At 43.0% G+C, this 108,452-nt stretch overlaps 2 protein-coding genes across 8 annotated transcripts; one reads left to right on the forward strand and one right to left on the reverse strand.

Annotated features, from left to right (window-relative positions):
- The first annotated feature begins 9,373 nt into the window (after positions 1-9,373).
- On the forward strand, positions 9,374-54,347 carry eps8a (epidermal growth factor receptor pathway substrate 8a). Of its 5 annotated transcripts, none has more exons than XM_049028102.1 (22): positions 9,374-9,577; positions 33,956-34,042; positions 34,890-34,963; positions 36,590-36,640; positions 37,437-37,504; positions 38,070-38,231; positions 39,281-39,430; positions 39,922-40,004; positions 40,491-40,630; positions 40,884-40,957; positions 41,868-41,991; positions 42,416-42,504; positions 42,986-43,060; positions 43,562-43,710; positions 44,780-44,963; positions 45,080-45,213; positions 46,451-46,562; positions 47,255-47,398; positions 48,580-48,838; positions 49,137-49,320; positions 49,598-49,730; positions 52,380-54,347. In XM_049028102.1, exons 2-22 carry the CDS (start codon positions 33,978-33,980, stop codon positions 52,485-52,487), a joined length of 2,562 nt encoding a protein of 853 aa, XP_048884059.1. In that variant the 5' UTR covers positions 9,374-9,577; positions 33,956-33,977; the 3' UTR covers positions 52,488-54,347. The 5 variants fall into 5 exon arrangements, with proteins under 5 accessions (XP_048884059.1, XP_048884066.1, XP_048884072.1 ...); XM_049028109.1 differs by having other exon boundaries at positions 48,586-48,838; XM_049028115.1 differs by having other exon boundaries at positions 45,080-45,186.
- Positions 54,348-54,509: 162 nt separating this feature from the next.
- LOC125751100 (receptor-type tyrosine-protein phosphatase O-like) lies at positions 54,510-104,207 on the reverse strand. 3 transcript variants are annotated; one of them, XM_049029646.1, is made up of 27 exons: positions 103,869-104,207; positions 84,742-85,015; positions 84,330-84,485; positions 82,811-82,963; positions 81,385-81,897; positions 80,559-80,720; positions 77,303-77,499; positions 76,389-76,509; positions 75,040-75,233; positions 74,076-74,187; positions 73,760-73,923; positions 72,829-72,949; positions 70,953-71,086; positions 69,717-69,858; positions 69,005-69,125; positions 68,515-68,583; positions 66,326-66,409; positions 65,353-65,388; positions 63,261-63,342; positions 61,147-61,237; positions 60,615-60,691; positions 60,085-60,219; positions 59,286-59,408; positions 58,464-58,618; positions 57,286-57,421; positions 56,658-56,776; positions 54,510-56,406 (listed from the first exon to the last, which is right to left on the reverse strand). In XM_049029646.1, exons 1-26 carry the CDS (start codon positions 103,932-103,934, stop codon positions 56,675-56,677), a joined length of 3,720 nt encoding a protein of 1,239 aa, XP_048885603.1. In that variant the 5' UTR covers positions 103,935-104,207; the 3' UTR covers positions 54,510-56,406; positions 56,658-56,674. The 3 variants fall into 3 exon arrangements, with proteins under 3 accessions (XP_048885603.1, XP_048885612.1, XP_048885618.1); XM_049029655.1 differs by lacking the exon at positions 66,326-66,409; XM_049029661.1 differs by lacking the exons at positions 77,303-77,499; positions 80,559-80,720; positions 81,385-81,897; ... (2 more) ...; positions 84,742-85,015; positions 103,869-104,207 and adding an exon at positions 76,800-77,291.
- Between the last annotated feature and the right edge of the window lie 4,245 nt (positions 104,208-108,452).

A 108,452-nucleotide genomic window follows, 5' to 3' on the forward strand; every position in this document is an offset into this window, starting at 1 on the left:
TTTACTGTGATCACTAATTTCAATATTGAACTGTGTATAAACATGTGTTGAGATGTGTATATAGGCCTAAAGTATACCTGTCCTCCTCTCGTGTCATGTGTACTAGCCTATGTGTTAATCTGCACTTAACCTCTGTAATTGTGTACAAAGGTCAGGCGGCAACCGCCAGTATATCTCCAATGAAGGGGGGTGGGGGTCAGCTCCCAAACTCGTGAGCACTGGTGGAACTGGCATAGCAGGTCTCTACCCCTTACATGGCTTAGAGAGGACCTGTTGCCACTCCTGCTCCTTGGATTAGGTGGCCTTGCACTGCTGCTCCCAGCAGGCTGTATCCTCCATCAGCTGGGCCCCCAGGTCGCGCACTTGTTCTACCAGTTTCTGGCACCCCTGAGCCTCGGCATGTCTCCAGGTGGTCTTATAGCTATGACTCCGCCTCCTCCAGTTCCTGGCACCTGTCAGCCAGCTGGGCCTCAAGAGCACAGCACATGCTGACATTCATTTCAAAAAGAATATTAGCGTGTTAGTTTTTCTGTTTTTTATTGTTTGATTCTGTTTTTCTCATTTTTAAAGTCATTGCAATTTGGAAAAATTAAAACATAAGCCATCCAGTATGAGCTTGAAACCAAACTTGTGCTTTTTTTTTCATCCTAAGGTTACTCTGGGTAAATGATCACTTTAGTGACTCCGATGGGGACTGTGAAATGACTCAGTATCTTGAAGAATTAGAGAATAACCTGGAAGGGGAGGTTAGTGAAATCTGATTTAATTATAAGAACTGGTCCTATTGAGTCCATCCATCCATTTTCCAAACCGCTTACCCTACTGGGTCGCGGGGGGTCCAGAGCCTATCCAGGAAGCAATGGGCACGAGGCAGGGAACAACCCAGGATGGGGGGCCAGCCCATTGCAGGGCACACTCACACACCATTCACTCACGCATGCACACCTACAGGCAATTTAGTGACCAATTAGCCTCAGCATGTTTTTGGACTGTGGGGGGAAACCGGAGTACCCGGAGGAGACCCCACGACGACATGGGGAGAACATGCAAACTCCACACACATGTGACCCAGGCGGAGACTCGAACCCGGATCCCAGAGGTGAGGCAACAGTGCTAACACTGCACCACCATGCCGCCCCTCCTACCGAGTCCTCTTTGATATTGAGGGATTGTAGGGATGAAGGGCATTTGAAACTTTTGAATACTGCCAGACTGGGGGACGTGACGCTCACCAAACTCTTGAGGGATGCCCCACTGCCCTTCACACTACTGTGTGGGTTGTAGAAGGGCTTTGGGATCTTTGTTGACAGTGTCGAGGCCATCAGCAAGGCTTCTGAGGCAGCCCTGAAGTGTGGGAATCTGGTACTGGGGTTTTGTTTTTAATGGGGAAAGAGGACTGAATCTATGTCAACTCTTGCACCAAACAAAATGTTTACCTATTGATGCAAAAATCTTGCTCCTTTCCCAGACATTGGAGGTGAACGGACAGAACTTTGAGAACATCCCTCTTTCCAAAGCCACAGAAGTCCTAGGAAACAACATGCACTTGTCTGTCTCGGTGAAAACACCTGTTAGGTACATTTTTGTTCATGACACACTATCATGGATTGATGAATCAATGTCCTACATGAAATCGCAAGGCACTTGAAGTTACCCCTGCAGATGCAGATACTGTAACATCAATCACTAGGACACACATATAGAATTTCTATGCTTTTTAAGAAGTATTTTCTGGTTATTTTATCCTTGTTTATGCTTTGTCACAGCACATGGCTTCAAAGCTCTAGTTCAAACCCATGTTTAGAAGGATCAGGAAGGCATCATTCAAGGGATTGTGGCTATACACATGCCCTAACAGAGCCTTTGTAATGGTGACAGAAGTCTTTCATCATAAAAATACTTGCACCCCTGCCATACTTGTAGATGTGTTCAAGCAGTGGGTTCAGGTCCATTAGTGTAGCAACTGGAGACGTAGAGCAAGGGTCTCCAACTCCAGTCCTGGAGGGCTACCGTCCAGTAGGTTTTCTATCCTACTTGGCTTCTGATGAGCCACACCTGTTCCTGATATTCACCTGAGAGCAGGTGTGGCTCATCAGAAGCCAGGTAGAAACCAGAAACCTACTGGACGGTAGCCCTCCAGGACCGGAGTTGGAGATCCCTGGGGTAGAGTGTCTGCTTGCAGGTATACGTTTGGTAAGTGGTGTGGTGTCACAACTGATTCGTCTGTCAATGGCCTTTCTTTGGGGAGCAGCAGTGGTATGACCCATGGCTTCAAGGGGATTCACTAAGTTGCTGAGAATCCATTAACTAGAAATGATACAGACACAAGACAGAGAAAGTAATTTAACCTGATGTGTTGCCATGTTCCACATAGCCTCAGACCTTACCATTGCCTTAACATAATCTCGGTAGGGAAAAGGCAGGGGAATTATTAGCCAAAACGAATTGCCTTGTAGACACTGAATGTTTTAAAATATTGATAATAAAGATAACAAACACCACATCACATAGATTGTACTGAGAAACATAATGTTACCTTGGATCTACCTTGGATCTAACGATGGAGTTGTGGCTGCCAGCCGGTTTGTGTAATTACAGGTCGTGCACCCAGCCGTTTGTAGGATTCCAGACACTTATACTTTCCAACAGTTAAAAAGTTTACCTGCTTACTCCAAACAAAAGGAACGCACCGATATTCACAACGGTAAATGGAGGCAGTGGGTCCAGATCGGAGCTCCTTGCGTGACTGGACAGCTCGCAGGGGTCTAGGTAGTTAACAAGAGATGTTTTCTCCTCATAGGAAGTTCTCGCTTCGCTTGTAAGCTTTTCCCGATATTGGCATTTCTCTCGATCCCGTCCTTTTAGCATACTTAAAATAAATGTTTAATACGAGCAAAATAAAAAACGAAGTCTGCAACATTACTAATAAATTCACCGCTGCGTCTCGCTATGTAAAGTGCACCCACCCCCAGCATGGCGGACGTATACGTGATGACGTCAAGCGCAGGTGGAGAGGTGATGTCGGGGTTTCAGGGAGACAGGGAAGAAGGTTGGTAAGAGAGAACCGATGTTTGACGAGGGTGGAGAGTAGTGTTTTGTGTCTCTAGATTTGAGTAATGACTGAATCTGGCGGGGGATGTTAGTATAGGAATGAGAGTGTACTGTAGTTTGTGCGTCATTTTGACGAGTTGCGCAGTCGCGTACTGAGAGAATCCTGATAGTAGTTTGTTGCACAAAATTCCCAGGGTTGCCGACATTGGCCAGCAGACTGGAGTGAGATTTTGAGTTCGAGACACACGCATGTACATGTATGTAACAGTCCTATTACCTTTCGAATAGTCTGTAGGGTTTCCACACTACTCCAACGCGTTTAATTAAAATTTTTAATTTGCCGTAAGATTTCTTGCATGAGCGCGAGTCTAAAAGTGTCAGTGTCACACAAGATGCGTGAGAGCTGGCAACCCTGGAGCGGAGTGGAGGGCGTTACAATACGCATTTCATTAATACTTTAGCCGTACTTCTAATCTGTTTACCAAATTGTGGGCGTAAGTAAACGTCCGTATAATACCGAAAAGTGTGTGCTTTGAGTCATGTTTTTGCAGAACCCCATTTTCCCAAAATATTGACCCTGTTCTTTACCCAGGTCTACATTATTCTTTCCATTGTCCCAACCGGGAAACCATTTCGCATGCTGCTTTGAGTGTTTTTTGCTAACTGCATACAGTTATAACAGCTAGCTCACTATACTAGCTATGCCTGTTAAAAAGCAGATCATGGTAGATGGAACATCTATGAAAGAAAACGAGTTTGTTGATTCCACACAACATGAAGCTCCTTCCAAGAACATTCAATGGCTGATAAAATATAAAAGATACTTTGTACTTGGTTCTCCATTGATAGCATGCAGAACTTTTCAAGAATTCAGCAATAGATCCTTACCAGTGTGCGTAACTAAGTGCTTCTTTCAAAAGTAAAAAAATATCAGTGGTATAGAGTAACTTGCTGCAAATTTTATAAGTTCTTATAATTTAATTTAGAATTTATTCACAAATTTAGTTTTGAATTCAAACAGTTTTGCCAGCAAGTTAATTGATGTTCCAGACTTGGGGGGGGGATCACTGAAAATTCAAGGTGACAGAGGGCAGAGAGGTTAACAAAGGGGGTGAGACGGGTGTGGGTGCTAACTGGCATTTATCGGTTGGCCCCACCCAATGAGATGCGACAATAACCTTGCTTTTATTTGATTTTAGTTTTTTAAATGTTTGAAGTTCTCTTATTCAGCTTTTTCCTTTTCATTATAGAATAGTTGCAATGAAGCTGAACATTTTACTACTTTATTTTTCTAAACTCTTCCCAGCAGAAGTATATTTAAAAATGAAGTTTTTTTTCTAGATGAAAATGGAATATTAATTCCATTCACCACACCTATAAAATGTTCATCCACCTGTACATATTGGTATGAAGTGAGACTGCTTTCAATTAATATCAAAATATAATGTGAAATAACACAAATTATAGAAGAGTATAGCCTTGTGTATGAACTCTTAGCCTTATATTTTGTTTTCCTTTTCAGTTTCTTTGTCCAAGTGACAATTACAATAAAGATTCTTCATCTTTATATTTGGGAATGCTGGAGCAAATTATAAAATTTATCTGGAAATAGTAATACCTTAATGTTGAGTAATATTTCGACAACTAAAATAAGTGCTTTTCTGCCACCTACTGGAGATGAGTGTGATCGTCTTGAGTTTATCATTGTTCAAAATATATATGCATAAATTGAAATATTAAAAATAATTTTATGGAACAATTGCTTGTGGTTGGGCTACATTTATGCACACCCTCAGCTATAATGATGTTGATGGGGGTGTGCCTCAGCTACGTAGCACTGATTAAGGCCCATGATTTGAAGGTAGCCATTTCATATCCTGTAGCTGAGAGTGATGTCACGATTGGGCCCTTAATTTGATCCAGGAATGGGTTTGCCTGCTTCTCAGATGTCACTGTGGATAAAAACATCTGCTAAATGAATAAATTAAGTATACAAGAATGAAGTGAGTGGATCTAGAATGAACTTTTTAAACTTGGTGACCTTGCTGAATGTATCATTCATTGTCAGCTTGGACCACAGTCTGATGCTTGCCGCCTTCTTCCCTCTCTCCCTGAAACCCCGACCTCACTTCTCCACCGGTGCATGACGTCATCACGTATACGTCTACCATGCTGAGTTCAAAGTGAATGAGCTTCCCCTGCTGCCGGATAAATGTCCTGGCTTTTGTTGCATTGTATTCCTGCCTCATTTGCTACTATCTGTTTTTATTAAAGCAAGTGGCCAGCATAATAATGTCCAATAAACAGAATTGGACAGATTTGGTTCATTACCAAAAGTTAGAGAACGTGCTAGTCCAACGGAACCAACCGATTTTATGTATAATGTTAGAAATCCCCCCAGATATCCAGAGGAATAAGTATTAATAGCAAAGCACTGAATGTCAGTTGTGATATATTAAGCCAATTAATTTGCACATTAGAAGGATTTCTATTACTGATTTATTTCATTATGCTAATGAGGTATTCAGAATACAGTATGTGTGGTGCTTAAAAGTATGTTCGAGAATCTCAGTATCAAAAGGTTTTAAATTGCAATTAAGTTCTTGTGAGTGATAATTCCTTTATATTCTGGAAAATGTGTATAATATGGACATGACAGTAATTTTCTTGGTGTTCTTAGCACCATGGAACTACAGAAGCATACTGGAGAGCCTTGGCTACAGCACTGAGTCCTAAGCACGATGACCCCTTGCTTTTTGGTCATTCTGGGCCCCCATTAACATAAGTCACTGTCACAGGCCCCCAGCTGAGTGCACACACATGCAATGACTCTCATATGTAGAACCTCATGCAGGAATGTGTTTTGTCACCGTTAATCATCAGCTTTTGCTTCACTGTCTCATCCTGCCCTCACGTGGCACAGGTCAGATAGGTCGATCACTCTCAGGAAAATATTTTTCATTGTTCTTATTCATGTCAGAGTGCCATTTTGTAGATGCACAGCTCACTTAAAATGTCTTGTGAAGATCTATCCTCATGCAAAATACATTGTTACTATTTATCAATAAATCTGATGTGTGGCTCCTTTGATTTATCACAGAGTGATGTCGTTGTTGGCCCTTTAAGGCAGGCCCTTAACCTGCCAGTGGCTCTAGAGACTAGAGTCTGACCCTGACGCTTTCTCAAGTGTCTGTCACTTTGGACTGAAGCATCTGCAAAGGTAATAAATGTAATATTAAGTTGTATATTGTGACCTGCAGTTGGCAGCTCCCTTCGTCCCGCTAAAATGTAACCTTCTGTTCATCCGCACTACCAGTGAAAAGTACTTGTACACGCTGGAATTTTCTACATTTCCATGTTCTCACTTAACCTTTACCAAAAATACACTCCATATTCTTTGCTAACAAATTTACAGTATGTTCACCATTTGTGTACTTTTTGCAAGAAAGTGCCATATTTTTGATAAACTGCTACAGGAGGTTATTTTGATTTAACGATTAATTGTTGACACACCACAGCACACAATGATGAAATGTCTTCTCTGCATTTAACCCGTATGTGACATAGCGGGGTGCAGCTAATTCAGCACCTGGGGGCAGTACCTCGCTTAGGGTACCTTGCCGGTCAGGGATTCGAACCTGCAATTTTTCAATTATAGGTGCGCATCCCTAACCATTAAGTTGCCTCTGCCCCTTATAGCAGCAGAAAAAATTTGAGGCATTCTGTCTACAAGGGACATTAAATATTGTTCTGTTTCATGGGATTACCCAATTAAGTAGTGCATTAAAATTAAAGGGCAGCCCAGAATTTGACTATACCATCACCACACAACCAGTTAATATGACGCTAGACAAGCACTGTTACATACTCTTTCCATTTTATAAAGGAAACTTGTTTTATTTGACTTATTTTCATTTATAGTTGTTCACTCACCTTTCCAATGCTTAACACAAATAAAAATATGAAATAAATGGAAAAATGGTTTCTGTGGTGTGTGTAAACTTTTTACTGGTAGTGTACAGTGAACCCATGTATAATGTGTATAACGTATAATCCTTACCTTATTTCCCAGAGTCAGAGATCTGCTGCCATGCACATATAAACATGCACCAGGGCTCAAAACATAGAGGCATGTCTTTAAGTACCCTCCTCACGCACAAGTGTCTGTACATCCCAGGATACCCGACAAAACGCACTTCAGAAATGTCATGAACAGTGCCGTTTTGGGATCCTGCATCATGAAGTTTGCAGACCTTAGAAAACACGCAAACGTGGGTTGGGCGGCCCCTATGCTGGGTGGATGCCAATTCCCACACTTAAGAAGCACAGCGTCGGATTCCTCGTACTGTGTAGGTCTTTCAGGCTATCCATCCATCCATTTTCCAAACCGCTTATCCTCCTGGGTCGCGGGGGTTCCGGAGCCTATCCTGGAAGCAATGGACACGAGGCAGGGAACAACCCCAGGATGGGGGGCCAGCCCATCGCAGGGCACACTCACACACCATTTACTTTCACACACACACCGACGGGCAATTTAGCAAGTCCAATTAGCCTCAGCATGTTTTTGTACTGTGGGGGGAAACTGGAGTATCCGGAGGAAACCCCACAACGACATGGGGAGAACATGCAAACTCCACACACATGTGACCCAGGCGGAGACGCGAACCCGGGTCCCAGAGGTGTGAGGCAACAGTGCTAACCACTGCACCACCATGCCGCCCCATACAGTGCTAACCACTGCACCACTATGCTGCCCTGTTTTTCAGGCTATTTTGAGCAATATTCTAAAACCTTGTGCTTTTGCATTTATGCAGTGGCCCACCTTCTGCTGCTATTAATATTTAAAACAAATGTTAAATATGTTACCTTTGTAAAGTCCAACACTACCACTCTTAAAAAGATCTCGATATTGAATCGGTGAAAATGCAGTAAACCCTTTATGGAAAGTAGAACAATGGTGGAACTTTACAGAGTTATCATTTCCAATTTCCTCTGAAAATACTTCAAGTAGTAGTTTGCAGGTTTATAGTCTGCCAATCAAGGAATCTGCTGTTTCAGAAAAACCTGTGGTAGTTTACAACAAGAATCTATGAAATTCTCTGAGCCTACATGAACTTACGTGATCAAGCAAATACTCCAGCCTATGGTGGACCATACATGAAACATTTTATAGGACGTGAAAAATCAGTTCCAGAGGCAAAATGGGTCAAGGTCGGTTACTAATATTTTGCACACCAAAAAAAAATTATGCAATTGAAAAAAAAAAATGCAGTCGTTTTTCTTTTATATATTGCGTAGTTTGCACACGTGTTCGAGACCTGGACCTTGTCCTCCTACCCTATTGAGCAGGTCTGGTCAGTAAGACTAAGAAATAGAGATCTTACCTGAAAATTATGAAGAACCAGGAGTGGACCTCAGAAGAGAGCATGGAGGTAGATATGGTGTCTCAAGGGCTACAGGCCCATCACCCTAAATGTATTAGGATTCAGTGATCAGTGTTCCAGAGCATTCCAATGATGCTTGTTCAGACTGTATGGCTATTTGTGGTTTCAGGAACACCTATTGCTCCTTCAACAAAGCATGAACAAGAAAGTGCGGCCTATACAAGGACGAGTGGGGAAAGCTTGGCTTAATATTGTTTTCTGGAGAGTGCAGGACAGAAAGCTGTTAATTTTTCTGCTCTCTAGGGTTTATTCCATCCGTCTTTTCTTGCAGGCTTCCTCGATTTTAGATTCAAACTTTACATGCACAGAGGCCAGGACATGATTCAGCCCCGCAACCATGTGCATGTAGTCGGAAGTTTCTTTGCACAAATGCATGACCGAATTAATAAAATTATAAAATAATAAATTAAAATTGACTTTCAGATTAAACTCCTGAGCCTATGGGTACAAGGCAGGGAATAACCCATAAAGGGAGGGGGGTCAGCTCATCCTACGGGGAATTAGCTTCAGGGGGAAACCAGAATACCCAGAGGAAAATCCCCCAATGACATTGAGAGAACTCCATGTACATGGAACCATAGCAGACACTCGAACCCAGGTCCCAAAAGTTTGAAGCAACAGTGCTCTAACCACTGCATCACCATGCTGCCCTTCACTGGAAAACATATTTCAGCCATAATATCAGCCACTAATGCGTATGACTGTCATAAAAATCATATAGAACATGTTCTCATTTGTAACTGATCCAAATTAGTTCTTAATCGTTTACTCCTCAGGCAACATCGAGGTTAAATGATGCCGCTAGGGGGCGTGTGCATTTCATTGCCATTAATGGGTGAGGTGAGGCGGACCTTTGGAAGGAAAAAGCGTCACAAAATACTATCTGCAGAGGCGCGTCGGATTGTCACACCGCATGCAACTCATCCACACTTAGTGCACTTCCCGGCTACAGTCCCCTGTGGATTATGTAGATTACACCTGGGCTTTCACGTCACAATACGACCACCTTCACGCGAAAAAAAAACCCATACCATGCTATAGCACCTGCCAAGCAAAGCTCTAAAGTGTATTCGTATTCACCGGTAAGCGCTTTCTTTTATTTTTATTTTTCTATCTTTCTCTTGGTGGAGTGCATTTTACACAGCTATTTTACATAGCATTTATTTCTGTCAAAAATAATTCTATAACTTTTGGGTGTCATTAATATTACATACGGTAAAAGAATATTGTTGATAAATTTTAAAATCTAGTAGGTGCCGGGAGGTGACTTTTGCTAGGCGAATGAACCATTTAATTGCCTGGTTCACTTTGCATTTCATACTAGATTACATGGATGTGATCCGTGTGATATTAGTATTCTACGTAGCGTATTGTTGAATCTTAAGCTTACGGTCAATGTAAACCCTTCACAGTTTCATGTCAAAGATTAAAGGTACTGCAGTATTCGAATATATCATCAACAGGCAGGTCTGGGGGACTGACATTTACGGTAAATGAGTCGGGTTTCATGTCGGAGCCATTGGATATGTTTGCGGTGAGGAGCGGATAACACCGCACCTGTGTCGGCTTCGGGTACAGTAACGAAGGGGACCGGCGGGGCTCTGCTGCGTCTCCCCGCACATCCGAATCGACCGGGGACAGACGACAAATAGCGCAGTACAACAAGCAGATCATAACAACATAATAAATAACTGAAACATTAATTACAAAACACCCTGCTGGCAGATTTGATGTAACTGAAAAGCGCAGAGCTATCAGGATTTATGTGTGTGTGCGTGTACGTGTGCTGAAATTAGGTGGTATTAGAAGCCAGTTGAGGGGTGGGATTACGGTTTGATTAGGAAAAATGTCTGTTTAGAATAAAATATGTTCACGTAGCCTGTAAAGGCAGTTTTTGTTTACACACAAAAAAATATATAAACGCTTCCATTCGACTTTACTATGTAGCCGGTTTTGATGAATTGTATTGTATGCTGTTTGGTTTGTGTGCCAGTCATGAATATATAATTGATGTTGTTTAAACACACTTGAATGGACAATTAATATTAATTGTATTTCCCTTGCCGGTCATTATTTATTCATGCATTACGGGATAATCCTTGTTTGATTTTTGTACAAAAATATCTGATGTGACACCATCAGACATCATCCTATGTTGTAACCTGCTGAAGTTTATTCGTAAGTCATTGCTGTCTTTGGTCTCGTTTTTTGCGCAATACAGACCTACAGTATTAGTCGGCGACAGATTTTCTGGTTATGCTGGACGTGTCATAGTTCGTTTGGACTCCTCCAGTGTTTATGTTTTGTTTATTTTTTTTATCCTTAAGAGTTTTGTTCATGTGTCTTGAATTTCTGGGACCAAACTGTGTGATAGCTTAGTGTGACATGGGATCCTGTTTCCGTCTAGCAGCTGGTGCTCTTACCTGTGGCGTCCTGAGATCTTGCGGCTTTACTTCATGTCATTTTCCCCCAACGATGGAGAGAAAGAACAGATGAAACACACTGCAGCCACCTGCCATATTTGCTGCACTATTTGAACATGGTCAGTTAGCTACTGAAGCTGTATATATAGTGGACTTAATGCATAACTTCATACTTGTCCAGGAAAAAAAAAATGTATTGGAATAATGGATACATGAACGGGAGGTGGATGACACACATCTGAAAATTACCTTAGTTATGGTTTCTGGACAAAATTCTGTTCTTGAGTGAAGCTGGCGTTTGGAAAACGGCCAGAATACTTTGCCTTTATGATTTGCACTATTACAATATCGTAAATGTTAAAGTGGGATAATGATTGTACAATGATCAAATACAATAATATGTTTCCTCACTCAAATGTGTTAAATGAACTGGTATAGTCACTCTTGTGTAGCGTGGCTTATGTTGAGCGTGTCGGAGTGTCAGCCATGTAGTTTTCAGTGTGTTTTTGTTCTGGTCATTGGTTCCATAGCAACAGTGATGTCATCTGTGCTGTGTCCATGCCTATTGAAATGCCTTGCCCCAGGATAATAAGTCTGTCATCACAATACTTCAGAAATGTTCCTCAAAAGGATCAGCTAATCATCTTATTTTTTGCTGTGTGTAGTCTTGGTTGTTGTATTTTTTTCCCCATGCAAAACCATGCACGATCTGTATTAAACATATATAAGTCTGGGTAGATAAAATCTAGCATAGCTTCACTGTAATTGACTGTAATAACCTTTTTTCTGAATCTGGATTGGACAAAGGGCAAAGTGTCTTGATTGATAACTTATAAAATGTTTTTTTTTTTTTTATCAGTAAATGGATTTAGACATTTTCCGTGTTCCTAATGTTACCTACATGACTCTTATTTTGGTGCATAAGTTTGCTTTCTACCCATTTTCAGTTCTGATTGCACAAACAGGCTAACCCATTGACATGAAAAACGTTCTACACGTACAAGGAAATCCTCTTTGACCCATAGATGTCTTTGAGTTGATCATAAAGCTATGGGTATCCCATCAATAGACTTATTGCTTTGTGATTTTTTTTTTTTATGGGGGATGCGGTAGATTAGTACGTTGAAGAGCGGTGATTTGTTTCCAGCAGAAGAAAGTGCTCTCATCGGAGGATGTAAGGGTTACGCTTTATAATCTGTAACGGAGATCATATGAGTGAGGTAGTCATGTTCTGTAGACGAATGCCGGTTTGTAGATTGTAGTGTCACTGTACACAGAATGATGAGGGAAAATTAGCATAAATCTAAAATTCAAAGGTTATCCAAATGTGCTGCACTATATTTCCAGCTTTTTGTTAAATATTTGCTTTTACTTTACAATAGTTCATTCTTTAGGCATCTCTGATACTTCTGTGAATCCTGACTGCTTTTAGGAAGAGAGTGTGAACCTTTCATGTTCTTCTGTGGAATGATTCAATTCCAGAAGGGTTAAAGACTGCATCTGTGTGTATCCAGATGCTGTTAACAGAGGATGTCCTTGTGACCGCGACCCTTATGTGAAAGTTCTTTTGGCAAGGCTTCCTGCATTCTGCTGGAGTATTTTTGGATGTTCTCAGCAAAGCTCCTTTTAATGATATCGTGCTGAAACTTAACTCTGTTCTGTATTAGCACTTCTGATCGGCTGGTGGAAAAGAGCTCTATTCCCTACGAGAGATGTATTTCAAAGCATTTTTACTTCAGTCTTCTATACTGACTTCAATACTGGAAGCTAACTGGTTCACAGCTGCCATGTGGCTTGGCAGGTGCAAATCAGTGTTTGGTTTTACTGTCAGTCCTTGGGTTAAGAACGTTTGACTTACAGACAACCCGTACGTCTGAACAGACAGCCATAAAGACTATTAAATTAAAAATTCGGGTTTAATAAAATGGTTTATAAGGACGATCACGTGTTCACTTTCTGATGCTCATGAAAACATATAAAGGCTATTATATAAAAATTTCAGGTTAAATACAATGGTTCTTTATAACGTTTTCTCTCTAGGACCGGGTGATATTATATTGCATATGTTCAATAATCACCAGGGCTTCAGATGACAGGCAAAACATTTGGTCAAACACCATCTTTTCGGTATTGTACGGACATTTATTTACAATTTGTTAAGCAGATTCCCTGCCTCGTGCCCATTGCTTCCGGGATAGGCTCCGGACCCCCCGTGACCCAGTAGGATAAGCAGTTTGGAAAATGGATGGATGGATGGGTTAAGCAGATTAATAGTATGACTAAAATATTAATGAGGCACTTTATGATGCCCAAAAGTGAGTAAATCCTTATGTTTAATAAACATGTCAAACTTCAAAACATGTAAACTGCAGAAAGTCCTGCAACACCATCGACGTCTTTTACTTTATCTGCAAGATCTCCTCTTTTAAAAGATATCGTGGCTGCTGAGCTGTTCCTTTCTTCACTGACACTTCAGTGCAAATCGCACTAAAGTATACCAAACATAGTACATACCAAAACAGCATGATGTGGTGTGCTCTGCTAACCAAATTTAATGAAGATTACTGAATTGTGGGTGTCACAAAACGCATCTCATTAATATTTTAGCTGTACTACTAATCTGCTTACCAAATATAGGGCATAAATAAATGCCCGTATAGTATCGAAAAGCTGGCGTCCGGCCAAATTTTTTGACTTGCCTACAAATTTGACTGAAAGACAGACTTAAGGAACGGAACTTGTTCATAACCTGGGGACTGCCTATGTACTATAAAGGAAACTGCTAAGTGCATGTTAATCTACTATAAATATACCAGAATGAATTGAACATATTGTGATGGACTGGCATCCTGTCCAGGGTGTACCCAGGCCTGTTACAGGCTCCAGGACCCAAGTGATCCTGACCAGGATTAGCGGCTGTAAGTTGGAAAGGTGAATGAATCGATTTTGACACATATACTTTTGTAAGTGTGGTAAGGTAATCTGGTCACTCTTTTATTATAGACACTTCCTACATATAGCGAAATTTTGAGAACTGTGTGTGCCTTTACAGGTTACCTTTTCAATGAACATCCTCATCTGAATGTTTGCAGGGGGCTGGAAAACCTCTATAAAAAGTTAGGTTTAAGGCTTCAGGGACCAAGACTGAGGGGAAAACTGGAAAGGTTTTGTGAAATTATCCAGTAGAAGTGCCCGCCTCACACTTGCTGCGAATAACCTGCCTTTGACTTAGGGAGCTCAGGGTCTGAGGCTATGAAACCATGGCATTGATGCGATTCAGTAGCAGCTGCTGGCTAAAAACTGAAAGAGAAACTATGTAAGTAATATATTTTACAGTACTACAATGGTGATTTTTTTTTCCAAAGAAGAGAGGAACTGGCAATGACAATAGCATTTTAGTAATGAGTTATTTCAGAGTTAAAAAGTTTATCTTTAAGATTACTAGGAATGTGTGCTTATGCTGAATGAAATGAGGGACATTATACAAATGAAATGACAAGAACATAAAAGTATCTAGTTATTAATAGTCTTTTCTGTTAGCAGTTGCTTTCAGATGTAGATTTATTCCATTTATAAACAGAGATACTCTAAGGAGCGAAACGCCTTTTAAATTCAGAACAAAACTGATAAACTGACAGGCGGCCACCAACAGAGGTGACTTGATTTTGATTTTGAAAAGTCAAGGTTAGTAAGTAAAGCATTAAACATTTAGACTTATTGGTATAGTAACTTTCTGGAAATTAGTAATGTTACAAAATGAGTGCATGGCTTTGAGTTTGTTGCTATGGAAATGTTTTTTTCATTCAATTTCAGTATGATGTGAAAGGTGACCAGCATGGGAAGGTCAACTAGGCCCAGAGACAGAAGCATGTGTCTAAAGGAAGTTCAGAAAGATATTCTGGAATTATTTTGGGATGTTTCCCTCTTTAAGGGTAATGGAAAGGGGGGGGGTTCGTTGGCAGAGCAAATGGAGGAATGGAGGAAGTAAAAACATCGACAGAGCAGCCAAAACTGAGAGAAAGGCATCGGTAATAGACCAGTAGCGACACAACTCTGATCGCTATGTGATCAGAAGGGGAAATTGGGGGTGGTCTTCCTGTGCAGGGTCACTGGGATTGGAGAAATGAGAAACATTCATGTTCTCTTGGACACCAAGGAGGGGTAAACAAAAAGAAAAACAAAAAAGAATAAAGTATACAAATCCTTAACATCAACTGACACACTTTCCTGGGATAGACGAACAGTGACCCCCGTCCCCCACACCAGTGTTAATGAAACATATCAGCCCAGCGTCAATTTGTTTGATCCTGTGGATATAGCTCCTTCTTTTAATCTGTAGCTCTGATGTTTCCAGAGCTGGGTTCTGTACTCCTGGGATCTCCCACAGCGCACAATCATTGACTGATTTTCTTGCAAGCAGTTACTTCTTTGGAAAGCAGACGGCGCTTACAGATGAGGTGGGAATTAAAACAAAAAGCTAAAAATAATGCCGTTGAAAGTATCTGAAATTAATTAAAACAAACGTTGGATACTATGTTATAGTTTTTTAAATTAAGTTTATTATGGGGAGGCCTGGTGGGGCAGGTGTGTGGAGTTTACATGTTTTCCCCATGTCATTGTGTGGCTTCTTCTGGGTTAAAAAGCATGCTAAGTTGAATTAGACTTATAGTCCATAGTTGTTGCTCCATCTTGGCTTATTTCCTGCCTTGTGCCTGTTGTTTCTGGGATAGACTCCAGATCCCTGCAACCCTGCATATGACAAGTGAAAATGGATAGTAGTAGATTATAAAAGGCTATACATACTGTAGCACTCCATGGAAAGGCTTCCATGATATCCCATCAGACCCCATGATATCCCATCAGACCCCATGATATCCCATCAGACACCATGATATCCCATCAGACACCATGATATCCCATCAGACACCATGATATCCCATAAGACACCATGATATCCCATCAGACCCCATGATATCCCATCAGACACCATGATATCCCATCAGACACCATGATATCCCATCAGACACCATGATATCCCATAAGACACCATGATATCCCATAAGACACCATGATATCCCATCAGACACCATGATATCCCATAAGACACCATGATATCCCATCAGACCTCATGATATCCCATCAGACACCATGATATCCCATCAGACCCCATGATATCACATCAGACCCCATGATATCCCATAAGACACCAAAGTCCTAAATCATAAAAAATGGTTTATGCTTGCTGACACTTAATATACCGTGGCCACATCAACTGATTTATGTTTATGCTTATGTAATCGTTATATAATTAAATTAGAAACGTAATAATAATGAAACTGCAGCCTTCGAATATCAAATCAGCAATTATGTTGACTTTTTTTGCATGCTTTTTCATGTAACTCTAAACTCAATGTCACTGTTACGACTGTAATATTTGAAACACAAAATAATATAGTCATAACGGTGACGTTGAGCTTTATGTATTTTGCTAACGATGTATCTGCCATATTTGTTTTAATAAAGCCTTCACTTCAGTTAGTTACACTCCGACTGTTAAATTAAGGAGGAAATACAGCCAAGAGGGTAAGAAGCCTGTTTTTTGTGGAGCAGGTAGGTCAGCACCGATGGCTCTGAATTACGCCGCATGAGGGATGTACCCGAAACATCCCGTTTCTTAGCAGCTGTTCCTTATCCCTGTGCCGATTCCCATTTCCGTAATGGCCGTCCTGAAGCAGTCTGCCCCACCCCCTATTCATTTTAGTTCAGTCCACTCGCCGTCATTCACAACGTGAATCTGGTTGCTATCTGACTTCGTGAATCTGGTCGCTTAACTTTCTACCGCGCCAACAACTTGCAAGGAAACGTGCTGCTCGGTATCACCTGGTCAATACGTCACTCCTGCAGCACTCTGATTACAGACGATTCGCTGCCAAACCTGCCATTTCTCCTTGGGTGTGAGTTTAAGTCCATTCATCCTCCATGCGTTTACGCTAGTCAGGGTTGCCTTGGCATGAGCATGAGGGTTACCCTGGACGGGAGGTTAGTCCATGGCTGAGCATATACACATAGTGGGGAATTACAAGGGGCCTGTCAGCCTGGCTTTTGATCTGTAGGAGGAAACTCGCGTGTCACGGGGAGATCTGCTATCTTGTCAGCCGTGGTGGACAACTTTTCACTTCCTGTGGTGAAGCTCCCATTTTCGGGACACACTGAGGGTGGACTTTTTGGCAATGAATGTAGGAGAGGCAGTGAGGGACATCTTTTCATCCATTTTCCAAACCGCTTATCCTTCTGGGTCGCGGGGGGTCCGGAACCTATGGGCATGAGGCAGGGAACAACCACAGGGCACACTCACTCCTACGGGAAATTTAGTAACTCCAATCAGCCTCAGCATGTCTTTGGACTGTGGGGGGAAACCCGGAGGAAACCCCACGACGACATGGGGAGAAAATCCGCAAACTCTGCACACATGTAACCCAGGTGGGGGCTCAAACCCAGGTCCCAGAGGTGTAAGTCAAGTGTACTGCACCACCATGCTGCCCCCGAAATAAAGAATGTTTGTTTACTGCACTCTTGGGCCAGCTTGCTTTTTTGTAAAGGAGATGAAAGATTCCTATCTAACTTCCCAGAGGATATTACACCGGCACAGGTGTTTATGGGATATTCTCCATCCGAAAAGAACTTACTCTTAACGTCAGTGTAGGGTAGTGCTATAGAAAGCTAAACCTGAAAGGGAGTATGGGCTGTCTGAAACTGCGCTGAAAGGGTAACTGTGGGTGAACCTTCCGAGACCCTCTGTGCCCTTACTGGCAGACTGCCTGTGGTCTCTTCTTCTGCATCTGCTGTGCTGTGACAAAGGGAAAGTGTGTTAAATCCCGAATGTACCAGTGAAGGACAGGACAGTGACTTGTCCAGAATATGGGGTGTTGTATGTTCGGTAGTAAGGAGAGCGGATCTGTAACAGAGACACAGAAAGAACAAGGAAGTCCTCCTGACTGTTTTATGTAACTTTTTTCAGCTTTATGATAAACATGCTCATTGCTGTTCCATCACCCATGCAAACGGGAACCGAATGGTGTCCTCGTACGAGTTTTTCATTGCTGTTTGATATAGTGAAAATGCCTTATTTTTCTGTAGCAGAGAGGGGCTTGTCTGTTTCTCTGGTTTCCTTATTTAAATTAAAGTATTGAATTAGTACGATTGATGTAACATAATAGCCTAAAAGGCTAACAGCCATTTTAACAATGGTGATCTTTGTGTAAATAAGGTTGATAAAAGGAATAACTGCAACTGTCATTTGGAAAATTATTTGGAAATAGGTGGACAGATGGATGGTAATGAAATTGGTCATTGATGGATGGTAATAAAACTGCTTATCATCAGCAAAATGCAGCATTTCCATGCCTAGTGCTGTGCTTCATTGTATATGTGATTAATATGGCATAATGTTTCCCTGTCTTGGCTGGCTGTCTTCGGAGAAGCCCTTATGGAAACTGAATTGCATTATCGGTTTATTTGATCTGCCCCTTCATTAACTTTCAGCTGGTAATTTTCTGGAAGCTTAGTATGCCAAGCAGAGGGCTGGGTGGGGGGCACTCGTTCGCGAATTCACACATGCTGAGGGCAGTTTTGGGTTTCCAGCCTGCATGTGACTTACAGTAACTTGGCCTTTAGGTGGGACGGTGTAAGGGACACACCCATGCACATTCAGGGCTGCGTGAGGGGGGGGGGGGGGGGGGGGCTTACACCAAGCTGGTGAATCGTGCTTCTCGAACAATGAGGATGTGCTGTGTTCCTCACGTTTTGATTTAAATACGCAATTCCCAGAAGAGCTTCTGTGTGAAATTCATCCATCAACATGGATGGCCTTCGTAATGTGGTGATAATGCAGGAACCATCTTCAGATGATGTGACTGCATGGATGCTAACGGCTGCTCCCAAATGACCGCCTGTCCCCAGATGAATGGAACCCTTGAGACAGGATTAGATTTGTTTTCATGTCCGTGTCACCTGCCTGATTAGTCATATGTCCCTAGGAAACATTTTGTATGTGAAGAAGAAACTCACAGAATGTAGTGAATATACTCAGAATAAACCCTGTGTTTCTGGGCAAGGAACCATTTGTCATTTAACCCTAATGAAATATACATATATTTTAGCATGAAGGCTACAATGCAGGTCATGTACAGTTATTGTATTTGACTGATTCGGGTTTCTTCACTGTTTTAAAATTCATGTGTCGGTTCCCTAACCGTAAGACACAGAGTGAGATAATGATCCGTGACTGAGGTGCCATTTAAATTTCGTGGTGAAAAACAGATCCCAGATTTTTGCAGTTGCTGTTCATGTCATGTGATGACTTTGCCATCACGGAGACCTTTCCTACTGGGTCAGGATCAAAATTGTCCGGACAGCCAGAGCAGGGTCAAGCATGGTATGAGTGTGGTCATTCCCAGCATCCTGATGCGTGTGCTTGAGAAGACTGGTTTGGTTGTATCTGTTTAGGTCTGACCTCTGGGTTTGTTCTCATGAGATTACAGTAATTTAAGGACTTAACCCACGTCAAAACTACAACATGGTGATTATGAAAGTTCTCTCTTTATCCTGTTGAACATAAAAAACTAATTGTCTTTAGAAACTCAGGTGTTATTGAACAGGCCCTGTAACCAACGGAGGATGCAATTTGGTTATTTTTTTAAGTAAAATCTAAGAAACCTGAAGGAGTGCTCTAGCGAATCCACGTGGGAAATATTCTGTCAGTATCCTCTACCAGCCATCTCCTGACCGCACAGTAAAAGTTAACAGACTGTGCCTGATTTTATGGTGACATTTCCATTGCTTGCACTTGTCATATGGTCGCATTGTGTTTAATTAGCACTGAGGGTATAATGAAGATGGATGTCGAGATGAAGAGACTGACTCTGATTGTTGTGAGGTGTGCAGGGATATCAGTCCAGGTCAGGTGTGCAGAACTCCCGACAAAAGGCGTTCGGCTGGCTTTAGTTACATTTGGCTCCCGAATCGCACCTCAGTCACCAGGCGTAACAATGCCAGAGCAGATACTGTGTTTGCTTCAGCTGTGTAATTAAGTCGCCTGGATACTGAAGTCGATCCCTTACTCAGGGCTTCATGATTTAAGGACTCTTCTGTAAAAGTACTCAACTCAAATTCGAAGATTTTGTTAAGTCGCTGTTAAAGATGTTTTGATGGTGAAACTTTTGAATGTCAGTGAAGCACTTGCCATGTTTGACCGGTGTTTATGAAACGGGATCTATTTCTCGGAATTACAGTCGCACAGACAACATGTGGAATAATATTTTCAAGCAAAACCAGGGCTGCCAACTTTGGTCAGCTGGCTGGCGTGAGATTTTCAATTTGACTGCACTCGCATACAAATGCATGCACACATATGTAACAGTTTTATTACCTTGTAAATAGTCTCTATGGTTTGCAAACTACTCCAACGATGCTGATGTAACTAATTTTAGGTCTGTAATGGAATAACATAGATTTGCCGTAAGATTTTTGGTGTGAGCGTGAGAGTCTGAAAGCGTGAGTGTCACGCCAGACGCATCAGAGTTGCCAGCCCTGAAAAATAAATATTAGAAAATGTACAGCAGCTGTGTATGTATGGCTCAGTTTCATGGTATTTATGCTCTGAAAATCTTGGAAAAAAAAGAGGTTTCCAGTTTCCAGTTTGAGTCCCTAAAGGTATCCCTGCTTCTGTTCCTCTGAACAAGATGCTAAACTTGAACTTTTCAAGAAAACATCCAGCTGCATGAATAACGATAAACCCTTTTAAATTGACATTAAATGAAACAAAGTGTCAGCAAAAGCACTGAATGGAAAAGTGTGTTAACAGTGTGGCCCTCAGGATTAAGGGCTAACTGGCTGGGCCCTTTAAACTCTGACCCGTATGCTTGTCCTCACCTCTGCTGTGGGTGGACGTCTCACCGATGGACAGCCTAGCCCTGCATAAACAAACAGAGTCCTGCATCTTTGCCCTTTAATAACACTATAAAAATGGTAAATCCCATAATTAAAATGCATTATGTACCTTTGTCTGGGCAGGTTGTTTTCATAGTGATATGGAAAGAGGGATTACAGCTTGTAAATTTTAATTAAAAATGTCTTATGCTGGCTTCGGAAACTGTTGCCAAGGAAATGGAATTCCGTAAACATAAAATACTATTTTTCTACACCTGCCATCAAATTAACTAAATATTCTTATCATATTTTAGTTTTTTTTCTTCTCCTGGCTATGAATAGGTTTTTTTTAGGCTATGTGATTGATGTAATTCTCATGTATTACTGTTTGCTGTCAATCAGCGATGATTCAGGCTTTCTCATCATGTTCAGCTGTCCTTCATCTCAAACGGAGTGTTTGCAATGAGAGCGCTGCTTGCAGTTCAACCAAAAAACGCAAAAATATATGATGTTCAGAAGCTTTTGATGGCCAGTATAGAACACGAACACTCAAACTCATAATTTTTGCACGCCATGTATTACCACATTTGATTTATGACTCTTGGGACCGAGTTTTTCAACTGCAAGAAAATGGTGCTATAATTTGAAATGTTGAAATTATGACCTTCTTCAGAGTGGGCCGCCCGCTGTTTCTGTGTCATCTGTGGGAGTCAGTCCCCTGAAAGATTCTGGCTTGGCCTCCTCACACTGAAGGCCGTCGGGGGCAGAGAAGCATGAAACTGGTCACCTTTGTGACACGTCTGTCATGATGGGGTAGGTAAGTCAAGGACTTTGTGGCATCAGTACGCTGTCACGCTCAACTCGGATGGATTTCCAGAAATAGCTGGCATTCATTCTCATTTCTCTGTGGGGTTGTTTCCAAGGTTCTCTTTTAAACTCTTCATGTATTTCTTCATGTGTTCATTTTGATGAGAGTATGAACTGTAATTACCCCGATTCTCATTCGCCCGCAGTAAATTCCTGGGACGTGGTTGCGATGGTGTTTCCGGCAGAGATGTGTCTCGCGGTGCCAGTTGGGCTGGCCTGAGCCTCCGGGCACTGTGGGAAACCGGATGCGGGCAGAACGTTTACCCAGTGTGATGGCTGGTGCTTCACCCCGCAGAGCCTATGAATCTGCAGTGTGGGAAGTGCTTGTCTTTTTATACCAGTGAGATGCTGGACTCTGGGAGAAATTTGCTTTGTGATACAGGCAATGATAAACAATAATTCATCTTAATTACAATTTTGTGATACAAAATCACCCCCATGGGAATGTGCTGATGAATGTAAATCTGTCTTTGTGTGTGTGTGTCTGTGCTTGTATGTGTGTGTGTGTGTGTGTGTGTGTGTGTGTCCATGGGAGGTGCTGCATTTTGCAAGTATGAAGACTGGCATGTGCAGTGTGTTTATCTCCATGTAATGAATTTGAAGTGGAAAGCTAAGCTAATGATGAACCAGGGTGTCAAATGGTGCTTTGCCGTTCGGTTCAGCCATGAGATACACCTACTGTCATCTTCTGCTATAATTCAGTTATATAATGTCAACAGAACCCTGTATACTTGTACGGCGATACTTGATGATTGTTTTCATCATGAAAGATCTAAAATGGGAGCCAGAGTAATGATCACCCAGGAGAGAGGGTAGACGGATAGGTAAAGCTGCTTGTGGTAGATAATCTGCTCTTGAGTTTCAGCTCTGCGTGACAGAGCGTAAGCGCGTTTTTTCTCCAAAACCAGATTTATCCACTCAGGCCTGAGGCTAATTGCTCCTATCAGCAGACTGACAATTTAGCTGTCATTGCTGAAAGCTTTTGAGTTGTGCATGAAGTATATATATTCATGCGTGTAATTTCACAACTCTCTTGAAGGATGACAATTGGCATTTTCCAAAAAGACACCCATTGTCACATTGAGTAATTAGGGAAGGGGACCTCGTGGTGTGTTGTGAAGCATTTACAGACTGCGCGCAGGAAGTGCCGTGCCCCGTTCTGAGGAATGGAACAAACCAACCTGCAGTGACCTCGCTGATCAGTAGCAAACTTCTCATTCTCACTGAAAACACTCCCCAAGTGGAGCCTCTATTTTATAGTAATAATGTAATACCTGTATATCCATCCACTCATTTTACACACCCACTTGTCCTATTCAGGGTCGCGGGGGGGTCTGGAGTCCATCCCGGGAGCTACAAGGCAGGGGGTAGCCGCAAGCCATTATAGGCTGCCAACCTGTCGTATTAGAATTCTTTTATCTTGATGCCTGTGAGGGGTGGATCACTCATCTTCTTCATTATTGATCCCAGTTTTATTTATATGGAAGATATGAATATAAAAGAGTAAATAATGTATTTGAACTTGTTACGAAACTGACTAATCACCTTCACTCATTATTAATATACCCAAAAGTGATAATCAGATTGTCAAAACAGATTTGTTCATTTGATAAACTAGGGGTTGAGAAGATATTGAGGATTACATGCAGTGCGATTGCACCTTTTATTAGGCAAGGTGAAGTGTCTCGTTTGTACTAGCAGATGGTTAAGAAAACATGAGTTTAGGGCCAGATATTCTTACACGCAATTTAACACCACGCATGCTGTCCCTCCACTCTGCTCACACGGGATTATGGTTGTGACTGTGTGGACATGCACATGCTTTGCAAAATCCTCTTAACGCTCCAAACCTGGAGAGCAGAGGCAAGAGCGGCTGTTTACTCCGCAGAAGCCTGAGCTAACGGCAGCCATAGCAGCCAGCTACCGCGGTGAGTCTGCGCTCGTCTTTGGGGGTTAGGTGCAACGCACACGGTGCGTAGGTGCTAACGGAGGAAACCTCAGCGGTGGCTTAAAGCTATTGAGGGCCACTGGGATGGTTGGTTTGAGTCTGCCTGGTGTAGAAGGGTTGCCGGTAAAGACCAGATGGATTATGCTGGTTGGGATGTTGCTAACTTCGCCTAGCTGCTTTGAAAGCTATCCATTACCTTAGCTTGTGTTTATGGGCCTTAGGTATAGATATGATTTATTAAATGTACTGTATTTTATCACAGCCAGAATGCGTGTCTGTGTGTGTGTGTGTATATCTATTGTATAATGTATGCAATGTAAATCATAGATATATAATAATAATTGATACTTTATGCCTCCCTCAACTTGCTCTTGTACAATAACCTGTCCGCAAAGGGCAGCCACCCATAGCGGCGCCCAGGGAGCTGTAGGTTAAGGGCCTTGCTCAAGGACCTGCAGACATGCTGAGACCGGTGAACTTCTGATTACAGGCACACAGGCTTAGCCCGCTGATACACATGCTGCCCCCTAAATATATAGTGGTTTCTCCCATGACTGATACTGCATTGTATTCTTTTGAGGTTGTTCGTCTCATGGTTCCAGGTCCTTTGATGTGCCGAAGAGCACAGCGAACATCAACATACGTAATTAGATTTTGTGACTTTAAGCAGGCACTGGCCCGGGGGCGCACTGCATATTGAGCATGTGATTGCCCCATTGCATTTTGGGAAGAAGCATGGCCAGGTACTGAGTAACAGGAGTTAGCCCACCAGCTCACAGTCTGTGGTAGTGACTGCATGTATCCTACAGAGCAGAAGTGAGGGGATGTGCTGTGATAAACTAAGCAGGTGACTGGAGTCTGTACTCCCCTAGCAGATGTAAGGAAAATGATTTATATAAAATTTGTCATTATATATGAATTTAGAACCGCATCCGTCAGTCAGCTTTAGTGAGATTTATGTCTCGGAACTGGAGTTTGCGGTCCTCAGGAATTCAGTTGACAACAGTCCCCAAATAAAGAGAGAAATAAACCAAAAAGTCAAATAAGCAACCGAAGTATGGCTAATCAGTATGGTGCAGGCGGTCTAAGTCAGGTAGAAATATGGTTGAAAACATGGAAGGTACATGATTGAGTGCTGATGACTGCATTGATATACAAAGTACTTTATGTTTTTCAGATAAACCAAGAAAAATGTAGTTCAAGATGTAAGAATATAGCACAGATAATACACAGTTAGTTATTAGATTTCCCTTTTTTAATTGGAAACAAGTATCTGAACTGTGTGTCTAACATTTTTTGGAAGATAATTGTTTTAGTATCATGCAATAATCACAGCTGCTAACACACATAATTTCCTTTATTACAAAATATACAGCAGAGTTGTCCTGTGTAACATTATAATCAGGTATGGTAGGTGAAGCCGCGATCTGAGAACTCCTTGTGTTGTCTTTCCCCGGACTTTGTGACTCAAAGAAAGAGCGGAGTCTTGCATTATTAACACGCTCCTGTTAGGTAAGGAATCTCAGGCCCCTGTGGAAATTCCTACACCACGCTGTGACCTGAGTACATGGCAGAGTAAAACTTGTTGGCTAAAAGCAGCCTTCAGAAGAGGCAGGATAAGCACGCTTAGCTGCTTTTCAAAGCTAGAAGATGTCCAATAAATAATGAAACTACGGACTACGGCAAGGAGACGATGATATGGGTCACTCGAGACGTGGAAGAGTCATCACTGATCATTAGCATTAATCTGTCTGTTCAGTATTTCTACCCTCTTCATATTTATATGCTGCTCAGAGCTCAGATGATGCATAGCATGGTGTGGGCAGTGTTTTTTAGCCGGAGACATTTGCATTTGAAAGGCTTTTATTTGTTTAATCTCTGAATCCATTGATTCATTGCTGTCTGTATTGATGGCACCCGCATTGTACAGCTGAAAGCAAAAGGCTTCGGGAAGCCAGACCATAAATCTCTCTGATATCCTGGTGCAGTCGCATCTCAACAGAAGAAGACTAAACAAACAGATCATAGTCATCAGATCCACCCATAGGCCAAACAAAGGCAAGGATCTTCTGGCTTCTCATTAACCTTTTCAGCAACATGTCCAGGTCAGGTGCTTTCCCTGTTACGTAACCTGGCAGACAACTGAAGGAGCTTCCCGGAATGCAACAGAAAGCACTTATTCTTCACACAATACTTAAGAACAATACCTCCTTAACAGTGATATTTAAGTGCAAACAGTTGTGCACAGATTCTTATTGCTACTAGTTACTTATGATTATTATGGTCAGGGCTGCATGGGGCACAAGGCTGCAGTTCACTCGAAATAATATGCCAGCTCATCACAGGGCGTATACACACCGTTTAGTATCTTTGGACTCTGAGAGGCAACTGGTATATCCGGAGGACGCAAAAACTCCAAATGCAGATGCAGACAAACAGTAGGGTCGGGGTTCGAACCCTAAAGATGTCAGGCAGCAGTGCTGTTGTGATGCAGTAAAATATCCAGCTTTGTGAAATTAAATCAGTAGTGATTAAACCCTCAGCTATTCAATGTTGTTATTGTTATATTCCTGCGCGTTTCCCAAAAGCCTTTTCATTAAGCTTCCCTGTCCAGCTGACTCTGGCATGCTCTGCTGCTCAGACTGGCTTGTCATTTCCACAGCCTTCTCCAGAGGTCAGGTGCACCTTCCACATGCAGGTCCTGCTGGGTAGGATCCCAGCTGCCCAGCCTGCCTGTACTGGGCTGAAGCTCTTCATGGATCCTCGCTTCCCACTGTCTCTTGGGTTGTCCCTGGTTTTTCCAGGAAGGATTACTGCCCCAGCCTCAGTGTCCTGACACGTTTTCACGATACCTAATGTTTTTGTTGCTGGTCAGGCTTCGCGTTGCATGTGTGCACTGCTGAGGGGTCGGCTCAATGCCTGGTGGGGCAACCCTAGGCCACACATTGTAGGGGGTTCCTTGCAGATTTTGACTTTGTAACAAAACACACAGCTAAGATGTCCACTGCAAACCATTTATAGAGCAATTTTGGTTAAAGGTTATGATCTGTAATAGTACAATATATCTGAAATCTGAAATTTGGTCGTTCGATCCACCAATGCAATACCCCCCTCCTCACATTTGGCGAATTTTACTACCAACACACAAGCCCCTAAGTTTTATTGTGGGCACCCTGTGCTTTGATTAGCATATTAACATTCCATCATTTTTAATTCCCTCGTTTCTCTTTTGGCTTAAAAAAAATAGCTGGAATGGCTCCCTTAGGCACCCCCTACCCCTGTCAGCCTAGGGCCCCCAGAGACGTTAGTCCGGCCCCCACGAAGCCCAATTATTGTATTCAACATCCAGAGCTAAGATGTTTACTAGAAGTGAAAGATGACTCTGTAAAATGGCGGTTCTTGTGACAGCCCTGTGCTCCTCTATTTGCTGCACTAGATATTTACGTTTTCTGGGACCTTCCAGCCATCCGAACAAGTCGCCCACAGATTTCCCACCCATCAGACAGAGAGGGTCTAATTAAAGCCGGTGGTGTCAGCCGATCCCCATTCTCTCACAGCACATGTGACAGCCTGTCATTTCGGCTTCTTTTTTAACACATGCACATTTGGTTACATTTTGTTTGCGACTTACATAAAAGCCCAGAAACCATGCTAGTTAAAAACTCAATCAGTAAGCCAATAGCGGAGCAGTAGGTACCTGCTGTTTGATGCCTCCGTTGTGTGCTACTATGGCCTGCTACACAGTCATTCCCATTTTGCCATTTAGTGTTACACAGCTAAGGTCTGGATTAATGGCAATAGGTATTTGTTGAGAAGCACTTGTGCTTATTTTAATGTTTTTTTTTAATCATCTCTTTTTCAAATTTCTTTCTTGTTTTGTCAGACTCGTCGTCTGGAGGCAGGTGGACATGAGTCGCTTACTAAACGGGGTGCCAGTGAAGTGATAGGACAGGAAGTGTGTCCGGAGGTGTGCAGTGTCCACACACTGCGGTTACACCTGCGGCTGACTCGCCGGGGTGGGGGGTGTAACGTGACTGCTGGATCGGGCTCCCGTCGTGACCTGATTACACGCATTGGCATCCTGACGTGGGCTGCATGCCGTCCAGTTTAGCAGGAAGGCTGAGGCCTGGCTGGTGTGGCGAGGCCTTGGTGGGCAACCACTACAGCAGTGTTTCTCAACCCAATCCTCAGAGACCCCCAGACTGGCCGCGATTTTGCTTTGGGAACTGGGAGGGAGCAGAAATGTGGACTGGCTGGCAGTTTTTGTGGGGACCATCCATTCATTTCTCTGGGCAAAACCCTAATACCACAAATGACAACCTTAAACCCTACCCAGCCCTAACCTGAACCATAAGTAACCAAAGTAATCGAACAAAATACAAGACTTTCCCAAAAATTTCCCCTTGCGGGGACTGAAACATTGTCAAAATAACAGGTTTTTAGTACATTGTGGGGACATTTGGTCCCTGCAATGTACTGTATACATTACACACACACATACACACAGAGACTCTGAGTGAAATCCACTGACCCTGCACCTCAGTCTGTTGGCATATGGACACTATATTCTAATAAGACATAAAGGACTTTCCTAAATCTTTGTGTCTTCACAAGCAAAACATAAAGAAGAAATATGTTAAGGGGTGTTCCCATAAGACAAACTCATTTTGTTTATTACATTAGAATTAAAATGGAAACCAGTGGGAATTCCGTGCAAACAGGTGTACGTTATAAACACATATGCGGGACGGTGGCGTATTGTGCTTATCATGTTCCTAAATCAGCCATACAGCCTGTTTCTTTGTCATGTTATGGATGCACAGATGCAGTCATGGAAGCACATGCGCAGTTATGAATGCACAGGTGTAGGCGTGGAAACGCAGGTGCAGGTGCAGTCATGGGGTTCTGGTGGTGAAATATTTCATTGTACAGTACAGCAAAGTATCTTTCTTTTTATCCAATGAAATAGCACAGTACAGGTACTGTATCTGTATCATGTCTGCTTATTGCATTACCAGTTAGATATGGACAGTGGGTCATTATATAGCTTGCAGTGCTGCCCGTTCTCCTGCAGCTGTTACACTACAGGATACACCCACTAACATCCAACTAGGCCTGCTTTCAGGCGTCTCTCCATCAGTGTATATTGTTAACTACACCTTACACCTTGGGTGTAAATGCGATAGGAAGGAAGTCGACGGATACCTGAATACGTAAGTCTGATGTCCGACATCTTTAACGTAAACCTGTGAATTGTTGTGTGTATCTGTATGTGTGTAGGTGTGTGCACGTACCTTGCGATGGATCCCATCCGGACTGTAGCCCTGCCTTGTGCCCTGTGCTGTCTGAGAGAGGGTCCAGGGGTCAAAAAACATGGATGGTTGCGATGTGAACAGTCTGATACAGACAGACGTCGATTAAAAAGTCAGTGTGGTTCGTATCCTGTAGACTGAAAGCCCATTAAGGCATTAACTCTGAATGGTTCAGTTCACCTTACGTCCAGGTTTATGATGACCTGAAGTGGGCTGGGTCACCTGAGGAATGAGGAGCTTCAGTGTCTTGACTCACTGCATAGTGGAACTCTAACTGCGGCTCAGCATGACCAGACAGCCACCACATAACTACAGAACCTACCCAAGGGCTCAGGTTACTGTCACATTGTGCTGGAGTCCGATGTAGTCGATGAAGAGAGGTTGGCTGCAAGAGAGTGACGGCAGATCAAGGCTCTGTTAATTGGACATAATGAGCCTTATCATTTTTCAGGCTCAGGTAGGGGATGGTGTGCAGCACAGTGGGTTAGGGCCCATGTTCAGAATATTGTGGGTTCAAATCCCACAACCTGCGCAGTGATCATATTACTGTTCGTAAGATCCTTAACCTCAAGGGATGCTGTACTTTATGACCTTTTACTCCCACCTCTCTTTGGACAAAAGCATTTGCATATGGAACGTACAAGTAACGTCAGATATAATCCTGATACCTTTGGTTCTGGAGAATGGTTCTGTGTACTGATCTCTAATCAGTTTGTAGAAGGTTAAGAATCACTAAAAGGGACACGGTTGTGATTCCTGCTCTTGTGTGAAACCAGGAGTACCATGGCTGTCAACAAAGACATACGAGTGCAGAGGTAAAGTGAGTGAATGTGACTGAACCTAAATGAAGGTCAGCGTGTCAGTGCTCAAATCAGTATGTGGCAGATCTGAAGAACCTCTACGACCTTCAAAAATGCTGAGAAGTTTTCTGCGCAGCCTAGGAAACATTATTAATTAGGCAAATGTTTGTCATTTTACCGAGTGATGAGATCCTACTTGTTTGATCCTCAGAGGGAAATTAGGAAATTAGTTAAACTTAAAATCCTAATTAGGAAATTAATTAGGAATTTGATGTTTACTTATGGGCGTTATGAAGCCATTTCAAGAACAAATGCTGCTGATGGAGCTGTATGAAAAATACAAGGATGTAATTGCTTAAAAAGGCAATAATGTGGCCATAAATACAGCCAGGGAGTTGGCTTGGCAAAGAATTGCAGACAGACTAAATTTACGTAAATGTTAGCAGTACCTAGTGCAGTGGCATGGTGGTACAGTGGTTTATGCTGTTGCTTTTCACAGTGAAAGATCCTGGTTCGATTCCCATGGCCAATGGGGAACCTTCTGGGTTACATTCATGTGTCATTCTTACTGTATAATTGTCATACCCGGCTTGTCCGATCCTCCTGTGTGCCACGCCCCCCTGATTATTCACGTGTGCTTCCCTGATCGTACCCAGCTGTGTCCAATTATATTCAATCAGTCCTGTCTATTTGAGTCCATGTCTTACCAGAGTTCAGTGTCTGTCATTGATGTTTGTCGATGCCCGTGTTCTGTCCTGCTCTTGCCCCGATTAAATCCCCGTTTACCCCGAAGTCTGCCTGCCTGCCTGTTCCTTGCTCGCTCTCCTGCCTGAGCTATCACCCATTTCACCGGCGATCGTCACAATAATGTCATTCTGTATTATTTGATCTCCGTAAAATACTTTCAATCGCATCCCTATGAAATGTTCTGCACAAATAACCGTATCTTGTTTTTGCTTTTTACTAATAAACTTTAAAAGTAGACTGTGACTAAACAAAATATAAAATATCCTGTTCATATTATTTTAATGGATTTTTTTTTCAATTTCAGTCATTGCATTTCATGTTTGACCTTTGTAATATGGGTACAATTATTTTAATTATTTTGGAATTAAAAAAAGAGGCATGATTTTTATAGGCTTTATTATATGACATGAGCAGTGAGAGCGTGGAATTTCATCCAACGGAATGATCTTTTGGGAATGTGTTCCCACACATTGGACGTTCTTTGAGCCAATGCTTAACTAAGCGAGACTGTTAACCTGTGGCCTGTACTACGAAGCGGGGTTACTGGCTTACCGGGGTAACTCGTCGGATTTAAGGTGCCACAGTTTAAATGGACTTCATATTCATTCACTTACATTTTGCCCAGGCTACCTTAAATCCGACAAGTTACCCCGATAAGCCAGTAACGAGTAGCGAGTAGCTTTGTAGTACAGGGGCCTGGTCCGGAGCAGACTTGTTTACTCCCCTGTTACCATGGTAACTCAGTGGGGATTCATTTAAGACACCTTGATGAATGAAACGGAACTCCCCTTTTAAATGAGCCAGACTTGTCAAAATAAGTCAGACTTTCCCTTAATCCTGCTTAGGGAAAACCCCCTTGGTGATGAAATTTAATGAACACATGGAATGGCTGAGGTGCCCCTGAGGACAGTTTTGGGAACTGAAGCAGTGTTCCATTCAGATACTGTATAAGTAGCTTTTAGAAGAACAAAAGGAATTCTTTTTTATTTTTTATTGTGTTGCTATTAAATGTTAATTTTCATATGTTCTTATGTCAATTGTTTTTTTTTTGCTTAAATATATATTTTTTCTGAGCAAATATACATTTACTCCCCAGGTAATTGCCATAAACATTTTCCAACAGTAATCGATACATGGGTGGATCCATAACAGTACAGTGGACAGTTTCACCAGTTTTCTCACACACTTTGGTGTCCCTCACACCTTTGGCAGTGTGGGAGGAGCAGCGAGTCCATGTGCCAGGTGACATGAAGCTGAATGTCCCTGTAATCTGAGGACATCTGGAAAGAGTGACGCTCCTTGGCTGTGATGAGCTTTTTAAGGGCAAGTTATTGTGTCACAAACGATGAGGCGCAGGTGGCCAGTGATTCAGTCATTTACATAGATGATTTACGACTTGAAAAGGCATCTCACACTCCTAAACATGGATTTAGGAGATGTAGATCCTGTTTAATTAATCTACTTGAGTTCTCTGAGAAAGCTGCAAGAGAAATTAATCACAAAAAGGCCTATGATGTGATCTACTTAGATATCCAGAAGACCTTTGATGTTGTCCCCCACAAATGGCTGCTGCTTAAGGTCAAAGCTGCGGGGATTTTAATAACTGTAGCAGTTTGGATTGAGAACGGGTTAACAGACAGGAAGCAGCAAGTAGTTATTAGAGGCACAATGTCACAGTGGGCCTGCGTTCATATTGGGGTAACACAGGGTTCAATTTTAGAACCACTATTGTTCCTAATTTACATTCATGATATTGACACCAATACATACAGTAAACTGGTTAAATTTGAAGATGACACCAAAGTGGGTGGTGTAACAGATACTGAACTAGCAGCACAGAGGCTACAACGGGATCTTGATTTAATTGGCGAATGGACTGATACATGGCAGCTGAAATTTAACGTAGATAAATGTAAGGTGATCCATGCAGAGAGCAGAAATATAAAGTACAGATATTTTAAGGGTTCCATTGAAATAAAAGTAGCTGATTATAAGAAAGACCTCAGGGAGTAAGTTGATGCTTCTATGTCCCACTCTCACCAGTGTGGGGAAGCAATAAAAAAGGCCAATAGGATGTTGGGTTACATCTCTAGGTGTGTGGAGTTTAAGTCAAGGGAGATGATGCAAAGACTATACAATTTCTTGGTAAGATCCCACCTAGAACATTGTGTGCAGGTTTGGTCACCATACCTAAAAAAGGACATTGTTGCCTTGGAAAGGGTGCAACATAGGGTGACGAGAATGATTCCTGGTCTTAGAGGAATTTCTTATGAGGAGAGGTTAGCTGAGCTGAATCTGTTCAGCTTCGAGTAAAGGAGACTAAGGGGGGGGGGCATGATCCAGGTATATAAGATTCTCACAGGTGTGGATGCTGTTCAATCAAATGGCTATTTCAGTATTAGTTTAAATACTAGAACTCGTGGCCACAGGTGGAAATTAGCGGGAGAACATTTTAAAATGGATTTGAGGAAGCACTTCTTTATACAGCATTTAGTTAGAGTATGGAATAGTCTTCCTGTTAGTGTAGCGCAAGCTAAAACCCTGGGTTCCTTTAAAACAGAGCTAGATAAGATTTTAACGACTCTGAGCTATTAGTTAAGTTCTCCCCAAATGAGCTTGATGGGCCGATTGGCCTCCTCTCGTTTGTAAATTTCTTACGTTCTTATGTTCTTTGCATAGCTTTGTGTTAATGTTCAGATCAGGCATCTTCTGCTACAATTTAACATTAGTTAATTGTTTAGCAATTGGCTTCAAACTAAACTGCAGCCTCAGACTTGATTATAAAGCTGAATGTCTTACTGAGACAGTTTAGGTTAAGATTAACCAGCCGCAGTTTACATGTTGCAATTCTCCTTCCAGGGCCACCTGCTGTCTTTATGATGTTGCTCTAAGCTCTGAACTTCCCTCTCTCCCTATTATTTTATCCTTTACAACATGTGTTTCTGATGCGCCAAGGCTTCATTTTCTGTTCTACTGAATATTTTGAGAATCGAAGATCCAGCATGATACAAAGGTCCTAGAATGCATGCCAGGTCATATGACAACCCTGTAGTGTAACACAGAGTGGGAAAGCCCCTTGTTCCTCTGCTCTCAGTGTCTGGGTGCTTTTCTCTAGGTCTGGGACCAGCGTGCTGTGGCCATTGTTCTGCTTTGAGGCCTCCGGTGCTTCATTAATGGATGAGACTAACTTGTATAGTTGTATCTTATGAAAATGTTTTTTTATAGTTGTACTTTTCATTAAAATATTAAACCTGCCTCCTGCTGTAACTAATCTACCCCATGGTATCTGGTTTCTGTGTGATGCTTTATTTCGTATATTCTGTTGCAGGATCTCTAGGTAGATCATGTCTCACAGACATTTTGGTCACCTGATGTTCAATCCATGGTGTGCTCTCCCTCCCTCTCCCTCCTCTCTCTCTGCCCCTCACCCTTGAAGGTGACCCTCTGGGAATCCCAGAATGAATGGCTACACCCCCCCAGTCTACCCCTCTGGGGGGTTTGATTCCTACAGCTCCCCACTGAAGTAAGTATACAGTGTTTCATAGTTCACCACTGAAAGGAACTCGGATGCCATCTTTGCTTTAAATTAAATGAAACGATGCTCTATTTGCCATTTTGCACAAGTACGAGTGCAGGTAGGTAGGAATGCTTCTCGTTTTAGAATTTTAAAATTGTCTTCTAAAAATTAGGACTGGTCAGCCAGTCCCAGTATGACTGACATTTTTAGTCTGTCAATCCTCTTCATGGATTCGGTCAAAATAAATGTCAGTCCATTTTCTTCTTCCCCCTTTGCTGAAGTATTGCATTAATCATTGCTAATCACTTTCAGGAATGGTGTACTTATTTACAATTGTATTTAGATAATCAACTTATGGTATTATAACACAAACACAGAATGGTACTATAATTCCATACAAATGTGATTCCTTTTAACTAAATGTATACTGTGACGTCTTGTTAGTTGCTGGGTAAGGATACGCTTAAGGTTAAGGTTTGTATCCTGGAAAAAGATCCTGCTGTTATACATTTGTGTATGTATTTATCCTGAGTTGCAGCCATATAATTTCCAGCTATATAAATGGGTAAATTTGCATGTTAATCAAAATGAGGTATCTTGGTGATTACTGCTAGTAGCAACAGTGTCCTATATTACTCTGCAGCAATCAGCAGTCCGTTTTGAAGCGAAAGTGTGCAATGTCATCATTAAAGCTATTTATTATTTACCACTATTAAAAAAAGTCAAGGAATCATGAAAATATCAGGTGTCAAAGAGCTCACTGAGCTAAAGGCTCATGATACCGGAGATCCTCGCCATGCAGAGTGCGTTTGTTCACTCATCAAGTGTTTTCAAACCCTTGTCTCCTGTGTAGGGGGCACGGTTCACAGGCTTCTGAGCAACCAGGCCGCAAACCAGGCTCAAAGACCAACGCTAAGGCTCTGTATGGTGCGTATCACAGCTTCCGAAGACTCGGCCCCTGGGTTTTGAATACACCACCCATCACTGCTTGCCTGCGTCATCCGTAATGTTATGGGGCATTATGGGGCATAGCTTCCAGCGCCCTCATTGAACACATAGAGACATGCTCTGCTGCAAATACAGAACAATATTAGGCTCAGTGTCACAGCAGTAAAGAGGAACTTCTATGAGACACCAATGGCCTTTTGGAAATTGAGCCCTTTGTTTACTCAGCTGCTCTTCAATCAGTGTATCACAAACTAGCTGTTTCCCCCAGACAGCAACCTAACCTAATTTGTCTAGCCTTGCGATTTCTTTTCTGCTTGAAATGTTACTCTCTTTAAATGTTGACATGTTCAAACATTTCAATTACTTTTGTGTACGAATGATAACATTACTTCTTAGAGCAGTCTGTGCGATCTGCAATATGTATCAGAGCAGACCAGGCTAAGAGGGCGTGCTCCTCAGCGCTGGAGGTTTCTGAGAGCCTACTGCTGACAAATACGCTAACTGTGATTTCACGTAGCAGAAGGGCCCAGCTGTATGCAGTAGGTGTCCCGCGATGTGCCTGCATGCAGGGCAGCTTTCTGCTCGTGACGGCTAATCAGGGAAGCTGCTGGGCGTTCAGCCCACGGGACGCAGGTTTCACCTGCTCTGAGATGAAGGTCCCTGGCATTTCGTCAACAAAGCCAACTTGGCATGCTTATTGTGCCTCTGTGACACATTTATTTGACAGACTGGAGTTTAATAGACCCTGGTCGATAATTATACATAGTACAGTGTTTACTAAGTATGATTATGTAAATCAGCACAGGTGCAAATTGTTAATTTGAATATCACCACTGCAACCTAGGGCATGTTGTGTGCCGGTTGCCCTGGTTACTGCATTTTTGTTATATTGATTGACAGGCAGAATGGTTGAAAATAAAAAATTTCTGAAGAATAATCATGCCTCTACAAGATGAAAAGAGCCTCTGCCTAAATCATTACAGTAAATGAAGTGAGATACAGTGGTAATGGACTGTTTTGTCATAGCCATGGCATTGGAAATTCATTGTACACCCATTGTTTGGCAAAATAGGAAATAGAAATGTGCTTCTTGTTTCTGATTTCTGTAAAAAAGACATCCTAGCGTGTTACACACTCGGTAATAGTTCCACAAATGCAGACGTGCTAGTACCTCTTTTCAAATGAGTTTGATCCATATTTGCTGCATTTCTAAAGAGTGACTGATATTCATTTAGCGCCACCCAGAGGCTAAAGTAATTATTCCCCTTAGAAGGGGCCAGTGCTGTTATAGGAAGGAACATCTTTCCTCCTGTTCATGTCCTCCACCCTCCACCGGTGATCCGGAGCCAGCTGTGGGAAACACAGGGTGCAGCTGACAGTCTATTTATCCACCACTTAACATCTGATTAGGTTATTAGGTTCAGTTCATTTGGTATATTTTGCTTGCATGCAGGTTTCTCTAATTTCAGTACCTGGGGTTACTGACCGGATTTTTGTAGGGTTTTGCCTGTTGCCCGGTGGTGACCTGAAGTCCAGGGTAGCATAGTGTGTCCTGCTGTCATATGTGTGCCTGTCAACGCTCTCTTCTGTCCCGTGTGCTCGCAGGAACAGATGGCTTGTACTTCTTCCAAACATCCTCCAAACATAAAAAGAAAGGTATAAGCAAGCAGGCCCCTGCCTGTCTGCCGTTGTGGTGCAGTGTGAGCGTTTTTAGTAATCCACTGATATTACTTTCCTATTTACTCGTCACTTAACTGGAAATAGCACAGAAATGAGTATATTTGTCACTATATATTGACACCAAATACAGGTTATTTAATTAGTAAAATGCATTTTTTCCTGCTGTCTCTTTGGTGTGTGGGTCACTCACTACGTAGCTTTTGGCAAAGCGGAAATTTCCGCAATCAAAAACATACATTTGCTAAGAACAGGAATTTAACTGTTGATAAACTTACAGAACACATTAGGATGTTAAAGTACTTGCTCTCCTTTCCGCAGTGCACAAAAAAATCTTTAGGATCAGCTGCATGTGATCTGCACAAGAAGAAAAACAATTTACCTTTTAAATTTCTCCAGAAATGGGGAGCTATTTGGGACCTTTTATTCGTATGTGACGGATTTCTGCATTATTGCCCGTGAATCATTTTCTTTGGCCGGATAAATAAATGAAAAACAACGAACGAAACGGGGATTAGCAGCTCTCCGCTGAGCCAGCTGTGCGGAGCGGCGTCTGCTGTCCGCCTGCCTGTGTGCTCTGCCGTGTCTGACACAATGGTGTGAGAGTGCCATTCTGCATGCTCTTTGCAACTCGTACTTTCCACGTTACCGTGGCGATTCAGGAGGCTCTGGCAGTAAATTTGTACAATTGCCACTGTTTGCAGTAGGAATTGCTTGCTCGTGTCATGCTGTTGTTTATCAACATTTGTTGACTTGTTGTCCTCTCCCCCAAAAGACCAAAGGAAGAATTACAGCAAAAACAATACCTGCAGTATGACAGAGACCACGCAGTACCATGTGGAGGTAAGAACAAGCAGGTCATTCTCATGTCATTTTGGATTTTCATTTTGTTTAACAGATGTCTGTTTGATCTGTCATGTCTGCCAACTGATTCTGGATGATCAGAAGTGATTGTTGGGTCATTCCAGGGCAGTTTGGTGCTTCACTGGATAGCAACCCCAGCAGTAGGGATTTGAAAGTATGCTGTTGGCTTATTCTGCTCACATTACATGGATTTCTTCCCTGTATTACGTTTTTTTTCCCCGTACGCCAGTAACGTATGATTGTGAGGGTAAGTGTACTGTGATGGACTGGCATCTCGTCCTAGGTGAACCCCAGCTTTGTGCCCTTTGCACTAGACTCCAGGCCCCTGCCCTCCCCCCCCCATGTTGTTGGTCCCTCAGAGCTCTCTACCAGACAGTCCACATGCTGGGAGGGAGCAAAAATGTGGACTGTCTGTGGGTCCCCAGGACCAGATTGGGAAACATTGATCGAGGAGGTGGCTGGTAGAATTGAGTTATCACAATATGGACAGGATACACGTCTGGGCTCATGCTGGGCTCCCCATGTCGACCTCTGCCTCCTCCAGCATTTGACGACCTTCGTAATGGACCGCAAGGAGGCCATAATGAGTGTGGAGGACGGGCTGCGGAAGCTGAAGCTGCTGGATGCCAAGGGCAAGGTGTGGACCCAGGACATGATGCTGCAGGTGGACGACAAGGCCGTGAGCCTCGTCGATGCCGACACCAAGGTAACTGTTGTGCTGGCCCGTGACTCGCTACCTACCGCCCCCGAAATGAAGCTAATGAACTGAAGCCAGTGCTGCTGGCTTCTAAATGTATGTTGTTTCAATTCAGGTATAGTAGTCATTAGATATCCACCCAAACTGTACAAATGAGGAAACATTAGCCAAATGCTAAGATTATATCTCCTTCTCTTTATCCTTTAAGCAGAACACGCACAGACATGTGATTTAGGCAAAGCAGAAGACAGTTTGACATTTGAATTGCAGATCTGACATTTTGCTGTTCTGCAAGCTGTTTAGGATTGAATGCCCTTGTAAGATGACATCCGCCTTCCCACTGCCCGTTTAGTCACAGGCTGTTTTCTCCTGTAAAACATCCAGCTCAGCTCTTTAGCAGGTTGGAGGTTCATCTAGGGTTTTCCTCAGGGGCTGCTGTCTTTCTTTCAGGGTTCTGGTTGCCGTTCTTGTAGCTAATGAGGTAGCCAGTGTTCACTATGTCTACTGAGCCAATTGAAACACGGCTTTTACTTTACGTTATAGCTGCCTCTGCCTTAGCTTAATTGGTGCCACTTGACAATAAGGCCATTTATAAATGGCAAAAGGGAGCCTTACTGTTAAGTAGTACCTCTTAATTTAAGGCAGTCGTTCTCAGTTCTGTTCCCCCCGCCAGAATGCCTTTATTCCAGCCACATTGCCAATTAAAGACCATCTGAATCTGATTAAGGCAGGGTTGGAATGAAAATACTCTGGCACTGGAGGAACCAGGAATATAATTGAGGACCACTGATTTAAAGGAACAGTAACATCTGGAAGTTTCCCTGTTGCCTCTTTCTTTGGGTTGTTTTATGTCTTATAGGTGCTTTTATGTAGTTTATGTAGTTTTGTAGCCTTTGACTCCATCAATTCAGGTAATTTTAGCTCTGTAAAGCTTTAGTGAAGTCAAGGTAATTATTGGCCCTTTTATCACGGCATTTTAAGGGTACTGCTGCTGATGGGATGTTGCTTTACTATCTTTGGGAAGCAGCTCTTATGTCTGTTTTGTTGTTGGGTTCCAGAATGAGCTGGAGAATTTCCCCCTGGGTACCGTCCAGCACTGCCAGGCACTGCTCAAGGCCTGCAGCTACGACTCCATCCTGGCCCTGGTCTGCAAGGAGCCGGGCCAGAGCAAGCCGGATCTCCACCTCTTCCAGTGTGACCACATCCAGGTGAGCCACAGCCTGGCCAGTGCATGGGACTGGTAGGGAACGGGGGCAGCGGGGGTCACCGCCATTTCAGGTTATGCATTGACAGGCCTCAGGAGGGGCAGTGCAGTGGAGAAGAGGATACTTGAATTGACTTTGACTTGAATTGACTTTGACTTGAATTGACTTTGACTTGAATTGACTTTGACTTAAATTGACTTTGACTTGAATTGACTTTACCTACACATGGATCCTGTGCTCTATGGCCACTGATCCTCTGTCTACGTTCATTCACTGCAGAATCTTGGAATTTCACAAAAATCATATTATAAATTAACTTTATTATCATGCTATTTATATGTAATAAATCACTAAAACAATTCATAGCAAAGCAGACAGGCTGTTTTAACATGCGGATTTTATTCAGCTGAGAATAGTGTTGAGATTAATCAAAATCTCGAAGCGCGAAGGCTGTGGCTAATTCCAGTATGAAAGCACATCTTGTCTTCCGTCAGGCTGATGTGATCCATGCCGATATTGAAAGTGCCATTGGTGACCACAAGGGTGGTAAAGTAAAGAGAAGGCCTGAGGTGCTCAGGTACGAGGCCATTCTGGAGCATTAACACATTCTAGTGTGTCAGACAGACATCAGCTTTAGTGTGTGTCTGCACTCAGACCACATTGGTGTCTGTGCCATGTAGCTCTGTGACCATTTTCCTTGCCATAGCACTAAAAATAACGTAATTCATTCATCACTTGACACTTTTATAATAACGGCAGCAGCAGCAACAACAACAATAACAATTTCAGCAATAACAGCAACATTAATAGCAATAACAATAACAATATTAGTAACAATAAGAACAAAATAAAAATAATGATAATAATGTTGTGGTGATGAATAGTGGCTGGTAACATGTAAATTGCGGAGCAGTGATCACTCGCCATTCTGTTGCCATGGTTACCTTCCAAAAGGCACCAATTATGGACTCCCTACTCCCTGAATCTTGCTTCTGTTTCATATTGCTGCCTCTGATTGTTCAGCCAGGTCCCCTCTTCTTGTCATGTGTCTGTGTATGTCCAGGATGATCCTGAAGAGCGATGGGGCCATCCCCCCACCCCCAACAGCCCCAGCCCCTGGCCTCCCTGCCCCCACCACGCACGTGGATGTCAAGAGCCGAGTGGCGGCTTGGTCGACCCGGACAGCCGGCAAACTGCCTGACTGTGAGGGTGCTGATACATCTTGGGGGTGCAGTGATGTCACACACCTTACCATTACAGTTGCCCCCCCAGGGAGAAATGCCGGTTTTGAGGGATGTCCATCATGAAGATGTTTCAGCCCTGTCTGTGGAAGGGGGCTGCAAATAACATCAGCTAAACATCAGCACTCACACTCTGTGCGCATAGCGTAGCCACGGCTAACTGTACGCAGCACCTTGGTCACAACTTAAGGCCATCGCTGTGTCTCTCACGGCAGATGGCGAGCACAGGCTGCACTCTGGCCAGGACGAGCCCCCCGAGATGACTGCAGCCAGGATCGACCGTGACGTGGTAAGTGGCACCACAGCTCGTCTGCAGAATGCTGGACCTTCTGGCTGATTCCCCTGTGCGATTCCTGTTAGGGCAGGCTACTGATGGGTGATGGTCACTCCGATACATACCATGACCCTCCTCATTCTCATGGATACCCCGTATTTAAATGATACCCTCCTCATTCAGATAAATTATGTCTTTAAGTGATACCCTCCTCATTCAGATAAATTCCGTCTTTAATTATACCCTCCACATTCAGACGTATTCCTTGTCTTTTATTATACCCTTCTCATTCAGATATATTTCATCTTTACATTGTACCCTCCTCATTCAGATATATACCCTTGTCTTTAATTGTACCCTCCTCATTTAAATATATACCTGTCTTTATGATACCCTCCTCATTCAGATATATTTTGCCTTTAATTATACCCTCCTTATTCAGATATATTCCGTCTTTAATCATACCTTCCACATTCAGACATATTCCTTCTTTAATCATACCCTCCTCATTCAAATATATTTCATTTTTATATTATACCCTCCTCATTCAGATATATACCCTTGTCTTTAATTATACCCTCCTCATTCAGATATATACCCCTGTCTTTAATTATATTCTCCTCATTCAGATATATACCCGTCTTTAATTATATTCTCCTCATTCAGATATATACCCGTCTTTAATTATATTCTTCTCATTCAGATATATACCCGTCTTTAATTATATTCTCCTCATTCTGTTGTATACCGTCTTTAATTATACCCTCCTCAGTTCCATGTATACCCCATCTTCAGTTACACCCTTCTCATTTAGAAGTGTATACTCTGAAATTAAAGATGATGATTTGTTATTTTCTCTTGTAAATCCTTAAAGTACATGGCTATGACTGTGTTTTCACGATGGACAATTCACTTCCTATTGCAGCAAATTCTCAATCACATCTTAGACGACATTGAGTATTTCGTGACTAAACTGCAGAAGGCAGCTGAAGCATTCAGTGAGCTTTCAAAGAGGAAGAAGTCAAAGAACAAGAAGAGGGGGCCGGGAGGTGAGGAGCAACTCTCTGCTCAGTGTCACAAAGCTATTATTTTGTGAACCAACTTAAATCTGTTTCATGGACATAAAGTAATGATAAAAAAACCTCTTGGCAAAAATAGTCCAGGTTCTAGCCCTGCCAGACTGTACTAGCCACTGGCCTGTTTTTCGTCAGGCATGCTGGACTGCTGGGTTGTCACTTGCCAGATGACGTCAACATGCAACATCAGTCAGGGTCGATAGCGCTGTACTCCGAACATGTTAATGTTGTTTCATAAAACCTGCAGTGACCTGGGGAAGGTATCATGCTTTCAGTAAGGGTACCCTTATCAGAGTATAACAGGCTGATCCACAAAAAAATAAACTACAGATTGCTTAAATTATCTTGATAATGCCATTGTGGAGTGCAGGATTGACATACTTGTTTTCTCCACTAGAGGGAGTACTCACCCTACGAGCAAAGTTGCCCACACAGGAGGAATTTATTGACTGCTTACAAAAATTTAAGCTTGCCTTCAACCTTTTGGTAAGATTTGGGGATAATAAGGAATGTGCAGAGTGTTACATCCTCTGTAAGGTGTGTGACATTTGTACCTTTCTATCTATTCACTTGTACACTGCTCAGTTAAACCAAACTCAAAGAGTTACAGACTGCATGCGTATTCCTCGAAAGTGGAAGTTATCCTAGAAGATGGGATCTGCTAAGTAATTTTAAATGTGATTTGATCTCTTTGGAATAATTCTGCACATTGTTTTTTTGCAAGATGTTTTCCAGTCTTGGAACTTTTTGAAATGTTTGTCCTTAATTTACCTTAAACAAACAGGCAGACTATTAAATTGCAGATGGTTGGAAGTTTCTGCCATAATGCCGTTCCTCATTTTATGGATGAAGAGTTTCCTCTGTTGATGACATTCAGGCAGTTAAATATCAGATACCGAGAGTGGGTACAGCAGCAGTATCAGCAGCGTGCATGTGCTGCCTGCGCTGAACATCCGTCTTTTTGCAGGCAAAGCTTCGGTCCTGCATTCAGAATCCCAGTGCTTTGGACTTAGTCCACTTCTTGTTTACACCGTTAAACATGGTAAGTAAATCTATTCAAACACTGGTTGTCATCCACCTGCTGTGCCATCCGGCTTTTATAAAGTCACGTTTCCTACTCAAAGTGACAAATGAGTGTATTTTTTAGTTCTATTTCCTTATACCTTATCAGTGGGCTGCTGCATTTTACATTCTGGTCTCTGAATATGTGGATAACATATCTACGATGTGTGAATCGACTATTATGAATGCCTTAAAGCATATTTTTAGGCTGAGTTTATTCTTTTATTTAAGAGTAAATTGTTAGTTAAGTTGTGTTTCTAAGTTACATTTAATTTGTTTTATGCAGCAATTTCAGTTCTGGGATTCAAGCCAGCGAACTTATAAATATCAGTCTATGTTCTTCAATCTTATATCACATTCTTGCTTATTAATGGTGATAAATATCTGCACAATTTCCATGTTGATGACACCTCTTACCAGGACAGCCTGTGCAGAGCTAGTAGTGTTACCGTGTCCCTCGTACCTCTGTCACCCCCTGCAGGTGGTCCAGGCCACGGGTGGTGTGGAGCTGGCCGAAGGTGTGATCAGCCCTCTGCTCACACGGGAGGCAGTGGACTTCCTGCACTCCGCCACCGCTCCCCAGGAAAGGCGTCTCTGGCTCTCACTGGGGGACAGCTGGACAAAGAGCAGGTGGGAGCACAGAGCGTGGCCCCATCCTCGTGGTTGGAGCAGGAGCTGCTGCTGCACGGCCCCAATCCAAAGTTTCCCAATCGGGTCCTTAGAAACCCACAGTCGGTGAATGTTTTTGCTCCCACCAAATCCCCTACCAGAAAGTTCACGTTTTTTCTCCCTCCCCGGAGCTGGGTAGAGGAAGCAAAAACCTGGACTTTCTGTGGGCCCCTGTGGGACGGGTTGGGAAACACTGCCCCAGTCCATGAGCTACATTATGTTACTGTGTCATTACATCATTAAGGCTGCTGCTGCTCTCTTTCAGTATGACAATAAAAACATGTCTGATGATCACTAATCAACAGGTGATCCCACTCCTTCACTTATTAACCTTGATAGGTAAGGAGGCCCTTGTGGTCGAGAATCCCCCCCTCCCCCCACACCTGGACACATGTCCCTTTCCTGCAGGGTGATAAGTCAGACCCCAGACAGATCAGGGTAATACCTGCAGATCAGGGTAATACCTACAGATTAGGGTAATACCTGCAGATTAGGGTAATACCTGCAGATCAGGGTAATACCTACAGATTAGGGTAATACCTGCAGATCAGGGTAATACCTGCAGGAGCAAAGAATCCAGAGGACTGTTAAGAATAACAAAGAATCAGTGGGTTGCTTTTAGAGCGATTAAATAGCTCCACTTATGAAATGCCGCCAGCTGTAGTACCCTGGAGATCAGTAAAGAACCTGGAGCACTTCAGAATGTAAGTGGCACCACAGCACGTCTGCAGAATGCTGGAACCGACTGGAAAGTCTGACTCCTGGAGCTGTAATAGACGCAGCGTGTTACGGCATGAGTATTCTGATTATTATACAGTATGATATGAGTATGGAAATGAGTGTAAGTGGATTCGGTACTGGGGGCATGAGTGTTTTTTTGTTTTGGTGCCTTGTAGGTATTAGGAGCCTATGAGCTGAGTTCATTGTGTTCGTTCCTCTTCCTCCCCTCACTTTGTTGATGTCCTTGTATCCCCCCCCCCCCCCCCCCGCCAACCCCATCCCCCCACCTGCCCCGTCCCCCCGCCTCCAGGGTGGAATGGCCCAAGGATCAGCATCCAGCCCCCTATTCGCCCCGCTTCCGGGATGGCTGGGAGCCACCCACGCTGCCCTCCATAGGACCCAGCCGAGAACAGGAACTCAGCCAACTGGCCGAGTCCCTGGTCAGTCCTGAAATGCAGCGGCATGAAGAGGTGGAGCACCGGTTGGCTCAGGAGGTGAGTGCTTAGTCGCCCCCTACTGGTGGTTCACAGCATTGCATGAGGGAGCTTGCTGATAGTACAGTATTTGTCTAACGGCTGGCTGTGTTTTTTTTATTTTATTTTATTTCTAGCACCGCAGTATCCAGAATTTCCCCTCCGCTGATGGGTATGCCTTCAATAAGACAGCCTACAAAAAAAAGCATCTTCAGGACCAGGACGTGGCTGCTGTTGCTTCTAAGCAGGCGGTTAGCCGCTCTGTAGTTAGGTAACCGTGGTCAGCAGACCAGGCCGGTGGCCATGGAGAACTGTCCCAATTCACTTGTCTACCTGCACTGTCAGGAGTCCTATTGATTTGCTGTTTTTGTCAATCAAAATGACTCTGGGTCTCTCTTTCTGTGACTGGCTCCTGCGATAAGCTGCCAGTTCTCTGCCTAATAAGTCAAATACTGTGTAGTTATTCTCCAGCTTTTACTCCTGGTTGATTCCCTCGTTCATTCTGTACAGCCCTGAAACTTTGCAAATTTCTTTTTTAACCTCTGAAATTACAGCAGGGATACTTATCCATGGATTATAAATACATATTTGACATTTTCTTTCGTCCATTCTCATATTTAATGTGGAAATTCTCCCATCAGGAACTGCTGCCATGTAACACATACATACGCATCCACTAATTATGTAGCAGTTTACCTCCCCACAGACTCTGGTTTAATGTAGCCAAATGGGCGCTTCAATATTGGTTTAAATACTGGAACTCGTGGCCATAAGTGGAAATTAGTGGGAGAACATTTTATAATGAATTTGAGGAAGCACTTCTTTACACAGCACGTAGTTAGGGTATGGAATAGTCTTCCTGTTAGTGTAGTGCAAGCTAAATCCCTGGGTTCCTTTAAATCAGAGCTAGATAATATTTTAACATCTTTATGCTATTAGTTAAGTTCTCCCCAGATGAGCTTGATGGGCCGGATGGCCTCCTCCCAATTAAAAGTATCACTGTATAGTGGATACAAAGGGAAGAGTAACTGCAGATGACGTCTGACCTTGTGAACATAACTCAAAAAGTATTTAATGGATACTATTGCTATATCACAAAAGCAGAATATGGATGAAGTAACAGGTATTTAACAAGTATTTGATGGATCTTTTATCTTTTTCAAACTTCCCAGGATCATTGTATATCTGGGGCCCATTTCATTTTCAGATGAATGCTCCAAAAGTGAAGCAGTGTCACTTAGTGGTGGCACATGATTATATCGAGACAGGTTGCACAAAGTTGGGCCTTTAATAGATATTTTCAATAGATTTTTTTGGAAAGGTGGGGATAGTGTTGTGAAAGCTTGAAATTTTAGTGGTTGGTGGGTGTGAGAGGGGTAGGGATTGGATGGGGGACGAGGTGGCAGATCAGAGCCTTAATATATAACTGGCTATTAACAGCCTCACACATTCCTGTGAGAAGCCCTCATTCATCATACATGGCAGGTGAACCTGTACGTGTTCTACAGGAACCACGAGGCCCCCGGCGCCATCCAACCAAAGAACTACGCCAAATCCAAATACGACTTCGTGGCAAGAAACAGCACAGAGCTGTCAGTCCTGAAGGATGAAGTAGTGGAGGTAACAGCTCAGGGAGGTGTGTGTGTGTGTGTGTGTGTGTGTGCGTGTGTGTGTATGTGTGTGTATGTGTGTGTGTGTGTATGTGTGTGTGTGTGTGTATCGAAGTCATGAAAAATTATCAAGACATTAAGGAGCCTGCCCCCTTTGCCCAAGCCATTAAAAGTTCCTTCCTCTGAAGGTACTGGGGTCCCCTTTACTGTGTGCATGTCAGAGGCTTTCAGCATCTGACACTGAAAAAGTCTCTGCGCACTGCTGGTCAGTGACGGGCTTTAGTGAGCGCAGCCCCACCTCAATGTGGGCTTCCTTGACTATAATGCTCTTACTGGATATTTTTGTGCAGTTAATAATAGTTACACCTTGTAATTATCTTCTCAGTACCTTAGTAGTAAAAAGTGCTTTATTCTTTAATGTATGGCATTAATGACTTTAATTTTCAAGGTATAATTCACATTTCTAATGAAAATGATTCATAGCCTGAAGTAATTGAAGGTAATTGTGTGATCACCATTACTGAAAGAGGCTAGAACCTTACAGATGTAGTCATGTGAGCCTCTTCGCCTAGTAGCGAGCCTACCTAAGAAGACAAAATGAGCTGTACTTAAAAAAAAACATTTATTTAAGATGTATAAGTAATCTCAGAGATGTATGAAGATATATACTTAGATAACATGTAGTTTCTGTGTGCCACGCAGGTACTGGATGACAGGAAGCAGTGGTGGAAGGTGCGCAGTGCCACTGGGGCTTCTGGGTACGTGCCGAACAACATCCTGGAGATCAGCAGGGCAGTGGACATGAGTCTGGGCCGGAGCGACCCCGTCTACACCCACACCTTCCAGGTGAGCGGCTGCCCCCTGCTCCTCAGCATCCGCCAGTACATTTTCACGCCATAAGAAACAGTTACCACGCATGCATACGCCAATGGTGCTCCCAGAATCCAAAACATCCCTCCATTTTGCCTTTCGCTCTTAAAAGCTCATGATGCCAAAGAAGGAGTTTGAGTTGTTCAAGGTAGGGCTGTTTGTGTGAACTTAGGATCTTCTAAGTCTTCTTCCTTTGTCCCTAAATGGAGTCATAGGTGTTTGCTTAGGTAGTGTTGCTGTGTGACTTGATTTGGTAGATTTGAGTTCAGGCATGAAATGTGTGGTGATCTGCTCTCCCTGTTGTTACACAACATGTGATGCTCTGAACGTTTTTGGTCCAGTTGATACGGCTGAGAAGTACAAGTATGATGCCTTAATTATTTGACTTCTCATGAGGGAAATAGAGCATATGCAGGGTAAATATTTAGACCAGTGTTTCCTAAGCCAATCCTCGGGGACCAGGTGAAAAACAGTGATTTAGACCACATGACTTGACCTAGAAGCCCTTCCACCTCTGGCCAGCAGCACTTACTGTGGCTGAGTTTCATTGCTGCTCTTCTGCTCTGGCTGGTCTTATCTACTGTGCCCTCGAGGTTTGCGGTGGCTTCTGCTTTCTTGCCCTGAAGTTGGTGTGCTGTGCCCCCCCCCCCCCCCCGCCACACCGTGCACACTGTCATTCCTCTGTGTCTCTCATTCTCCCCTTGCTAGCAATTGCTCGGCGAGTTAAACGAGGTAATTGAGATACTGCTGTGGAACTCCGTACGTATGCATTAATGATCAGTGTGGAGCAGTTTGTCATGAAATATTGCTGCTTATTAAAGCTGCATGCTGAGTATATATTTTTGTGTGGCTCTATTACAGGTTTATTAATACTGATTTTGAGATATATGATAATGAGAAATGTATCATTGCCTTTTTCTGTCAATAGAGCATGGTATAAAATAAATTAATTAATATATATTTATATTTAAGTTGTTCATCTTTAGTTCAGTGCCTGTACTACTTTTGTTCTGAACAGAGACTTTTAAGCATTTTGATATTTTAATCTCGTTTTTGGTTAGTGACCCGTGATACACCCAGTAAATTACGGTACATTTGTGATTTATAGCGATGTTGTTTTGATGATGCAGCTGGTCTTCAAGTCTTTATTTCCACAGAAACAGAGGACCGATTATGTCTCGAACCCGTCCGCAAGCCCCGTCTCTGCTGCCCCGACTCCGCCTCCGGGCGATTCCGCCCCTGTCCGGATGCCTACCCCTCCCCCACCCCCAGCAGCTACTGTGAGCCCCGCCCACACTGAGGAGAGGGCTTCTCCTGCCAGCACAGGACGGCACAATAGCACGGGTGTGAGTGACAGCAGTAGCAGCGTCACCATGCGGGAACAGCGGCAGGTGGACCGGCAGCCGCCAATCAACAGTGAGTCCCGCCCCTTCTCCCGGCCAAATTGATTGGATGGCTAATTATTCTTATTGAATATATAACGATCACTCCCAAAATAATGTATATTTAGAAATACCTCTTAAACGTACTCATCCTTAGTGTGTACTTTTTCCTCTCAGGCTGATTGAATTACTATAAGTTTTTCTGAGTGTGTCTGCAGCATTTACCTGTTTAATATTGTTGTATTTTTGACACTTTGACTGTAGGTGTCTATGGAGGAGAGAATTGGGTAAATAAAATGCAAGTGAGGTGATTGGCTCATTTGGTCTGGCAGGAAGGAAGTCCAACATGGAGGAGGTGCAGGATGAGCTCATGCACCGCCTGACGCTGGGCCGCAGTGCTCAGAAGAAGATGCAGATCCCTCCGCGAGGCTGCACCACGGCCGCCACCAGCATCACCTATGACTCCGGCCCTGAGGAGGTCCGGGGCTGGCTGCAGGTCAAGGGCTTCAGCCCCGTGTGAGTGAGACTACGCGCTGGACCAGCACACTTTAGGAAAGGCGTGATTATGTTGAACATAAACTCTCGTGCCATGTTGAGCTGTGTTAAGCACTCTTACGTATTCATAGGTCTGTATTTCTCATTGTTAGCCTCTCAGAACGTAACATAAACATTAATTCTATGAAACATCAGTGGCCTTTCAGAGGAGGGTATAGCCGGATAGAGCAGCATGACCCCCCCCAATGACAGGCCACTCTCCCTTCTCTCTCTCCCCCCCCCCCCCTTTCCTCCTCAGCACCATCAACAGCCTGGGCGTGCTAACTGGGGCTCAGCTCTTCTCACTGAGTAAAGACGAGCTGAAGACAGTGTGCCCAGACGACGGACCGCGAGTCTACAGCCAGGTCACCGTGCAGAAGGCCGCTCTTGAGGTGAGGGGCCTGGTCCACCAGCTCCGTCATCCAGGAGGCGATACATTTAAAATATTTAATATTTCCCAGGACTATATGCTAACTGTGGCAAGGTTTTTAAGCTGGTGCCAATCTGCTGGGCTCCGACATGCCCCCTTATCGGTCAGGGACTGGATCTGCTCCTCGTTCACTTGGAAATCAAAAGAAAATAAGGGTTATTGTTTCTTGGTTTAGCTTTGCTAAAAGAGAGCTGCGGTAATGGGTGCGTCCAAACTCAAATACTTATATAGAACATACTGAATTTCATTAGAAGCCTTCAACTCGAGAATTAATGTAGCATGGACTGTGTGTATGCATGAGAAGAGTAGAAATGCACCTGGGCACACTGCAGACGCCAACTTGTAGATTACCTGACCCGGATGTTTACCAATGACGTTGCTTGAACCCTGCAAAAAGTAAAACCCTTTAAAAAAAAAAAAAATAAAATAAAAAAAAAAAAATAAAAAAATATATATATATATATATATATATATATATATATTTGAGTCAAATTATGTAACTGGGTGTCGTTTTCTGCTAACATTTGTACAGCACATCCTCTGTCATCTTGGCACAAATACTGAGCTCCAGTGGCCCCCTGGCGTAGTATGGCGTCCGTCGGTTGAATACTTTGGAATTTCGCAGAATACTCTCTCATAGACACTTTGCATTCTACATTTTTCCTACTACATAGCAAACAAGAATGGAATTTTGGTTAACCAATACTGTTTCAAGTGCATTAGCTTTAAATGATTAAGTTAATAAAATTATCAGTCCACTGCCTCTAGTGGTGGGATGTACTAAATACAGTGATCATACACCTAATAACTTGTATGTTATGTTTGGCTGCCTCTGTGGACTGAGAAGCCCTTCTAGATTCTGTACAAGAGCTGTACAGATTATCACCAGAAGTGCCCCATTCCCATAATCCATACCGTCTGTCTGCAGATTTTCGTCTGACTTCCTATGATCTCCTATAATCTTCGTATGATCTGTTGGTGGAAAGCATGCAGGTATTGTGTGTGTACAGGGATGACTGCTCTATTTGGCTGGGTTCAAAGGCATGATGTGGTCTCGGTAGAGTATTCTGCAGACTTTTTTCCTTTCACTGCGGCAATAACTTCTAAATACCCTCCCCCACCAAACCTGTATTCATTTGTGGTATGAAGTTCCAAGCAGTTGCAGTGTTTCATCACTACTCATTATAAGACTTAACCAAAAATAATAATAATACACCATTCCTGCCAAATGTTAAGTAACAGGCAACATTATGCAAATTGTTACCAGAATAAAGTCCCAGCGCAATAGCCATGATCTTTTAGATGACAGCGGATTTGAAGCTTCTCACTAAGAGATGTTCTTCTACATGCAGACATGGCTGATAGTCGTCACATGCGTCTGATTGAATCCAGCCTACAGACTCCGTTGACTGTCCAACCAGTGGTACGCTGCCTGGCCAAAAAGGGTCACTATTTAAATAAGTAAATTTGCTTATTTGTTTCAGTCGGTCTGGTTTAGGCACAGCAACTTTATGCAGCTATAAAATGGAGTCAGATGAGTACTGGGATGCTCTGAATGTCAGGTTATCCCTTCAATGGACTTTTTTCTTCCCCAACGGCACCGGCGAAATTCCACGACAACAATGGCAAGATTCTTCAGGCTTGAATTGTAGCATAGTGGTTCAGGGAGCATGAGGAACCATTTCCACACATCAGTTGACCACCACAGAACCCTGACCTTAACCCCACTGCAAGTGGATCTGTTGGAGAAGAGTTCGTGGAGTGCTTAGACACTCTTGTTATCAATGCAAGATCTTAGTGAAAAATTAACGCAAATCTGGATCAAAGTAAATGTCGAGACATCGCATAAGCTTGTCGAAACAACGCCAAGGTGAATCTCACGCCGTAATCTCTCCTCCATAAAGCTAAAGCTGGTTCAATGAGAAGTATGCAACTTTTTTTTTTTGGCCAGGGAGTGTAGATTGTCATAGTTGTGCTAGTGCTTCACGTCTCCCTTTAACATCCACTGTAGCATGGCCTGAGTATGCAAACCTGATCCTTGCTAGGTTACCTCTTGCTAAGTCCCTCTCCATCTTCAATAAATCACATAGTACAGCAATAGTTAAGTGCAGATGGAAGAGATAGCAGAAAACTGAAGGCCTGTGTTTCTAGTATATGGATTTTTATGTTGGAGGGGATCTGAATGCGCCACTTTTGCTCTGGTATGTTCGAGCTGAGATGATGGATGTCTTCTGGTGTCATGGAGCCTCCTGAGCTGCCCAGGGTGGCATCGGTCTGCTGCCACATTACAGCAGAGTGATGCCACCCTGCCCAGCACTGGGTGACTCACCCATGAGTGTGAGTAAAATGAGACTTAATGGCCTTTTACTAGTCTGATTTTATCAGGTGTGGTTTCACGTACCTTCTACCCCTCAGCCGTGCAGTGTTGCGAGCGGCTCAGACACGTCTCAGCCTTTATCCATCCGGGTCTCCCTGCCCACCTGGTAAACTCGGTGTTTAGGGAACATGTATTAAAGACATCTTTCAATCTCAGTCTCCAGGTCCATCTGGTAGACCCCGTATGAAGGGTACGTTTACTGAAAACCTAATCGCTTGTCTCTCCCTCTGCCAGAAGACGACAAGTTCTGAGCTGCAGGAAATTATGCGAAGGCGGCAGGAGAAGCTGAACGCCGCCTGCGACTCTGGGGTGGAGTCCTTCGATGAGGGCGGAGGTCACTGAGCGTCCGCCATGACTAGCCCCGCCCCTTCCCAAGGCCTTGCTCCACAGGTTTACTGACTGTGGCGGTCAGGTTAGCCTGGAGCCGTAACTCGCCCATGGGTAAACGCTAGTAGAGAAACACTGTGTTGTGCATAGATAAAAATGCAGGAGGTAGTAGTCGTGTCATACTGTATATCTGTACAGGCCCATAGGCATTGAGAAACAGGTGCTGTGTTTCGGTCTGAAACTTTAATGGCTATCGGTAAAGATTCAGGATAGATGCAGCAAGTAATATGAATGTTTATACTAGACTGAACTAGTGGGAGAAAGTTGAATATAGTGAAACGCTACTGGGACATATTTAAAGGATGACTGATTTTGTGATATAATTATTTTTCTTTTGAAAATATATTTATTTCATTGAAATGCCAAAATAGCAAAATGATGATCGAAAAATGACAGAGCTGAACAATAGGATACGTTTTTTTTTTATTATTCAAATTTAAAACAAAAAGCTTTTGCTTAGATGCTATCCTACTGCACTGAGTTTCATAAGCATTTATTTAACTGGTGCCTGTGGCACATTCTTTTATAACAAAATGGAAGTTTCTGGACACATCCAACACTACGCTCTGGATGAGCAGGTAGGAATTTCGATGATGTTGTTAGCATACTTTTATGCAATGTGACAGAATGCACCTTGTTGACATGGCTATTGTGTGCTTGTGGCTTGGTTGCTCGGGTCACCGTCCACATACACAGTGGTGCCCGATTCTCATACCAAGCTTCGAGATACAGGAATTTTAGTGCAAAGAGGTTTTTTTGGTAGAAAGTGTTAGTGTTAGGAAACTGACCATCGTGTTGCAACATGGGCACTTCAGATTAGTAATGTAATTGCTGTACAGGCTTAGCCAAAAATGAGTGCTTAATGTAGGTATACGATTAGTCTTCCTTGGTAATGTTGCCTTTTCAAATGTCCAATGAAAGTAATTGATTCCTGTCTTCTAAAGTGAATGCAACCTAAAACTATGGACATTGACTGCATTAGACTGTAAGGCCCCATGGCATTTCATAACGTGTGACATGTGGGAGCGCTAGTCAGGCTCACAATCCCCCCCCACCCCCCCCCCCCCCCAAGGAGAAAACTGAGTGACAGGTTCTTTATGAGGCGACCCCTGGACAAGCTAGAGCCAGTGGGCTGATTGCTGCTGGTAGAGACTGATTTAATCTGACACGCCCAATGAACTGTTTTTAGTTGCGACCTGGCTGAAGGTGGTCGAACGTGGCCAAACTTCACACTCATGTCACCGTTTAAAAGAGAATCCACGCTTACACAGTATTATAACTTAGCGTGGAGCTGTTGGTAAACAGCCACATCGTTGGCCAAGATCAAGTTCTGGGTGATCAGAATGTGTAGAATCTTTGTAAAATAGACTGCACACAAAGACTAAGTGGACTCATGTTGTGTTAACTGAACATGAAAGCTTACGCATTTTAAATATCCATCACTGAAGATCATTTGTGGCTAAACATTCTGGGCTGCAGTTGCTCTGAGCTTTACTCTGCACAGCTGACTTTTCTTCATAAATCTATGGAGTTGATGGTGTTACGTGCTAGATTTAATCAAGGACCATTCTCTGCTATCACATTTTTATTCTAAATGAATGGAAAGTTCATTTAGAAAACGTCATTTGATGGCTTGTCCTGTTCTTTTTTGTGTGGTTATTGATTTACTGATCCTTCGGGGAAAAATATGGAAATGTGTCAGGGGGAAATTTAATACATTTAGTGTAATTCATAATTGTACGTGTATAGCTTCCATGGTGCCTTTTCCACAATAATTTTATGGAATTCTACAATAAACAGTATTATAAAAAATTACACAGTGTGTTTTGTGTTATATAAACTTCACAGTGATACCAATTCAGAACCTTGACTATTAATATTTTACCTAGCTGCATCCATTTTCTATTGGTCATAATGGTTAGAATGGTGTCCTCTTTTCGAGAAAGACTCAAGAAGGACGCTGAGCGCCACAGCTCATAAGAACAGATATCGAAAGGCTTTATTCAACACACACACTGAACTCATTGACAGTTATCACCCAGCTATTCTAGTAATACAGGATCCTCCCTCTAGCGACATGACAGAAAGATACACAGCAATGGCACCAGTGACAGACTGTACCGGCCACACACTTAGGAACTGGACGAGCAGCTGCCTTTTGCTGTTCACTCGGTTAAATTGGGGAGAAACGGTGTTCAGCACTGTCCCCAGACTCCACAACACATTGAACACACACCACACACACCACACAGGAAGAGCTGCAGCCCGTTGGAACATGCAGGAAGGTTCTCCGGTGGCTTAACTTGTTGCCTACTCTACATTAGCCGTGGTTTTCACACACTCCCAGATTCGCATTGGTCCCGTACCATTTTGGCCGACGAGCTTCTCTTCTCGTCCAAGATTGACTGAGGGATATTATTTCTCTGCAGTGAGAGTCTACTGGCCATTCCTCTGTATCAAAGGCTCCGCTTTCAGGTCCTCATCCGAGGCGATCGATGCTAAGTGCTTCACGTGATAATCATAACCTACGTATCCCGGGTGATGATGCTTAGGACGATCTGAATGAAGATGCAGCTTCTTTACAGGAAGAGCCATCTTGAAGGGAAGCAAGACAACGTGTCCCAGGTAAAAATAATCAGTGTGAAGGAAGCGTGTGTATGAGACCCTGCTTTGACAACAGGGCCGGAAACCTGGGAGCAAGGAGTGAGCTAGGGATGATGTAACCGGAAATTTGTAATAAAACTCTAAGCCAATATGTTACGCTGAAGATCTCTCTGCAAACCAAGTCATTTTTCTATAATAAAATGCTATGTTACTGCTGCAAAATTTTTGGGAAAAGCTTAGATTATGCCCATATGCAAGTGATTACAGTGTCCTGACTGCACAAGTTTGAAGATGAGCTGTTATCCAACTGGAGATACGTAACCTCACATGACGGGAAGCATCCTGAAAGCCTCCCATTCCGCCACACTCCCCCCTGGGGGCTGTTACTCACATGACCAGGGAGGCGGGTGTCCTGCAGGCTATGGGACAGTAGAGGGACAGTGGTTTCCTGGGTTTGCTCGGGGGGGGCTTTCAGTTCACACAGCTCTTGTGTCACACAGGAAAATATCTCTTTACAGCCTCCCTCCCTTAGCCACAGACTCCTGGGAACCAGGCCCTCTCCTTTCCGGCCACCATAACAGAGCAATGCAGGGGGCTCTCACTGGCACCCTCTGGTGGCCTTTCTTACCTTCATAGAACCTTAAACCACTGGCAGTGTGACTGAATATTGCGGTTTGGTTTCCACTAAAATCTTGCACAGATAGGTTTCAGGTGCTGAAAAGGCTAAATAAATGTTTACACACATAACCAGCCAACTGTGAACCAGATGCCATTATATGTGATGCTTCCTATGGAACTTGCTGTAACACTGCACTGTGGTGATGTGATGCCATTTCCGAAACATGGGATTTAAATTTTTTTTTTGGCAAATTAAAATGAATATTTAGAGGATGCTGCTGACTGACCTTCAGTTCCACTCATGTGCCACTAGAGGGACTCTCTTGATTGGTGTCAAAGGTGTTCCAGTTCTGATGCTTCTTGTTCAACAAGAGTGAAATATCTTTGTGGGGGACAGTTCATTTTGCTGGATAGGCCAGAAGTTTTCTTAAATATATTCTGACTAAGGCGACTTTGAAAAATATCCCAAAAACCAAAAGTTTTCAGTAAATAAATGCTCCTTTAAGGCAAGATTCCTTCCCAGGCGTCCTCCAGTTTTAAACGAAAGCGCTATTTCTCTTTTCTGTGTTCATTTTTGGCATCGATGATTAAACAAATCTCTGGGCAGAGAACGAAAGCCTGAAGCAGGGGAGGGCAGATGAATCACTTCAACCTGTCAGGCAAGACATGAAAAACATAAACAATTATTGTTATTGCTCATACTTTTATTATTTTTTTCCAAGAACTGAATAGCACTTTCTCAGTTCACTGCCTGATTACATCAGTGATTCACTCCCCTGAATGAATTTCTGGGGGAAATAATTTACAAGTTAAGTAATTTATTCAAATCCAGTTCTGGTTCTTTTTTGTGCTTTTCATCGCGCATATTTATCATAACAAATGGCTGCATTCAGAATGGCTCACACTGCAGGACTCCACGATTACGACTTGATGACATTCTCGTAGACGACGTCGCCAGTGACTGTCTGCTGCTTCTTCCTCCACATCAGTTGGACGCACTGATGGATAAACACGTACTGTTCCTGTAGGGAAGGCAGATGTTGTTAGGAGTGGGCCAAACCAGCAGGGGGCAGAGGTGAGCAATGAGCTTTTATCACTATATTGCTAATGATGAACATATTCAGCAGTTATGTTTAATGACAGAATGTGTTTGTTCACTGCATTTGTTTGGCACTGTACATGGAAAAATATGTTTATATTTGCTGTTAACAACAACACTATGTCATAATGATTCTTTCACAGGCCAATAATAGAATTACATTTTTTGGCAGACACCTATCTAAAGCGTCAATTTCATTCATACAGTTTGATATCTTACTGGGATGATTTAGGTTAACTAAGTAGCTGACACAAGGGGAATTAAACTAGAAATCTTCTGGTCGATCCCTGGTCCGTTAATGGCCACTCTTCCTATCCTTTGTGTGAACTGGGCAGTTTCTTTTCATGTTGGCAAAGCCTTGACTGACTCCATTTTTCATACAGTTACCCATTTATAAAACCCTAATAGCAAATATCAGGTATGGGCCCTTACCTCCGTCTGCACCATGCACAGCCTATGCGCTCGCATCTCTGCCACCAGGCCCAGCACGTCAACAAACTCGTGCTCCCGCATGTGCTGCATCAGCCGGTCCAGAGCAATGAAGGTTCCTGTGCGACCCACTCCGGCACTGTGAGGGAAGGTAAGGTTTCATCAGCCTGACTCACACCATCCACATCACATCATCCCGAACTAGAGAGAGACAAGAGATTTGCTGTCACGATAATGCTTATTGTAATCCTACCCTGAGGTTGGCCATGAAATGAGCCAATGCACGGAAGCGTAGTGGCAGGCAAGGGAACTAGTAGGTCAGGGTTTCTTGACCTTTCCAACCACACGGCCTGGCAGTTCACACTGCTCAGCTGGCCTGAGTTTCCGGCAGCGTTTACCGTACGCAGCACTAGTCTGTTGTGCGTCGGACTTCAAACTGCAAAAGGTGCCACCACACCATGACGTTGTTACCTTGTTTATCTGCAATATCACCTTTTTAAAAGATGTTGTGACTCTTCACCGACACTTGAAGCTTCCTTTAAGGGAGCACCTGTCTTATACATGTTCCATGCTCCACTAACTCAACCAACTTTGAGTTTGTTGGGTGTCTGTTCTTAAAAGACTGCAGTATGATTGGTAAAATCTGCATTCCTTTCTGTGATCTGATAGACTAACGCACACTATTAAGCGGTGTTCCTTATTAAGAGTCTGTGGAAGTTTCTCATTAACTAAATTATTCAAATTTATATGCCGAAAAGTCGACATATCGGTTATATAAAAACCATTTATAGTTTATTGTTGCATGATATATTTACTAAAATTAGATTGTAGTTTGTAGCCCATTCAGTTTGTGTTTTTTCATGTTCTTAATTAGATTAAGGGGAATTCTAAGGGAATTTTAAGGAAAAATGGCTTTGCAGTAAAGAAATAATGACTTATAATGAATTATCTTGTGATAATTATCAATATTGATTAATATGGAAAAACAAGTTATTACAGTTAAATATTTTGACATATAGCCCAGCCCAACCTTGATGTATGTTAGTGACTTGTTTGAATGTCCATCCATCCATCCATCCATCCTTTCTGTAACTGCTTATCCTATTCAGGGTCACGGAGGATGGGGCTAGTGTATATACACTAGTGTATAAGAGTGCAGACAGGTGCAAGCGTGACTCTACCTGCAGTGTACGATGATGGGACCCTTCAATTTTACTGCCTGTTGCCTCGCAATGTGCACAAACTGCAAAATGCTCTCGATGGCGTTGATGGTGGGAACACCGTGGTCTGGCCAGGACGTGTAGTTCAAGTGCAGGACGTCCTGAGTCTCATCTGCCTGCAGCACATAGAGAGAGGACTGCTGTGATGCGGGGGTGGGGGGCAATGTCCATCTTGAAGCAAAGATATGAATGCCGAAGTATTCCTGATATGAAACATTTCATTTAATATGATACATTGAACAGCCACTAGGGGGTGTATTTCTCCTGAATGAATTTTACCTAACATACCATGACTGAAATGTGGAAGGTGATGTTACCGACTGCCAGTGGTAAAAGTTAGTGTGAGAAACCGTGGCTTTCGTGCGTCATTATGGAGCGGTGGCATACTGTCCCATTATGCAATTTATCACCATCCCAACAATGAAGAACAAACAGCATCCCTGCCCTGCCCCCCACCCCCTCGCTCTATACAGGCCTGCGTATGATTAGCCAGCCCACGATGAGGCTCCTCATCTCGCAAGACTATCGGCCATTGATTTATGGATGCCTTTCCTGCATCCGATGATCAAGGATCCTGTTGCTGGAATCTGCAATAAGGCTTCAGCGGTGAAATTGATCTCTGATGCGATTAGATAAAGCAGCTTCTGCTCTCTGGCGTCTTTCGCTGAGGCCCATCTCATTACGACACTGAACCGTCCCACGGGTAGCGACATCACCATTTTCAGAAGCACTCCGGATGGTGCCCCGGTTTAACGTTGTTAGCGCTGGGAACGTCTCACTCACGCAGCTCAGTCTAAAGTTCCTGACGGTCCACTCCGGAGACTCCTTCTCCGACAACATCTCCACAGTGATCTCTCCGTATGTGACCGGCACATCGGTGTAGGGCCAGTAGTGGTCACATTTCACCTGTAAACGTATCAAACCAACCTTCATGTTACTGAGTTCAGCCATGACTGACTTTGGTGATTTCAAGATGAATGTGGAGAATTTAAAGGTACATCTGAGCTATGCATTGACAACCATAAAGCAAAAGAATAGTTATTTCAGGGTCTTGATTGTACTGAGAGAAGAATTGTGATTTATATATTTTTGGCATTGAATATTTGTCTGTAATTTAATGTGTTTATGACAAACATTTCTTTACAACCCATGCAACTATAAATTTTGTAATAAAACTTCAATCAATTGCATTGCATCAGCAGTTAGCTTCATCATAAAACGCATTACAATATGAATGCATCAATTATTATTATTAATGCATGACATAACCAGTAAATCCCTTCTTAAGATTCCGATACATAATATCAAATAAAGAAGGCTATCTGATCATTTAACCTTCCTTGATTCGCGGCGGAGGCTATCACCTACAGTACAAAAACATGTTCAGGCATGCCCACTATGCAGCGTCACTGTAAACATGACACAGCAGATGCTGAAATATATGGGTTTTTCTGCCTTTTCCATTTTACTCCACTGTGTGGCTGAACCACACTAAGTGCCTGACACCGTCGTCTGAGAAGTTCACAGTCCCCAAGAGCCAATTAGGGGCCAGCTGGGTTGATTGACAGGCGCCAAGGCCCACCCTCCGCCGCTCGTTGCACTGCGTCAGCATGACGATGATACGACACTTCTGCTGCAGCACCATCTTCCAGAAGTCGTCGCGGGTCTCGGGCAGTGGGCCTTGGGTAGCGATGTACTCCCGGGGGCCCTTGTAGCCCTGCAGACAGAACCACAAGGACTGCAGGGTCAAAGGTCAGCCATCATTTGAAATGAGAATCAACCGAACTCCTTAGCGACAACAAGTCAACAGAAACTACACAAATCCCAGCTATATATTCTCACAACATGCAGTACAACTCGCATGAGACCTGGCTGAAAAGAATGTTGCAGTTTAGAAATTCATTCTATGAATAAAGCTTTTCCCCCAGGTCAGGTATCAAAAGAGAAACGTCATGAAATGTTGTGTTCTTGATGCTCAAAGTATGAAGGAGCGACAAGGATGTGATAGAGCTGCTATCAGGACTGGATCTCTGCATAAAAAGCACTCAAACATAACAGAGCTGATGGATCAGAAACTACGTGACTACAGATTTAAAGAGCGGCAACACTTACGGGAATATAATTAGCATTAATGTAGTCCGATCCTTCCTCGTTTTGCATAGAGAGTAGCTTGACACGGCTGAAGTCATCTGAGTGGGACAGAAGTCTGAATGTCACACATGCCTCATAGTGGCGACAGACTTTGCATCGAGACACTTAATGAGCATAGCAGATGGCTGACCATCATTATAATGGCTTTCAACTCTATAGTGCTGTAGGTGCTCTGGAACTACACACTCTAGACAATGTGCCTATATGACACTTTGGTTGTGGTGTAGTAAAAACAAGGCTGGGTGATCCTCATCTCTTACCCTGGACCCCGCAGAAGTATTTGTAAGACCCACAGTAACTGTAGCTTATATATCTTAAATAATTCAACACTGTGTGGGGGCACATAATGAAAAAGAGTGGGGATTATTGATGAATTCTTATTTGAAATATTTCTCATGTTTGGTGTTTTGTGGGATTTTCTCCTCTTAGCACTCGGATTGGGCCGAGTCTCCCTAAGTGTAACCAAGTGTATTTCTGTGTTTGCGTGACTCACATGGCAGGATGTTGGTGTATCGGTTTTTTGATCGGTTGACAGCAAGGTCAGCAGCTTCATGGGACAGGTCCAAACCCACGCTCTTCAGCTCCTGTATCAGCAAGGAGACGACATGAAAACAAGAACCACCATGAGGGTGGATGATTCCCCCTCAACTACTAATGGCCAAATGAAGCTTCATGAACCATTTGCTGTATTTTTTGACCCCACTAGATGGTGCTCTTGGTTTATTTTGCAGCATGCTTTGAGTCCATTTCTGAAGAAAGACCAGTGTATAGTGGAGTCATAATAATACAGCAAATGGTTCGTGGTGCTTCATTTGGCCATCACTACCCTCAACTGCCAACACTGACCATGTGGAACCCCGAAATTCAGATCCCTGAATTATGGATAATTCAGTCTCAAAAAACACATGCTGAATGACTCTACATTCTTTGATACACTGGACATTGTGTCAGAGAGGAAGATCATGCCCTTTTCTGATGATCTGGTACTCAGTCTATTCACAGCAGGAAAACCTCATCCAGATTCAATCCATGCAAGACTGTTGGACCAGACAACATACCTGGTTTTGTGCTCAATGAATGTGCAGAAGAAATAGCTGGCAGATGTCCCCATCTTTAACATCTCCCTGACCCAGGCTGCTGTTCCTGCAAGCTCAAGGCCGCCACCATCATACCAGCCATCATTAAATGCTTCCAGAAGCGAGTCACAGGCCATATGAAAAACAAACTCCCCAGCTCACTAGACCCCTTCCAATTTGCACATCACCCTATCCAATCGACTGACATGTCCTCAGTCCTTCACCTGGCCCTGTCCCACACGGATGAATGCTGACTACTATACTCAACATTTAACAAATTTGTCCCCAAGTGGCTGATCAGGTAACTGAATCTGTTGGGCTTTAACATCATCCTCTGCAAAAGTTACTCCTGAGTGAAAGACCTCAGACATTCCATTTTAGCAGCATGTCCAGCAGAACCACAATAAGCATTAGCAACCCATAGGGCTGTGTGCTCAGCCCAGTGCTGTTCTCCCTGCTAACTCCCTATTGCACCCTGTAGTTCAAACCACGTCATGGAGTTTGCTGATGACATAATAGTGGTGATTCTCACCAGTAGCAATGATGAGCATGCTGATCTAAGATGGAGTGGCTTGCGGGCTGGTAGACTGGACACGCCTTTCCATCAACAACTCCACCACAGAGACAGTCAGAAATACCAAGCATCACCAATCACTGAACCTAGACACTTCTAGACACCAAGTTTACTGGTATTACCCCTATTATCTGTGGTGACTGAGGAGAGCGAGCCCCCCCCCCACACACACATGCCCGTCCTCACCACATTTCATAGGGGTCCCACAGAGAGTGTCCTAACCAGCTGCATCGCTGTCTGGTTTAGCATCTGATAAGCCTCAGACTGATAGTGAAAACATCACCGGGGTCTCTCTCCTCCATCCTCCCCTCTCTGTACACTTACTCAAACGCTGTATCCGTGGGGCCTCCAGCTTAGTAGAAAACCCCTCCTACCTACCACCCCCCACCATCTGGAAAAAAAGGCGCACAGTATCCACCAGACTGAATGGCAGCTTCTTCCCCCAGGCTGCCGAGCTCCTCCAAACCCTGTGGCCCCCACCTTACGCTCTGACTTAACTAACATGATTCAAACCCCTCCATATACTATACTGGACCCCATGTTTACCTATGTACATGTATATGGATGTATGTCTCTATGTCTCTATGCCATGGGATTTTACACAGGCCCTGGGCTATAGCATCGATTGCCTATACAGTAATCCGTACAGGGGGCACAGCAAGAATGCCTCCTGACAGTATGTAACCTTGCCCCCCCCCCCCGGTCTGTATTGCCAGACATGGGGGAGCCCCAGCAATACATTTATGATGCCCAATGAAGTGCTGCCCCCCCCTCACCGATTCTACTGACTGTGTATAAGGATAAAATGGAGGTAACGCTCACCTCACTTTACTTCCGGTGTTTCTCTTTCTGGATGAAACGTTAGTATTAGCAACAAACCCTAGAACTCTAACGGATTCCTTGCTCTGGTTTAAGTCCCAGTCTAGGAAGTGCCATCCGCAAGGTGCAGACTCCTACCTCGAACTGCAGAGAGAACTTGTAGGCGGAGTCTCTGGTCATGTCACTGATGTAGGTGTCGAAGTCGTCCAGCTGGACTGGGCTGGAGGCGAGGGATAAGGATTTTCATACATATGGTGATGTGGGCGGGGGGGGGGGGGACTTTCATACTGCATTTTATCATGTTTCATTATCTCCCCCAGTTTCCCCCGATAAGGTCACAGCCGCGCCGAAGCGATTACTTTTTACAAGCAAATATATTTTGTCACCACAGTAAATGTAGAGGAAAGGATTTTTACAAGCACATTAAATACCTGTGATTTGTGTGGAGTCCTTCAAGTCTTTGCAAGCCCTGACATTTATTTCGGATGATACATGAAAATTTGTGGCAGATGACAAGCCCATCATAAATTAATGCTTGCATGGGAGTGCATTACAAGATTCCTAATAACGTTTCACTGTAAACAACCTGCGCAATGTTAATTTCCTGCTAGCAAAAGGCCGTTATCCAATTTTCCACTTAAACGATTTGGTGGTACGGTACAACTGATATATTCCAGCTCATTGTCTTGTAATGTATCAGTCAGCAGTCGATTTTTTAATAATGACTAATATCTTGAATACGGTACTGTGTACCAAACAGTGCATATTACATCAGCAGATAACAGCAGCAGACTCTAAGCACAATACAAACGCCATCCTAACTGGCCAAATGCAGTTCAATTTAGGCGTGGCCACTTGTGTTCACTGCGTAAGGCTGTAAGAAAGTGATTTTTACACTTATTTAGTAGACGAGTTTATTCAAAGCAAAGTTTAAATGAGAAAGCTGGGTCAGACAGTGCCTGGAGCAATTGGGGGTTAAGAGCCTTGGTCTGGTGCCTTATGGCGATATAATCACTCAAACAGCCACGGACCTTGAACCCACAACCTTCTGATCACAGGCACAGGCTCCTAAACCACTGAGCCACACACAGGCCTGAAACACTCAGATAACATGTGGTGAGCAGCTTGCTACAATGGAGATGCTGGAAGTCCATCACAAGACCATCACTGCACCACTGAGCTGCAGTGGTAACTCATCCTCCTTATCACTTTCTACTGACATTCTGCTCCGTCAGGTTAACTATAAAACCTTGGTAATAATTATTTGCTAATTCACAATCCACCCCAAGGTAATCTGCAATGTCCTACTGGCTTAGTTCACTATGCTTTTAAACACCAGGACAGATAAGCTGAAGGGAAACCTTGCACAAAGTGCACTTCCGTTTAGAAAACATCTGTCATGGTTATACATTAATAAACAAAGGATTTTACAAATGATTTACAGTAATTTTGGATTTCAGACAGTTCACTTTCTTTGCATTAATTATGGCAGGTGAAGCCTATTGGTTTCATGCATTTTTTGTAATAATCCAACAGAAATAACATAATCGATAAGCACTTATCCAGACCAGCTCCACATTAAGCCTTGAGCATCTCACAGGAAGCAAAGTACACACATTAATAAGTTTCGTGCACTTTGTAGACGTCAGTCTGTCTAAGCTGCATGTTTAGGGAGGTGTAGTTCCTGGAGGAAACCCACACGAAAACGAGGAGAACGTGCAAAGTCTACAAAGAAGCGGGAGGGCAGTCAAACCCACAGGCCTGTGTGTTATATAAACATAGCGGGGTGAGCTGGCACACTCAGAGCTGGGGGGTCATTCCTGCTCACGGCTCTGAAAGCAGCCGGATGTCGAGCATGGAGCCTGAAACTCCACACCTACTCATCCATCTGGCTGCTGTTTGGTGCACTGAATGAGCAGCAGCCAGTCACAGACACATGCATGGTGACGTCCTCTCCACCATCCACTGACACACCATGCGGAGGAGACTGGCTGTGTGATTTCCACCATCTGAGTGGGATGTGAAGCTTCACTGAACCCCAGTGTGCGTGAGTGTCCTTGTGTTTCATGGTGATCATTCACACATATGCAGACTCAAGGTCGTAGATTTATGTACAGATGGTATGGGCCTGTCCCTACCATTTTTCTGGGAGTGTATGGGGGTGGGCCCTAGGGGCTGATTTGACCCCTACCAATGCTGAACGCAAACCTACACTCTTGTGCAGACTTACCATGTCAGTTTCCTCTTCTTTAAGGCAGTCTTGCTCCTAAAATTAAAAATGAAAGATTTTGATGATAAGCGGAACAAAATTAAGGTTAACAACACAGTCAGTACATTTGCATAGAAAGAAGCATTTTGGTCATGTGGTTCTGTTAGCACAGTTATTTGCAAAACTGTAGTATCCTTTATGGTATTAGACATATTCCTACTTAACAATCACTTAGGAATAACACAGTATTATATATAATGGTGGCATGAAGGCATATAATTGCAGGAAACCGAGAGGGGAAAGATTTCAGATGATATTTAGTCCAAAGTTATTCTGTGCTCAAGACGATTGAGAAATCCAGGGATGTCATAAACGGCAATCATACTATGTCTGATCCACATGACTACAGCCAGCCAATCAAAGCACTAGACATGTCAAACCCTAAGCCAATAAGCAAGGGAAGGATGTGACTGAACCACCTACCAGGCCCTTAGCAGCCAGCCACTAAACCTGAGAGCTTCAGGAATGGTCTGAAAGTTGCACTGCAATGCTTCACATACATGCAAGCAGCATTTTGGGATTGAAGCAAAAGCCCTTCCATTGTTTGTGCTGTGCCACTAGCCACTACTTTGTCAGTGAATGTTTGATTGCACCATCAATATTCACTCAGAATCCTATGCGGATGTAAGCAGTTAGAACCTCTGGTGCAGAATGATTTGTTCACAAGTTTTAAGCATAACGTAGATCCTCAGTGAGATAATGTGGGAACAAGAATGTGGTGTCAACTACAGGCTCTTAGTCTCCAAGTCATATATGTGTCCCGTTATGCCTCCTGGAATCTGGGTGTGGCCCTGCCCCCCTCCCGGAGCGAGGCCCCACCCCCCTCCCAGAGCGAGGACCCGCCCCCCCCGCCAGCGTGCAAACAGGGCCGAGCTTCCAGGGGATTGCTGAGGGCACGCTGTAGCCTAGCAGTCGGCCGTCAAGGGCTACTTACCATGGATTAATATAAAAAGCCAAAAGATAATCAGTCCAAAGGCAGGATGGCAGGAGAGTTAGGAAGGCGAAAAGGGTCCTTCGCCTGAGGAGTTCAAAGATGGGGGTAAAGGTAGGGACAAGAGATGGTGCTCGGTTAGTACGGTGGATGGCAGAGAGAGAGAGAGAGAGAGCACCAGAGTCCTCCATTAACGTCTCATTAGCTGTTAATTCATCATGCAGCCTCAGCCTCGTCTCAGCCCGCACACACAGCATCAGAGCAGTGTCGCCGCGGTGATGGAGGCTCCCTGGAGACCGACGGCTGTTCCGTAGCGAGCGTCGCTCAAAGACCAGCCTAATTATGCCTGAGTCGCAGCACCCTCCGCTACTCTGAAAGATTTCATCTACCTCCCGCGTCCGTAACCATCCAGCTGGGCATAAATGGATAAATATCATATATCACTTATCAGTAAATTCACAGATAGTGTTTGTAATGTATTACAGTGATGTTAGATAACAAAGCACATTTACCGTTCACCTGAGCCTGAATGAGGTACGAAGGAAATGCATTAAATCACAACAATGCATTTTCTTAAGATTATTTTATATGCATTTTATATGCAGCTGAATTAGCATGAACTTCACCATGCAGGTCAATTTGGAAACAGCTGAAGTTAATTTCCAGGAAAGGCGGGTCCCTCGCACATTTTGTATTTCTTTCAGCAGTAATATACTTCAGGGGCTTCAAAATAAAGCCAGAGAAATTGAGCATATCAATAAAGTATGTTGTTATACATTAGATTATTTTTGGGCCAAAAAATGCAGCGTTTGGCTTTCCTTCTTTTCATCCCAGAGGACCCAGATATATATAATTATTTTATTTTTATATAATTATACTGCACTTATTGTGTTGGTGGTTTGAATATCACAGGTGTTTTTTTAAATATTTTTACAGGAAGTGTGTGCAAAGTGTATTCTGGGGATATATAATATTTCCTGCTCTAGGCAATATTTTCTAATAGAACTGAACAGCCAGTTTCACTTTCTCCAGATTGCTGTGTCAGAGCTAAATGGCACAATGTTTTTATTGTATTTTTTTATCATTTTGTAAATATCCTCACACTTTTTGTTTTGGCCTTTAAATACTCCACAAAATGAGAATTAAAAAAATTAAAAAACAATGATCTTCATGAAACGAATGAATGTCATAATTGGAATTCATGGCTTATTTCAATTTTTGGAATGAGTATTTCAGCAAAATCATGAGAACTGACATTATGTACCTTCGGTAACTCCTTAAGGTCGAGTTTTCAGTAATTTATAAACACATTCACAGTGCATTGTAATGCATTCATAAAGCATTATAAACATGGCTATAAATATTTATAAAAAGGCATAACAAATTATAGTCATGATTATATGCATTATTACCGTCTTATGAAGTTCTCATCTATAATACACTATAGATACCTTCACAATGCAGTACAAAGCATCCTTAATGCTTATACTGACCATTATAATGCATATAGTGCATTATAGATGAGAGCTTCATAAGGCAATTACTGTATAATGCACAATAAACATGACTATAATGTGTTCTTCATTTTGATAAATATTTATAGCCATTTGTATAATGCCTTATGAATGCATTATTACATGTTATGAATATGTTTAAAAATGACTAAAAACATGGCCTTAAATAAAGTGTTACTGTACCTTCTTCATTATTCACACCTTTCAGTGGACAAATGAAAAATCCATAGAAATAAATAACCACATTTAAAAGACCAAACAGCAAAGTGTGAAGATTTCATTCTGCCTTAAGAGGATCAGATTGCTTGGGGTCGGACCTTGTATGTATGTTTTTTCTGGTTGCTTTAGGACATGCTTAAGCAGTATGTAAGCAAAGCATTACACAGACAAATCCCTCATCTTGCTCTAATCTTCCATAAAATTTCACTCTCCACATTTCAGAAGCTATGGCCAGCTACTGGATTAGATATCACCGAGGGCCGTTTCTTTTCTTTTAAAGAGCTGAGCACAGGAGCTGAGATAAACTGCTGAGGGTGGGAAATCTACTTCCCAAAATAATCCATGAAGTACACGGGGGCTTTAAGGTGAGGCATCCTGTCCGAAAACCAGGCTGGGTCGAAGCCTTCTTCTCTGACAGGCGTTCTGAGAGGACGGTGTGTAAGAGTAATGGGGTCCTACCAGTTGTAGGGTAGCTTCCCGTCTCGCTCAAAGGAGGCAAAGTTGACGAATGTCCCAGCCCCACATTCTCTGAAAGAACAAACAGATGTCCATCACGACAGCCTCCCGGCGGACGTGACTGTCTCTGATTACCTTCCTCCAGTCACGGGTCCCACAGATGCAACTTACACAGACAGCCCTAATTTTCTGCTTGCTGAATCTTACACACACCTTTTGTTTAATGATCTAATCTGCATTTCAAATTTGTCTCACTGGGTAAAGAATATGCAGGTGACACAGAAAAGGCCAAGCAAATATCACCGGTGTATATCGAGCAAAAATTTACACCTGCATTTTGGTCTGATGACCAATGCACCTGTGCATTTACATCAGTTAGTCTCTTGCTCAGTCAATCCTAATTATGTTTCATTATGGTGCTGGAAGGAACATTCGAATTACAACCACGTGGAAATTCCAGACAGCAAGAGGTTTTCGAAGGGAATGATCTTACCTGGACATCTGTATGTGCTTCTTGCGGAGCACGATGAGGATGAAGAGGAGCAGGCTGATGAGGAGGACGCTGAGGACGGCTAGTGCAGATATGGCTGCCACACTGGGATTCAGCTCCCTGGCTGGAATGAGATCGGATGCATGTAACAGAGGAGCAAAACACCACAGCCATAAGAGGGTGGGGGGGGGGAGCATTCATTAAAGATCGGGTGTTTCTCAATACCAAGAAAGCAAAGATTGCACTTGTGGTCTTGGCAAGACTGGTTTTGATAACTGACCTCCCAAAAAAGAACTTGGGCCACAATGAATCATGGGATTGGTCTCATTCAGCGAGGATGCAACTGATGTATCCTTGATATTTGGGGAGGAGCAAGAACGACATCTGGGGATTTATACCATCCCCTGTACATCTGTCCTTGAGTATTGGAACTGGTCTTCGGCAATGGAAAATGACATAAAATGGGTCCACGACAACACAAGTACGGTCAAGTATACATATTGAGAAACACCTCTGCAGAAGCCTCTCAGTACAGGGCCTGAAAAAACCATGGCAGATGCCAAATGGGGCCAGACAGTTTGGGAAAATAGTGAGAAACATATTACTGTCATTATGACCTAGAAAGCAGCAGGGTGCCTCATTCACACTTAGGGCCCCTCTGTGTACGCCTGCATAGCATCCCCAAGCGGAGGAGGAGGGGGGGGCAGCAACCCACCTTGGGTGGAGATGGCCACATAAGCAGGCTCGCTGGGAGTGCTGTAGCTGTAGCTGGTGACGCTGCAGTTGTAGGTGGTGGCAGGTAGGAGGTTGGAGACTGTTGCCACATGGGAGTGGACAGTTTGGGCTTCCCTCTCCCCCTGGTCAACGTGGGACAAACGGTAAGCAGACCCCTCTGTGTGGCTCATAAGACCACAGTCATCACTAAAGCCCAGTGAAGCAGTAACTGAGAATGAGAGGTCCCAGTAAATCAAATCAGCTCCCAGTAAAAGTGTAACAGGACCCCAGTAAGACAGGGCCACAGTTTAACACAATCCCATCATTCAAATTCAGAAAATTCACATAATTTCCTACCAACCAAAACTTCAATTCCAAAGCCAGGCCAATATCTACTAACGCAAAGGAGATGTCTAGGAAAACCAAGGGTATATCTTGGAAAGCAGTGAAGATATATAGGACAGCCATAGAGATGTGTGCAAAAACCAAGGAAATGTGCAGGAGACTCAAAGGGACACCCCAAGCTAGGACAGACTGGCTGGGCTACAGCCCCTCCCAATAGGTTACCCTAGTAAATCACTTAAGCTTAAGCATGTTAAGGTGCTTTTCAGCCATTTGGACATAAACACTAGAAGCATGCAGCATGGCTCTCTCATTAAGGAATATAAATCTCCCCTCTTCCCTGATCCACCACTACTGTTTACAGACCTGGCCCTTGGCCAAGAATAGATTCATTCACATCATTAAGTGCAGCCTCATAACCATACTGCTCCCTGCTCCAAAACGTTTTCCTAGCTTAAAGACATTAGCTGGAGCAATTGTGGTGTTACAACTCAGATATTGATGTAATCAGCAAACATTGATATATATATATATATATCAATGGCTAAACTACAAAACCTTTAGCTGTTCTGCTTGACTAAGAAATCAGCACTTGTACTATTAAACTGAGGGTGTTAGGATCCTGTGTCTGTGACCAGGAAGTTTCCGGTTTGCAGTTGGGCTCCAGAACAAGGAATGTAAACCACCGATTGTGACAGGGACCACCTGACTTTGATTTCTCAGAAAAAGGCACTTTGAATAAAACTGTCTGATGAATAAATTCAAGATATACGTAAGAAGATATACGTAGAAACACCAATAAATGAAAAAACTTGTCTTAGTTATATACTGAGCTATGTATCCACCTCCAGTGATCCATGTAAAACAGTGCCACTATGTCAGGACAGTGACTTACTTTCGTGCTCCTACTGAGGCCCACTTGCTTGCAGGAAACCCGGTAGAAATCCACGATTCCTTCCTCGACCCAGAGCAGAGACACCGACGTGTGTGTCGTGTTGACAGCGTAGAGAGACTTTGGACGAGCCGGTTCTGTGAAATATCACAAATTAATGAGCAGCCTATATATGTACAGTCAAACTTCGGATTACGAGTAACTTGGTTTGCAATGGTTCTTCTCTCTCTCTCTCTCTCTCTCGCTGCGGTATTGTGGGTAATCATTTCCCATGCTCGGTCTCAGTCGGCGTACCTCGCTCGTATAGTCAAAATTTAGTAGAAAAGCACCACTCGAATAAGGATGTAGCAGTGCAAGCGATGAGTCTGTTTAACGACAATGCAATGACACATTTCCACGAAATCGAAAAGGAGGCAAAAGCAGCTGTGATTTGATAGGTTCCTTGTTAAAGTCACACAAAAATAAAAAGATTCCAGTGAGCCAAGAGATAGCAGTGACAGTGATTCCGTTAGTTATAGTGAAAGTTGTCCTACAAAATAACCCTCCTCTTCTCCTCTCTCTCGACTCCCTCACACCATCCACGATTCTTTTCAAAGATAAAGGGCAGGTTAATTTGTTTTATGTATTTTTACTTAATATTTTGTATGAATTATTTTTATATAAATATTTTTGGGATTTGGAACGTGTCATGCCCGGCTCGTCCGCTCCTCGTGTGTGCCACGCCCCCTGATTACCCACGTGTGTTTCCCGAATTGTACCCAGCTGTTTCCGTTTGCTGTCATTCAGTCTGGTGTATTTAAGTCCTGGTCTCCCCTGTTTGCTTTGTCTGTCATTGATGTTAGTTGGCGTTACATGTCTCCTGCTCCCAGTTTGTATATTAAACCCTCGTTAATCCCCGACTTCCGCCTGCCTGCATCCTTCTTGCCCGTTCGCCTTGAACGATCGCCGCTCTGCCCGCGATCCCCGAGCGTTCCCGTGACAGAACGAATCATCTCAGTTTCCATTATTTCTAATGGGAAAATGTGCTTTGATATACGAGTGTTTTGGAATACGAGCACGCTTCCGGAATGTATTATGCTCTCAATCCGAGGTTTTACTGTATTTTTATTGGAAGTCTTGCTATTATGTACATGCTATGTAAAAATCAATATTCATTATACGTCATCCCAGAAGTAAGGACGTAAGTAAATCTGGATGTATCCCTGTCATTATAGGGGAAAGGTCAAATAGTACTACTAGTGATGCATCACTACCATTTTTTTGAGTACTGATGCATGTTTTCTGGTACTTACTGATACTGATACCAAGTAGGGCTGTGCAATGTCAAATAATATGCCTTATTTTAACTAATAAATGTTGGGATAATTCTGAAATCCCCCCCACCCCCCCCCCCCCACTGAAACATCAAGCGGGGCACTCAACACTGTTTTTTCTGAAAAATGAAATTCTGAAAGCCTGCACAAAAAAATATACAGATAGTCTAGTAAAAGGCCAGCATTATGACTTGCTACCCAGGGGGTGGGTGGATGGCAGATCATAGCAGGGCTGATTATTGTTTTTTACTCTCTGTGGAAAACAATGAATTGGCAGGTTAATTATTATGTCACTGTAAAACCTTTAAAGCAGTGGTTCCCACTGTAGCAATCTCTCCACACTACAGTTACTGTAAGCACTGTAACCATCTCTCTACACTGCAGTCACTGTAAGCACTGTAGCCATCTCTCTACACTAGTTGCTGTAAGCACTGTAACCATCTCTCCACACTGCAGACACTGTAAGCACTGTAACCATCTCTCTACACTACAGTTACTGTAAGCACTGTAACCATCTCTCCACACTGAAGACACTTAATGCATTGTAGTGGTGCAGTGGTTCTGACCCAGTTTGATGATGTGCGGTGTGGATGTATTGTTGCTGCGTTCCGTGCATGCTGTCACAGTCAGGTTGTAGATGTCCCCAGGGGGCAGAGCCAGCGTTGCCTGCATGGCAGTGCGGGGCACCTGGAGGAGCAAGGGGGTATCAATCAGCATGGGGGCTCCTAACACCTGGACTAAATGCAATAAGTAGCAATAAGCATGATAACTATCATAGGCGTTACAATGCTCATCAACTGGCATCTCTTAAATAACTAAACTGTATTTCTGTCTCGAGGATACAATGCTAGATGACACTACAAAGACCTGAACTATTATCTTGGAATGAGCTCCATTCAATCTGAGACATTCCTCTAGAGATGAATTCAAGTTCTATTGACAAGCAGGGTTACAGGTAATCAATACATCATGTCACACACCACCTTTGACTATGCTTGAGTTTTGAAAATTAGGATCTTGCACATGGCCCTTTGTAACGTACCTCCAGTGTACCGTTGGGTTAACCGCTACCCTTGTCAACCCAACACCCCCAACACTCACAAAACCCTCCACCAGTGTAGGTTGAACATCACATGATAGCAGGCTAATTGGCTGGAAATTTCAGGCAAGCCCAGGCTTCAAAATATTTGTTTGGCAGAATATTCTTTAATTAAGCATCTGCTCTGTTGTTGATTGTAAAGGGATGTCGGTATGGAAGGTAATTGGGCCTGTTAAGTGCCTTGTGTAGGAGCTTAGAGTGACAGGGGGGCAAGCAGCGAGTCTCGAGGTTGAGGTCTTGACACCCCTAGGCCTGAACTGCTTTAATTAGCCCCCTAAGGAGCACTGACAACACGATCGATGCCCTATGTGCCGCCCTCATTAGCCACCCACATCTGCTGCAGCCAGCTGAGCGGCGCTAAGCCGGCTCGCACGCGGGAGACGGCGCGGGAAGCTCACGTTGGCAGACGCTCGTCTCCTGGCCCCTCTCATGCCCTCGGCCGCCACCTGCCAGTGCAGCATGCGGGAATGGGACAGGTCAGTGAAGATGTCCCCGTAGGTCCACCTGACGTGGAGCACGCTGCTGAAGTATTCCACCAGGGATATGTGGGGCGCCTCCGGAGCTGTAAGTCAGTTTGTAAGGAAGGGATTCATTGATTTATTGCTGCAATGCTGTAAGGTTTCAGGTAGTGGGTAAGAAAAATCAAATTATGATTCAGATTCTGGCTGCTTGGACGTTGTTGTGGGAGCGTTGTTGTGGGAGCAGGTGGAGTACCTGTGATGAAGCTCACAGTGGATCTGTCACAGCAGCTTCGCGCCGGCTCGCCCCATGTCTCCATGGTGACGCGGAATTTGTAGTACCAGGCGGGCAGTAGGTCTGTCACCCTCTGAGAGGCACATGAAGTTCAGCTTAGTCAAACCTATCTTCAGCCCTGTTAGCCTGTACATGATGTAATACACTGTGATGTAATCCCTCCCACAGTCATGTGCCCTGAGTCAGAGTGGCAGAAGTGAAGCAGCCTGCACTTAAAGTATGAGGTGAAATGAAGGCCATTGGCTCTGTTCTCTTCACACCCTGGGGAATGTGATTTTACATCAATGGGCCACAACTGGCAAAGACTCATAGTAAATTGTACTACAAGGATTTATGCTAAAATCTTTCTTAACTCCTGAAGTCCACTCAAATCAAACAGAGGCCTAAAGCAATTGATGTTTAATGTCTACCCAGTAGGGATCACTCAGTGCTGTCAGCTTTGAGGTCCGGTGGGACACAGATGTGCTTCCAGTATCCAAAACTTCACATACACAATAGGTCATATGGTCCATACTAAGAAAGTAATGATTTTTTTTTTCAGCAAAATGGTCACTGGTTTAAATCAACTCCTGATATCATAAAAAAAACTGATTTTACAATAAGAATACCCATATATAGGGTTTAGAAATGGTTAATAATCATGTTATTAATTAAGTTGTACCACATTGTAAACGATTAATTGACAAATTAATTGACATGTAAACAAGTGTTTTTTTATGAGTCAGTGCCATTTATAAATGGTAAAAAGCAGCCTTATGTATCGTTCCACCAAAAATTTGATAGTCTGTCAAATAAAGCTCAAGCTTTTAGTTTCACTGCAATATTGATCGTAGCTCAAATGATGGCACTTAACATCAGTAACCATCCAGCTGAGTTAATGAGTGAAGGGGCAGAGTGCCTCTACATAGGGAGCAGTAGGTGTTACCACAGAGGCCACCAGCGAAGAGGTGGCAGTGAGCTCGTAATAAGTGCTCCACTGCGAGGTGAGCGTGGCTGGGTTGAAGAAGAAGGTCTCTACGATGTACTTGTGGAAGGCCACATTGTGCGGCCGCTGCCAGCTCAGGATGGCCTCCCAGGGACTCAGAGAATGCACAGCCAAGTTCTGGACACCCAGCGGCACTGGCGGGGAATAAAAACACCGTGTAACCAATCACAGTCTGCTAGGCGCTGGACAATAAAATGATGGTAACCATCGCAGTGCAGCAAAGCCTATTGAGTGTAACTGTTTTGAGTCTAGAGTAAATCAAGACAAAAACACACAAGGCTTGTAGTGCATGAACATTTTAAAACCAATGCATGTATGTAATATGTAGTTGCAACTTTTCAATCAATTATCTTGATTTAATTTCTTAAAAGCACCACCTTGACGAACTGTGATTTGTAACTGAATTGATTTCCCTCTCCCCTCCCAGTGTGTGGCTGTTGTTGTCTGTGTTGTTCTCCATGCTATCACTATGTGGCGCTGTTTTTGTTCCATTTTGGTGCGACATATCTAAAAATAGTCTTCACTGATACAATGCGCCTGCAAATTTTTAAAAAGTTCAAGAAAATAGTTTTGGAGTTATGCTGTTCACAATTTCAAGTTGCCCTTTCCTTATTTTGCTGCCACCTAGCACTGTTGCTTCAATTTTGGGGCAATTTATCTCAAAATTAAATGAGCTTTAGATATTCATCCATTTAATGATTTTGTGAAGAAGTAGTGAGATTCAGCAAACACTTTTTGACTTATATTCACAAGGTCAAATGTCATCTGCCGTCACCCTTTCCTTTGTTGCCACTATAGAGTGATATTATAATGTTGGGGTGATTTTTCTCAATATTTCACAATGTGTCTGCAAAATTTGATAATTTCAAATATAAATATATTTTGAATTATCGTGATATTGAATGGTGTCGGACAGGTCTTAATATCATATGAATTACCCATCCAGGTAATACAATTAATCTGTTTCCAGCCATCTTCAAAATTATCTTAAAAGATGATAAATGATGTCAAATTATTTATTGTGTTGAAAACAATGGATGAAAAGAATATCTGTTTACATTGTTTTAAATGAAAAACTACATGAGGCCAAACAATGCTCCGCCAAACATTTTGTTGTTACCAATAGCCTACATTCTGCACATAGCACGAGACAGGTTTATACTCTTGTATTATTTACCGATCTTTCACTCTCCTATGACTGACTGCCACCAAACATCTCTACAGCAGTGAGTGCTACAATCCATCAATCAGGATGCAATGGCTGATTTTTGCGTCCATGGGGAACTCACATGTTGAGATGATGACGGGGTCTGAGGCAGGTCCGACGAGAGGGCCATTTGTGAAGAAGACCAGAACCTGGTACTGTGCACCGGGGGTTAAGTCGGTGATGATGTCACTGGTAGTATTTTCCTGTGGAGACAAAAACACTTCTTGTCCATGACATTTACTATGACCCACAAGCCATTAATCTCTGAAGAAGTAAAGGTTTCCAGTGTGCTAAAACACTACCAATGACAGATGTGCAGGGTACCTCTGCAGCGAGGAGGATTTCTGCTGATTGTGTTTGGCTGAATCCAAAACATTCCGACCAATAATTTCATGCCACTCACACATGTGTCACAAAGCCCGACAACTGAACCATCGGCAACTGATGGTCATAGACTGCATTCATTGCATGGCTTGGGTACACTTTTATATACCTGAGAGTTTTGTTGAGCTGGGGTTCCTGGAAGGAACATTTGGTAGGTTAGGTGTTGACCTGTCTGGAAATGTTACTTCCGAGAACTGGGATACAGAAGGAGATGGTATAGGGCTAGGAAGTCATAAATAGCTAATCAGAACATTTTGTTAATCATATAGCAGCTCCTCTCCAGAATGTGCAAGATTAACATGTTGCTGTAACTGTATAAGAGTGCAGAGCTCCAGGGTCATCTTGTTGCAGTAGCTACTCTCCAGCCTCTGGCTGAGTCTCAGTTTAATGTGCTGCTGTAACTGTATCAAGAGTACAGTGGTCCAGCTTCACCTCACTGTAATAGCTTCTCTCCAGCCTCTGACCAAGCCTCTATATAATGTGCTGCTATATCTGTATCAGAGTGTTGTGGTCCAGGCTCACCTCACTGTAATAGCTACTCATTAGCCTCTAGCTCAGTCTCAGTTTAATGTGCTGCTATAATTGTATCAGAGTGCAATATTCCAGGCTCACCTCATTGCAATAGTTACTCTCCAGCCTCTGACCAAGCCTTGGTTTGGAGCAGGTAAGAGATAGTACAGACACCAGGCTTCCATTAAGGTTTGTTGAAGGTGCAGCCCAGGAGATGGCTGCTGTATTGGAGTTCAGCATCCTCACCGTCACAGCCTGGGGTCGTTCCTTGGGCTCTTCAAACCACTCCCCACTGGAACCTGCCAACAGAGCACTGGCACTGGGAATCCTAACAAATGCTATTAAAAATAGTACATGCTGGTATCTGCAATCTATAGCAAGCTACACATATCAGGTCTTTTAGCTAGAAGTACCTGCAAGAGGCAATTGTTGTCAGCAGTGTTTAACGCAAATACTTGCAATATCTCAATGACATCATGCCAGTTAACTATTAATTCTAGGAATACATCAATTATATGTAGTCCACTACTCAAATAATCATGCAACACAGGAGTACATAGCGCAGAAATTACATCAAGTCACTGAAGTTAAGTCAGCAACCACCTGTCATATGCACAATTAAGTTACAACTGGCAGGCAGAACTGCATCACGTCTAGTAACAGTGACATCTGCTTTGGTAGATACCCAGGAAATCAGGTGTCATTCCACACACCATGAAAATTATTTTGAGTGAAATCATTTTTTTTACGTAAATTTTTATCAGAATGTTAAATACTCAACCAGAGGTACCAAGATATTAGATCGTGTATAGGATAATATTGACAATGCATATAATACTTTAGCCTGCCCCCATCTAGGACAGTATGACCGCCTTTCATTGATAATGTTGGCAGCTTACAAGCCACACATTAACAGGACAAGACCAAGTGATGAAGTGGTTTGAGTCTGGCCTGAGAGGGCAATATGACAATTACAGGTACAGAGTGGAGCATATTTGGTGAAAACAATTACGTGGTTGATCTTAAACAGTATACCTCATCTGTCATATCCTACATCAGCAACTGCACTGAAAGTGTAACCAACACTAAGGAAATTCGGGCGTTTTCTAATCAAAAACTTTGAATGACCAAAGAAATCTAGAGTCTACTGAAACAAAAAAAATGCTGCTTATAGAGCAGGTGGCACCAGCCTGTAGCGTAGCTGAGGCTAATCTAAAGTGAGGCATTTGTGCAGCAAAACACAACTACAAATGGAGGATTTAAAGAACAATAAACCTTGATGCATGTGGCAGGGCATTCAAGCTGTCACACATTATAAAAGAAATAATAATTCGCTTATGAGCAGCAACCTCTCAATGGTGGAGGGACTCAACATGTTTTTTTTTACGCTTCATTTGACACCAGATCCTCCAACCACTGGAATTGGACATTAGTGAGGTCAGAATGGTCCTGCATGGTGTCAGCGCTCAAAAGCTGCTGGGCCTCACAGTATCCCAGGTCAGATACTTTGAGCGTACATTGATCAGCTGGCAGAGGTGCTTACTAATACCTTTAACTTCTCATTGACCACTGCAATGGTCCCACAGTGCCTCAAAACTTACATACGATTGTGACCATCTCTGAACAGCAGCGACAGGACAGCGACAGCAGTAAGTGACAGGAGCCCTAAAATTTTGGAATATAATTGGATTGAGCTGGGTTGGGGGTCCAATTTGATATGTTTTCATGGGGCCCAAAATCTCTAGCAGCACCCCATGGTTACCGCACTTTGGCACCAGGATAGCTCTTCAGGCCTGATTCTGCTCACTTTTTAAGAAGAATTTTGATCATCCCACCACTGGCCAGGATATCTGTGCTCAGCTATGTGAACTACGCTGTGGGTAGTACAGATGCAGGGTATGCCAAAGAATTTTGCATCTAGACTGCAAAAAGTGGGTGAAATAAAAACCTTAGTTAGGTTCTTCAGGATACCACAGTGCATTATCACTGACTGTGGACCACAATTCACATCTCAAGTGTAGAAGGCATTCTAAGATAGACTTCTTTAATCCCACGAAGGGCAATTACAAGAAAATTCTATGCCCTATTGGGCTTTAACCTTAGTCCATCCTCTAGCTATCACCCTCAAACAACTGGACAGAACATCTTAATCAGGAAAATGGTTGTTGTCCTCAGATAGTACTGCTCGTCAAACCAGCAGGACTTGAGTCACTATCTTCCTTGGCCAGATAATGTGCAAAATTTGCTAATTCGTTCATCTACACACCTACCCCATTTACAATGTGTTTTAGGCTACCAGCCCCTTTTCCTATGAGAGATGAAGGTGAGTGAGATCCTAGCTATGAGTGGCCAAGTTACGGAAAAGGCCCACTGCAACTCCAGCCTCACAGCCTCCCCCCAATATTATACCAATTAATCTAATCAATAAAGAAGTCTTAAAATCACTGGTACTCAGCTGAGCTATGAAAAGTATTGAGTAATACATTTTGTTTACTCATTTTTATTCACATTTTTGAGAACGCAGGCCAATCGCTGAAGCAGGTTGTTGGTCTTCAGATTTGAATTACTGAAGTTAAACTTTTGGCTTCTGCAACTACATCCCCTCTCTAGCATTACCAGAATACTATAAGAGTCAGAGTCAGAGTCAGAGTCAGAGAGGTTTATTGTCAATTCCTTTACATGTACCAGCCATATAAAGATATCGAGATTATGTTTCCCACTGTCCCTTGCGTACATTAGACAAACAATACAGGATGGGATGAACTATAAAGTGCACAGAACAACAACCGAACAACAACGTAACCTGGGTTATACCAAATTCTAACGCTATTTCTAAACACTAAAAAATACAGTGGACAGACAAGACAGGACAGACAAACAAGTGTACAAGTACAGCACAACAGTATAAGTACAGCACAACAGAAAACATGTATGTGCAGTAAGCAGTGAATAAACGGTAAACAGCATGTAAAGTGCATGGATTGTAGCAGTAAACAATATGTAGGTAGTAACGTAAGATAAAAGAGATAAAACCTAAAACCTTGCAGACACTATCATCTCTGGTCCTCTGTACACCCCTCAGATTGCCAGTAGAAGGAATTCTGTTTAACAGCATTGTAGTGACGTTTATCTGACAAAAATACAGGTCGATACAGGAGCCAAATTGAGCCAAATTGAGCCAAACAGTCAATGTTCACTAGCGGCAGTCTGAGCTGTAATTAGCAACTGCCCCGAAGCCTGAATAAAAATGTGTCCAGTTAAACGGCCATTTTAATTATATATTGCTCCCAAATCAGTTAAATATGCAGAAAAACTCAGCCATACTGTAGGTGTCAGTGTGAGGGCAGGAGCGGCTTACTGAGGTAGAAGGTGAAGCTGGAGTCTATGCGGCTCTCTCTGGGCTCACAGTCTCCGGATGAGCTCTGTGTTGTCACAAGCACCCTGTAGCTCCCAGGTTCGTTCAGCTTCTTGACAAACTCCTGCGTGTTTTCTTCCACCTGGGACACCTCTGTGTCGTTACCTGCTTAAATATACACTCAGTTACATTCACAGACCTACCATACACACAGTACTGTGGTAAAGTTTTAGACTGCTAAAGAAAATTTTGTTTAACTTATGTTATGTCGGTGTAAAATTTCGATGCCTCAGTCATTTCAAAGCCTCTCGCAGTCACTCCAGTATTTCCCTTAACCATCCGATATACCAATGTAATCAATCAATCTAATTAAATTCATTAGAAATGGCTGAGGTGCCCATGAGGAGAGGGATGGATACCGAAGCAATGTTCTCCTAATCATCCAAGAAGCTATTAGTAACGTTTTTAGAGAACAGAAAATAATCTTCTGTTTTTTGTTACTCTTAATTTGCATTTGTTATAACGTTAAATTTATATCTGAAGAAATTTTCACTGACTAAACCGATAAATAACTTTGTTTGTGCAGCTCTGGATATATATAACAATTTAAGCAGTGTTCAGCGCTGGGTGGGTCACTAAATTCCCCAGTGAGGGATCCACTCACTCAAAAGCAAACTATCTTCAAGTAATGATACAAATAAAACATTAAATCATGAGGTTCTGTGTACATTATAAACACACAAGGGCTATTTTTAACATGAAAGAATGTATGTCATTGCACATGCATGTCCCTGCGTTGTGGCATCCGTTTATCACAAAGCAGACGCACCATTTCTGGAGATGTTGACTACAAAGCCATCAAACATGGTTGGTGGGCGAGGTGCCTGCCACTGCAGCTCCAGCAGAAGGTGGGGCGGCCCAGAGGTGGGCAACGAGGGCGCACGATGATGGGGTTGGTCCATGCCAGAACCCGAATCGCTCTGATCTTCAGATTCTACGACTGGTGCGTTTACAAACTCCTCGCTCGATATGGGGCCAGAGGAGGTGGGGCTGGCTGTGGCCAGTGGCCAATAGGCTTGCGAGGAGCTCTCATTCCTTGTACTGCTGGTGGACGAGTCATCTGCCGAGCCATTGGAGCCGTGGGTTGGGCTCAAGTATTCCTGTCCAGTGGCAAAGCTCCATGGGTCCCCTTCTTCCTCCATAGGCACCACCTCATCCTGTCCATCTATCAAGGGGACGTCACCAACCAGGCGAGAGTATGACCCGCTACGTGCAAGCCGCGGTGCTGCTTTCCGGCTCAGACGAATAATCCGGAAGGAGACATTGAGGGGCGGGTTGGGTGCTGTGAGACAGGAACCGAAAATGAGCCGTATCATTTCTCTTAAAGCCACATGTACATTCATTTTCAACAGACAATGATTTTAACGACGTTTCAGAGGGAACATTTGATTATTTCACATTAACATGTAGTCTCCTTTGATGGAAATAGCCACTCAAATTCCCTTTGAAAGAAGCCTCGGCAGTATTTAACAGATTTGAATAATTAATGACTCGGCAGGCATTAATCTGCAAGGGAAGCCGTCCCCAATAAGATCGGGGCCAAACGCAGGCACCCCTAGAGGGAGTGACATTTAATCCAGTCACTCTGTTTCAAATTAACAAAACAATAGCAAGCCCCTACCTTCGCCCAATTTCTATTATTTCCAACTACTCCAGCTTTCATCTGAAGCTCCCCATCCAAAACCATCAGGTATGAGCCTCCAACATACTCAATACCAAGGCCAACGCTCTCTTTGCGTTTGCGGTCAGTGGCAGCCCCCCCCCCCCCCCCCCCCCCCCCCCCAGCCTGTCACTTTGAAAACCAGCTGCCCCAATCTTGCTTAATTTAAAAAAGTTCCCAAAAAACAAAATCACAATCAAGCATGTAATTTATATTGGTGGGTGTGATACAAAATGCATCTTGCATTTTTTCAGTGGTCATATGATAAGTACTCTAAACTGAATATAAGTAACCTTAATCACAAAGTAATGGAGACACAGATTATCACCATTTGACCATATTATTATTATAATTATTATTATTACATAATTACATGGTGGCACTGTGGCCTCATGTAGTTGATTGGATTTAACTCTCAATCGGATTACAGTTGTATACTGTACCTGACCAGGTAGATCTCGCTCTCCAAAGTGACCTATACTTGCATTAATGCCCCGCTTAAGGTTAGCAGGTATTGCCGTTGCGTTTCGGGTACCTGTCCTGTGCCGGCCGGGCTGGTGGAGCACCAGACTGTGCTGGACCAGGGTGCTCTTGTTGGATGTGGCCTCTGACACCAGCTGGAAGGTGATGTTGCTGTAGCAGGTTCCAGGAAGCCAATGTTTGAAGACGGTTTTCCCCTTGAAGAAGTCTAATCCAAAGGAAAGTTTTTATTATTAATAATGACACTTTACCGATCCTTTGATATGATTCCATTCAATAGGAAAGATCTCCAAAAGTGTCCCACAAGTTCAATCTGTAATCAAAGTAACCCACAAGTTTATGCCCCTAACAGTCTCTGTACTTTGCACAACTAAAACATCATTTCAAAGTATTTAAACATTTACTCTTATGCTTAACGTGTTTAAATGACGTGTATACACTATATGGACAACAGTGTTTGGACATACCTCACAACCACTGAATTCAGGTGTTTCATTCAGACCCACTGCCACAGGTATATAAAATCAAGCACCTATGCATTCAGTCAGGTTTGCAAATATTTGCAAAAGAATGGGTCATTCAGAAGACCGTGGTACTGAACTGTCATAGGATGTCACCTTTGCAATAAGTCAGTTAGTGAAATTTCTTCCCTGCTAGACATTCCAACGTCAAATGCAAGTGGTATTATTGAGAAGTGGAAGCAACAGAAACTCAGCCACGAAGTGGCAGAACATGTTAAGTAACAGAAGGAGGTCGCCGAGTGCTGAGGTGGATAGTGAGTAAAAGTCACCAGCACTCTGTTGACTCAGTAACTGCAAGTTTAAAACTTCCTCTGGCATTAACTCCAGCACAAAAACTGTGCACCGGGAGCTTCATGGAATGGGCTTCCATGGCCGAGCAGCTGCATGTAGGCCACATATCACCAAGTGCAATGTCAAGCGTTGGATGGAGTGGTGTAAAGCATGCTGCCACTAGACGCTGAAGCAGCGGAAACGTGTTCTGTGGAGTGACAAATCATGCTTCTCTGTCTGGAAGTCTGATGGATGAGTCTGGGTTTTGCAGATGCCAGGAAAACGTTACCTGCCTGACTGTAAAGTTTGGTGGAGGAGGGATAATGGTATGGGGTTGTTTTTCAGGGGTTGGGCTAGACCCCTTAGTTCCAAGGAAGTGAACTGCCAAGACATTTTGGACAATTCTATGCTTCCAACTTTATGGGAACAGTTTGGGGAAGGCCCTCTTCTGTTCCAGCATGTCTGTGCCCCAGTGCACAAAGCAAGGTCCATAAAGACATGGCTGCGTGAGTATGTCTGTGGAAGAACTTGAATGGTCCACACAAAGCCCTGATTTCAACCCCACTGAACACCTTTTGTATGAACTAGAACGGAGGTCGTGAGTCAGGCCTTCACATCCATCATCAGTGACTGACCTCAGAAATGCTCTTCTGGATGAATAATGGCCAGATGTCCCAAAACTTTTGTCCATATAGTGTAATTCACAGGCAGAGTCCAGTGCCTTGTAGAAGTAGCAGACTGTACTTGAGAGTGAAGTCGTTCTGCATGCTTAGCAGAACCTACCTTTGTACAGCATTGACCGCTGCTCGTGTCCCTCAGAGTAGCTGATATTTACTCGTGTAAAAACATTATTCTCTGCAGACTTGAGCTCAAAGATGACGCTCGTTTCCGGGGCAGGTTTGTAGTCATGGATAAACACGCTATATACTGGAAGAGGCTCTGAAATATAAGGACAAGGATATACTACAGCATGACACAAAAAATGACTTATGAAATATATTTCTACCAGTATCTGTCCACCCATTTTCTTACAATACCTGCTTTAAGATCCTTTTATAGATCATATTAGCCAGAAAATAATGAACAAATCTAAATTTACTGCACTATATTTACGGAGACAAAAAATAAACTTCTATTCATATTTCTTTCATCAAGTGTGTGACATCTGAAGCAAAAAGGTCGTGGAATTTCTTACTTGTCAGGAGGCTGACAGTCTTCACTGGCTTGGACCACACAGTGCCATTGCTGACCATGAGGCTGACCATGTAGCACAGGCCGTGATAGGAAGCGTTGAAGACCAGCGGTGGAGGGACAGAGTCGCTGAGGTTTTGAAACAGCAGGAAGTGGCTCTCAGGCTCGCCAGTCACCCGCACGCCGTACACTGTGCCGTTATCCACCATGTCTGCTGGCTCCAGCAACATCAAGATGCTGTTGTCCTCTCTGACAGTGGCCACGAATGACAGGATGCCCTGTTTCATGACACAGCATGCAGAACGAAGCAGCCTTAAAGACACAGGGTCCAGTGGAGAGTGTAGTATTTAGACATGGGGTTTCTGGGTCCCACAGTCTGAATGAATTAATGAATGATTGAATGAATGAATGAATGAATGAATGAATGAAGGAAGGAACTGATGAATGAATGTAATATTTACATAGCACTTTTCAAGACACCCAAAACGCTTTACGGAACCAATGTGGAGCCACTTATCACTGTGTAGCATCCACCTGGATGATGTAATGGCAGCCATTCTGTGCCAGTACACTCACCATACAGTAGCTAAGGTGGTGAAGGGGCAGGAGAGAATTCACCAATTATATATAAGGGATGATTAGGAGGCCAAATCTGAAAGGGCCACAGTGGGCAATTTTAGCCAGGACATTGGGGCACCACCCTTATTCTTTCGAAAGATGCTGAGGGATCTTTTATGACCTCAAAGAGTCAAGACCTCTGTTTTACATCTCATCCAAAGGACAGCACCATTTTTACAGCACAGTGTCCACTTCACTGCACTGGGGCATTGAGATTCAAACATACCACAGGATGGGCTTCCCTGTTGGTTACAGTGTCCCCATCACTACACTGCAGAATTGGGATAGACACAGACCACAGGATGGGCTTCCCTGTTGGTTACAGTGTCTCCATCACTGCACTGCAGCATTGGGATCTACACAAACCACAGGATGGGCTTTCTTGTTGGTTACAGTGTCCCCATCACTGCACTGTGGCATTGGGATAGACACAGACCACAGGATGGGCTTCCCTGTTGGTTACAGTGTCCCCATCACTGCACTGCAGCACTGGGATCCACACAGACCGCAAGATGGGCTTCCCTGTTGGTTGCAGTGTCCCCATCACTGCACTGCGGCATTGGGATCCACACAGACCACAGGATGGACTTTCCTGTTGGTTACAGTGTCCCCATCACTGCACTGCGGCATTGGGGTCCACACAGACCACAGGATGGGCTTTCCTGTTGGTTACAGTGTCTCCATCACTGCACTGCGGCATTGGGATCTACACAGACCACAGGATGGGCTTTCTTGTTGGTTACAGTGTCCCCATCACTGCACTGTGGCATTGGGATAGACACAGACCACGGGATGGGCTTCCCTGTTGGTTACAGTGTCCCCATCACTGCACTGCAGCACTGGGATCCACACAGACCGCAAGATGGGCTTCCCTGTTGGTTACAGTGTCCCCATCACTGCACTGGAACATTTGGATCTCCACAGACCACAGGATGGGCTTTCCTGTTGGTTACAGTGTCCCCATCACTGCACTGCAGTATTGGGATCCACACAGACCACAGGATGGGCTTTCCTGTTGGTTACAGTGTCCCCATCACTGCACTGGGGCATTTGGATCCACACAGACCACAGGATGGGCTTTCCTGTTGGTTACAGTGTCCCCATCGCTGCACTGGAGCATTTAGATCCACACAGACCACAGGATGGGTTTCCCGTATTGTCCCTGTCTTCAAGCATGAATAGTAATGGTGTTTGGACCCAGCTGATGTCACTTACACCTGTCCAATGCAGACATAATCACTGATCTCCAGTCAGAAGCCCATAAACTGGTCGACAGAAGACGCACAGGAAACAAGACGGGGTGCAGCAGGCGACACAGACCTGAAAGAGTTTGCTGTGTCTTTTTACACTCCTGACCTAGAACGATTAGTCACTCACAGGAAGCCTACAAATCCCTATTCCCAAAGCTTAAATATACAGTTTCTCCATTCAGCAGCAGGCAACGTGTATCTGCCATTAGCTATAAATTCAACTTGGAGTGTGTTCCAGTTTCTATCTGAGCTCACTGACTCACTCGGTACCGTGTAGGGAGATTTTTGTATTCAGGCCTACAGTAACATCGTTAGTCAAAAATGACTGACAGTTCACCTCTCTGAACTTCAGTTCACCTTTAAAGTTAAAACAAACAGAGGCTGACATTGCCACCATGGATTAAAGACCAGAAAGGAAGTGTGCGCAGCAGGCAGCTTTAATGATAAGAATTGACAGTTGTCCCAGAGGGCTCTCATTGAATCTGAATTCACAGATGGGACTTATAGTAATTTGACAGCGTCTACCAGGTTGAAACACTGATCTGTCCCTGTTGGACACTGAACTCCAGGTTTGATGTAACTAACGATTTGCTTGAAAACAGCAGATGGCAACCCTCTGATCAGGGAATACTCTACAACTGAAAGCTCATTGGTTCCTACACTGAATCGTCCCCTCAGCACTCTGCAGAATTTATATCCTTCTATTTTTATCCTTCCTGTTTATACCTCTCATTCTGTCTTACACCACTTCTCTACCCCATTCCTTCCTATTTATACCCCTCATTCTGTCTTACACCACTTCTCTACCCCATTCCTTTCTGTTTATACCCCTCATTCTGTCTTACACCACTTCTCTACCCCATTCCTTCCTATTTATACCCCTCATTCTGTCTTACACCACTTCTCTACCCCATTCCTTTATGTTTATACCCCTCATTCTGTCTTACACCACTTCTCTACCCCATTCCTTCCTGTTTATACACCTCATTCTGTCTTACACCACTTCACTAGCCCATTCCTTCCTGTTTATACCCCTAATTCTCTGTTTAACACCACTTCTGCACCCCTTTCCTACACAGTTCTTTTTACATCATTGACGGTCTATGCTACACCATTCCTAATCCCTTGTACCTATAGCTTGGAGGTCCTTGCAGTAGCAGTGACACTGTCCCTTGCTTCTCTGTGTCAGATTAAGACCAGCTGCCCGACATGGTCATCCTCATAGTTCTTTGTACTGATTCCAGGATTTTCACTATGCTGATGGGAGCAGAAATGACCTTTATGAGAAGGGAGCTGATTCACTGCATTTCATTGCTGGAGATGATTCACATCAGAGTCACACTGATTTAAAAATACATATTTCCAGATTCACTTTTACCATTATCGGAACATTCGTAATATTTAACAGTATCTAACTAATCAGTTTTAATATTATATAAAAAATATTATATATAAAATTATCACGTGAAATATGATACACAACATGCTGTGAATTGTGTTCCAAAAATCTCCACCTCCATCTAATTTAACCACACAACCTTTCTCCACATCTTCACTGTGTAACCCTGGAGATTTCTGCTAATCTACAGACATGCTTTAGAGATGGGTCTCTCTGAATAATAGTTTATTTCTTATGCCTCTCCAAAACAATGCCGTCTTATGGCGAACTCTTGATATGATTGACCAATGTACATTTACTATTTGCTAAGTAGTTGAACTGTGTATCTCTTTTATCACGCACATTACACCTATAACCTCTCAGATGTGTGGCCAGTGTCTGCCTGACCTACACAAGTTGCGCCTAAATCATGCAATACTCAAGTCATTTGTTAATGGCTAAGACGTCTATTCGAGGTCCATTTTGGATCTGCAGTAATTACGGCCTGTTTGTGATCTTCCCACAATGTTTTTGAAATTGCCTAATACACATGACCTCACATAGACGCCCTGCCAATTAGCAACCGAGTATTACATCATAACTTGCGTACGTTGGGCACACGTTTGTGCACCACCAGGGCAGACCTTCCTCAGCTTCAGTCTCCTTCTTGTTCAACCACTTTGGAGGGTCTGTGTCTTTAGGCAGTGCTACAGGGAACCTGTAGGTTGGTTTGATTCCATTTCCACTTCCTGATGTTGATCTTGTATGCCCACTGGGACAAAAAAAACTAAAATTGGTTCGTACTCTTTTTCTGAAAAAAGACCTCATTCATCTTCATTTTAAGAATTTCTCATTCTGTTTTCCACCATTGATCTCTAACCAAGGTAGGGTTATCTCCAGAGAAATGTAGCTTTTGGAGTGGTGCTTTGTCACTGAGGACCCTGCATCTGTGATCGGAACGCTACTCTTTCGAATCCCATGGTGTTGCATTTAGCCTTTGAGCAATGGCTGATCCTGCTTTCTCAAATGAACGTCACTTTGCATGAAAGCATCTGCTAATTAAAAATAAAATGTTACACTTCAGTGGTACACAGGAGCAGACCATCAGTGAGGGAATTTTGATAGGATGTTTTTTTTAACCTATTAAAACTGTAATACCATAATGACATCACCAATTCACCTCCCATAATCTCTTATCCAGTCAGGATCATGGTCAACCTGGCCCCAGAAAACTCAGGCCGCAAGGCACAAAGACCCTGGATGTGTAGCAGGCCTGTCACAGTGTACGCACGCTTCAGTACACACTACAGACCACTCAGAGTCACTGATTCACCTAACATGCATGGAACATGCAGGGCAAGAGGCAGGATTTGAACCCTGAGCCCCGGGGGTGTGAGTCTATAGTGCTAAAACCACTAAACCACCCCAGCTGGTGCTCATTTAGAGTTAATGCAGTTAAGTAGTTCAGCTGGCGTTTCTTTTCAAATTAAAGAAACAGGATAGTGTACTAAAGCCCTGCTGGCAAGGGGAGGCTGCATGTTCGCCTAGGGCAGGGGTGTCCAAACTTATCCGCAGGGCCAGTGCAACTCCCTAATTAGATGACTAATTAGAGGACTGATTGGCTGAAGAGTCCTCACCCCTGGGTTTGAACACCTTACCTACAGGTTATCCCAAAAACCTGCACACACACTGGCCCTTTGTGGATAAGATTGGACACCCCTGGCCTATGGTGTTGAGGCTTTCCTCCTGCAGCCCAAAGACATTCATTTAGGTTAATGGGGATCTCTAAGAGTATACTTACACTCGGCCCAGTTGTCTCATATCCTCCTCACTCCATTGTTAGATTACGGTAACGTTGCGCTTAACGTTCTGGTCCCAAGCAAGCTTTCGTTGGTTGAATAAACTTATGAAGAAAATCACTATGGCGCAGCACGATGCAGTTCTTCATTTGGGCACGATAACACACAACCCTCTTACAGATTTATTGAGTAGGCAATGCAGCGATTATCATTTAATCGTGCTGTCCGGTGTTTTACCAGGTATCTAAGTTTTTGCATGTTGCATCTAGTTGTACCTAGATACCCTCGTCAGCCCAAATTTCCAGCAAACGCTGCACCTCTGCCATAGATCTAATTGATCCCTTTGCTGCGATGTTTGTTCAATATTTGTCGCTACCTGTCGATATGCTACCTCGGCTACCCTGTTGTCCTTCAAGCCCTTAGTGTGTTTCTCCAGCTCCCCAGACTGCTGCATAGCTCACTGGGCTGAGCCTGTGGCTATAAATCCTTTGGTTTAAATCCCAGACCAGCTTCTTTATTTACAACTACTGGATTTTGCTCCCAAGTGTTTATTTTCTAATTTTAGTTTTCTCGTTCCTAGCTTTTGGTTTGCGTTCCGTTTTGGGTTTTGCTAGGTTTGTGATCATGTATTACTTGACTTTCTTATATTCTTAGTGTTTGATTCTGTTTTTTAATTTTCCTGTTGGTCTCCTAGTTCCATGATGAAGTTTATTTGACCCCCCTGTTTCCCTGTGTGTCATGATTGTTCTGCCTGATTGCTTCTTGTGTTGTACCCTCTCTGATTGCTTAATTGTTCCATGTCTCACTCCTGCTGCTGTGTTACCCGGTACGGTTTGTGTATTTATATTCCTGCCTCAGTTCAGTTCTGTAGTAGTTGGTCATTTTGCCAGAATGTTAGAATATGTATTAGGTTTGTGCTAAAGTTGCTGTGTTGCTACTCTAGTCCATTAGCTACTTCTGCTCCCTATGATGCTCCGTGTTCCATTTGTGTTTCTTGTAGATATTTGCCATTTTCCTCTTTTGCTTTTTGACCCCCTGTGGTACGTTTTTTAATGCCTTCTCGATTTCATTATGTTTCCCTAATAAATCCCTTTGTTGTCTTCGAGCCGCAAAGTGCATTGTCACCTCCTTTCCCTGTCTGCACCATGTCCCGCGTTCATTATATACAGTCTACCCGATGAATTCCTTCTGGTTCATGTAATGTGTACATCATTGACGTTATGTCTGCATTCCATGCTTGGGGATAGTTAGTGATCACACTACGCGTACTGTGCCCAAGTCCAGCTGAACCATACCCCAGCCAACGTCTTCAAGTGGGTCAGGGTATGGTTAAGCGTACTCTGCATGGTATGAAGCGATCACACCAGTCAAACAAATTGGACTTTGGGCTCACATGTGCTCAAGCACGGTACGGAACGGCTTGTGTGTGTACACCCAAAGTTGCCCACAGTGCACAACTGTGTTTGGTCCTTGCAAAAGACTAGCTAGAAGACCATGTTCATTTAACACTCAGCTTCAAATGAGGCCATGCTGACTTCTGTTGAACTGATTGATTATGTCATAAGGAGTTTGCTGGGCTGAACATCATACAACCAAAAGTGGAAGAGAAGAGAAAAATTAGACAGCTTTTTTCAGCTAGAGTCAGTTTCCTAACTAATTCAGCCATCCAGCTTCCAGCCACTTAACCCTATACAGGGTCACCTGGAGCCTGTCCGAGTCGGTACAAGGAACACAGCTGGGAAATTCCCTGGATGGGATGCCAGTCTATCACAGGGCACATACACACAAGCTTGAAGGGCAATTCACTCAAAGATGCCATAGAATTACCAAGTTCAGAGTCCTGTACACAAACCTGGGGAGAGCATGCAAACTTCACTTACACAACAGGGGATGAACCTCTGACTCTGAACGAAAGAGACAACTGAGCCACCCGCAAGCCAGTCAGCCTGGCTATGTTTTGTTGTGTTCTATTCCTGGTTTTCTGTTTAAAAAACAGTCCATTTCATTCACTTGCAAGCATGATTTGTTGAAGTTCACAGTTTTACACGACAAAGCTGCTGGCTTGTATCTGGCTGCTTTGTGCCACCTGCTCTCCGACCCCAATGACCCTGCGGGCCATCGGTCTGTCAGTAATGACACTAATGATCATCACATCCCATCGTCACATAAAGACGCAGCCGATTCTCCTCACCGTCAGCAAGTTCCTCGGCTTGTTTTTACACTCCTCTTTGGGATTACCACTCGCTATGTTTATTTTATACTTCTGACTTGCTAATCATCATTCTTTGCTTCTATTTCTCACGTCGTCGTCTGTATCTCGTACTAAAACAGCAGCGGGATGACAGGCTCTGTTTTGTGCTTTTTTTATCGGTTTGTTTAGGTGCAATAAGGAAGCTCTGCTCCTGGTGAAATAGAAGAGTTTCCTGCTGTGAAGTATGTCAGAAAATAGACTGACCCACTGATTCCTTTTCAACACTGTCTCTGTGTAAAGAGAGGAAATTAATTCCTCGTTTCAGGGCTGAATCTCATTACCCTCGATCTCATCTCCACAGGACGCTGCCCCCGGCAGAAGCACTCCTCCAGAGCAGGATATCTCTGAGGAACATCTCCTCAGCATGCTGGTGTGTGCCTCTCAATCCTGATGACCCATCTTCCCACGGCATGGGTGTCCTCCTGGGTCACACGGTCCATTCTGAGCAGCTCCGAAGCATCACCTCGCCTCTTTGTTGCCAGGGCAATAGCGTCAAATGGTAATTTTTCCAATTTTTACCCACTCAGCAGAATTCACTCGGCACCATAAGCAGCTCCAGACCCTATTTCTGTGTCAGTGCCCATGAAAAAACTGATTTGTCCTGTATATTCATATATATTTTCACCCTCTCTGCACGTGGGTAATGGGGGTGGCGTCCCATATTTATTCAGGGATCTGCATTTATATATACTGACATCTCCACTCTGTCTGCGTTTGTGAAGAATGAGCATGTCTCAGAGGCCTTCTTGGTGAGTGAACAGCCACCGATGGTACATCCATTGACAGGATGCTGCTTCATTAAGGCGAGCGGTGGGAGGCGGGAAACTGGTGAGCTTAGCGACACCGTTACGGCTGGACGGCGGCCACAGGCCTCTGAATGGGATGAGGTGTGGAAGGAAGCAGGATACCTCACTCTGCAATTCCCCAGAGAAGGAAAACTTGAATCCATTCCTTAGAAAAATTTTGTGTAAAACAATTCAGTCACAATTTGTGGTGTGAAGTTGAATTATATTAACACCACAGAACAGGATATTCCACCAGCAGACAAAGGGAAGGGAAGAAGAGGGTAGCAGCTTCAAGAGATATGAGTCCTGAACCTATAGGACCAATTCAGAGACACCTGTAGGAACCATCAATCTCCACCCAGAGAAGCATCACTGTCTTCATTCCAAGTAAATAACGTCTCTTGGCACACTGGAGAACCCAGAAACCAGCACTAGGTCACTAAGCTCTCATCTGTTGGATGACTTTTTGCTGTTTCATCAAGAGGTTTCACAGGAAAAGTTAAGAAAGGTTGGAAGATGAATGGACAGAAGTATTAAGCGATGGCACCATAACTGTCTTTGTGACACAAATGCATTTCTGGTCCTGGTATGGATTTTTGCTCTCTCTGAACGTACAATTAACAAACCTTGCCTTGATTTCTGGGTGATGTCTGACCTTGATATGACAAATACTTTAATTTTAGTGCTCATTTTCTTTGAAATAAGAGAATATAACTGATTTTATTACTGAACCTAAAGAAATTTCAGTGTTATGTCATCTTTATAATCTGACATTATGACCTACCTTGCTGTATATTCCTTAAGGGACAAATGCACTTTGCGCAGTATAGCTTTGGCACTTCTGGGTTTGTCCTTTTGCTTCTGCAGTGCGCAGTATCCCAGTATTTCAGTGAGGTCAGCAAGTGCTGTGGCCTCACACCTTCTGTACTATGGCTTCCATACCTCCTCTGATTCTGTGAATGTGGCGCTTGGAAAGTCTCCTCCTGTTTCACCAGGTTCCTCTCACTGACGTCCCTGAGTTACCCTTGTGTGTTTCCAGTGAATGGACTGGTATCCAGCTTTGGACCCAGGTAACTTGTACAAGTCAGTGTGGAGCTTGCAAACTCACAGTGACATGCTATCAGGACCCTTGCCAAAAAGCAGCGAGAGAAAGAAACAACGGCAATATCATTTTAATAGCACCCCCTCCCGATAATGAATACTCCTATAATTAACATTTCATGATGGTAATTCTGAAGAAATTCTGTCACACTTAATACTAAAAATCTGATTAACTTTCCACAGAAATTCCTGTGCTCAGTTGTTGAAGCAGGAACATCAATAGTACTTTCTGTATTTGGAGTACAATTTTAAAACACTGTATAATATTCAAATTATATTAAGATTACTCTGCAATAATGTTTCAGTTGGCTACTTCTAGCCGTGTGGTATTACTGCGATGGGATTCCAGACTCTCTCGTGAACCTCGGATGATGCAGGACCACACAGCCTCTCAGCTAAGGAATCCTCTCTACCTTCCACTGCAGAGCGCCTGCCAATAGGTCTGACATCAGGGCAAACAAAACCTCAGCCAGCTACACTGATTGAAAAAACCGGCAACAATAGATTAAACAGCACTTTCCAGAATGTCAACGCTGATGTAGAGCATCCAGTTGAATATTAGGACCCCATTATTTCCATACCCTTCAAAGACATGTGATGATTTACAAATATACCTTTATACGTTTTTTGATTAACTTAAAATTTAGTTAACAGATAAAATATCAATTGCCAGGAGTTATTTCATTATAGTTCACAAACATATTCTACTGTTAAACCAAAGATGAACTTTACCCCAGCTGAGCAGCTAGACGGATCATCTAAACTGATGTCTGAATCCATTGTAAAGGTGAAACACTTCCATATAACTCCTACTGGATACACCAGCACCTCTGAGTTTAACATCGCGTCTTTATAAATGTGTGGGCCGGTGTTCTTCAAGGCAGCCGAAGTGATCCCCGCTTGGCATGACCTTCAACATGACCTTCAGAAACAGGCGAGTGGAAAGTCATGTTTTATTCATCGAGAAAAAAAAATTTCGTCTTGCTGGACGGCTGCAGGGAATGGGATCGGTATGGTAACAGGAATCAGGCCACAGTGAAGAGGTGCAGAGGGTCTTAGACCACAAACAGAATAATGCATGTGCTTTTTGCATTGATTGTGGAGTTACAGATTCATCACAACATTTATGATCCTCTCTGACGATTTTTGATGATGGAGATGGTTGGAGGGTGACTTTTTATGAAAAGACAAGTCAAAGTTGACTGAAAGAACCTTGCCAGTCATCTGCTGATAATACAGTGCAAGGACCCCCTCCCCCCCCCTATTTATCAAACACAAACATCAGAAAGGTCTGGAGATGCACATGGCTTCTCAGAAAACCCACATCACATGAAGGCTTAAAAATGACAGTGTTCACTACAGAACTGTATCAGATACTACAGACCCAGAGTCATGGCTGTGGGCACAGAGACCAAAACACAATCAATGCGACTGTCAACACACCAACCACCTCCATTATGAAAAAGGAAAACCACAAATCAGTCATGATTCACTTGTCCTGTGAATACACTCTAACTTAAATTCTCTGTTGGATTGCATTTCAAGTTGCAATAAATCACAAAAAAAACAGAATGTAAATTAAATCTCTGGTCTAAAAGATATGAAAACTTCTAGAAGCAATGGCTTTGACAGTACTTATGCAAGTACTGTAATAAAACCAGAAGTGTGTGTAGCCAGTCTCAACATTGATGCTTTTTAGCAAAAAATGCACTGCTGTGCGTCATATATCTGCACTATATGTATTGGGACACACCTCAAATTAAAGAGATTCATACAGACCCATTGCCATATGTATTAAAAGAAGCACGGAGACATACAGTCAGGTTTACAAACATACGTGAAATAATGGGTGGTTCTGAAGAGCTCAGTGAATTCAAGATTGGTGCTGTCATAGGATGCCACCTTAGCAATAAGTCAGTCTGTGAAATTGCTTCTCTGCTAGATGTTCCACAGCCAATTGTAAGTGGTATTACAGCAAAGCAGAAGCGTTAAAGTAACAGAGAGGCGTCGCCGAGTGCTGAGGAACGTAGTGTGTTAAAGTCACCAGCACTTTGCTGACTGATTCACTGCAGAGTTCCAAACTTCCTCTGGCATTAACTCCAGCACAAAAACTGTGTGCTGAGAGCTTCATGGAATGGGCTTCCATGGCCGAGCAGCTGCATGCAAGCATCGCATCACCAAGTGCTTGGCACTAAGCATCAGATGGAGTGGTGTACTGTAAAGCGTACTGCCACTGGATTCTGGAGCAGCGGAAACGTGTTCTGTGGAGTGACAAATCATGCTTCTTTGTCTGGCAGTCTGATGGACGCGTCTGGGTTTGGTGGACGCCCGGCGAACATTACTTGCCTGACTGTAAAGTTTGGTGTAGGAGGGATAATGGTATGGGGGTGTTTCTCAGGGGTTGGGCTAGGCCCCTTAGCTCCAGTGAAGGGAACTCTTAATGCTTCAGCACAGCAAGAGATTTTGGGTAATTCTGTGCTTCCAGTTTCGTGTGACCAGCTTGGGGAAGGTCCGATTCTGTTCCAGCATGACCCAGTGCACAAAGGAAGGTCCACAAAGACATGATGTCAATAAAAAGCCCACCTCTACAACCACCTGCGCTTTTCATATGGTATAACCCATAGTTAAACGAACAGAAAAACAACATTCATCCCTACGGTAATCAAAAATTACATTTGTATGTTCAAAAGAGCCTTCAATAACCACTGAACTCTAAAGATAAACTTCTGAGTACTATAATAACATAAAGTAAAAGTATACAAATACACCATTAATCTCTAACAGCCCCCAAAATTCAGTGTGAATCTTCCTAGATTAAATGAAGTCCTATTGATGGAGGGGATTACTTGCACTTGACTTGATAGAGTAACGCAGAGTGACTGTTTAATCAGCACGAGTAATGGAGGGAAATAAATCTCGTTTCTGTCGAAACTGTGGTGCAACCTCATGTTCTGACAGCTGATGCTATTTGCTTGAATACTAAGCGCCATTAGAAGAAAAGGAGCAGAGGAGGGAAGGCAACCAAACGGTTCTGCTGATAGGCAGATAGGCATGCCCGTAGCGGGTTCGCTTTCTCTTCGTCTGATTGGTCCAATTTGTCGAACCATTCGAAGGGATCCATAATGGATTTTGCATAAATCCCCGGTTTGTAAACTGTACCATTCCAGAAGATCCAAGGCAACCACAAAATATGTTCTTCACAAACATTTCTAGACATACTGCACCTCCTGTTTAACAGTGAGCTAGTCAGCCCAAATCTACAGAAGATTTTTATTTGATGTTAGCTTTCATTTGCTGCTCTCTCTTAGAATGAAACGACTGATTTATGCAATTTATATAATCCCAAGGAAGCCTGCACCATATGAGTTTATTTAACTGAAATCAGTTTAATTTTATGTTTCTAGTTTGAATGTCTTTAGGATCGTCCACGCATTCTCAAAATACCTTCTGCTTAACAATATGCAAAATAGATTGAACCCTGGCATCTGATATCTCAAAAATGACCAGAGTGTCTGTTCAGAGACCAAACCAGAAAGGTAAATGGATGCGATGGTCAGATAAGAATTACACTGTTTGGTTGGTTGGTTTCATCAAAGATGGGCTACGCTGTATATCCTTTACCACACCCTCCAAAAAGCAAAATTAAAATATTCAAATAGTTTTTCATATTCCATCATCTACAATATCCTTCAATATCCTTTAATATTCGGAATGAAAAAGTCACACACGTTAAATTTGGGAGACAATGTTAAAACAGGACCTGGATCTTGTGTATTTCAAGTTAAAAACAATTATAAGATGATTCTGAAGCATCCCCTTTGTCACTAATTGTACAAAAGCCCCAGAAGCACACACTAATAAGGTCGCCACTCATGTACCAGGCCTTGTTTGACTTCCTGTGGAGCCCTAATTTGGGAGCTGCACTCCTGTCCACTCCCACTACCAAGAACATTCCATTGTCCTCAAGAAAAAACATGCCAGAGCTATTGAAAAAAAAGACTACGCATAGGTTTAAATTAAAAAACAACTGCATCTGGAGGGTAACGTCGGTCCTTGAGTGTATAATCAAGCTAATTAAAATGGAGATGCTTGTCATGGGATGTGGGCTTTTAATTAAAAGTAAACATGGAGGAATGTACAGAGGTGGTACTGACAGACGCACGAAGAGACGTCCGGTTAGGAAACCTGTAAGCTTTCACCTCGGGTGCCCACCCAACCACAAACACAATGGCCCCTTATCCAGATTCAGCCCCTTCATCTAATTAGGAAGCCCTACAGAGTGAGGATAGGTGGGAAATTAAGCTCGCAGGTCTGCTGCATGTACGCTGCTGCCCTCTCTCAGTGCGGAGCAATAGTAAGTTCAGAAGGACTTTCATGCAAATCGTACTCTGTCTTTGCATAGTATGTTAAGTGTATATAAGGGACCTTTCTGGTGATGGTTTTGCGTTTATATAAAACACTCAGGGCCTCTAGTCAATGACATATTTTCTAATGACTTTAAACATCAGGGTTATCAGCGGTCTCCTTGCTGAAGGGGCAGCCTGATAGGGGCAGAAAGATTTTCTGTTAAAAATGTATCAAGAAAAAAAGCTAATAATGCAAATTAATTTGCCTTTCATCTGAAGGATGCCAGTTAATATTAAGCATAATGCCTTGTACAATTCATTTTCAATTTACCTAATTTTTCAACCTTTCTTTATCTGGGTTACTCTGTGTTACATACTTTGTGGTGGTTGTATAACGTTGTTAAGCGTGGAAACTGGAATTCCATTAAAATTTCTCATACAAAGACAAGTCACCAAACTAGTGATGAAATCTTTTCAACTCATTTTCAAAGATCTTTTGGATGTGGTAAACTGTTGTGTTTGATATCCTTTCCAACTTTTTTTTTGTTCATCAAATTATTCACATTTATTTAATAAAAGACACAAAAAATGTCAAATATTCCGAATTATCTCACACAGCAGGATGCCTCGCATGATATTCCCGCATTTATTTTCAGACAGGAAACTCGCAAACCTCGGAAGACCCATTAAAGGCTCTGCTGTCCTGTCATGTGCCGAAAGTGCAGTAAATGCACGCTGGCAGATTGCTCTGCCTTAATCTCCGCATCCCTCCCTCGCCCTGGGCTGCAGTGGCGTCCTCCGTTATATGGCTTAATTGGATAAGGGTTTAGCTCTCTGCCAACATAAGCAGCCTTAGTTTGGTCACAGCGTTAAAGTCTGCGGGTCTGTTTGGTCGACAGCGGCCCCAGGATCTGAATCTGTGACTCGCTCGTGCAGCACTGGCATTTCCCACATTACAGATGCCCCCCCTCCCCCCCCGTCCAGCACACACTGATCCCCTCACATGTCGTCCCTGTACCCTTCCGTCGCACCCTGTTCTCTTCCAAAAAGGGTGAGCTACCCCATCACTCCTGTGTCCACCAGTCTCACAAGCCCCATTCACCAATGGAAGAAAGGGTCGTTCTTTTATTTATTTTTTTTAATGCTTTGCCAACATCTTCTGTCTCGTTCGCAATAAACTGCCTTCCTGTTCTGGTGGGGTTTGAGGCTGCAGTAATAATGTGGGGAATGAGTGTGTGTGTGTGTGTTTTGGGGGGAGGGGGGTCTTCCCAATTTGGGATGCTGGCTTGATATCACAAACTGGGGAAGTGGCTCACAGATTCCTCACAAAGGATAGTCGGTAGGGCAGACTTTACGCAGGACACTGATTTCTTTTTTAACAAATCATTCATCAGCGTCTCAATACGCAAAGACATGTACATATACATTTACCATTGTATTAAAAAGCATATAATGAAATATGTTTCACTGTACCCTGAGATGTTTATCATAGTAGCAGGTCTACGTCTGCTGTAATGTGTCACTTGTCTGCCCTTTAATGAGCATCAGTCAGTATCACGTTTGGACACTGATACCAACTGTTTATCTTCAAGTCACCCCCAATGGGTCATTAAAACACAGACGTCTTTCAGCACGCCTGATATCACGGGTGTGGCATCCGTGTGCATGAATAAGTTTGGCTTGCTTTGCCTGCAGTTTGGTAAATAGCACTACTTCCTGTTACACCAGCCATTCCATCTCTAACATCTACAAATCAGATTGTTTTAGAACCAAGCCCGCAAAAAAAGTATATGAATTAATGTGACTCGTTTTCAATACTTTTCCATTTCAGTTCACCTGCAGCTAACAGGCAGTACTGGAAAATGTAACATGAGGATGTTTTCTTGTGCCAGGAAAATGCCATTTCAACCTTAGAAACCTTCAGGAAGTGTTAAAAAAAACATTTTAACCTTGTAGAATCGGACGGTTATTCGAAGACACAAAGAGCCTTGCCCGAGATCCCGCCTTCCGTACACTGCCAGCTATTTCGGAAAAAAAAAGCCCTTCACTTGCGCCAGCATCACATTAAACACGATCCATTGTATCTGCAAGCCAGCAGAGGCATACTTGGTCTTCATATTTTGTGGCATTATAATTAGACAGTAGACCGGGGAAGGGGGGGGGCAGTTAGAGACTGATAGACCCTCACCGTTTTGTCACTCCACAAAGACAATGCGGAGTTAACATTCATAGAAACCTAACGAGGACACGCAGGAAGCTGAATTAGGCTCTTATCTCACTCATAATTGTGATGAGGCCTTAATCGTTTACTGCACAGCAGTTTTAACCAAAAAAAAAAAAGATTTTCTTCTAGGAAGCATCCATTAAAAGGATCAAAAATAGCACGTGAATCCAAACGCTTACATGCTTACATACACTGCAAGAATAATTCTTCTGGTGAAATTAGAGAATGAACTTCACCATCATAACGCCAAATATCTCATAATCATCAGCACATTTTGTGAATGATTTAAAAAATATATACATATACCCAAATTAGAAGGATGATGGAATTTAAAAATCCAAAGGGCAGCTCTATAAGGTGAGGACAAGTGGTTTTGTTCATCTTAGAATTTATTATTAATTAAGGGGATTTTGATGGGACTATTTACTATTAACCAGACCTGAACTATTTACAGGCAGCAAAATGCATGTTATCGTATAATCGTGGCCAGTTGACCATTGTCATTAAAGCCGTTCTCAGAAAGCTCTCGCAGAAAGCACATTCATCAGCAGCCCAGTGAAGCCAGCATTGTGGCTCATCCTGCTTCCTAAAACCATCTCCTGGACACCTCATGAGAAAGGAGGCTTTCATAAATCTTATTACTAAACTTTCTCCTGGTGGAAATTACAAACTGGTGCCACTTAAAATGTTTAAATCCAGGTAATTGTTTTGTGTTTTTTACACTAATCTATTTATTAATTGCTTTTCTGTATAATATGAATTACTGAAAAACAATTTCTAAATGTAATAACTGGCTTACAAAACTGGCATGTATTGCATTTTGGGGCATGACTTGTGGCCAGTCCTTACCTATAATTACCGACAGGTGCTGTGGAGACAGATTTATGAGCTTTGATTCATTCCTGAGTTAAGAACAGTAAAATCTACATCCTCTGTTGAAAAACTTAAGTGCAGGAGATCCAGAAACCTTTATTAATTATCTTTACCCTAATTATTAAGTATCCTGAACTAATAAGAGTTATAACCAACATTGTGTCTTTCTGTCCATGGATTAGGAAATGAAAAGCCATGTTTATAGTGGGGGCGGCATGGTGGTGCAGTGGTTAGCACTGTTGCCTCACAGCCTGGGACCTGGGTTCGAGTCTCCACCAAGGTTACATGTGTGTGGAGTTTGCATGTTCTCCCCATGTCGTCGTGGGGTTTCCTCCAGGTACTCTGATTTCCCCCCACAGTCCAAAAACATGCTGAGGCTAATTGGACTTGCTATATTGCCCTTAGGATTGCGTGTGTGAATGAATGGTGTGTGAGTGTGCCCTGCAATGGGCTGGCCCCCATCCTGGGTTGTTCCCTGCCTTGTGCCCATTGCTTCTGGGATAGGCTCCGGACCCCCCTTGACCGAGTAGGATAATGGATGGATGGATGCTTAATCAAAGAAAAAACAAAAAAAAAAGAATTTAAAGGGGTTGTCATGAAATATTTAAAGTCAGTCTATTAACCATAAAGATTGAATCATTAGCTTCACTTCACTAATCCACCGGAAAAGAGCCTTGGTATTTTGTGTCATAAATACATCTTTCAGCACACTGAGGAGGTCAAGACCGACCTTCTTCCACAAATCACCTTCATCCACGCCATGCCTTTGTACCACCCACATGCTTTCGGATGTGAATTCTTTCTTGGAACAAATTCTCGGATGAGTTCCCAGATCATAACTATGCTTTAAATTTGTCAGGTCAAACCCACGGTGAGCCAGATGTTCTTAGCTAAGACGTCTGGTAGCGGAGGACACCTTGAGGCTATAACCAGTGGATTAGTAAATTGAGTTTCCTGCTGAGTTGTCTGTTCAAACTCTAATGCAGACTAACATAGTACTTAAATTAAACCAATAATTCCATCTCTTTAGCTGGTCTTATTTAAATTCCATTAACTGTTATTGATTACCTGCTGAATTAATTTACTTACCTTGATCATATTCTATGCTATTTTGGCAGCCACTGTGAAAAGCTAAGCGGGGAAGGTTTCCCTTTTCTGGACAGGTGAGTAATGCATAGACATACACAACAGCTAAAGCCAACTAAGGTAAAAGGCAATTTGAGGAATGTTAACATTTTTACATAAATACGATCAATTGAAAGGTCCATAAGATTTGATCCGATTAAATTTGATATACCCAGTTAGGTGTAATCATTTCTAAGGGTGATTAATCTAGATCAACTTCAGATTCTGACATGAAGAGTTTCTGCAGGTGAGAATGACAGTCAGATGTACTGCACTGCTGGACATTTCAAATCATGAGCGCTGAGATGTTTTGGCCTCATCTAGTACCAGTAATAAGGCTGGCAGAAGACATTATGACCCAGAATCTGATTATTAACAGATAGGACACAAGACAATCAGAGATGCCTGTCAAACAGCGCTTGTCCGTACGAGACCAGAAGAAGATAGTAATTGACAGTTGAAAAGTGTCAACTAAGCTCTTGTACAGCAGACCATTTGCTGCCTTATATATCAATAAACCTCAATAAATGAAAGAAAACCTTTCCACAGTGATTAGACAATTATTCTATTCCAGAGGTTTGGATATCCGTGAAATGAAAGCATTCTCAAATATAACCTTCATTATAAAAGTTTTCTTAGGACTGCTTGGAAGTCAATCACCTGGTCGGTCAACTTCACAAGTAAATAACCTAATAAAAAAATGCCAAAAATTTTGCATACCTAATGGCATCTAAGCTAGTGATACATTTGATGTTTTCATAGTTAATGAACTTCTAGGGCTGATACAGAAAAATTTGAATTCCTGTATTGTACGTAATTAAAAAAACATCTAAATTTAAGAATCAAAAACTCAGATGGTAAAGTCAAATATTTACCTCCGACATACAGTAAGAGTACTGGGGTTCATGGCGACTTTAAATAGATTTTCAGGGTGAATCTTTCTTAGGTATATTGGCTGAACAGTGAACAGTAGATTTTTTTCAGTTCTATACTTTAACAAAAATGAGCAAAAATAATTAATTAATGCAATGTAGGGAAGGAAATGTTTGTTTAGGAGACTTTAGAGTTGGCATTTATAGTAACTTGTTACTCATAACCGCGCAACAACGCGATGCCATTTACCAAGGAATTCCTTCTTAAGGGGAATAGCTGCAAAAAAAAAAAAAAAAAAAAAACATGATGAGAACGACCCAAATTTTGCTTGAACGAATATTTTCAATGACGCCGAAAAGCTGCGGCTCGTCTCTTCCCGGAATAATTAAAGGACATGCTGAAGAAACCCTGAATAGCTCAAATTTTACTTAAGGTCCAAAGCATAAATAGCCAGCGGATCCTGTGTAATATCTTGCATTTATAATTCAGAAAAAAAGATTATTCTCACCTGGATGCTGCATAGGAGGCATATCGCACAAGGCAACATTGATACGAGGATCCCGCGGAAATACATTGAAATTAGCGCCTCTCTTCAAAGCAGCGCTGCTGGGTTGCTCATCGGAACAATGGCGAGATTTTCTGCGGCATCAGACAACTGCCAGCTTATCGTTTTAGTGCGCAGCAGTACCAAATCCTAGCAGTGCGCCAGTGACGGAGGACTCCGGTGTCAATGGACGCGTCCTGATCGTCGGTTTCAGAGAGATGGATTACCGGTTCGCCCAGCGCGACTGTACAGTCACATCAGCGCCGCGAAGAGAGCGGACACCGGCAGCATCCCTCATTACTCTTCGGGGGAGACCGGCGGACACGCCCCTTCGTGACCACGCCCCGACATCCCGGCCCCGCCCCCGTTTCCCATGGCAACTGAACCGAGGCACCTGCCGGTGCACGTTGGGCGCGTGGTGGGAGGTGTTCTTTTCCATTGATGTGCAGTTTCAGTATTTCGCAAAGCCTGTTATATACATCAGGAGGGCCCGACTGGCCATACCGTTCTTTTCCCGGTGGACCAATGGGTTTGTGGGCCGGCAGAATTCCTCCGATCTTGCTATTGTATCGTAGGCGTGTACGTATGGTGGACCTGTATGGGCGATTTTTAATCGCAGTTCAGCCCTGTACATTAGTGCAGCGTGTTTCAAACTGATCTGACTAAATCCAGCTCATTAAATCATTAATCATTGCACTTGTTTCATAGGTTTCCTAGTTCAAAAGATTGCTTCATTACATTATATCGTTAATAACATTTTACACGTAAGTTTATATTCATTTACTTTTTGAGGACGCCTACCCTACATACCAACAACGTGAGTATAGGTTTTACTTAATTGTAAAGCACATATTTATTACAAACATAAGTACCGAGGCAAAAGCGAATGATAGATGATTTTACGCATATTTGCATGTTAATTGGTCTATATCCATGGGGGACAATAAACACAAAGGAATTATTAAACTATCTCGTGGACAGATGGTACTGTAAGTTAGGCAGTCGCCTTTTAAACTCAGCGTTCATATTAATGCATTAAGAAAATATAAAAAGCTACACCAGCTAGGTTATACCCCAAGAACTCAAACAAAAAATGTTCCCACTTTATAGCGAACTTGTATTGGTGTTTTAAATTCTTCATGATGACCTAATGAGCAATATGTGCTACGCATTGGCAACCCTGGGCGTTGTGACTACAAATGATTCTGCCCAAAGCCTCGCTCGCAGGGTACAAAGGATATTCCTCGAATTAGGTTAGAGGAAAAATAATATTTTCAAATTCAGTAACAATATGTCTATAGACGTACATATGGGACACGTTTCAATTCCATGAAATCTCGGCTTAAAATCAGATGAATTTACCGTTGTGTATATTTAAGTATTAGTAATAGAAAATTAATTCAGTGGTTGAATTCCTCTACTGGGAAACTTATTTAAATTCTTCTTAAGCATCCATTTGCTTTGGGAAGTTAATAAAGTGTGCTCATCCACCCTTATACAAAAAGCTGAGACCCGCACTTAGTGATCACGGGGAACTAGACAGGATAGTGGAAAACTGGACAGGAAAACCTGGCCGCAGTAAAGACCCAGCACGGTACGATCTGCGACATAGTACCCGTTAGCTGAACGCTTGAAGATTTCGGGCGCGGTGTGTAGCGCCACACCGCTCCGCTCCGTGTTTTCGGCGCCCACGGTTGACGCACTGCCTGCGGACAGCGATCGGAGCGATACGGTGGAACGAGGAAGCTGCATTTAGCGGCAGCTGGGCAGAAACACCGAGCAGCCAATCGCGGCTTTGTTGTGCGTCCACATGGCTGAAATCTCACGCTGCCTATTGGTTGATTCCGGTTTCCAGCAGCCTATAGCATTCCGAGATGGTCTGGCCCCGTTTCAGAGTGACAATGATTGCTTTGAAAACCGGCAGTTGCTAAGATTTTTGCGTTTCTAATAATATTTTCCTTAAAATTGACTTTAATACCTGCAACAATTTTATATTCTCGAGAGTAGACCTGACAAGACGTCAGTTTAATTTCCTCTTGTGGATTCAGTGTTGTTGATATTCAAATTAAATGTAATTTAAACAGAATATAATTATTACCCTTGCAATGAAAACACGTGTCACGACATTACCGATTTAAATGATCGCATTATACTGCAAGTAGAAAGTATCGTATAATATTGATCGATTCTATAAAATTCTATATCCTAGTTAATAATCAATGCAGGTTATATAACGTCCCTGAGTAGCCCGATTTACATTTTTGGTAAACATTTTTGACAGTTGTTATATTCCAAGTTATAAGGGGCAAATCTGTGAATGACGTTTTAATTTTAAATGCATGTTTTTTCTTAATTTTAATATGCAGACAATGTTTCGTGTTTAAAAAATATTTTACCTTATACTGCCACGTAGTGGTTCATAGTTCGGTTTATATCTCTTTTGTTGTCGCATCCCCCCGCTTTTTATTAATCAACAATCCGCAAACGACCCCACATTTTAATGCTTTTAACGCTCCCGAAAAAGAAGAGTTTGATTTAAAAATATTTGGCAACGTCTTCATTTACTTCCTTCTATTATTACTGCCTTATCGTTTGATGCTATTATTAAGTGTTATTTAATTTATGTACAGTCAAACTGCGTGATTCAGGAAGTATTTACTTCTTATAACCCTGAGTTGTCCGTCACAAGGTTCATGCACTGTCATACAACTATTGCCAATTTAGAGGCACAAGCTATGAATGTATTTGGATAACAGGCAAACTTCATGGATACATGAGGCTGTTGTCCTACCCAGTGAGCCACTGCGCTACCGGCCTCCATGTAAATTCTTCAAAGTAAATTCTTCAGTCAAGGGGGTGGATGGAGGAAGGAGTCATTCTCAGCATTTCTTAGAAAGTGGAGGCAGGAAGGTGTCTTCAAAAAGCTTAAACAGACAAAAAAGGCTTTTATTCAGTCATGAGGGTAGCCACAGTGCTACTCATTCAGCCACCGTACCACCCAAAATATCTTCATGTATATTCAATTTAATTCTTGAAACAATTAAATTAACTATCTATTGAGAAAAAGAGTATGTGGTTGAATGGCAGCATTTCTTGCATGTTGATTGCTGGTTCAGTGGCCTTGTACAGACTTTATGTCAGTGGCCCAAGCATTAACATAAAGCCTATCTTATTGTGTCCACTGGCTCAGTCTATACACTGATGATTATTGTGTCCGAGGTTCATAAAACATTCATGTAGCATATCAGAATTCTTGCCATCTTTCTGAAATACAAGAACAAGAATTGCAATATACTGTCTCCAAAAAGGCCACATACTACCTGATAGAGGTCTGTGCTACTTTAAAGTGAAATAGTATCTATGAAGCATTTTTAAATATTTCTTGGCCAAAGCGCTGCACAGGGTCAGCATAGATAGATAGATAGATAGATAGATAGATAGATAGATAGATAGATAGATAGATAGATAGATAGATAGATAGATAGATAGATAGATAGATAGATAGATAGATAGATAGATAGATAGATAGATAGATAGATAGATAGATAGATAGATAGATAGATAGATAGATAGATAGATAGATAGAGAGCTGAAAAAGGATAAAAGATAAAATTACATTAACACAGATAGCAAAGAAACATAAGATGTGAATAGTACTGATGGAAGGGAACATGTCAAACTGTTAATATGACTTTAAGGCTAGAGAGAAAAAGTGTCTATTGATACAGGATATAAAAACATACGGAAGCATATCTGCTGGACAGGGGGAGACCATTCCACACTCTGGGGGCTACAACAAAGAATGCATGGTCACCTTTTAGTTTCTGTTTGGGAAGAGGGATTATGAGAAAACCCATTTCTGATCAGCTGAGAGGCCTGGAGGCCGTGTAGGAACATATGAGTTCTGAAATGGATGAGGGGGCTAAGCCATTTAAGGCTTAAAAGGACAAACAGGGGGTCCTTAAAACTGGTCCCAAGGTGGACTGGGAACCAGTGAAGAGAGGCCAGAATAGGGTTATGTGATCCCTTTTTCTGGAACCAGTGAGAAGCCTCGCTGCAGCATTCTGAACAAGCTGAAGGTGGGACCAGGGATGACTGGTTAATTCAGGGAGCAGGGAGTTGCAATAATCAGGCCTTGAGGTGATGAACGCATGGATGACTATTCAATGGTGACTTGAAGAGAGAAATGGTTTAATGTTTTAGATGGTTCTGAGCTGGAAGAAACTTGATTTGACAACCACATTAACCAGTTTGTCAAATTTGAGCAGATTCAAAAATTATTCCAAGATTTTTGGAAAATGGCTTAATGAAGCTAGATAGTTGATCTAGATTATTGGAGATCTGTGTAATGGAGTCAAGTGGGCCAAAAAATGACAACAACGTCTGATTTGGTTTCATTAAGTTGGAGGAAATTTTGGGCTATCCGGCATTCTCAAGGCAACTGTACAGTTTATTAGGCTTTAGCAATTTTTTCCCTCTTTTTTGCTTATAAAACACAAAGGAACAGAAGTGATAAGTAAAATCATTAAATATATTTAATAAAAATGA

The sequence above is a fragment of the Brienomyrus brachyistius genome, chromosome 1 (genome assembly GCF_023856365.1).
Source record: "Brienomyrus brachyistius isolate T26 chromosome 1, BBRACH_0.4, whole genome shotgun sequence".
Lineage (NCBI taxonomy): Eukaryota > Metazoa > Chordata > Actinopteri > Osteoglossiformes > Mormyridae > Brienomyrus > Brienomyrus brachyistius.

Bases quoted from the DNA above. Each gene is read 5' to 3' on its own strand.
- eps8a (XM_049028102.1), top strand. From the start codon at position 33,978: ATGAATGGCTACACCCCCCCAGTCTACCCCTCTGGGGGGTTTGATTCC. The intron at 44,964-45,079 runs GTGAGTGCTTAG...TTTTATTTCTAG, and splicing joins AGCACCGGTTGGCTCAGGAG to CACCGCAGTATCCAGAATTT. The intron at 47,399-48,579 runs GTGAGCGGCTGC...TTATTTCCACAG, and splicing joins TCTACACCCACACCTTCCAG to AAACAGAGGACCGATTATGT.
- LOC125751100 (XM_049029646.1), bottom strand. From the start codon at position 103,934: ATGTATTTCCGCGGGATCCTCGTATCAATGTTGCCTTGTGCGATATGC. The intron at 71,087-72,828 runs GTCAGAACCACT...GATATTTCACAG, and splicing joins ACCGCACATCATCAAACTGG to AACCGGCTCGTCCAAAGTCT. The intron at 69,859-70,952 runs GTAAGTCACTGT...CACGTTGACCAG, and splicing joins GCCTCAGTAGGAGCACGAAA to GGGGAGAGGGAAGCCCAAAC.